The sequence below is a fragment of the Vipera ursinii genome, assembly GCF_947247035.1.
Source record: "Vipera ursinii genome assembly, chromosome: 10".
Classification (NCBI taxonomy): Eukaryota; Metazoa; Chordata; class Lepidosauria; order Squamata; family Viperidae; genus Vipera; species Vipera ursinii.
In genome coordinates this window covers 3,098,893-3,243,071 of record NC_139520.1, presented here as the reverse complement: position 1 = coordinate 3,243,071, position 144,179 = coordinate 3,098,893, and the positions used below count along the sequence as shown (strand labels likewise).

At 44.3% G+C, this 144,179-nt stretch overlaps 1 protein-coding gene across 3 annotated transcripts; it reads left to right on the top strand.

Annotated features, from left to right (window-relative positions):
* The first annotated feature begins 37,087 nt into the window (after positions 1-37,087).
* Positions 37,088-99,195, top strand: KCTD15 (potassium channel tetramerization domain containing 15). 3 transcript variants are annotated; one of them, XM_083370864.1, is made up of 5 exons: positions 37,088-37,121; positions 42,338-42,524; positions 72,040-72,184; positions 83,445-83,750; positions 97,596-99,195. In XM_083370864.1, exons 2-5 carry the CDS (start codon positions 42,361-42,363, stop codon positions 97,749-97,751), a joined length of 771 nt encoding a protein of 256 aa, XP_083226990.1. In that variant the 5' UTR covers positions 37,088-37,121; positions 42,338-42,360; the 3' UTR covers positions 97,752-99,195. The 3 variants fall into 3 exon arrangements, with proteins under 3 accessions (XP_083226990.1, XP_083226991.1, XP_083226989.1); XM_083370865.1 differs by lacking the exon at positions 37,088-37,121 and adding an exon at positions 37,352-37,542; XM_083370863.1 differs by lacking the exon at positions 37,088-37,121 and adding an exon at positions 39,171-39,262.
* The last annotated feature ends 44,984 nt before the right edge of the window (positions 99,196-144,179 follow it).

The following is a 144,179-nucleotide window of genomic DNA, read 5'->3' as shown; positions in this document are numbered from 1 at the left end:
GTTAATAATCAATCAATCAGAATAGAGCTGGAAGGGACTTTGGAGGTCTTGTAGAACAACCCCCTACTCAAGGAGGAGACCTTATACCATTTCAGACAAGTGGCTGTCTAGTCTCTTCTTAAAAGCCTCCAGTGATGGAACACCCAAAACTTCTGAAGGCAAGTCCTTCCACTGGTTAATTGTCCTCACTGTCGGGAAGTTTCTCCTTAATTCCAGGTTGCTTCTCTCTTTGTTCAGTTTCCAACCATTGTTTCTTGTCCTGCCCTCTGGTGCTTTGGAGAATAAATTGACTCCCTCCTCTTTGTGGCAGCCTCTCAAATACTGGAATACCACTATCGTGTCACCCCTAGTCCTTCTTTTCCCTAGACTAGCCATACCCAATTCCTGCAACCGTTCTTCATTTGTTTTAGTCTCCAGGCCTTAGTTGCTCTTCTCTGCACTTTTTCCAGCCCTAAAAAAGCAGACAAGGACAAACCACCACTGGAATTTTGCCAAGAAGACTGCAGGAGTCGACACTGCTTTGAAGGCACATATATAAACATACACAGAGAGAGGAGGAAAGAAGGAAGGGAGAGAGAGAGAATGTGTGAAAAAAGTTGCTTTGCCTTTGATCCAGTTTCAGCCAATAACTATTGTTCTAATCCTGATAATTCCCATGGTAACCAGGTAATAGAATAGAATAGAATAGAATAGAATAGAATAGAATAGAATAGAATAGAATAGAATAGAATAGAATAGAATAGGAATAGAATAGAATAGAATAGAATAGAATAGAATAGAATAGAATAGAATAGAATAGAATAGAATAGAATAGAATAGAATAGAATAGAATAGAATAGAATAGAATAGAATAGAATAGAATAGAATAGATAATGGAATGAAGAATAGAATAGAATAGTATAATAGAATAGAATAGATAATGAAATGAAGAATAGAATAGAATAGAATAGAATAGAATAGAATAGAATAGAATAGAATAGAATAGAATAGAATAGAATAGAATAGATAATGGAATATAGAATAGAATAGAATAGAATAGAATAGAATAGAATAGAATAGAATAGAATAGAATAGAATAGAATAGAATAGAATAGAATAGAATAGAATAGAATAGAATAGAATAGAATAATAGAATAGAATAGATAATGGAATGAAGAATAGAATAGAATAGAATAGAATAGAATAGAATAGAATAGAATAGAATAGAATAGAATAGAATAGAATAGAATAGAATAGAATAGAATAGATAATGGAATGAAGAATAGAATAGAATAGAATAGAATAGAATAGAATAGAATAGAATAGAATAGAATAGAATAGAATAGAATAGAATAGAATAGAATAGAATAGAATAGAATAGAATAATAGAATAGAATAGATAATGGAATGAAGAATAGAATAGAATAGAATAGAATAGAATAGAATAGAATAGAATAGAATAGAATAGAATAGAATAGAATAGAATAGAATAGAATAGAATAGAATAGAATAGAATAGAATAGAGCTGGAAGGGACCTTGGAGGTCTTCTAGTCCAGCCCCCTGCTCAAGCAGGAGAACCTATACCATCTCAGACAAGTGACTGTCTAGCCTCTTTTAAAAAAATCTCCAGTGATGGAGCGCCCAGGACTTCTGGAAGCAAGCTGTTCCACTGGTTGATTGTCCCTCACTGTCAGGAAGTTTCTCCTTAATTCCAGGTTGCTTCTCTCTTTGATCATTTTCCAACCATTGTTTCTCGTCCTGCCCTCTGGTGCTTTGGAGAATAGTTTGACCCCCTCTTTCTTGTGGCAGCCCCTCAGATACTGAAACACTGCTATCATGTCTCCCCTATTTCTTCTTTTCCTTAGACTAGCCAGACACATAGACACAAACACAGCTGTACATGGAATAAATATATGGAGAATTTGGTTAAAGTGTGGCAAAATTACACTGCATTTATATTATCAAAGCTACAGTTGGGAAATTTCTATCAAGCTGAATTCTCTTTGAAAAGGTTAAAGTTAAAATATTGGAAATCTGGTGAAAAAGAAGATAATTTATGAGCATATCTATTAAAAATAAGTCAACAAAATTAATTTCTGAAATATTAACAAGTGAAGGATTGATACTGTATATTCCTTTCAGTTCAACGTATATTTGATCAATGAAGTGATGTGGGTATTTTTTTTTTGAATTTAGAATTTAGAAATTAAAAGAGATGGAGATAATTCAGCTGATAAAAATGGGAAAACCCTAGTTCAGATGGCTTTCCAGCTAAATATTAGTAACTTCTTATAGATTTATTGGCTCCAATTTTGTTAGAAGTTAATAAGAAATCCTTCAGATCTGATAGACTGCTTTTATGTTTTTATGATGTTCATATAACATATAATTTTAAAACCAAATAAACATCCTTCAACCTTGTGCAAATTATTGATCCATCTTATTCATTAATGTAGCCACTAACCACTTCGGTGACTCTGCAATTGCAGAGAATCTATGTGAGTTGCCTTCAGAGGGCAACACAAGATGTTGCACATGTGTGAGCATTATCTAATAATTTTACATTTTACACCATAAATATTGAGTAAAAGATTTTTTTAATTGAAGCATACAACATCAGCATCAACTGTAGTTTGACTACGACAAGCTAAATTATTGCATTAGTGTGGAATGCCATTAGGAAAGAATCAATATACTGCTAAACCCTTACTGTCGTGACTTTTAAATGGACAAAAAAGTGCCACATAAGGCAACAATTTTTGAATCAAGGTACCTCAAATGGGCTAGCTTATAGAATGTATCCAAAATCCTGGACACGTGACACCTAAGAGAATGAAATTTGGGGGAATTGAGGTTGCTTCAGTGCTGCCGGATTGCTGCTGGGGTCATATGATCTTCATTGGGGGGGCATATGATCTAAATCAGGGGTTCCCAACCAGGGGTGCTCACACCCCCTGGGGGCATGAGACAATATTCCAGGGGGTGCAAAAACTTGGTTTCAAAATTATAGTGTATATGCATAATTCATTGCCGTTATTTCAAACATTTGCAAGGGGTGCGAGAATATATCAGAAGCATTCTAGGGGTGGGGGATATAGAAACAGTTGGGAGCTGCCGATCTAGATGAAGGGATAGGTTCTTGACAGACTCAAAAGCATTAGGACCTATCTAAAAAGGTGCAGTTCAGTGGTTAGAAAAGTAAAGTCCTACACTCAAGCAAGAAAAACCAAATGTATAGGTATGAATAGGTGGTACCTGACTCAGCAGGTGTAACTGTGAGAGGGATCTAGGTATCCTAGTGGACCACTACTTCAGTATGAGCCAGGAGTGTGCTGCAGCTGCCAAAAAAGCCAATGTAGTCCTACAATGCATCAACAGAGAGATAGCTTCAAGACAAGAAGTGATACTATTGCTTTACACTGCACTAGTGAGGCCACACTTGGAATACTGCAACAATTCTGGTCACCACAATACAGAAAAGATGTTGAGACTCTGAAAAGTGTGCAGAGAAGAGCAGTAAAGATAATAAAGGGTCTGGGGGCTAAATCATTTGACAAACAACTCAGGGTCCTGGGTATGTCTAGCCAATTGAAGAGACTAATCAGGATATAATTGTCCTCCAGTACTTAAGGGGCTGTTACAGAGAAGAGGGGATTGACTTATTCTCCAAAGCACCAGAGGGCAGGAAAAGAAGTAATGGATGGAAGCTTGTCAAAGAGAGATCCAGCTTAGAAGTAAAGTGATTTTTTCTGATATTAAGAGCAATTAAACAGAGAAATAAAATCAAAATCACATGAAGTAATACCACACTATAACACCTTGATAAAACCTCACTTGGAATACTGCATCCAGGTTTTGTCACCATGACAGAAAAAAGATGTTGAGACTCTGGAAAGAGTACAGAGAAGAACAACAAAGTTGATTAGGGGACTGGAGGCTAAAACATACGAAGAATGATCGAAGGAATTGGGTATGTCTAGTTTAATGAAGAGAAGGATGAGGGGGGACATGACAGCAGTGTTCCAATATCTAAGGGATTGCCACAAAGAAGAGGGCAATCCTCAAGCTATTTTCCAAAGGACCTGAAGGCAGAACAAGAAGCAATGGTAAAATGAGGACCCAGATTGTTGGGGGCAATTAAGCTGACTTTGTAATAATGCCGCTGGGGGTGGGGCGAAAGCCCTAATAAGCAGGCATATACATAGAATGAAGGCTATTGCTAAGCACATTGATTTGTGCTTCTTAGATTGTAAGCCACCCTGAGTCTTCGGAGAAGGGCGGGATATAAATGGGATTTTTTTAAAAAATGGAGCAATGGATGGAAACTAATCAAAGAGAGAAGCAACCTAGAACTAAGGAGAAATTTCCTGACAGCTAGAGCGATTCAACAGTGGAACAACTTGCCTTCAGAAGTTGTGGGCGCTACAAGACTAGAACTTTTTAGGAAGAGATTGGACAACCATTTGTCTAAAATAGCTTATAGGTTTCTGCCTGAGCAGAAGGTTGAACTAGAAGACCTCCAAGGTCCCTTCCAACTCTGTTATTCTGAAGCCTACCACTCACAGGTCAGAGCTGCAATTAAGGCCTACCTTGTGGCTGTAAGAGCGGGAAAATGTCACTATTTCTCCAGTCTTTTTGCATCCACACAGTGTCATCTGGCAGTCCTGTTAAAAGTCACCCAATCCTTCCTTAGGAAGGAGGGCTCAGATAACAATTTACAGGGCGTTGCAGAGGAATTTGTTGAACACTTGATGGATAAAATTGCTTAGACCTGTTGGGAAAGGAAGGGAAAGGAGGGAAGGGAAGGGAAGGGAGATTTCCAATGTTCCCTGAAACTCAATGGGGAAGCCAGCAAAAAGTTTGATGTCCTTTCCACTCCCACTGCTTTTTTGCCTATCCTTGGTCCTTCTGTTTCTCTGTTTAGGTAAGGAAATATCTCTGAAACAATGACCCAATAGGGCACAGGTTGTCTAAAGGTGGAACTCCAAGTGTCTCATCTTACAAAAACAAATACAAGCGACCAGTTAACAAAGTTGAGAGTACCTACTGTAGGAGGATGAAAGAATGATTGAGAACATAATATGAAGGAGGTCTGTTACTGTTATTTAAATACTTAAAATGGTCCTCGGAAGAGGTGGCTCTCTCCGACTTGGATTAGAGCCAGAGACTGGAGTAGCAGAAGATGATAAAGATGGAGGAAACCAAGCCAAGATCACAAGAGTTCTTCCCTCCAAGATCCTCACCTAACTCTCCTTTAGACAATGGCTCGGTTGCCCCAGATGAAGGCCTCAGAGTGAAGTCATCTCATGACTGGTCTCAGGTTGGGGAGATGCTGTAGCCCCAAGATATATTATGGACATTCTGAAGAAAAGAATAGCACCACATCATGCCTTTGCAATCCCAGCTGCAGCAGAGAGAAAGAAAGCAAGGTCCAGGCCAATAGTGAATGTCATGCCTAAAATGATAATTGAAATGGCCATCATTAGCCAAATGGTATAGACAAGATCTCTTTAAGCAGCAACACTGGAAGAACTTGAGAAGGTGAGCGATTACTATTTTTCCTGTTAATTATTGCATCATGAAACTATTTTTTTTCATCCAGGACACCTTCTTGCCAGCAGCATTTTCCACTCAAATATGACATTTAATTATGAGGTGGTTGCAGACAATGAAACTTTAAGGGCAAGCTGAGTTTTTAATACTGCGGTGAGCTCCCTGAGTACAGCCATATTGTCTATAGAGCAGGCTACAAACTCTTGCAAAGTATTTGATACAAACATATTAAGGCCACTTGGCATTTTTAAATAGTTCTCTTCTTTCTAGATTTTGCATTTAAATGAAAGGAGTGCTCGTGTTAATTCTAGACCCCTCTGCATTATACTTCAGAGGGATGTATTCTGGAACTGCTTGGAATGCAGAGAAGGCAAGCTTTGCTTCAGATGAAAAGACCAAATGATTTTTTTAAAAAGTGCATCCTTTCTCACCTCTTAAATTAATGCTGAGAGGGTCTGTTTTCTTCCGTTACTTTGCATCTTGTGTTCACAGGGACTGACAAGTTTTATCAAAGATTTCTCTTAAAACCTATCCAAACTTTTCCCCTATTAAATGTTTCCATGTAATCAGGGGCTTATGGGTGACCTGTTCTTGTTTGCAAAACACTAATTAATTAGCTACTCATTAAGAAATCTGCTGTTCCTTTATTTATCTCTTTTAGAATTTCAGAAAGATGCTGGCAGGTTAGAAAGAATGGGCTAGCTAGGAGGTCAAACTGCAATCTGGTAGCTTTGCCACTAGTGGAAAAGTCCCATGTAGAAAATGCTGATAAACAGTTCTGCCTTGTCCTGAGCGAGATATCCTCTGCTCTTGAAGGATGATGGAGAGTCTTGTGATTCAGCGTCAGCCTGTGGTATCGGCAGCTGAGTCTGATGGTTCTGAAGAGGAGGAGGAGGAGGGGTTTGGAGAGCCTTTGGTATCAGAGGGAGGCTCTGATGCACTGCAGGACTCTCAGCCTGGCCCCTCCCATCATGTTCCTCCTCAGACTCAGCCATGTGAGCACGAGGTATTGGATGTAGACGATTCACAGCTGGATCTATTCAGGGACGCTAGGAGCCGGAGGCAATCCAGAAGAGCAGAACAGAGGAAGGCAATGAGGCAACTCGGGAGAGGCCACACCTTGGGACTGCTGATAAAAGGAGAAGGTGTGGGAGGTGCTGGTTGCTGAAGGCAACCGTTTGAAGTTCTTCTGCTAGAGTCCTGGTCTGTTATTCCTGTTTAACTCTTGTTTGAACTTTTCATTTAACTCTTGTTTAAACTCTTTGTAAATAAATTTGGTTGGGTTTTTTCCAGCCAGTTGACTATAAAAAGGGGTTGTCCCTGACATTCAAACGGGGCCGGTCATAGGCTGGAACAGAACAGAGAGTTGCCTGCAACTGCCCTTAGCTGTCACCGCATACCTCTGCTTTGAAGGAGTTGATGGGTAAGTGGAGGTTGAAGAGGGCTGCTGGCGGGCCTACGCAAAGACCTCCCAGATCCCAACTGCACCTTGTGTGGAGTTGCATGCCCTGCTTGCTGATTGGTTGATTTGACTTCCTGATATTTGCTTTGCTGTTTGAGGGCCCTCTAGCCAGATGTATAAAAGGGAAGCCTATGCAACCGTCCCGAAATGAGAGACATATATATTTCCTCATGTGCAGTGGCTGGAGAAGTCTGCTCCAGCCTTTATCTCACCGTCATAAAGACCAAGAGGGGAGAATGGAAGGGATGGTTACTACATTTATAAATGAAATCAAGCTACACAAATTGATAAACATCTCAGGGACCAAAATTCCAGCTCATAGTGACCCTGACAAGTTTGGTCAGTGGGCCAAAACCAAGAATTACATTAAACTGAGAGAGATGTAAAGTCCTGCATTTGGGTAAGAAAGCTCAGATCTATAGGCCCAGGATTAGAGACACCTAGTCTTTGTGATAGTCGTGATTGAGGAGGACTAGTTGAAAACTAGCTGAATGTGGGCTAATGAGGTGTTGAGGCATTGCGTCCAAGTCATAGGAGAAGGCTACCCTACTGTAGTCCATTTTGTTTCGATCACATTTACAGCAATATGTTCACGTTCAGGGCCTAGAGAAGGTTGAGGGGAAAACTCCAAGGATGATGAGGAGGTCTGGAATCGTTGCGAGTTGGCAGAAAAGATGACTGATAGAAAACATCGTTGTTGTCTACAAAGACCTAAAAGAGGTCAGGTGCAAAAGGGGACTGGTCTCTTGCAAAGGCCTGCTGTGTTCTCAGTGAGCAAACAAGCAAGAAGAACAATCTGAAGTTTGGCAATGGTCAGTTCAGGAAAGGGAAGAGGCTGGACAGTGAGGGAGTAGAAGAGAGAAAGATTGCTGTAGGTTGCTGCTGCTGCTGTTTCCAGAATGCAGCTGACTTCATGGTGCTGCTGATTTCCCATTGGCTGTGACAGGGCATGGCTGCCTGCTGACCTAGTTGAAGTAGCTCCAGGGGATTTGGAAGGAAACTGCTTCCAGAAAGGAGATTCACCGTGCAACAAACACGGAGAGCCAGTGAGAGTGTGGAGGAGAAGTCAAGTGATGAGGCACTTGTGGGTTTGTTGTTCAGCAGAGGAACTTGGAGTCAGAACATACGGCTCTTGTGACCTGCAATGAAGTGCCATCTTGATTTTCCTCACCAAAGACAACCAAAACTGTACAGATAGTCCTCGACTTACAGTGGTTCATTTAGTGACTGTTCAAAGTTACAACGGGACTGAAAGAAGTGACTTATAACAATTCTTCACACTTTTGACCGTTTCAGCATCCCCAGGGTCATGTGATCAAAATTCAGGTGCCTGGCAACTGACTCACATTTATGACGGTTGCAGTGACCCGGGGTCACGTGATCACCTTTTGCAACCCGCTGAGAAGCAAAGTCGATGGGGAAGCTAGCTTCACTTACAGTAACAACCGGGTTACTAATTTAATAACTGCAGTGATTCACTTAACAACAATGGCAAGAAAGGTCGTAAAATGGGGCAATACACAATAGGTTATTCTACTTCTCTCAGTGGAAACTGTGTAAAATGCTTTAGCTCCTTCCAATATTTTCACCCTCTACAGCTGCATCCTGAACAGGGGCAACTGAGAGTGACTCCTTCCTCATCCAGAGGATTTGTGTCCCGCCAGGAAAAGCTCTTCTGTCGCCCTCTTTCGTCATGCTCACTTCTGCAGTGGAAGAGACACAGACTTTTCCATGGTGTTTCCTGCAGAGGAAGAGGGAAGCAAAGCTGTTCCCTCGTTGGGTTTGAAAGAAAAAGGGCATCCCACGTTTCCATTAGATCCTTCAGAGAGTTGGCTGACAAACGCGTGTTGTGTACATTATCATGAAGCCTTCCTGACATCTGGGTTTATTCTGTTAATGATATATGGTTGCATTGTTGTCTTTTTGTTTTATGTTTGTTTTGTTGCATGATGCCCAGAGTTGCACTGATTAAGTTGGATGGCTATCCAACTTAATCCATGCAGCCCTTTCCCTAATCGGACCAGAAAGAAAACAAAAATTCTAGGGATTTTTTCAAAAGGAGAGGAGAAAAAACGTAATTCATATTATGAAGGTGTTCTACTGTGAAACCTGGAGCAAGAGTGGCATCCAGTGGTGTCTGTTTTTAATAAAACATCATGGAAAGCCGTTAAAATAATTGTTTTCACTAGCTGTTTCCAACACAACACACCTCGGCTGGCTGCTGAAATGACCTCCTTTTTGCTCTGCGTGGTATTATATCCTCATTTAAACGAATCCGCCAACCTTCTTTGCCCTCCACAGAGGGGTGCAAGTGGATGGCTGTCTAAAAGATCAGGTTGACTGCCTGTAGCTGCCATCTTCATTTTAGTCCTGCAGACCCCTGTTCCCACGCAAAACCACTACCTGATCTGTTTCAGTGCATTGTGTGAACACAGCCATTAGGTCACTTCTAGGCCAGACATTCCTAACCTGGCATGGTGCCCTGAAGCCTTTTTTGAACTCTTTTCAAAAATTTGCAACTGAAGACCTGTGGATATCTGTAAAATATATGACTAAGGAGACCCAAATAATACCCAGCCAAGGGCAGGTTTTGTGCAAATTCAATCCAGCCCAAGTTTGATCCTGTGATTTATTTTATTTTATTTTTATTTTTATTCCATTTATATCCCGCCCTTCTCCGAAGACTCAGGGCGGCTTACAAGCTTAGCAGTAGCCTTCATTCTATGTATATGCCTGCTTATTAGGGCTTTCACACACACCCCCAAGCGGCATTATTACAAAGTCAGCTTAATTCCCCCCAACAATCTGGGTCCTCATTTTCCCTACCTCGGAAGGATGGAAGGCTGAGTCAACCTTGAGCCTGGTGGAACTCGAACCTGCACTAATTGCAGGCAGCTGGTGTTACTTAAGGAGGCATTAGCCCACTGCTCCACCAATTGCAGCCAATTGGTCCCAAGATCCCAAGCCATCTATGCATGGATATTGAAAGTGTGAGGCTTCAGGCTCCTTCCTTGGCATCAAAAACTACATGAGCCTCAAAAACCTTTACAAGAGTGGCTTCCCATTTTTCCATCAGTGCATGCCAAGAGTTCAGCTCCTCTGTAGAAACCAGTGTGGAGTTCCTGGAATGTGCTAGTGGAGGATCACTTAAATATCAGCCAGCGACGTGCAGCAGCCGCCAAAAAAGCTAATATAATCCTTGGTTGTAGAAGCAGAGGCATAGAATCAAAATCACATGAAGTAGTAGTGCTGCTTTCTAAAGCCTTAGTAAGGCCACACCTGGAATACAGCATGCAGTTTTGGTCACCACATTACAAAAAGATGTTGAGATTCTGGAAAAAGTGCAGAGAAAAGCAACAAAGTTGATTAGGGGACTGGAAGCTAAAACATACAAAGAATGGTTGCAGGAATTGGGTAATACCTGTCTGGTATTATCTTATCTTTGTTGAATAAGCAGAAGCAGCACACAAAAATTGCTCAGACGGTGAATGACCACAACAGGCTCAAACTTTATTGAAACTAATATATTGATCCCACTTTAGGGATGAACACTGGCTGGGTGACTTTGGGCCAATCACCAGGAGATTCTCATTCAACCCAACCCACCTCACAAGGCTGTTGTTGTGGGGGAAACAGGAGGAGGGAGGAGTATTAGGCATGTTCGTTACAGTATTTATAAAAATAATAAAAGTGGGATATAAATATAAATATAATAAATATAATAAATAAGAAAAGTCCTTCAAAATGAATTTTGTTCTTTAAATCGGTTGTCTTAAGAATGGAACTGGTATTTAGGGCAGCCCGGTCCTATGTATTCCTGCAGGTTGTCATATCAGGCAGCAGATGTTTGACCTACCAAAAAAACTACAAAGAAGTTGCTTTGATTGAGTCATGAAATCTTTCTTTCCCACCAATGGCCACAAGAGGTCAGCAGATATATTGTCTGTGTTTGGAAGATTGAAAAATGCAGTGCAGTGGTTGCAAACCTGCGTGCAAAGAATGAAAATATTTTCTCTTTAGTTTCTCACTCGTATTGTACAAAAAAAGCCGTTAAGGAAACTGGCTGTGGCACTTGCAGTACAATCCTGACAGCCTTCAGGCTCACTTGCAGTTTACCTGGCTAGAAACAAAACTTTCTCTTCAAATACAGTCAAGGAGGACCTGCAAGTTTTTGAGGTGTAAAAAGTTCTTGAACAGGGGTGTCAAACTCAATTTCATTGAGGGCCGCATCAGCATTACGGTTGCCCTCAGGGGGCCGGGTGAATATGGCCAGGGTAGGCATGGCCTACTGGGTGGGCGTGGCTAGAGTGCGTATGGCCTACTGGGTGGGCATGGCCAGCTCTACATCGTTCGCATCAAGGGTGCCTATGGGGGCCTGGGCAGGAGTGGGACAGATCTGAGGGTCTCTGGCAGAAGGAGGGTCTCTGGGCCAGGTCCAAGGCAGTGGGGGCCGTTCCCTCACTGTTTCCAGGATGGCTTCGCGGGCCGCATGAAACCACTTCGCGGGCCGGATCTGGCCCCTGGGCCTTGTGTTTGACATGTCTGTTCTTGAACATCAAAGGTTGGCTTTGTGCAACTTAATTTGGTCAACTGGAAGTATTTTCACCAGGGTTTTTAGATTTTTCTGGCAATCAATGTGTTACTTCCATAACTTTTCTGCTAAAGGCTGTCTACAAGAAGACGGATATTGGACAAGCCTGCTGAAATTTGTGGGTCCAATGTCTCCCACCAATCGTGTTGATTTGACATTGACTACCAAGACACATTGCTCTTTTCTTTTTCTACGGTTCTGGAACCTGTGTATCTTACTAGGATAGGAACAGGTTTTAATTTAAAAGCTGGAATTTATACTACCAGAAACAGTGAAATTACCAATATTTGCTTGGATTTCTTTCCAGCAATCTTTGGAATAACCCACATTGCAATCTGAAGTTACCCTTCATCATTTGTATGTTTGAAAGTTTCCTATCAAATCTTCTAGGGTTGTGTTGTAGCTGTCAATGGGTTTTAACCCAAGTCACCTTTTTCTTTTCCCCACAAACAGCTTGCTTGCTTCTTGCATCCATCCTGAAGGAGGGAAGCAGCCTTTGAAAAAGTCTGCAAAGGGGATTGAAGTGTGAAGGAGATGGGAGCTGAAGTAGCATTTCTCCAGCTCTTCCTGTGGTTGTTTGTGAACCAGGAAGACGGAGGAGGACACTGAAAGTCTCCAGCTGGCTATGAAGATGATGTCAAAGGTGATAATAATAAAATAATAAACCTTTTATTGTCAAAGTACAACATGTGTACATTGAGATTAGCTGAGCCTCCCCCGTGCTCTCTCCCCCCAACACACAGTGACAACAAACCCTCCATCCCACCACACTATGTGAACCAACTACTCCACACACCGGCCTCCCAAGTCAATTCTGCATAAGATTATGTCCCATTTAAAAGCCTAACAGCCCACGGATAAAAGCTGTTCTTCAGCCTGTTGGTACGGCTGGCTATATTCCTATATCTCCTACCGGATGGAGAGTAGGAGAGTAAAGAGATACCGTCCAGGGTGTGAGTCATCCCTGAGAATCTTCCTCACTCTTCCAAGGCAACGAGCCCTGGCGAGGTCATCCAGTGGTGTCAGGGAACAGCCCACAATGTCTTGTGCTGTGCTCACTACCCTCTGTAATACTTTCCTGTCCGCGGCTGTCAGACCAGCATACCAAACCACAATACCATACAAGAGGATGCTCTCTATAGTAGACCGGTAAAAGAAGGTCATTAGCCGTTGTTCTACCCTGTTCTTCTGCAAGACCCTGAGGAAGTGGAGTCTCTGTTGGGCCTTTCTGGCCACCTGGGTTGTGTTAACTTTCCAGGTCAGGTGATGCATGAATTGAAGAGACACAACTAGAAAAAAATAACGAAATACCTCAATCAGCAAATTGAAGTTGAGTGATTGCAGAGGAAGAAATTAATGGTTGTACTAATAGTAATAGGAGCCCTTGGAGCAATACCCAAAGGGCTGCCTAGATCCATGGGAATTTTGAACTTATCAGACCTGAATATCTGGACTTTGCAAAAAAGAAACCCCACTTTACTCAGAACTGCCTATATACTCAGACCTTATCTTAACAGCTCTTATTTTCAGGGATAATTTAATCTTTTAATTCTCTTTTAACTTTGTATTTTATATTGATGTGATTTTAAAATGCCCTGTAAACCGCCCTGAGTCCTTCGGGAAAGGGCGGTATATAAATCTAATAAAATCTAAAATCTAAAATCTTAGGTCCTTGGTTAGGTCTTAAGTCCTTGAACTGTTTTTAACAGTCCCAGACTGTGAATCAAATTGAAGATTAAATCTTAAAGAATAAGAGGAATAAGAGGAATAAGAAGAATAGGGGGAATAAGAATAAGAGGAAGAATAAGAATAATAAGAGGGAGGAGGAGGAGGAGGAGGAGGAGGAGGAGGAGGAGGAGGAGGAGGAGGAGGAGGAGGAGGAGAATTTGGTGAAGTTGAAATCAAACAAGGAATCTTCCAAGGTGACTCATTGTCACCTCTGTTATTGGTATTTTCGATGGCGCCACTAACAAGCATGTTGAACAAAACAAACCATGGCTATGAATTGGCTAAAAAAGGACTGAAAAATTTCCATTTGCTCTACTACATGGATGATTTAAAACTGTTTGGAAAAAGAAAAGCTGAATTGAGCTGACTGCTGAAAAGCACTGAGGAGTTTAGCAGAGACACTGAAATGCAATTTGGCATTGACATATATGCAACAATTGCTCTTAAGACAGGAAAAATGGTCGAAGATGATAGATTTGAACCTGATCATGAAGAGTTGATAAAAGCAGTAACACCAGAAGAAGTACTTAGGAGTTTTGAAAGCTTCTGAGCTGTTGCACAACCAAGTTAAGGAAGCAACTTCAACAAAATACATAAAGCAAGTCTGGAAAAACTTAAGATCAAAGCTGAGTGGAGGAAATATCATAAAGGCAATTAACACCTGGGCAGTGCACATTGCATACACAACACCCACAAAAATCAGGCAGAACTTTGACTGCATTGTCGTGGCTGCCATCCTGACTTTCTTGGACAGCCTGAAGGAGGTGGAAGATGGAGAGTTTTGATGGGAAGAGATTTATGAGAAGAACGATGGGGCAAGCTTGCAGATGAAGACATGTTTCTCACAATGGCGCTCCCTCTTAGCAACTGATCAGCACCTGGGAAGGAGCTGAGCCTCGTGACTGATAAAAACCTGTGGAGAATTCCCAGGAAAGATCATGCAGTATAAAAGGGACAGTAAATAAATTGCCTTGGTTCAGAAGGAGCAAATCAAGAGTGATGAAGGCAATTTCAGAGGTAAATACCAAAGGCCCTGGGAATGTGAGAAGCAGAATCTTTGTCCCGTTAGTTGATGATAGTTGTAGAAATTGTTAAAGGCCTGCCCTAGTGAAAAATGTGCCCCCAAAGTACATACTGTTATTTTTCAAGTTGTTAATTGCCTTAACTTTGCTAAGATTGTCTTGTGAGAAATTCTGCACTGGAGCAAAAGGGTCTCAGGGCAGGCTCAGAAATGCTTTTTGCTGCAGTAACCCCAGACTTCACGAGCTGTTAAGCAAGGACCACACAGACCCAAGAGGTGGGAAGATGCAGGAGTCCCAGGCAAGCAGGCTGGCAGGTGACAGCTGCGGATTGGAGCTGTCGGCAGACAGGCAGGTGGTACAGGCAGCTGCTATGGAAAATAGGCAAATGTGCAAGTGCCACAAGTGACCAGGGAGGAGCTGTGGAACATGGGCCATGTGAAAAGGCAGCAGGAGCAGGAACATTTTGTGGCCTTCCGATGACTTTCCCAGTGGCTTTGCTTGTGGAAAGCTAATAAGGAATGTCAGAAATTGTGGTCACATGACATGACATGCTGCAACATAACAACAACAACAACAACAACAACAACAATAATAATAATAATAATAATAATAATAATAATAATAATAATAATAACAGCAACAACAACTCGAATTGCAAATATGATATTGTGGGCTTACTCCCGTTTCATCTCCATTGCTGGAAAAAATAGGCCCTATACAGGATGAAGTATTTTTGAATGTACAGTTTTCTCACAAGCATGAGAACTTTGGGCCAGCTGGTTAAACAGGTGGGACTAGAATTTACAAACCTCTGGTTTCAAGGCACAATTTCGGAAGTTCTTACCTTCCCATCCTGAGCTTTCCAGATGTGCTGGATTAACTTCCAGAATTCCCAAAAGGCACAGTTATGGGATTAAAATATTCAGTAATAGCTGGTAATCTTTTGCTGTACATTGTACTAGTGGATTGTTCACTATGAAACCATCATCAATTAATATCAGGGGTCTCAAGAGAGTAGCAGCTATTTCAAGGGGTTGAACCTTCTCTTTTTCTAATTCTTAAACCTGACTGCCTTTTCTTCCTCTCTCCCAATCCCTTTTCCTTGAAATGTTTCCTATTTAAAGAGAATAAACATCAAGATTTTTAAAACCATACAAAAGGAACATAAAGTTGGCTTATTTGATCAAAATTAAAATGTATTGTAATTTTTAATTAAAACTGTATATTTATACTTGCTCTTAATGGGTCCTTCTCAATCAGGACAGAATGACAAGGCTTTAAAGTGTGTTTATAGATAAGATAGGGGAAGAAGATATTTTTTATTGTATTTTCAGAGAAAGTGATACAAGTGTATGCTGTGGTGTTAAAAGTAAAATATAGTTGAAAAGTTGAAAATTAAAATATAGGTATTTAAAGTTAAAACATAGATATCATTATTTCTGGTATATGTTAAATTTGTGAAGGAATTTCTGAAAGGAGACAAAGAGAAAATGATAAGAAATTAATTTGTGAATTTGAAGGAATTAAAGATGAAGGCTTTAGATATATTGTTCCTGGTAACTCCTACTGGATTTTTTTCTTGAGTAGGTACAAATAAAGATTTGTTTATAGATAAGAAATAGGATATGGGGAAAAAGACATTTTTGTTGTATTTTAGGGAACATGATAAGTTACTGAGTTAATAGGAAAGGAAAGGAACATAAAACTGATTAATTTGATTAAGGCTAAAATATACATGTTGTTATTTCTGGTAACTCTTAATGGACTTTTGCTTATTAAGACTGGATGGCAAGGCTTTATGATTTATTTATAGGTAAGAAATGAAACATGGGAAAGAGATCTTTGGTTGAAATGTTAAAGAAGGAGGTAAATGACCTGCCATGATGAAGGGGGAAAGCATTTCTTTATATATCTTTTTTCTTTATTTTTTTTTCCTTTTCTTTTTCTATGTGTATTTCATTTTTTTCTTTTAACATTTTATATTTCTTTAATTTGTATTAACTTTTATCTTTGCATTTTTAAACGTTTATATAAAAATCACTACTAAAATATTGAATTTCCCGGTGCAGACTGAAATGAGCAATTTCTTGCAGCCCTTTGGGATTTACTGGATGCTCTTAAGGAGACAGTTAATCAGAAGCTGCTGATGTTTTCGTCTTTTTTCCCCTGTCTCCCTTCCTTCCTGCTCATTTTGGCCGTGGCCTATTTTTAGATCCCCATCAACGTGACTGGGGAATGTCATTTGAGAGAATGACATCCAGAAGATTCAACTCTCTCCTAAGTACGTACAGCAAACTGGTACCTACAAGTTGCCTTGAAGACCTGCTTTCATGTCTATTCCAGGATGAGGGAATTGAAAATAATCACAAATGAAGATCAGCTGGTCCCTGCTGTGATTCTGAGTGAAGGCTGCCTCACCGAGAGAAAAAAGAGAGTGCGCGCCTGCCAGGGAAATAGGGGCTTCCCAGGCCCAGCATTACGAAGGGAGAGAAGGTGGAAGAGGGTCTTTGGCTTAGCAGGAGGAGTTTCTTCATCCCCTCAAGCTGAGTGTGTGTGAAATGTCATCATATATATCCATGCACACACACACACACAGACACACAAAGAGAGAGAGAGAGAGAGACCACAAAAACTTGTCACTCTAAGGCTGCCCAAAAGATAATGCAAATGCCTACGGCAATCTTTTATCTTTTTTAATTTTTGTGTCTTCGAGTCAGTTTTTGACTCCAGACAATTGTCTGGTCTAGATCCTGCAGTTTTCATGGGAAGATTTGTAGAAATAGTTTGCCATTATCTCTTTCCTGGGGCTGAGAGAGAGTGACTGGCCTGGGGTCACCCATCTGGCTTCGTGCAGGACTAGAATGCAAGACCTCCTGGTTTCAGGCCTGGTCCTTTAACCACTCTCTGTGGCTTTCACTGTAATAGCAGTGAAATGAGGACCCAGATTGTTGGGGGCAATAAGCTGACTTTGTAATAATGCCGCTTGGGGTGTATGTGAAAAGCCCTAACAAGCAGGCATATACATAGAATGAAGGCTACTGCTAAGCTTGTAAGCCGCCCTGAGTCTTCGGAGAAGGGCGGGATATAAATGGAATTAAAAAAAAATAGCAGCATGTCCTGTAATAATTCTCATGCCCAAACAAGCATTTTGTTCTTTTACTGCCTTTGTGTTTCTCCACCTTGCTGGTTGCTTTCCAAGGCCAGTTTGCCAGAAGCTACAAGGGTTCTGATATCATTAAGACAGTTTTCTCACTATTTGCTTCAAACTTTTTTTTTAAATATTGAACACTTTGATATATGTTTTCACCTCTAAAAAGATGAGGCCAAGTCAGTTACCTATATGCTCCAGGTTGAATAAATTGCTGTCATTTGCTAGGTCAGCAAACTCTTACCTTCTCCTTGTTTCATAGAGATGATTAGCGCAGTTTGAAATTCGCCTAGTTCAGTCATCAATGAATCCCTTTGCTCATTTGCAAAGAAGACCTCAGGGATGTCCACAGGTTGTCGTTAAAAAGTCAAGATGGCAACCATGGTGATGCAATTGAAGCCACACACATAAAAAAAACAGGCAGAGGTCTAAGGCTAAGGATAGACAATATAGTAATCTTCCAATACTTGAAGGGATATCACAAGGAACACCGTGTGGATTTATTCTCCAGAGCCCTGAAGGTAGGACAAGAACCAACAGGTGGAAGCTTTGTAGAGGGAGATCCAAACTCAAAGTAAGGAAAACCTTCCTTACCGTGAGAGATATTAAAGCATGGATTAGCCTACCTCTGGAATCATGGACGCTTTCAAACCCAAGTTGGAACACCATCTATCTGGAACAGCTTGAGGATGCTTCTCCTGGACAAGAGTTGGACTAGAAAATCTCCAAGGTATTTTCTAATCTTGGGACCGCCAACAGGAAAAGAGCTCATCTGTCCTGATCCAGGAAAGGCTGCAGTCAGTGCACAAACCAAATTTATGCAACAGCTCTTGTTGTCACAAGGACCACTTGCTGTCAGGACTGTCATTCTGCTGTGCCAGCCATACGCAAATGGCGGGAGGGAGCTGCAGGGAGGAAAAAGGGAGATTGGAATAACGGGAATTGAAACTACTCTTCGTGCCTTCCCATGTAGCCGTTGGCCATTCTGAAGTCATGAAATGGAATATGAAACCATCCAGCCCATCAAGCCAGGGACTGTTACCAAACCAATTTATCTGAATGTAATTGAACACTTTGAGATAACCAGGGCAAAGGTGGCGAGAAGGGAAAAATTAACCAGATGCTTTTGGCATGAAACTTCAGATCCAGCTTTGCTACTCTGTAACCACTTAGCTTTAGTAAAGTGTACTTTGGTTAACGATGGATCTGAGAGTCTTTCTTTTCTAACTGGCCAAGTTGGGATGGCTAACACTTGATCTTTGAGCAGGAGTTGCAAATCTAGGAGTCCCAGTGCAAATTGGGCCTGAATGGGGTCATGCAACTCTGTCCAGAACTAAAGATGTCAAAGGCCCGGATCTTGAAGCTCCACACTCCCAAAACCACTCACTCTTGCTTGGGTTCAGTCATAGTCCATTGCCCACTTCCAGGCCCTACAGCTTCCAGGCACCCTGAGAGGGTAATGACTGTATATTACCTGATCTACCCATTGAAGGTCCAGATCTGCCCTGAGCCTTTGAAAATAACGCTGTGGATTACTAGCATGGGCAGCTTCAAAGACCTTTGATTACTCCACCTTTAGTCCTTTTACTGCATGTATCCAATGGCAGCTGAGCAGGGACTGAAGGAAGGAGAGCAACTGATTCCTCCTCTTGAAAATGGCCATGGGTTGGAGGGTTGGATGCATCAAATGAGAACCGTGCCAAATAGTCCTGGCATTAGCCTTCTGGAATGGGACCCAAATCTTGTTGAGCCATAATTTATTTTCACCATGGTGGACCATGTATTGATTAAGCAACAACTGGATATATTCATGTAAGACATTAAGCCGTAAAATGGTTTATAACAATAGAGTTCATATCACACACACAGTTAAAATCAAACTATATTACTGTATGGCTTAATATAAAGTGTGAATCTAGTTTAGTGCTCAAAGTCTGCACACAAAGGGCATCATGTGTACCATAATGTTGGAATGGCGAAAATAGTGCAAATTACTGGTGATGCCATGAGGCATGTGATGTCTGTAGGTCGTAGGCTGAATGGATCTTGGAGGAACCTTGAACAATCAAGAGGGCTGGGTAACTTTGCCACCTTTACTGTCCAGGAATGTGGAAGCGTCACCACTGTTTCATCAGCAACCCAGGATTGGATGGTTTTTCAAACTAATGCTTCCCACCATGCTATAAAAATCAGTATCAGAACTGTGGTGGTGCAGTGGTCAGAATGCAATATTGAAGGCTAACTCTGCCGACTGCCAAGAGTTCGATCCTGACTGGTTCAAGGTTGACTCAGCCTTCCATCCTTTCAAGGTCAGTAAAACGAGGAGCCAGATTGTTGTAAACCACTTAGAGAGGGCTGTAAAGCACTATGAAGCGGTATATAAGTCTAAGGGCAACACTATTGCTATCAAGCTGATTTACTGATAATGTCCAAAAGTATTCAAAACCATAGAAATTTCAGTATTTTCCAAACCTCAGCTTTTCAAATCTCAAATCTGCCTAACTGCATCATTGTCAATGAGCACCAGTGCATCTGGCTTCAGAAAGATGCAAGGCCTCTGCATTAAAGGCTTGTTTTGACTTAACCCCTCAGGGCAAGACTCAGGTTTTCAGTTCTTATCTTGATGTCAATTGATGGCCCATGTTGGGTGAGGTTTGCCACTATCGCTGCTCAGTGCCATGAAGCAGGATTGTATAGCCACATTGTTCCTTTTACCTGCTGAGTCTGAAGTCAGCAATAAGCTCTGTAACAATATTTCTGGACTGGATTGCTACGAACATTCTGGGAAGAACAGGTAGGTTATCCTGCAAGGACTTGCTTTTCTGGATTTTTCTAGAAACAATTTTGCATCTTGAGATCATGTATTGTAAAACTTTTCAATAAAAAAAAAGAACTTTACCTCCACAATTTACCCATCTGGAATAAAAGCTACTTATTTTATGATTACTATGGGGTAATTTTGGCAGCCGAAAGGGGAAGTACAGATACATCCTATCCGTATCAGCAAGAAATCCAAATATTTCTGAGAAAAATGGGGGGGGGGCGGGACCAGAAATCTCAACAGGCCAATCAAATGTGGTTTAGCTGCCTTTGCTCTTTCAAAAACAGGCCTGCGTTTCCCAAATAATGAAGTCTCTCATCCTAACTAAACTTTAAAGTCTGATTTTAGAGACAAATAAATCAGTTCCGACTTCAATTAGCAAAAAATCAACCGTGAGCTTCAAATACAGACCACTCTTGGACCTTTTTTGTTTGTCAACTTCTCTGCTTTCAACCTCGCCTGTTCAGCTCATGAAATGCTTTTTCTAAGCAACTACCAACATTCAGCAGTGTGAATTCAATTAGGATCGAGGTAGTCGTTCAAAGAGAACTCCTGAAGTTTTAGAGCAGGGGTCTTCAAACTTGGCCCTTTTATGACTTGTGGACTTCAACTCCCAGAATTCCTCAGCCAGCAAAGCTGGCTGAGGAATTCTGGGAGTTGAAGTCCACAAGTCATAAAAGGGCCAAGTTTGAAGACCCCTGTTTTAGAGCATTTCCACAAAGGAAAAAAAAACTGTTAGAAAACTCATCAGACAAAATCTCCTTTGTAAGCAATTTGAAGGCAAAAGAAAATTATGGGAATTGCCTTTCAAAGGAGCTGAGGGAAACCAGAATAACAGAGTTGGAAGGGACCTTGGAGGTCTTCTAGTCCAACCCCCTGCTCAAGCAGGAGACCCTGTGCCATTTCAGACACGTGGCTGTGAAGTCTTTTCTTAAAAGCCTCCAGTGATGGAGCACCCACAACTTCTGGAGGCAAGTCTTTCCACTGGTTGAGTGTTCTCACTGTCAAGAAATTTCTCCTCCGTTCTAGGTTGCTTTTCTTCTCGATGAGTTTCCATCCGTTGCTTCTTGTCCGGCTTTCTGGTGCTTTGGAAAATAGGTTGACTCCCTTTTTCTTTGTAGCAGCTCCTCAAATTTTGTAACAGTGCTACCATGTCCCCCTAGTACTTTTTTTCCACTAGACTAGACATACCCAATTCCTGCAACCATTCTTTGTATGTTTTAGCCTCCAGTCCCCTAATCAACTTTGTTGCTTTTCTCTGCATTCTTTCCAGAGTCTCAACATCTTTTTTATATTGTGGTGAACAAAACTACATGCAGTATTCTAAGTGTGGCCTTACCAAGTCCTTAAAAATGGTATTAATACTTCACATGATTTTGATTCTATTGCTCTGTTAATGAAGCTTAGGATTGAATTGACTTTTTTTGGCAGCTGCAGCACACTACTGGCTCATATTTAAGCGATTGTCCACTATGACTCTGAGATCCCTCTCACAATTATTACTATTCAGCCAAGTTTCACCTAATCTGTAACTGTACATTTGGTTTTTCCTGCCAAAGTGTAAAGCTTATTTTTTTTCTCTATTGAATTTTATTTTGTTAGATAGAGCCCAGTCTGTCAAGATCCACCTGGATCTTCAGCCTATTTTCTAGAGTGTTGACTATCCCTGCTGGCTTGGTGTCATCTGCAGATACGACAAGTTCCTCTTTTATTACCTCATCTCCATTGTTTATGAAGATATTGAAGAAATATCCGGGCCTAAAATAGAATCTTGGGGTACCAGACTGCTTCCTTCCTTCCATGTAGATGTAGCTCCATTAAGGACTACACGTTGAATGTGGTTCCTCACAGATGGTAACAAATCCATCTGGTGGTGATGCTGTCTATTCCATATTTTTCTAACTTACCAAGAAGTAGGTTGTGGTCTACTTTGTCAAATGTCTTGCTGAAATCCAAGTATACTGTCAACGCTGCAAACACTGGATGTTTTTGCTCTGACAATAGAAGAGGCAGCCTTTTTCTTTAAACTGCTTGCTCTGAATATAAAGAATTTGCGGGGAGGGGTATGCTAACCAGATGTATAAATTAGATAAGAATGGCACGCAGGATAACGGAAGTGAAGCTTGCATTTTGGGCTAATTGGAGAATGTGATTAATGACGTGTAATTAAGGGAGGGAGTTGTGCCTGATAATGATGGGTTTAGGGGAGGAGAATTCAGATTCAGGCATCCATCCATGAGTGCCGATGCTTCGTTCTCATTATTATAGACTTTTAGAAAAACAATGCCTGAATGTTGTTTGAATTGTCCCATTAATCGGAACCATGACATATACTATATCCCCATATCATACAAGGACTAGCAACATATATTAACATTTCACCTAGATTAGTAAAACACAATAGAATATAACTGTTAGAAAGATCTGTGTTCAAATACCAATATCTGGGCCACCTAACCATTGAGGCACAGCATCATTTATATTTTTTTAAAAAATCAGATACTGGACCGGTAGATGCCCTCAGCTTTCAGCCAGTCACGATGTGATCTACAGTTTGAAATGGGACCCCACAGTCACATTGAGGGGAGGATGCTATGCGCCATTTTCTCTGGTTCACTAATTTAGTCACTTAGTCAAAGAATGAAATAACGTTTGTTTGGCAAGATCTGTTTTTGACAAAGCCATGTTGGCTTTTGGTTATCTTTGCTTGCTTCTAGGTGTTCGCAGATTTGTTGTTTGGTTCTTTTTTCCAGGATCTTCCCAGGTATTGATATCAGGCTGATTGGTCTGTACTTCCTGGGTCCGTTTTTTTCTCTTTTTTAAAAATGGGAACCACATCAGCTCTTTTCCAATCCTCACATACTGTAGTTTCCCGGTGCTCCAGGATCTTTGAAAGATACGGTTCAGTTTTTCTAAGATCACATCTGTCAGCTCCTTCAAATCTCTGAGATGTAATCCATCAGGAACTGGTAATTTGAACTCATCTAGCATGCACAGGTGTTCTCTTACCATTTTCTTGCTTATTTTAATTTGTATTCCTAGTTTCTTTTCTGGTATTCCTAGTTCTGTTTTTGATAGGTTGTGCTATTTTTTCTTTTTTGTGTGAAGACAAATCCAAAGAAAGAATTAAACATCTCTGCTTTCTCCCTGGTGCCTGCCACTTCTTAGTAGACCAATTGTTTCCTTGACTTTGTTCTTGGTTTTTATACATTGAAAAAAACTTTTAAAATCATTTTTGACATTTGTTGCAAGTCTTACTTCATTCCGAGCCTTGACTTCATCTTTGTAGATTCGGACTATATGCTGGTACTCTGCCTTAGTTATGTGTCCCTTTTCCTGTTTTTATACTTATCTTTTTTATCTTTCAGTTTATAAGAGAGTCCTTTGTGTAACCATGTTGGTTTCTCCTTGGATTTCTTATTTTTCTTTTTCAGTGGTATTATGCTGAATTGTGCTTTTATAGACATATTTCCAGAGTTTTCCAAGCTTCTTGATTTGTTTTCTCCTCTGAGATTTTCATCAATAGAATCCTTCCCAAATTCGAAGTTTGTTAAAATCAGCTTTTTAAAGTCTTAAGACATTGGTTTGATTATGTTCTATTGTTTGTGTTTATATATATATATCTGTTTGGCGGGTTTTGGTTGTAATAAACTTGCAGACATATTGAATCATTACAACGATATCTGAAAGGTGATGTTTTTCAGTCAAAATCAGCTCCCTGAAAATATAAAATATTAAACTTACGGGATTTTGCTTCCCCCCCCCCTTTTGTTTCATTTTTAAATCTTTCTGAAACTATTGCAATAGGAAGCACAACATGCAACCTCCTTCAGCTGGGAACTGGCATCTGGCTGCATAGGATTTCACACATCTTGTGTCAGCATCCCAAAGAGGCGCCTGCTTTGTAGGCTCGTGAGAATCCCTTGAGAACCTCGGTGTCTCTAGCAAATAAAGGACTAGATCACACCCTCCATATCTGCCGCTCTTTAGATTGCAACTACATGAGTATTTTGTCTTTGAATGCGTATCTGTATATATCTTTATATCTATCTCTGTATATAAACAGAGATGATTTTAATTATCACAACTCTAATTTGATTAAGGTAGTGTTCAAGCAAAGTTCCCACTCAGTGCAAGGCCTGTGGATTGCAGAGCAGCAGCAGAGGAGCTGCTGCCACATGTGGCAATTGGAATCTAGCCTTTTTCAACCTGGCTCTCCCCAGATGTGCACATTTGGAGGACTTCAGACTCACCTATCTGGAACATGTCAGCTGCACAAACCACACTGAAAATTCAGATTCCAGCAGAAGAGTTTGTTGGGAACGCTGGCAAAGCTAAAACTAATGAGAGCTTCTGTGACCCTTATTCTTAAATTTGATATCTCACCCATCTGCAAAGTTAATCAGATAAGCAGTGTAAAATACTGTAAGCTCAGCTGTGACTGCTGACCAATGGCCTCTGAACACGAGTCCACCCATGAGCCCGTATTTGTAGCTGTGAGCCACACACAAACGCCTTCACACAAAGCAGCTTCGGTGCACAGGTTCTCAGGCAATATGCCTGCGGGCTTTGTGACTCTGGGAGGTTGGCACAAAGAGGTGGCCTTTGCATATCAAAAGGGGAAGGGATTTGCTAGAGGCCAGCTGTAGCCAGCAAGAGACACCACAGGGACAGCCAATGGCCAGAAGGAGTCGGTGCTGAGAACATAAAGCTCCAAATGCTTTTATTGCTGCTGCTCTCCCAAAAGAAGATTTGGGCTGGGATATCTGGAAGACCCCAGATGGTTAACCCTGGTGATGGGAGAACCTCTGGTCAGGGAGATGGAAAATGGCTGCTCTGGGCTGCAGCCTTCACCTCCTTGCCTCAGTGAAAAGACTTTTCTTTGGGATCAGCTTCAGAGGGTGCAGCCCCATCAACTGAAGTAAGAATACGGCCTTTTCAACCTCTGTTGCTCACTGCTTTCTGCCTTACAGCACAATGCCTCAATCTCAATCATTTAATTTAATAATTATATAAAAATGACTGCTGCCTCATTGATTTTAGTTATTGTGAGAACTTCCTTGGCAACAAGCATAGGGAGGGCACTTCCCTGACCATGTCATTATCCACTTCAAACTCCAATCTTCTGCTTTCTTTTATCCTTTCACAACTGCATTGTGAATACAAACCATCTCAGAAAAGACAGAGAGAAAAAAATGGAATCGTGCCACCCTTTTATTACAGTTTAGCATTTTGCCCCTTCACTGAGCAACTCATCCTCAACATTGGTTTAAAAAAAGGAAAAGTCAAGATGGTGGCCATAACAGTATGCTCCAAAGGCCGCCAGATTCTATTGTGCGTCATATTCCAGGCTGGTTTGGTTCTTCCTTCTTGTCAACTTTCAGATCTTCACTAAGCTTTTTAGGAAGGCTGGCTACTTTCCTCTCCTACAGATGCAGAGACCCATCACACTCTTCACTTTCAGGATTGGTGATCTTTCAGCATCCAGTGACCGGGACCCAAGGTTTTGCCTTCCGAGCTTTTGGACTTGTGCTGGAGCCTGTCTTCAGGGAACATCTCTCTAGCAGAGCATGTGCTGTTCTGAGTGTGATATTTATGTGGTGCCTATTGTATGTGGATATTTAGATGTTGATTGGGATGTTGGTGGCTGGCTTTTAAGTTGTTGATTGTCGTTTGCTTGTGCTGCCCAGTACTTGGTAATCTTGTCCAGAGCATAGAAAATGACTATTAAGTTAGACAAACAGAAAGAATTAAGGAGGAAAAACAGTGACAGAAATAAACTAATCAACACTATTAGTTTACAGCTTTCAATGTAAGGTACTCCTTGTTTAACAGCCACAATTGGGACCAGCAGTTGGGTTAAAAGAAGCAACTGCTAAGTGAAACCACATGTGTGCTTATGATCTTACTTCAATTTTCCTTTGCTTTACAGACCTGCAAAGGTTGTAAATGTGAGGATTGCTCATAAAGTTACTTTTTCATCACTGCTACACAAGGCAATTGCTAAACGGGCACTCTCTGTATCTCTCCATTCTTTTCCATCCTTACAAAACCATCCTAACTTCCACCAGATACTCACATAACTTTATAGCTCTTTCTTTCTGAGGTTCTCATAAACTCTATTCAGTCAAATCTTTTCTGGTCTTCCCCTTTCTGAAATTCCCTTTACTTTTTCCACACATTTGTAATTCACATTTTATTCATTATGGGATCAAACGGCCTCAGTATTTAGTTTTCTTAATGCTCATTCACTTTTGTGTTCAATCCACATTCATTCATCAGCCATTCACGCTTGCTTCAATCTTCTTGATTTACCATCTTCCTTTCTTAATCGTCCCTTCGCCGCTGTATTCTGCTCTCATTTCCATATAATAAAGGAGAAGGAATCTTAGAAAAACCATTTGGCTTATTTCAACAAATGCTCATTCTTCACAACCGCTAGATATTATATATTACCTTTCTTCCAGCATTTATACTTTTATTAATCGTCTTCATTCATTTCACCCATATTCACTATATGCTCTACCGAGGTACACAAATTCATCTACCGGTAGGTACTTGCTTGAGTTTTTCACCATTTATATATAACTTGCAATTCCTTCAATTTTCCCAGTCACTCACAAGTACCTTGTCTTAAATACGTTAATTTTAGATCCATGCTCCTCATTGCATCTTATGCAATCTATATTGCATACAGTATATTTTAAAAACATCAAGGTTTTCAGCAAACAGCTTGGCATTCTGCATACAAATATACATACATTTTTCTGTCCCAAATCAACATATCTCTAACTTTATCACAAAATCAAATCAATACATTTTTAAAACATCATGGTCTTACTCCCTGTCAGTTCTGTACCATTCTCTAAATATCTCATTTATTCTCATTCTTTTCATTGTGTCTGCACGTGTCCATGCCTGCTTTGGTTGTGCGCTGACTCCTGGTAACTCCCTGGATTAGCCCCTGCAGTTCTCTTAACAAGGCTTTTCAGAAGTGATTTGCCATTGCGTCCTTCCCAGGGCTGAGAGAGAGGACTGGCCCAAGGGTCACTCAGCTAGCTTTGTACTTAAGGTGGGACTAGTATTTATCGTCTCCCAGTGCCTAGCCTGGTGCCTTTAACTATGCAGATAGTCCTTGACATACAACCACAATTGAGCTCCAAATTTCTGCTGCTAAGTGAGACGTTTGTTAAGTGAATTTTGCTCCATTTTACGACTTTTCTTGCCAGAGTTGTTAAGTGAATCACTGCAGTTCTTAAGTTAGTAACACAGTTGTTAAGTGACCCTGACTCCCCCCTTGACTTTGCTCGTCAGAAGGTTGCAAAGGAGGATCATGTGACCCTGGGACACTGCAACCGTCATAAATATGAGCCAGTTGTCAAGGATCTGACTTTTAATCACATGACCCCAGGGATGCTGCAATAGTCGTAAATGTGAAAAACAGTCATAACAGTCATTTTTGTCACTGCTGTTATAACTTTGAGCTGTCACTAAATGAACTGTTGTAAATCGGGTACTACCTGTATTACTCCAAACTGGTTCTCACAACCTTTTTCTACGCTTCCCAAGTTTTGCTCATTTTCACCTCAGGATTCTGCCTACGCCTTCCCAGGGGCCCCTGGATCAATGAATCCTCTGCACTTTTTTTATTCAGCCTTGTTGCTTTTCCCTTTGTGTAAGAGAACCATTGCAGCCTTCTTTCAATAATCAAGCCACAAATGCAACTTCCACACAGACCAGTGAACAAGCAAGCCAGCTGCTTCCCTAAGCCACCATTTCTACTTACAGCCTTACAGCTTTCTCATAGCCCCTCTTGCATGTACTGCTTCCTGCTTCCTCTCACTGAGTTCGTCTCATTGCATTTATTTTTAATTCCATTCCTTTCATTAGAGGATCCTTATTTAGCCCTCTTCACCCACTTCCCAGCTTTTCTTTTTAATTCCATCAAAGATATTGTTTTTCTTAACCGCAAACTTTCTTTGCTCTACCTGATTGCATTTCGTGCAACTTAAGACTTTTCTGTACAGTATATACAGGTAGTCCTCAGCTTATGACCACAATTGAGTCCAAAATTTCTGTTGCTAAATGAGACGTTGATTTTTGCCCCATTTTATGACCTTTCTTGCCTCAGTTGTTAAGTGAATCACTGCAGTTGATAAGTTAGTAACCCGGTTGTTAAATGAATCTGGCTTTCCCATTGACATTTTTTGGCAGAAGGTCGCAAGAGGTGAACATGTGACCTTGGAACATAGCAACCGTCATAAATATGAACCAGTTGCCAATTGTCTGAATTTTGATCACATGACCATGGGGATGCTGCAAAAGTCATAACTGTGAACAATGGTCATAAGTCACTTTTTCAGTGCTGTCATAAATTTGAACTGTCACGAACTGTTGTAAATCAAAGACTACCTATATACATTAGAATAAAATTTATAATAGAATAAAGCTGGAAGGGACCTTGGAGGTCTTCTAGTCCAGCCCCCTGCTCAAGCAGGAGAACCTATACCATCTCAGACAAGTGACTGTCTAGTCTCTTCTTAAAAATCTCCAGTGATGGAGCACCCACGATTTCTGGAAACAAGCTGTTCCACTGATTGATTGTCCTCACTGTCAGGAAGTTTCTCCTTAATTCCAGTTTGCTTCTATCTTTGGTCAGTTTCTAACCATTGTTTCTTGTCCTGCCTTCTGGTGCTTTGGTGAATAACGTGACCCCCACCTTTTTTGTTGCAGCCCCTCAAATACTGGAATACTGCTATCATGACCCCCAGTCCTTCTTTTCTCTAGACTAGCCAAACCCAAGTCCCGCAGCTGTTCTTTGTATGTTTTAGTCTCCAGGCCTCTGATCATCTTAGTTGCTCTTCTTTGTACTTATTCCAAAGTTTCAACATCTTTTTTGTGATATGGTGACCAAAATTGGCTGCAATATTCCATGTGTGGTCTTAGTAGGGTTTTATAAAGCGGTACTAATACTCCACGTGATCTTGATTCTATGCCTCTCTTTATACAACCCAGGATTGTATTAGCTTTTTTGGTTGCTGCTGCCACACTGCTGGCTCATGTTTAAGTGATCCTCCACTAGGACTCCAAGGTCCCTCTCACGGTTGCTGTTTTTGAGCCAGGTCTCACCCACTCTGTGCTCGTACCTTTGATTTTTCCTGCCTAAATATAAAAGTTTGCTTTTCTACACTTTAAAACTCATTTTGTTGGATAGGGCTCATTGTTCAAGTTTGTCAAGATCCTTTTGGATCCTGAGTTTGTCTTCTGGGGTGTTGGCTACTCCTGCCAGTTTGGTGTCATCTGCAAATTTGATGAGTTCTCCTTCAATTCCCTGGTCTAAGTCATTTATGAAGATATTGAAGAGTCCTGGGCCTAAGATGGAACCTTGTGGTACCTCACTGCTTACTTCTCTCCATGTGGATGTGGTGCCATTGAGGACTACTTGTTGAGTATGGTTTGCCAGCCAGCTACAGATCCATCTGGTGATGTTGTCTATGCCACCTTTTTGTAGCTTACAAAGGAGTAGGTTGCCGTCTACTTTATCAAATGCCTTACTGATAAGTATACTACTGGTCTATTAGTTTAGTCACTTTATCGAAGAATGAAGTAAGATTGGTTTAGCATTATCTGTTTTTAACAAACCCGTGCTGGCTACTAGTTATAAATTTCTTTGCTTCTAGTTGTTCGCAGATCTGTTTTTTAATTACCTTTTCTAGGATCTTCTTGTTTTTCTTTTTCAGTGGTATTGTGCTTGTCTGGGCTTTTATGAATGCATTTTTCAGAGTTTCTCATGCTTCTTGGGTTGTTTTCCCCTTTAGGATGGGGGAATAGAAGGGGAACTCATCAAATTTGCAGATGACACTAACCTGGGAGGAGTAGCTAACATCCAAGAAAACAAGCTCAGGATCCAAAAAGATCTTGACAGACTTGAACAATGGGCCCTATCCAACAACATGAAGTTTAATGTGGAGAAAAGCAAGGTTTTACAGTTAGGCAGGAAAAACCAAACCATGATTAAGCAAAACCTGGCTCAAAAACAGTAACTGTGACCTTGGAGTCCTAGTGGACTCCAGCAGTGTGCGGCAGCAGCCAAAAAAGCTAATACAATCCTGGGTTCTATAAACAGAGGCATAGAATCAAAATCATGTGAAGTATTAGTACCACTGCATCCAGTTTTGGTCACCACATTACAAAAAAGATGTTGAGACTTTGGAAAAAATGCCAAGAAGAGCAACTAAGATGATTAAAGGCCTGAAGACTAAAACACATGAAGAACGGTTGCAAGGATTGGGTATGGCCAATCTAGTGAAAAGAAGGACTAGGAGTGACATGATAACAAATTCCAACATTTGAGGGGCTCCCACAAAGAGGAGGGGGGTCAACTTATTTTCCAAAGCACCAGAAGGCAAGACAAGAAACAATGGATGAAAACTAATCAAGGAGAGAAGCAACCTGGAATTAAGGAGAAACGTCCTAACAGTGAGAACAGTTAACCAGTGGAACGGCTTGCCTTCAGAAGTTGTGGGTGCTTCATCACTGGAGGTTTTTAAGAAGAGACTGGACAACCACCTATCTGAAATGGAAGTCTAGTTCAATCCCTTGCTTGAGCAAGGGGTTGAACTAAACTTCCTAGGTCCCTTCCAGCTCTATTCTGATTTTATATATTAAGTTCAGAGGACCTTCGTTTGGATCTTCTCCTTTTCTTAATTCTATGCTTTCAAACTGGGACTGCAAAGCCACCACTATGTCCACAAATGAACTGCACCATAGCAGGTCTTCTTGGAATCCAAAGGACCACCATATGAAGGTATGAAGCTCATAAGACCATTAAGCTTAGAGTCCAGAATTACCTAAATTTGTCACAGCATGCATTTCCAGGCTGATTCTGTTTTGATTTCAAAATTATCAGATAAGTGACTATTTTCAAGATACTTATTTTTATTGTGTTTTTATTGTTTGTAAGCTACCTAGAATTGCTGTGAGTAGGTGGCTATATAAATTTTCTAAATAAATACATTTATATACATGGGATCTTTAAGTGCAGCCACCAACAGCAACCCTAAAATGCCCCCAACTTGTAGAACTTTAGCTTAACAAGAACAGCATAAATCACATCTGGTTCTTTGCACTCTGTCTTAATTGAAATATTTATCTGCACCAAGAGAACAAATTCTTCAAGAAAAACACTGCTGGCAATTAAAATGTTGACTTCAGACTAATCTAAACTAACACACATGCTTTATATCTTTAAAAAGTCAATATTTCAGATTATAATGAATTAAATAAAATAATATTGATGTGTAATCAAGGTATAAAAATAAAAATAATGCACCTCTTATGTAAATTTTGTTCTGCCCTAATATCTTCACCAGTAATATTTTATTTCCATAGTACTTTTATATCATGAATCTGGATGAAGTTTTTAAGGACATAGGAGTTGTATGCTGAAGTTGAGTAACTATATTTTAATTTTTTGGTCTTGGTTTCAACACAATAGAGCGGTAGTTTCTTTGTATGGTTTTAAATAGTTGAGCTTTTAACTGAAACTCGGGGAAAAATCCTATAGTAGTGGTGAAAGATGTTATTTTCAGGGTCACAAGTACCATCCTGAGATTTCTTTCCTAAAACAATGACACTTCAGTATCTCAGTGGCTCTATGAATACTTTTGAAGTGTGATATTAAAACCCATCTCCTGGCCTTCAGGCAAAGAGAAGCAATTAGTCTTCAAGTTGTGAATAAATAAAAATCCATTTATAAACCTGTCCTTGACATGTACCTTGAGAATCTTAGAAACTTCATCTAGTGGGAAAAGAAATGTTCGATTGAAAACAGCAATACTTAATCATACTGCAATGTTTCTCCATGATATTGTTTAGTTGGCACTATGTCTTTTAAGTATTAATTCATATGTATATATTCATTGTACTGACATGCAGGATCCGAAAACAACAGAAAGAAGAAAGAATCCCAGCATAATAGAGGGCTGTAAAACAGAAAACATGCATTATGCCATTTTTGCTGCTTTCAATATGCATCCAGCTGATGCAGATAAACATACCACCTTTTCTATGCGGTAAACATTTAAAATGAGCTATGATTTTTTTTAAAAAAACCAACTTATTTTAGTCTACTCAGTTCAAAGTCTAATTAGGCGGAAGGGTCAGATGGCTTGTTTCGTTCCTCCTGTCTTGCTGAGAGAAATGGGATTACGGAAAGGGATTATGACTTCTAGATTATTTGGACTACAACTCCCACAATGCCTTGCCATTTGGCTATTCAGGTTTGAGTTAATGGAGCTAAATTGTTAGTGCTAAATTCCTGAAGAACATCAGGTGGCTTGGCACCAATAAAGGCAGGAAGATATGACTGCAGAGGCAATACTGTTCTTTTTTGTGCTCTTGTAAGAAGGATAACAATTTCCGTTGGTTGGTGTTGTATCTTTATGCACTTTTGATTTTTACCATCCTGGGAATGGTGGGAACTGATCTTTCCACAACTGCTCGTCTTTCAACTGGACTGCTCACATGGTTAACCTGCAGTTCACTAAAGGTGGCCCTCTATGCTGTGTCCCAGAACAGATTTAGTTTCTAGTTTCTGCTATTCTTTAGGGAAACAGGCCAGTCAGTGTCATTCAGGAAGGGACCCTGAGACCAATGAAGAGACTGCAAAAAGTAAATTTAGGTCAAATATGTGAGCACAGGTGGATGCATACCCTGCACTTCATCTATACCAGGGGTAGGCAACCTTGGCTCTTTTATGACTCGTGGACTTCAACTCCCAGAATTCCTGAGCCACCTTGGCTGGCTCAGGAATTCTGGGAGCTGAAGTCCACGAGTCATAAAAGAGCCAAGGTTGCCTACCCCTGATCTGTACCGAGCTGGTGGGGATCTTATATGGACAGCAGACAGCACGGATGTAAACTTTCGGGAGAGCCAAATCAATGAGTGTCATCAGATTCCCAACCAAACTTGTTCTGGGTGATCTCATCCAAGACCTGTGGCTGAGCCACCAATACAATAATGTCCTTCTAGGAATATTGTGTACAGTCCAGCTCTTGCACTTCAGAAAGGCTTCTACAGAGCTCCAGAAAAAAGAGAACAAAGCAAACAGCTGCTTTATTACCAGGAAAGATTACGGCAATCGGCTTCTTTAGTTTGCAGCAAAGGAGGACTCAAGAGAGACACATCAGACAAAGGAAATCAGGCAGGTGATCAAGTGACAGAATGAGAAAGAAGCATTCTTTCTTCTCTCGTAGTGCTAGAAACCCAAGGTCAACCATTAAAACTAAAGGCATGGAGATCAGCATCACAGATGGAAATGTATTTCTACACGGGACAGAGAGGGAATCCACATGGCTGCTTTGCAAAGGACCATGATAGGATTCCAGGCGGATTATGCTGCTCTCAGGACCACCCATATTGATGGCTCTTGACTTCTTTCTGAACCTCGGGGAGTTTTAAAGGACAGCAAAAAAAGTAGAAGGGGTTCGCACTGGCTGATGACCTATTAATTGGCCATCCGGATGGGCTCAGATGGCCAACATGCCTGTCTAACCTCTGAGTGCAAGTAGTCCTTGACTTACAACAGTTCATTTAGTGACCATGCAAGTTACAACGGCACTGAAAAAAAGGGACTTGATGGCCATTTTTCAGTTACCACCTTTGCAGCGTCCCCAGGATCATGTGATCAAAATTCAGACAATTGGCAACTGGTTCATACTTATGACCGCTGCTGTGTGCCACGGTCACGTGATCACCTTTTGTGACTCACAAGCAAAGTCAGTGAGTGGGGAAGCCAGATTCACTTAACAACTAGGTTAATAACTTATCAACTGCAGTGATTAGCTTAACAGCTGTGGCAAAAAAGGTCGTAAAATGGGGCAAAACTCACTTAACAAATGTCTCACTTAGCAACAGAAATTTTGGCCTCAGTCGTGGTTGTAAGTCAAGGACTACCGGTACTTAGGCTTTTGTGCACCTATGAACTGCCTTGCAATTAGAATACATGACATCAAGTCCAACCTCTCTTATCTGGTGCTATTTTTGTCCAAAAATTGTTCTTTATTGCTTTTATGTCTTTTTTGGAAAGGGTGGATCTGTTGCATAGTCACAACTGTGTGTTTCAGCCTGGTGGGTTTTACCAATTACTTGAGGGATACTTGTGAAATTAACTAGAAGGGATTAGGAGATTCAAGTGGGGTTCTCTGATAACATTGGTCTGGTCGGTTGACTTGCGAAGGGGCCAACAGAATAACGGGGAGAAGGGGGGAGTGCCTCATTCACCTTTCTCAAAACACCTGTTGTAAAACTACCTCAATATTGGCAATAGCCACTGTGCATTTGCAGACAGCACAGCCGATTAAAAGACAAAGATGAACATGGCACCTACCACTGCAGCATTAATGGTTGTCAAATACAAGTGGCTTTCCTAGTTACTTTCACAGATAAACACAGCAAGGAGTTCATACTACAGAGGTGGTGTTGCACTTTGCACGGTTCAACTGCAAACTAGGGACCTTGCAGGTCTTCCAGTCCAGCCCCCTGCTCAAGCAGGAGTCCCTATATGGAGGTTTTTAAGAGGAGACTGGACAGACACTTGTCTGAAATGGAGTAGGGTTTCCCGCTTAACCAGGGGTTTGGATTGGAAGACCTCCAAGGTTCCTTCCAGCTCTATTCTGATTGACCTCCCGGACCACGCACCGCTAAAGGAGTTTTGTCCCACTGGCATAGAAATAGGTGTTCACAAATAGGATCCTCTGCAGGCCCCGACCTTCCCCAGAACTGTATCCGGAAGCTGCCCTTGCTTGCAAATGCCCCAAAATCTCAAGTTGTTCTGATGGATGCAGGGAATCTTGACCCGGATACATCTCTATCCAATGACCTACTTCTCTTTGTCTTCTTCTTCTTCTTCTTTTCCCTCCCACTTCAGAAGCTGAGCTAAAAAAAAAATTCCATAAATTAAGGAAATTAACTGATGGAGCCTCTGGCATCTTTGTAAGCTATTTAAATCTTTAAATTTACAACATCTTCTGCATATATCAAGTAATTGAACTAACTGCAGGGATGTAACTTTAATGAGAAAATTTCCCTCTTCTCCTGCAGCTTGTGCTTGGGAAATAAATAAATAAACTCCCCTTGGGGGGAAAAAAGTTTCTGCTTTACGTCTTAAGAAACTGGTTCAAGGCTTTGTCTGCTTTTGGGGCATTCTGCAGGTTCAAGCAAACGTCAGGAAGACCAAGCGAGACCAGCTGTAAAGGCCTTTCTTTTTTGTAATGGCTGTTGGGAAAGACCCTTGTGTTCCTTAACCCTGTGGGCGAATTGGCCCTTTGCAACAATGGCGATCAAAGAATTACAAAACATCTCTGCCATTTCTCCTCTCTGTCAATAGTAGGCACTACAGCTGCAAACTTACCTCGTGTGCGCCCAAATTTTGTGGTTTAAAAGGATTGTAAGGTGTAATTTAATAACGCTTGCGTTCCCCTGAGAACCAACCTCTTTATCAGGGCTTTATCTTAATGCTGATGATTTTCTACAGAGCTTTTAAACCAAGGATATCTACATAACCCGCAAGACAGGTTGCCTTCAGAAGTTGTAGAGGTTTTTAAGAAGAGACCGGGCAGCCGCTTGTCTGAAATGGGCTGGGCTAGGGTCTCCTGCTTGAGCAGGGGGCTGGACTAGAAGACCTCCAAGGTCCCTTCCAGCTCTATTCTGATTGACTTACTAAAGTACCCAAGAATGTATGGATCATATATAGAGCAGCAAACCACCACAATATCAGGCAAGCATTTGTGATTGAAGTAGCCGAGCCGAGAAAGTTCCGCTTAGCTCAGCGGGTTTCGAACTTCTGCTGCCGCGTCCTAACTGTGCCAGAACCGGGAGGAAGGCCGGTGCTTGCCTTTTATCCTTCCCTAACCAACGCACGTTGCAACGGTGGCAATACAGCGTTCGTTACGGTGCGATGCTTATTTTCAGGGTGCATCTTCGACACGCTGAAGCGGGAAGGAAGAGCTTAGGATCCGACCAAGGCTCCTCCAAGGAGAAAGCCCGTCTGGGTCCCCGCGCGCGGCGACGAGTTTCAAGCGGCGAAAGGCGGGCTCCTCCCGAGCCGCTCGGGGCCCGCAGGAGAAGGGCGAGGAGCGGGGCCCCGTCGAGCAGCCCGCCGGGCACGGAGGAGCAGCTGGCGGGGCAGGAGACGGGGCGGGGAGCCCCGCAGCCTCAGCCAGCGCCCGGGGCGAGGCGCCGGCGCCCCAGCCCGGGCGAGGCGGCCGGAAGACCCCCGAGGCGGCAGAGCCGGGGGCGCGGGGAGAGGCCGGGCAAGCCGAGGCGGGCCGGGCAGGGCCCCCGGCAGCCGCATTCGCCGAGCCCGTCTCGGAAGCGGCGCCTCTGGCCCGCGGCGGCCGGCGCTCTCCTCCAATCGCAGGGCCCGGCCGCGCGCGTCAGCCGAGCCCAGCCGAGCCAGGGCCGGCGGCGCCTCCGGGGAGCGGGGGGAGCGGGAGGGGCGGGCGGAGAGGCGGAGAGGCGGGCCGGGCGCGCGGAGCGAGGGGGAGCCGGCCGGGCGCGCGTGGGAGCGCCGCGCCGAACTTGCTCCGCTTTATCAACAAGTGCCCCTGCCGCGCCGCCCTGCGCGGGAGCCGGACGCCGATGCCGGCCGCAGCCGCGCGAGGACCCGGCGCGGCGGGCCAGAGGGCGATGGCTCGCGTCAGCCCAGCCGCCTTCCCGCCCCCCCGGCGCCGGAGGGACGTGGCCGCCGTGGCCTGACGCCGCTCGGCCCGCCATCCAGCAGCGGAGGCGCGCGGACCGTTAGCGGGCACGGAAAGTAAGTGCGGCGGGGGATGCTCCGCTTTCCCGGGGCGGGGAGCGCTGGGGGTGGCACAGCCCGGAGCGAGCTCGGCCTCCGCCGCGGCGCGGCAGCCGCCCGCCTGGCGCTCTCCCTCCCCGCGGCGCTCGGCGAGCGAGGAGGCGGCCGCCTCGTCTGCCATCCGCTCGGCTCCCCCTCCCTCCCGCCTCCCGCCCTCCCTCCGCAGACCCGGAGACAAAACAAACAGGCAGGAGGCGCGCAGGGGGGCAGCCGGCTGGCAGAGCGCTGGCGGGCGGCGGCGGGGGACAAAAGGTAGGCCAGCGCCCGGCTCCTGCCTCTCCGGGCCGCCGGCCGAGCGGAGCAGCGCCGCCGACAGCCCGCAGCCAGGGCGGGGAGGCGGGGCGCGCATCGCCGGCTCGCCCGTTCTGCGGCGCACAAGGTGAGGCGAGCCGCCCGGCCGGCCGCGGCTCTTCCGGCGGGTCTGCGCGCGGGGGGCGCCGATCCTAGCCGGCGCGTCGGGAGGGGGGGAGCGCCTCGCGCGCCCGGCGGGATCGGGGCCCCGGGGAGGGGGGCCGAGGGGCGCCAGCGCCGCTCCCCCGCAGGCTCCGCCGCCTCCCGGCTCGGGCGCGCCGCGGCTCCGCATGGGGGGCGCGCGCCCGCGCCGCCGCCGCGTCCCCCGGAGCCGGTTTCTCGGAAGGGGCAGAAGCCGCCGCCGTGCGAGGAGCGCGATGCCCGACTCGGCCGCGGGGACCTGGCGGGCGGGCAGCCGTGCCTGGGGCGGGCGGGGCGGGCCGGCGGGAGGCCGGCGGGGATGACAATGGGAGGAAGCGGCCGCCGGTCCGGAGCGGGGCGCCGAGGGGCGAGCTCCTCCGCCCTCCCCGCTCCGTCTGCGCCGGCAGCTCCTCACGGCGCCATGTTGGGCTCTTCCTGCGGGGGGGCGCCTTCGGGGCGCCGCCGCGGCTCCCGGCTGGGCGGGCTGCGGGTCAGCGCGGCGGGCCGCCCCGGCCGCCGCTTCGCTCCCGTCCTGACGAGGCTGAGCCGGGCAGGACGGCGGGAAGTTCGGCGCGCCGAGAAAGTTTCCGAGGGGAAGAGCCGCCCGGGGAGAGCGGCGCCGAGGCGAGGCGGAAGCCCACCGGGACCCCCTCTCGGCCCTCTGCCGCTGCCCGGGGCTGCCTCCGTCGCGTACGGAGGCCTCCGGGCGGCGAGCTTAAGCCGCCTTTCTCCCTCCGGCCGCGGTGCCCCGTGAGGCCGGTCCGGGAGAAGACGGGCAGGCGGCCGAGGCGAGGGGTCTGCGGCGCAGGGCTGGCTGGAAATGGGGGATTGCGCGTCTTGGCGCGGAATTCATTGCGCGTCTTAAATGGGCGCGAAGGAATTAACTTGCACGAGTAAATTAACCGCGCTGGTTTCAAATTGTCGTTGTTAATCCAGGCAACCCGAAACTTTGGAAACAGAAGCCTTTTTATAGCCTTAATTAGCCTGACTTCCCATCTGTAGCCTGCAATGCCTCGGTTTCAACTGGGTGGCTCCTTTGGCAGGGCTCCGTGCTGCAGTTTCAGCTATGGCAGGGGTCGGCAACCTCGGCTCTTTTATGACTCGTGGACTTCAACTCCCAGAATTCCTGAGCCAGCTCTGCTGGCTCAGGAATTCTGGGAGTTGAAGTCCACGAGTCGTAAAAGAGCCGAGGTTGCCGACCCCTGAGCTATTGCTTTGGTCCCCTGCCCTGTTTGCAGCTGCTTCTCTTTCTGCCCCCTTTGCGGCTCTTCTTTCTCTGGGTCTAAATTTCGCTCCAGGGAGGGATTCCAGTTCTGCCCCCCCTCCCCACAGTGGCTCCTGTGTCCCTCAGCTGTGAGCAGATGGGGAGAACATTTCACCCAACCCAACTTCCTTTGCACTTTTGAAGTCTTTTTCCTCAAAGTGGGAATTCAGTCTGAAATTCTCTCTGTCGAAGAATAGTGGGCTTGCTGGAGGGGGGGGGCAGGCAGAGAATCAGGCAGACAGTAACCTGGAGATTTCTGCAGCCTTTCCTCCCGGCTTTTCTCCCCTCAGGGCCATTGCCATGGGCACAGAGGAGAATGGAGCTTGCACAACTGCCTTCTGTTACCTTTTATGGATAAAATGAAAGTGTCCCAGAGAAGCAGCTATGTGGAGAAACAATTCTGGTAAACTCATCTCAAGCTGTAGCAGCCTAGCTAGTTTAATCACCCCTAGAGAGCTGAACAACTGTGAGCTCAATGGGACACAAAATCATTTTGTGTGTAAATGAGCATGGGATGGCTCTTATTTCACTTTTCATGGGCAAATAGATTTTACAAGCAGTGCTTTGGCAGTTAGCATAGGAAAGCAGGGAGGGAGGGAGTGAAAGATGGCAGCGAGCCATGCCAGATGCACATGTCAGTCAACTCCCTGGTTTGCGGCACCATCCACTTGAGAATCTTCCCACCTTAATGGAAAGGTGCCTTCCAGACTTGGGGTATTATTTTTGGTCTGATTGGTGTGGGGAGAAACAATATACTCTGCTTTCAGCAGGTTGACACAATTTCTTCTCCAAGGTCAGATTGTCCACAAAGATTAGTTGAAACTTGGTGTGTGTACCCCCCTCACAATTCTTAAATGTTCCCCTAACTGGATTTCTTGAGTTGTTATATTAAGAATTAAGTTGTTATATTTAAATGCGTAATAATAGGTAATGCTTGACTAGTATGCTGTTTTAAGGACATGATATAATAAATTGCATGTCTGTAAAGCATGTCCATCTTCTGTGACAACAGCGATGAGTAGTTTTGCAGGGTCAACATCCATCTTTTTAAATTTGGGTCCTAGTTTTAGAATCATATTTGTTAAGTTTTATAGACTCTCCTTTTCTTTCTTGTCTTTTCTTCTCTCCTGCTGTGAGAGACAGAAAGAATTCACAAGATGGATTTTAGGAAAGCCTACTACAGAATAATATGTTTTTCAGGCTATTTCTTGAAAGAAAAAATAATACTGCAGCTCAGTGCAAAATTGTTTCAAAGTAAGCCCTACTGAATAGTATGGATTTACTTTCAACTAAATAATCTTCTGTAAGGTTTGTGAACCTAATGCTATTTAGCATGTAACGTGCGATAATATGAAAGGAAGCCTCTTTAGCATAGCTAAGATCTGTCTTCCATATGGATGTTAGGGTTAGGGTTCTCCTGCACTGTTAAGATCAAAGAGAATTGCACCACTTAGTCTTGAGCTGACTCCTTGTTCTAAAATTTCATTCCAAAAACAAAACGAAGGGGGGAAGCTTTCTTTTCATTAAAGAAATGGTGAGCTTCAACTGACTGGACTTTTAAAGAAAAAAAATATCTTTCCTTGGGCTTTGGGTTTGAATCATTCTACATGAGGTTGGGCCTGTGGAGTTTTGGATTTAAGCCTCAGAAAATAGCATGCATACAAAGATGTGGCTGTTAGGAAAAGGCTAGGTGTCAGTCCTTGCAGAGGGGGTGCATTTGCAATTAGAATTCGACACCAGCAGACAGTGAGATTTGGGTAGGTGTAACAGATATAGCACATGCATTTATAAAAAACCAAGTGGTTTGAGTTGCCACATGAAATATTCCTTGAAGAAAAGGAATATCCACTCCCCTAGAAAACTTTGCCCTTCTTGAAGTCAGTACTGTGTTATCAAGAGTTTCCTGTTAACTGGCTGAGGCTTTTGATCGGTTTGGATTCTGCACAGGGCTGGTTTTCGTACTAAGAGCAAATGTGGGAGATCTAGCCTCAGGGGATGCCAAAGACAGGCTCCACGGAAAGGACTTTTTGCCCACCACGTTGCTACATTTGTCCCCAAAGTCCAAAAATGGTACTGTCCATATTAGGGAAAGTGCTTCCAGTTGTTGCCTGTTACATGGTGGGAATGGTGTTGCCCAGGTCAACCCCTGGGATGCTGTTTCAAAGGAAATGTGAAGGTTTTGAGAAAGGAGACCAGCTTGATATCTTAAAAAAAAAAAAGGAAACGTTCTGTGAAATACCGCATATAAGATACTTGTCAACTCTTGGCTGAATAGAGTCATGAAATATGACAACATTGAATTATACTCAAAACATTGCATACAATTGAACATTTCATAATTGTTTAATCTTTGGCTTATTTTGCTTTAATATACGAAAAGAGGTTAGAAGTACTAGGTCTGCTCTGTTTTTTGCAAGAGTTTCTGCTGGCTACCTGTATGCCCTACCCCTACATCAGGGGTGTCAAACTGCCGGCCTGTGGGCCGGATGTGTCATCCCAAACTGCGTTCCCCCCCCCCCCACAATTGCCAGCAATGGAGAAAAAGCTCCGATAAGTTGCGCAACATCACGTGACGTCGCGAGTTTGACATGTCTGCCCTACATCAATGCCAGTGAAAATAACGGGTAGAGTTCCCTATGTCAAATATTAAAAAACGAACATTGACGAGGTCCCTATATTTCTGCATAGATCAGAATTCCGTGGCATTTGAGTAAAATGGTAATTCATGCATTTCATTTAGAAATCTACCTGTATCTGTAACTTTCACATGGGGTGGGGGGAAAGCACCTTTCCATATTAAATGTAAGAGGATTGGTGTACGTGTGTGTTTTAAAGTGAGGCCACTGGATAATTGGAAATTATACACACAAAAAACATTGCAGGGCAGTGATAAGTGATTAAACCTTTACTTTTGCCTGCCCTTCCATTCTCTCTTCTGGGTACATTGTCCTGAAAATAACAAATAGCTATCTATTTTCTTGTGTGGTTAGTTAGTTAAAAAGCAACAAAAATAGTTCCAAGTTTGATGTGAATTTTACTACATGTCTAAATGAAACGCCTTAGGTACTGAGGAAGTCACTAATTTAGAGGTGTCTTGTTACTGAGACAAACTTGCAAAAACCCCTGAATCCCAATTCACAAATTGGTTATTCGTTTGTCAGGGGATATTTCACATCTAACACATAAGCCTGCGACCTTTAATTAGAATTTTGCAGTTTGTTTTATGCCCCTTGAGGCTGACACCTTGAAAAAGATTTTTTTCCCCTTGATTTCTTATTGCTAATAAGCATCTTTTTCTTTGCCGCTGGTCCTTTGAAGACTACGATGCAAATACACTTAATTATGGAGGTGGCAATAATTTGTTAGCTGAATATGTGATCAGGCAGATGCAAAAGAGATCTTATTAGATCTGTGATCACGCTGGAATCAAGGTAGCACACAACTGCATTTAAGAGGAAATTGTTCTTTTCTGTCTGAGGTTTCTAGGAGGAAGGCAGAGCGATGTCCCGGCTCTCTCTGACACGGTCCCCAGTTTCTCCCATTGCTGCTCAAGGCATTCCTCTCCCAGCCCAGCTCACCAAATCTAACGCCCCGGTGCACATTGATGTAGGAGGTCACATGTACACCAGCAGCCTAGCAACTTTGACCAAATACCCAGACTCCAGGTAAGGTCAGCCTTGATGAAGGGCCAACGCCTTTGCATTTTTTTGTGGTGGTTGTTACTACTCTTGCCTAAGAGAATTCCAAATAATTGTGTTATTTCCAGACAACTGTGATTTGGGAGGATGATGCTCTTGGTTCAGGGGTAGGAAATGTGCTTTTTAAAGGTAATTTTAATCCAGGGGGTATGCGGGGGTTTTTTTGTCAGCCAACTATCAAACGATTTGTCATTTAAAAAAAAAACAAAAAATTCTGTTGTTCTTCCCTGTTTTGTCAGTGGGATGTTCTGCTAAAGGAAGGTTGCTTTAATCTGCAGCAATCTTCCATAGAATGGTAAAAAATGTGAGTTCTATAACAAACACTCTCTTGGTGTATATGTGTCTGTGTGTGTTTGTGTGTGGTGTTAATTAACATACAGGAATGACATAAGTTGTTAATTTGCTGGTGCTTTATTTCTCTTTGCCTCTTCTGAATGATTTGAAGTAAATCCCACTTTCAGCCACCTTGCAAACACACGTCATCTTCAGATGAAAGCATTTTCAGAGGCAGAGTCAAGTGCATAAGTTGAGCAATACCTTCTAAATGTTGAACCACAACTTGCTGTTTCCCAGAGTGACTTCTGTAGCATTGTAACTGGTAGAAATGAAAGCCACATCCATTTCATCGAGAGGGGATGCTTTGGGGTTTTCAGTCTTGAATTCCTTTGGAAGACTTGTCTTCTTGGGAGAAGGTTGGACGCCATTTTAAGGACCTCCCCAGCACCAGGGCCATCTAGGTGGAACAGGTGTAACTCCAAGGAGTTCAGAATAAGTTAACATCAGTAGAAGTTATAATTCCCATTCTACTTGATTGATCATAGCAGCTACCGAACGCGCCCCAGGTTGCCTCTGCTGGAGAATCTCTCAATACTTTGGATTGCAGCTCTTAGAAGCAAAGCCTGTGTGGTCAGAAGTGAGTTGCATCCCCAGTGAATGTGGAAGGCACGAAATCTATCAATTGCTTATTGGAGGAAGAGCATGAAAGAACTGGCCTGCCCCGTTGAGCTAAGCATTACAGCTTGCTTGTTTTAAACGTTCCCCAAAGAACATTCTTTAGGAGCTCTTCCTAGGTTGCGAGGGGCTTCTTCACAAGGCACAGTCTTAGCTCTTGGGAGTGTCAGGGGTCGGGTATTGTATCCGCCTCAGAGGCCACTGAGGCTACTTCAGGTGAGCACTCTTTGGAGTTTAGGGACTGTTATATGTGGCACATCCCCTGCTGGCCTAAAGAAAAGTCCTGGCTACTCTGGAAAACATTGCACGTCGATCCACTGGTCTTTCAGATCATGGGCATGTTACTTGCTCGGGCACAGCTCAGCATTAAAAAAACCTTTGCTAGGAAAACCACAGAGCCACAATTTTTGCAGAGCCCATATTGATGCATCATTGTTTAGAAAAAGGAGAGAGCCCAGGCTGTCTGGAAAGAAGGGTTACTTCTGCCAATAGACAATAATGTAAATCCTTGCAGCTTTTCAGCTTTGATCAACCTTCCCCTCTCTATTATGTCTCTTCTTGTAGAAGAAGAGACCTATTAAGCCTATTGGGGCAAAAGAAAAGTCAGAAGGAATCTGGCAGGAGGTTTAAATTTATCAATTTTATTAGAAGGCATATGTTTTTATGAAAATCACACTCCTTCTGATTTCTCTTAATATTATATTAAGACACATGGAGCTGTTTGGAATAAAGCCCTTAGAAATTTGCGTTGAACCCCTTCCGCTGGGACAGAAGAACTATAAGGCCTCAGTTGAGCCCTTGATAATTGTATGTGCTTTGGCCAAATAAAACTTTAAAACAAATAGGATATGCTGTGGACCTCTGGTGAAGTAAAAGGGCTTTGTAGCTGCCGGTTTTTCATGCATTTCAGATGAGATTTTTACCTGCTGTATAATTTTAACTTTGGTGTTGCAAGAGCTGTAATTACATTTAAGTTCCATAAATGTAGTGATTCAGTATGAGTTGGAGAAGTTTGCAGGCAAGCAATACCAATCTTGGTGACAGCATGATTCTATGCAGTTTTATGTGGTGTAATGTTAATTTGGAAGAAAACATTGCTTGATGTTATTGATACATGCATAAAGATACCTATCAGTTATTAAAATCAATAATAATATTAACATTACTTTTTTGCCAGTATCTTCCAACTGATTCCCAGAAATATATTTTTAAGCTGCTTAAATGTGTTTACGTTTTTTAAATAACCAACTAATACATATGCCATTGAGGTCCTAATAAAATAAGAGCTGACTTAAAACCATCCAACTTACCGGTAGCCACATCTTTGTCCCACAACTGTGAATATGTTAATATGTGTACATAGATTCACATCTTCTTTTCTATCATCCTGATTATTTTTAAATTCCTTCAACCTTGATAGCTGTAATAAGATGCCACATATTCTTTTTAGGGTCTGAAGAAGGGAGATTAAAGATACTGATTATATTAAAGTTCTGCTAGATGTACATCCTCTTTTCTCATTGGTTTTAATCATGGCATGGGTTTCATGTGAGCATAACATTTTCGAAACCAAGAGATAGTCTGTAATAGATGTAGGCTGGCAAGAGGGATGCAGGACCTGTAAGCCATCCCCAACTAAGGAAAGACATTGAAGGCTTCTGGACTTTGAGCAAAGTCTGTTCCAGGATAGAACAGACAGGTATAATTCCAAGGAGTTCAGAGTAAGTTAACATCAATAGAAGTTATAATTCTCATTCTACTTGATTGGTAACAACTGAATGCACTCCAGGTTGCCTCTGCTGGAGAATTCCTCAGTAGTTTGGAAATGCATCTTTTAGAAGCCAAGCCTGTGTGGCCAGAAGACTGAGTTGCAGCCCCAGTGAATGGGGAGGGCATGAAGTTGGGGGAATCCCAGGCCCTTAACGTTATTACACAAATGGACTTAAATGGGGCTGGGGCCGTAAGGAAACCTCACAGGGGAAGTGAAGTCTGGAATGTGCTCTTTCCACCTTGATCTCGAACAGGCATGTCAAACCCATGACTTTTTCCCCATTGCCGGCAGTGGGGTGGGCGCAGTTTCAGTATGATGTATCCGGCCCGTGGGCCGGCAGTTTGATATGCCTGATCTAGAACTTGCACATTTCCAGCTGCTCTGGGCCCTGAGATAAAAAACAGGCTGCCAGAATCCTGCTCAGCTCAGTGATTTATTTACATATCAAATTAATGGGATTAACTGTGAGAGGGATCTCGGGAGTCCTAGTAGACAATCCCTTAAATATGAGCAGGCAGTGTGCTGCAGCTGCCAAAAAAGCCAACACAGTGCTAGGCTGCATTAACAGAGGGATAGAATCGAGATCACGTGAAGTACTAATACCACTTTACAATGCTTTGGTAAGGCCACACCTGGAATACTGCATCCAGTTTTGGTCACCACGATGTAAAAAAGATGTCGAGACCTAGAAAGAGTACAGAGAAGAGCAACAAAGATGATTGGGGGACTGCAGGCTAAAACATATAGGGAAACGGTTGCTGGAATTGGGTATGTCTAGTTTAAGGAAGAGAAGGATGAGGGGTGACAGGATAGCAGTGTTCCAATATCTCAGGGGCTGCCACAAAGAAGAGGGAGTCAAGCTATTCTCCAAAGCACCTGAAAGCAGGACAAGAAGCAATGGATGGAGACTAGTCAAGGAGAGAAGCAACCTAGAACTAAGGAGAAACTTCCTGACAGTTAGAACAACTAACCAGTGGAACAACCTTCCTCCAGAAGTGGTGAATGCTCCAACACTGGAAGTTTTTAAGAAGAGACTGGCCAGCCATTTGTCTGAAATGTTATAGGGTTTCCTGCCTTAGCAGGGGGTTGGACTAGATGACCTCCAAGGTCCCTTCCAACTTATTATTATTATAACTTACTATACACCATTATAGTAGTACCAGTTAGGCCATGGATATAATCATTAGTTTTCTTGACCTAACAAACAGATGGGACATTTTATCTCTGAGGTCAGAGCAGGTAGATTTTATTGAAAACTGTAAAGAAGTGAAACTCAGGTGTTCCCTTTCTTGGATCCCACCTCCCTTTCACATCCTCGGTGTGTGACTGCAGGTTCACCAACGCAGGGAACTTTTGTCTTGCTCTGCAAAGGTCTTTGCCCATTAATAGCCTTTTTTATAAGCTGTGGATGCACCTCACCCTAAAACTCCAAAACAGGGCACCAACTTGATTGTTAAATGTACCAGATGGGGGAAATGGTCAAATACTTCAGTAGCATGGAACTTAATTTTGGCTAAATGGAATGAAATTTAGACCTGGCCTTGGCCCAGAGAAGGCTGGGTTCCCCTTAAATAAATAAATAAATGCTGCCATGAATTGCAAATTCTAGTGACAGAAATGGAGCCAACTAAAACAGAACAAAAACCTAGCAGTGTGGTTGCACGAACCCCCCAGAACATCTTCCTGAAAACTCTGCTAAGGACTGAGAGCGTATAATTTGCTTAGTTGGAGAAGGAAAGACTTTTAAGTGGCAGCAGGATGAAACGGCTCCCTTGATCCCCAGAGCAACAATAGCAATATTACCAAGAACATTCAATAACATGAGAATGCTGGACCTTTCATTCAATATCGCCACAACATTTTCTCTAGGAGACAGGGAAATAGACAGCTAATCCTCTTCTGCAAATCTGGATGCGCTCACCAGCTTCCTTCTAAGAAAGCAAGTCTTGCTGTGTTCAGTGGGATTATTGTCATACATGCGCCAGTTTGTAACCGCAACCAAACATCTGTCAGCAGGCGTGTTTTCTTCATTTGCTTGGATTTCTGTGGCTCCATAGTAATTTCTGGTCCATTTCGGTTCCTCTTGGAGTTAAGGAGTCTCATTATCCCAAGCTTTATTTAAAGAAAGGATTGTTACAATTCAATATTTGACAGTCGCGAAAGCACTTAAGAGTATTGGGGGAAAACTCTTATCAGGATGTGTAGGTATGTTCATGCAGGTGAGAGAGTCATTTAAATCAATCGTGATGAAAGACTCAAGATGGCAGACAGAGAAAGAACACAGAGGATTAGGATTCGCTTTCTGGCTTCAGCTTCCCTTGACCAGCCAGAGAGACCACACGTTCAAAGCATCACCTTTGAAGACCAGCATCCCTCCCCGTGGTCTCATGCTCAGAAGCGCTCCGGCAGGAGACCGTGGAGAAGCACACCAGCCCCCAGGGAAGGGTCAGTTACCCGGTTCATGGCTTCGTGCCCAGCTGCTTTTAACATTCGTACCTGAGGCTGAGCAGCCTTGTGCTATGCAGGGTTTGTAGCCCAGGGCAACCTGGATCTCCGTTACCTGTTCCAGAATAAGCAAGCAGAGGAGGGAAGGGCGGGAGCCATCTGCTGGCTTTCAGGTGTGTCCTCACCAAATTTATTCAGTCGTCAATTTATTTTTTCAATGTGCATCTTGCATTTGTAATCCCAAGTGGCGAATGCTGCTTCCTCACAAGAACTTCTAGAACTTGCTTCTAGAACTTCTGTCTGTCTCTGTTGAGTGCAGAAGAGCCTCGTAAACTGCTGACTTGGCAAACACCCACCTGTGTCAAAGGACTTTTTATTAGGCTTCTCAAAATCAGGAGAAAAAACTGCTTTGGGGTGTTGCATCCCGTAGCAAAGGCAAAAGGTCACTGTAGATCAGTGGTCCCCAATCTGATCTACAGGTTGGCGGGGGGGGGATATTTTGTGCGCAACCTAGATCTGCAGATGAAGCTCCGCTTGCCGGCCTGCCACTTGCGCGGCCTGGTTCCTAACAGGCCCCATTACGGTGGGGCCCGGTGCATGGCCGGATTGGGGATCCCGCTGCAGACGACTCCTTGAGGCCAGAAGAGGAGCTGTTGAGCAAGGAGGCCCCTGACTTCTTGCTTCTCCCACCTCAGCAGACCCCCTTACGGGGGTCGGCGGAAGGGAAGATAACACGGGACTCTGGCCACTGCCTGGTCAGCCCTTCTTTACACTGAGCTCCAGACTGGAAACTTTGGGGGAAATACAGTATAGAAATAGGTCATTACAGGTAGTCCTCAATTGACAACACTTCATGTAATATACCGTATTCAAAGCTACAAAGGCATTGAAAAAAGTGACTTATGACCGTTTTTCACACTTAGAACCATTGCAACAGGTTGATATTTATGACAGTTGCGGTGTCCCAGAGTCACCTGAACACCTTTTGCAACACGCAGTGAATGGGGAATCCAGAGTCACTTAATAACCACGTTACTAGGTTAACATTTGTAGTGATTCACTTAACAACTGTGGCAAGAAAGGTTGCAAAATGGGGCTAAACCCAATCAGCAACAGAAGTCCTGGGCTAGGCTGTTGTTGTAAGTCGAGGACTACCTGCATAAACACAGTACACAAGAGTTTTAAAAGCCAGTAAGAATAGGAAGGGAGCCCGCATGCTCTGGGAGCGTGGGGTAAATTAGCAGAGGGTGAGTCCTGGTCCTTAGGCAAAAGATAGGTGACTCGGGGCCGCCCCCCCCCCTTCTCAGCCTGAGAAAAAGTCCTGGCGTAGCCGCTTCTGACAAGGTTGCTAGAAAAACTGCAGGGACTTCTTGTGGTTATCAGGATTGAACAGAATGACCCTAACAGCAAAAACAGAGAATGGGAATAGTTTTGCCGGATACCCAAATATTTATTTATTTTTATATTTATTAAGAAAACGATACAGCGGCTGCCCAATTCAGAGTGGCTCCAGGCAACTTACAGAAATAAAAATGTTCAGTCGCTCATTCAGTTGTGCCCGTGAGCGTGCTCCTAGGATGAGAGTCCGGGAGGGTCGAGAGCGCTTGAGTGAATGTGGGTGACCCACCACCCAGACTGAGATCGAGTGGTGGGTTCTGCACGGACCAATCCTTCTCCTCATTGGTCAGTGAGAGAAACCAGCCCAGCCTGGAGGGAAGTGTGATTGTGATTGCTGAAAGGTGAATGGAGTGGGGGCAGTCCTTGGGGCAGAGAGCTTGAGCGGTTGTCCCGCCTGTCCTCCCTAGACCGAGCGGATGCACGGGGACGATTGGGGTGGGGTGGCAGAGCTTCAGTTCCACAGGGGGTCCTAGGGTGGGACGTTACATCAGTGTAGTGACGGGCATTGTGGACGCTACGGGAACCAGGGGGCAGACATTACAGGGGAAGAGGTCTAGTTTCGGTGGCGTGTTCCAGGCCCCTGGACGGCATTCCTCAGAGGCCCGTATCTTCAGCTGCTGCTGCTGCTGCTGAATGCAAGATTGGTCAACAACAAGCCTTGCCTCATTCTACACCTTATGAAGGAGCATGCTGACCTGGCATGCATCACCAAGACCTGAAGACCTGGCTGCAAATGGATTGGGGAGGGGGGGTTTTCCCCTCTCAGATGTATACAGCCAGTTTCTTTAGTCGGCTCCATAGATTTTCAATTGGGTTAAGGTCTGGGCTATTCCCAGGCCATTCCAGCAGTGGAATATGATTATCTTGAAACCACTTTTTGCACACAGCAGCAACATGACATGGAGCTGAATCCTGTTGAAATATAAATGCTTCATTGTCTTCAGTTTGGGCTCAAGTATTTCATTAATGTATTTTTGGTCATTTATATTCCCATTAATCCCAAAAATTCTGCCCACACCTTTTGATGTCATACAACCCCAGATCATAACACTGACCAGGTGTTTCACGGTACATGTAATGCAATCAGGATGCAAATCTCCGATTCTTCTCCTTACGTATTTTATGCCATCACTACCAAACAGGGAGATCTTGGTCTCATCACTCCAAATAACACTGTCCCATTGTTCCTCTGTCCAGGTAACATGGGTTTTAGCCCAGTTTAGTCTTTTCAAGGGATGCGGTGGCTCAGTGGGTTAGGACGCTGAGCTTGTCAATCAGAAGGTCGGCAGTTTGGCGGGTCGAATCCCGAGTGCCGTGTAGCAGAGTGAGCACCTGTTACTTGTCCCAGCTTCTGCCAACCTAGCAGTTCGAAAGCACGTAAAAATGCAAGTAGAAAAATAGGGACCACTCCGGTGGGAAGGTAACAGCGTTCCGTGCGCCTTTGGCGTCTAGTCATGCCGGCCACATGACCACGGAGACGTCCTGGGACAAGCGCTGGCTCTTCAGCTTTGAAACGGAGATGAGCACTGGCCCCTAGAGTCGGAAACGACTAGCACGACTAGTCTTTTCAGCCTTTGTTTGAGAGATAAAAGTGGCTTTTTTTGTGGAATTCTAGATTTTAGGCCAAATTCCTGCAGTCTGCGCCGAACAGTCTTTGCACTCAACTTCACATTGCATTGCACCATTTCATCTTGTATAGTGTATACACTCAGATGATTTTCTTCTGTCTCTTCGTTCTTCTATCATCACTTGCTGTTGTGCACCTTTTCCTGCCTTTACCAGTGTGGTTTTGTAGTGACTCAGTCTCCTTATACCTCTTAAAAAACTTAGAAATGCCACCTTTGGTTAAGTTTCCACCAATTTTTCTTCTAATTTCTTTATAACTGTAGCCTTGTTCACTTAACAATACTATTTTACATCGCTTTCTGGGCAACCAGTCAACTCTTTGCACCCTTACTTTAATTTTATTACGTTTTACAAGCTCTCTAAATGAAAGGGGAAAAACCCAACCAACTTGATAGCCATCACATCACACACTGACAAATGCCCTCTTCTCAGCTTCAATACATGACATCAATAACTGAATCCTACTGTGATGTGATTGGCTCATTGCCCAAACAAGATGACACCTGATTGGCTCTCTAAACACTCATGCTCATTGGCTACAATCAGATGAAGGAAAGCTACCTGATATCAACCTAAGCAAGGTGTGCTTCCTTTTTCTGGTTATTTGGCTATAACTTTTCATAAATACAGTACAGATAATTGAACAATCTGTTGCATTATGTTCTTGATTAAATTATTTTTCCATTGATATATAATTTTATGGTACTACTCCACAAAAAAGTGGTGTTATTAGCCATCAGACCTCAAAAATACACTTTCCCCAAAAGGTTTCCACCATTTTGTCCACTACTGTAGGTTGAGATGTCATCAATACGCTGATGATGCTCAGCTCTTCATCTCTATACATGGCAACCTGAGTGATGCTGTCTCTGCCCTCTCGCGAAGGCTGGAGGCTCTAGAGATCTGGATGGGGAACAACAGACTCAGACTGAACCCTGGCAAAACTGAACGGCTTTGGGTGCATTCAGGCTCAGGATCCGAGCCTTTGTCATCCTTAGTTCTGAATGGAGTTGCAATACCTTGTTCAGACCCAGTTCGTAACCTAAGGGGTTCTCCTGGATTCACATCTCCTGCTCAAAGAGCAAGTGCCAGGCGTCACTAGGAGAGCTTTTGCACAGCTCCAGTTTGTGTATCAGTTGTGACCTTTCCTGGATCAGGACTCCCTGCACTCTGTTACTCAAGCCCTGGTCATGTCTCGTCTACATTACTGCACTGTGCTCTCCATGGGGCTACCCTTGAAGTCCATTTGGAAGCTTCAGCTGGTCCAAAGCAAGAGCAGTCTTTGGAGCCCCTAAGATGACTCACGTTACACCTCTGCTTCGTGAACTTCACCGCTATCAGTCTGCTTCTGCATGCAGTTCAAGGTGTTGGTTATAACCTTTAAAGATCTCAATAGCATAAGTCCAGGCTACCTGATGAACTGCCTTGTTTTGTTAAGACAAGCCCCTCCTACTTGTGCTGGCAGAGAAAGCCTACTTTGTGTCCCGGGGTCAAAGAACTCCGACTGTCGGGATCCCGAAGAAGAGCCTTTCCTTTGCTACAATGCCTGCCCTTTGGAACATCTTACCCTCTAGTGTAAGATCTGCCCTCGCCTCCTATCCTTCTCCAAGAGCCTAAAGACCGGGCTCTGCCTGTTGGCCTGGGGATCAAATGGGGGAGTTCCATGCTGGAGATAGATTGACAGCAGATTCCACCTCTACCACCTTACGCTCTGCTCTCCACCTGTCCATCTTTTTGGTTATCATATTGACTATTCTCTGTGTGCTTTTTAATTGTCTTTTTATGGTTCTGTTACTTTACTTCTGTCTACACTACTCTCATTTCCTTTCTATTATTATAAGCCACCTAGAGTAGCCCCACAGCGAAATAGGTGGCAAATAAAGTTAACAAATAAATAAAGTTGGTATTAATAATTTGCCTGGAGAGAACCTTACTCTGGGGATTCTTTGAAGCTGCCATAGAACATGGACACTGCAGACTGGTTAGAGAATACTTTTTGGGGTGCCACACAGATCAAAGACACACAACAGGAATTGTGTCCATATACTAAAACATCCACCCTGCAGCACCTATAGATTTCAGAGGAATTCCAGATTTCCCTGGAAAAGGGTAGGAAATAGGGTATTCCAAGCATCTCATCTGAAAATGGAAGGCAAAAGAGGGTAGCCATGCCTGGGAATCCTTTCACCAATGAGCAGAAGCTTCACACCCAACTTAAGTTCCTTCATCACCAGTTGTGTGCACTCCTTGTTGACAAACTGTCAACTTGGTGGACAAGCTTTCTCTCTTAATCTGTTTTAAGCATTTTTTAAAAAAAATTCAAACATTTGTGATTGTTAGGTACTTCTATTCCATGGCTGATGCTACATTTTTGAAGGAAATATTGGTTTCAGAAAAGTCTCCTATAGATTTCACATTCACGATTCCATTCTTGCTAACATGGAAACCATTGCTTTATATCATGATCCTTGGGTGGGGATTTACTGTGTATCAAGTAAATAGGTGTGTGCACACAATAATTCTATTGAGCAGAAATTATTGCGGCCATGCTCTAAGTTTTCATAGAGTCCATATGCTTTTAGGCCAAACTGTAACCTAATAAAGAAACCATTTCTCCCCTCTTGTGGGTAGTACTGATTCACAGATTGAAGTGGAAAGGCCATCTCTTTTGTACAACGGGGTCACTTTGCATCCCCTCTCCATCTACTCCATTAAGTGCTTGATTCCTATGTAACGGTGAGCCTCCACAATTTGCCATAAGAAGTTAAGCCCATACAAAGAAAGCATACTAACATAGCTTAATATTTTGTGTAAACCTTTTCTTTTTCAATAAAAAGTCTGCCAAAGGTAATCATCAAACAAAATCTGTTTACCTTAGCAGTACTGCATGCCTTAATCTGAAAGAGGTATAGATAGTCTATTTCGTCCAAGACTCTTTGGCGCTGCAAACCACCCACTTTCTCAACAACTTACCTTACAAAGGGAAATTTGATGTATAATGAAAGTTGTTTCAGATCCAGCAATTGCTTCTTGAGAAGGACCACCACTTCTTTCAGAACTGGTGGAATCTCCCCTCTCTTAAAGAAGCATTTACTACCTCATGGATCCATCTGTGTGCTTTTTCCCTGGAGGCCTTGACCATCCAGAAGGGCATGGATCTAAAACTCAAAAGGTTGTACCAAGAGCACCAAGAGTCCTGTCCCCTTCCTCAGAACTAACAGGTTCAAATTTCTTCCAAATAACAGCACAAGACTTTGCCAACTTCATTGGACCTGCATAACTGGAGTCCAACTCAGCTTAAAGCCAGGCAGCCTTATGTACAAAGTATTGAAAATAGTCCACCTAGTGGTCCTACAAGTATTCCACCTATCCACAAGAGGGACCAGATTACTTTGAACAGGGTTACACTTTCTGATGTAAGATTCAGTTCATGTAGCTTTGTAATAAAACACAATTAGTTCAACTGGTTTTAGTTTCCTGTCTGGTCTACCTTACAAGTCTGAAAGTACAATTCTTCTCCCCACATCTTTTTTACAGCCTGAGAAAGAAGGGACGGTCTCTCCTGACCCTCTTTCTCCACCCATTATACAACTGAGCAGCATCTCTTGGCCCAGCCTCCCAAGGATTTCCCCCCATGTCACCCCAGTCGTAGGCCTTCAGCTGGGTTTTATAAAACATTTTCGCTCTAGGCCTCCGCCACCATGTGCAAAAAAAAAGGTTCAATCAATCAATTTCAACTTCTCGCGGGGGGAAAAAGATCTCGCAAAGTTGGAATTGATTGATTGAACTTTTTAGTCCCACCCAGTCTGCCGTTACCAACACAGCCACACCCACCCAATGGGCCACGCCCACCTGGCACCCGACGATACATACCGTAAGTGGGTTTGGGGTTGCAGTTTGGGCACTTGGTCTCTTAAAAGGTTTGGCATCACTGTTCTAGGGCTACCAGGAGCAATGATATGTATGTGCCAATTCCTAATCATGTTACAGCTGTTGCGGGACAAAAAAAAACATGAGTCAAGTCCTCAATAAGCTGGATTATATCCATACTTGTCATGGTGGCCAGTAAACTCCTGGGCTATGTATAAGAAAGGCAGGATGAAGTGCCACAGCACTATAAGCCTGGGTAAGTCCACTACCAATCAGCCACGGCATCTAGCAGCCAAGGCAAGGAAACTATGACACTGGTACAGCATTTCAACCTGCCTGGCCTCGCAAGCAGAGTCATACCCAGCTATCAGCAAGGTAGTACCTCTGATTAGCTACCCACCCCTGCCCTGGGATGGTAGCTGGTTCCATACCCGAAACCCACTTTGACACATTTCAGAGAGACAACCTCCTCCATGTCTCAGTTGTACATGCCAGGTCAACCTTTTTATTCAGCATGAAAGTTGTGTGCTACAGAACTGTTGTGTCTGAGTTGTGACTTTGAGTAAGAAACTTGTAAGTGCCAAGTCCTGCGTTTGGAAGTGAGTGGAGTTCTTCACTCATACATAAATGGGCCTTTAGAGAAACAGGAGAACTTGGTTGAGAGATTTAGTTTGTAGGATGAACTCTTTGCCAGATGCTGATTTTTAACACCTCGGATTTGTATTAGATAACATAAAACAGTAAAGGATTCATCACAACAAGTGTTCTACAGCAAGATGTAAGATTGTTTCTATCCTCACTGCATTGTTTTGCAGCTTGAGTGTGTTTTCATGTATTAGTGCGAGATGGAATTAGTTTAAGGGCGATCCTTGCTCAAAAAATGGGTCCAAGCAAACTCATTTTAACCAGGAGAACCCCAAAGTCCTGCCAGTCAGATAGGAGATGGAACAGGGCTGGAATATTAGGCATACACAGTGCTGTGTTTGAATAATTGCCTAGTATAGACACCAGGAAAGCTAATAACGTATCATTCTCTAGAAGATGTGGAAGATCTTGAGATTCTGTTATAAAGCTGGATGTAAAACTTGATTGTTTCCCTATGGATGCTGCATTGGGGTAAGTCTTATGCTTGGAAAGTCACCCTAGCCCATAATTAGCCAAATTTTGTAGGGATTCTGAGCTTAAGAGTCCATGGATAAATTTGATTCATTAGCATAAGTCACTGGAGGACTCTTTGCTCAAATCAGCTAATAGGACTGCTGTGCTGGGCAAGCCATTTTAAGATCTCAGAGAAAGGTGAGGTAAACATACTAGTTCAGCTAAAAGAAGGGTATCACTTGAATTGGGTCAAAAACAAAGATTATAGAATTCAGATATTTTGCTGTGTTATTTTTTGATGGATGGATGTAAATGCTGGACAGAGAGAATCTTATCCATGTTAGTGTGTGCCATACCATGTGCACTAATCCAACAGGTGGTAAGGATGAAGGGGAACTCAGACACGAAACAGGTTATGTAGAAAGCACAGACAGGGTCAGTCAAAAAGGATTCAGATGCCTATACACAAATGCACAAAGTATGAGGAATAAACAGCGTGAACTAGAAATGCAAGTACGTGAGGGCAGATATGATGTTGTTGCCATTACAGAAACTGGATGGGTTGAAACCCATGAATGGAGTATACAACTAGAAGGATTTATATTGTTTAAAAGAAATAGACCTAATAAAAGAGGAGGTGGAGTTGTGCTATATATAAGAAATAACTGCATCTCTAGAGAAATACAGCAGAACAATGATGAAAATCATCTTGAATGAATTTGGGACAATATAAAATAAAAAAGAATGACATTACCATAGGTGTCCTAACCCAACCAAATAGAGGGAACATTTTGCTAGTCAGTTAACAAACATATGTAGGAAGCACACCACAATAGTAATGGGGGGCTTTAATTACCCTGACATCAACTGGGAGACAAACTCTGCACCAAGTGGGAGATCAAACAGGTTCCTGAGAAACCTAGCTGACAACTTAGTTTCCCAAGAAGTAGAGAAGGGAGGATCAGCCATACTGGACTTAATTCTCTCTAACAGATGAAATGATAGAACAGCAATAGCATTTAGACTTATATACCGCTTTATAGTGCTTTACAGCCCTCTCTAAGCAGTTTGCAGAGTCAGCATCTTGCCCCCAGCAATCTGGGTCCACATTTTTACCAACCTCAGAAGGATGAAAGGCTGAGTCAACCATGAGCTGATCAGGATTGAACTGCTGGCACTGAACGTTGAGTTAGCCTGCAATATTGCATTCTAACCACTACTCCACCACAGCTCATTGAAGGCGTTGAGGTTACAGGAACCTGGGGTGGGCAGTGATCATGCAATATTGGAATTCAACATTATGCAAACACAAGCAATAGAACAAAGTCAGACTAAAGTCTTGGACTGTAAGAGAGCTGATTTCAATAACTTAGAGCTTGGGAAGGATTTCATAGATGAGAATCCTCAAGGGGAAAACAACCCAAGAAGCTTGGGAAACTTTGAAAAGTAAGATTATAAAAGCCCAGTCTAGCACAATTCCAATGAAGAAGAAAAATAAGAGATCACAAAACCCCCCAGCATGACTGCACAAAGCTGATAAAATGAAAGACAAAAAATACAAGTATAAAAAATGGAAAGAGGGGCACATAATAACTAAGGCAGAATATCAGCAAATAGCTGAGCCTGCAAAAACGAGGTCAGGAAAGCTAAGGCTCAAAATGAAGTAAGGCTTGCAACAAGAGTCAAAAATAGCAAAAACTTCTTTCAACATATAAAAGGGAAAAAAAAGTCAAAGAAACAATTGGTCTATTAATGGGAGAAAATGGCAAGAAGGTGATAAGCAAACAGGGAGAAAGCAGAACAGCTTAATTCGGTTTTTTTGCATGTCTTGTCCAACTTATCAAAAACAGTACCCGTAAAAGACAGGATAGTACTACAAGTTAAGTTAGGGAAGAAAATGGTAAAGATACACCTGTCCACCCTAGATGAGTTCACCAGAACCCGATGGAATACACCCCAAGGTTCAGAAGGAACTGGCAAGACAGGAGCTCAGAACCATTGAGTTGGAAGGGACCTTGGAGGTCTTCTAGTCTAACAGGCAGAAAACCCTATACCATTGCAGACAATGGTCCAGTCTCTTCTTAAAAACCTCCAGTGATGGGGCACCCACAACTTCTGGAGCAAGTCATTCCACTGGTTCTATCAGGAAAGTTCTCCTTAGTTCTAGGTTTCTTCTCTCCTTGATTAGTTTCCATCCTCTGCTTCTTGTCCCACCTTCAGGTACTTCGGAAAATAGGTTGACAACCCACCCACCCCCACCCCCGTCTTTATGGCAGCCCTTTAGATCCATTCATCTTTTACTACTAAAGGGAATAACCTCATAAAAGTGGCCAGTTATAAAGGGTGGACCTAAGAATCTTTGCTTCCTGTCTGCTTTGTTTGAAAATCGCATTTCTGAATACAAGCCTTGCATTCCTTGATAGCTCTCAATTCATTGGACAACTGTTTCCATCTGAGAATGATTTAATCAGTATTTATGACTCCAGAAGAACACCCTAATGATATTTATTATTCAAATGTGAAAGAGTTGGTACTTTTCAATTCTCTTTCATCATGTTGTTTTACTGGGAAATATGCATCTAGAACTTTCTAAATAAATTAATTTGCTACTTTGATACACTGACTTTTAATGTGCCTGTCCCTTCCTTGGCAGAAGGAATCTTCCCGGCTTTGCAGATAATTACATGTATTAAATCTGGATGATCATAATTCTCTATGCTCTTCAGTCACTAGATACAATTTTGATCTGCAAAAGTTCCTGGGACATTCTAGGAAGAACATTTACAGGCAGGAGCACAATCAGTGAAGGAGAATATTTGTAGCTCAGGGTTGAAATGAGGGGTCCTTGGTGCTCTCTGAGCTTGCTTGTTTTCTTGCAGACATAACTAGGTAACATCATCAGTGCTAGCGTTAATTACCTAGTTTGGGTAATGAAACATCTGCAAGAAAACAAGCAAGCTCAGAGAGCACCAAGGACCCCTCAGGAACAGGATCTTTCTACCAACTCCCAAAGAACTTGACCTTGTAGGACGGCGTGTTGGTGGAACCTGCCTGGCACACCGATGTTTGTCAAACTTCATTGACTGCCTGTGTTTGAAGGAACATCAGAGAGAGGAGTTGGATTCCCTTTGGCCCCATTAGCTTTAGGAAGAGTTGCCCTCAGAGAAGTGAAACAAGGCGGCCAAAATTAGGGATTGGGCCTCAGAGCTGAAACTGCTCCCCACCCTTTTATCTCGCTGCAGTGGTGCTGTATTGATGCCTGCATCCGAGGTCACGGTTGAAGACAAAATAGGTGCAATCGGTCTGCCTTTTAAATTGTGTTTTTAAAATAGAGAAGAAAGTGTCACGTTGCTATTTATTTATTTATTTATTTATTTATTTATTTATTTATTTATTTATTTATATTCCATTTATATCCCGCCCTTCTCCGAAGACTCAGGGCGGCTTACAAGCTTAGCAGTAGCCTTCATTCTATGTATATGCCTGCTTATTAGGGCTTTCATGCACACCCCCAAGCGGCATTATTACAAAGTCAGCTTATTGACCCCAACAATCTGGGCCCTCATTTTGGGGCAGATTTTGACTGTAGTTCTGAGCGCCCTGGTAGATCTTCATTATTGTTCACCTGCTTTTCTTCTGCTCTGGTTTAGGGTTTTGTTTGGGGGTTTTTTTTGGGTGGATGTAGCTTTGAGAGGTACAAAAAGAGAAGTTGAATCCCACCATTCAATCAGATGGCTGCATTTGATTGGCATCTAAAACAAGATAGATGCTTCCTATGTAAACCAGCTTTTGAGGCAGAAGTGTCAAGCAATTTATTCAGTGGCAGAAAACATGCATAGAAAAAATGCAGAGTTTGGGGACCCAAGAGGAAGCAAATGTGAATGAAAGTCCACCATTATCATAATGCAATCCAGGAAATAAAGTCTTTTATATCCTGTAATATCCTATAAGAATTGCACACCAGGGCTATGTTCATGGCTTAAAATTATCCACGTACTTCTCCAATTTCCTCTCCCTTGGATTCATTATATAAAATTCAAGGACTTTGTATCTAAATTATTTATTCATCAAAAAGTCATCAGAGTATCCCGTTTTTACTAAGAAAGTCTTCTCATTTACCAGTCAATAAAAAAAACAAGACCGTTCCTGCCTGCAAACTTACTTATTTTAGTAAGTAAATATATTATGAATTTTAAGTAATACATTATTAAACATTTTAAGTAAGTTAACTATATTATTATATTTATTTATATCCTGCCTTTAATATTTTTGCAAATAACTCAAGGCAGGGAACGTATCCAACATACCTTCCTCCTGTTTTCCCCACAACCACCCGCTGACCTGGGTTCTGCTGAGAGTAACTGGCCCAAACTCGCCCGGCCAGCTTTCATGGTGGATGTGGCGGGACTTGAACTCACAGTCCCCCTCTTTCTAGCTTGGTGCCTTAACCACTAGAGCAAACTGGCCAAACTTATGATATAAAATACATATCGCTAAAGGGGAACAGAGCTTTCTGTGCTTAAAAGGAGCCATTCCATTTTTTTTAAAGCTTTGTGTCTGAAAGAGATTTAAGTCTATTTTGCTTGGGCAATCTTACTACTTTTATAGTGTGCTGCATTCCTATGTTAAAGCACCTTTAAACAACAGAAAAGGCTCCGTTTTACAACCCATCTGTCCAGTCTACGGAGGGTAATGGCTGGTTGCCTTTGTAGGTCATCCTGTCTGCTGGAATCATGTAACTTTTTGGCTCACACAAAGCACAAGGCAATTAACTTTTTTATTTGACAGCTGTCCTAAGGATCTTCCAACCAGCTTTGTTCAAGAGGTCGCCCTGGGAAAGGAATAATAAGGCCTTGAGGCAACCAGTGTGGACTGCATTCGCAGGACAATCCTTAGCCTGGTGCTCATATTACTGTAACCCCTTTTGTGCATTTGTGCAATATATTAATTTACAAACCAGTCCAGTGAGCCACAATCTGCTAAACCCAGGTTATAGGTTTAGCATCTTGTGCGAATGCAGCCTTTGAGCCTTTATCCAATTTTGAGGAAGGCTGGGCTTGAGACCAACCTGGAACCTGATGCTGAAGGTCTTTCCTGGAAAGATCCGGTTCAAAACGGATGGAGTGAAATAGGAGAAAAATGGCCTTTGTGGAGCCAGGGTTTCTCCTGACCTTGCTCCCTGCCATGCTGTTTGTCAAGTGGGGACATTAAAAAGGGTATTTTGGGGGAGGGGCAGCTCTGGTCCACAGCATGAAATTTCCTATTCTTACTTACGTTGAGTTCTTCACCTTGAGAGAGAACTTTGGGAAACTTTGGGCCAGTCCTTCCCTCTCAGCCCCCAAAGCCAGTAAAGATGAAGGTGCTGGGCTGGGAGCAAGAAGACCTAGGTTCATGTCACACACACCCCCAAGAAGCTCCCTGGAGGGGCTACCTTACAGGGTTGTTGTAGGGAGAAATGGGAAGATCCTGTACAAACGATGGGATAGAGATAGATAGATAGACAGATAGATAGATAGATAGAGAGAGAGAGAGAGAGAGAGAGCGAGCAAGCAAGCAAGCGAGCACGAGCAGACATGAGACTCAGTGACATCTTAGCCATGAATCTGTTTCCTGTAACAATTGTGTTTTCAGTTGTGGTCCTAAACAAACACTGCTGTTTGTAAGCTTAATTTTTTGGGAGGGGGGATTTGGAATGCCACAGACATTAGTTCGTGCAGGCTTGTTGTGTCTTGCTAGCTTGCTCTTAGAAGATTTTTAAATAAAAAAGCGTAAGCATGTCAGGATACAGAATAAAGAGTAACAGAGTTGAAAGGGACTTGGAGGTCTTCTCCTCCAAACCCTTGCTCAGGCAGGAGACCCTATACCATTGGACAAATGTCTGCCCTATCTTAAAAACCTCCATAAGACATAATAAGTTATAATTATGACATGATGGAACAATAAACTTAAAAATATGGATATCAAATTCATCTTTCACTATTATATTAATGCTGCCATCTAAATTAACAGCGCCTATAATCTGTAAATGACAACATGGAAAAAGCCAGAGAAACAAAAGGTTTGGAAATGCATTTCAGAAATGGCATAAGTCCAGGAAATTTCAGCAAGTAAATCTTCTCGGCCCTTTGATTGAAAAGAGACTCCCTCATACATTGATCAACAAAATCTCTTGGCCACACAGTACTGCAGATCCGGGTAGATGTCTCTTTCAAAAGTTGTGTGGTGCTTATACAAGAGCAGCCCTGAACAAATTCACATTTTATTCAGCAAACAGAAATGCAAGTTCTGCTTACTCCCCGCTAACCTCCTCTTATACCCTGTCTTAACATCACCCATATCCTGTCTGTTTAAGCCCAAGGGCACAAGATGGCCTGTTCTCCTCCTGTTAATTCATTTTGCATACTTAGAGGCTGCAAAATAGCCTGTTTCTTGCCTCCCAAGTATTAAAAGAGCAAAGTGCTACTCTGCTGAAGGGAAGCTTGCCAAGGATAGATACGGAGGCAGTCCTTATTCTTCTCTTGCATCTCTCTGGTGAGTGGCAGAGAAAAGGACAAAGGATCCCATATTAGCCAAGGGTCCAACATCCCCAAATCCAGTCTGGTTTAGGGTCACTGGCTTGGGAGTATATGCTGAGGGAAGACCCAGGGTTCTAAACTAGACTAGATTTAATTTCTCCTTAACCAATATTTATTAACTAAGTAAAACTACAGTGAGCGTTGTTACTCATTTATTTCTGATTCATATCTGCCATAAGCCATTGTGTTCTGACACACACCATGGTTTGGGAGGGTTTGAAGAAGCAACATTTGGTTAGATCCAAAGACAAGTAGAGCATAGAAATAAAAGTAACCACAGATGAATTGAGAATACAACCACGTCTCGTTCATTAATAGTTCCGTTGTAGGCTGTGACAATAGCGAAGCCTTGGGTTGGGATTTAGCAATTGTGTTAAGTGATTTCAGGGCGCTTACATTTTAGGAATATCTCTAAGCCCCTTTGGTCCAAACCGCCAAGCCGTCTGTTGAGGGCTGGCTGAAGCGCCATTCCTTGTCAGTCGTGCACATCAAGTTTGAGAGGGTGATCTTATAACTCTGAGGTCATGTACCTCTGAAGTAGGGCCTGTTGATTTCTTTTTCTGGTAACTTGATCTTCATTTGTTGGGTTGGGCAGCTTGCAAGAACCTCCAAGGCTCTGGCTAGTGAGACTGGGGTGCCCCCTCCCACCAGCATCACTGCTGCCTCCTGGGGAATGTCTCTCTCCAGCTCGGCCGCGCCACGTTTCCCACCTCGGACTCTTGGATGCCATGTCTGAGCAAAGCGGAAATGACAGACACCGCACAGGGGACGGGGAAGAGCCCAGAGAACTTGTCAGCTTCGCTCTGTCTCCTCCTCGGGTTTCTGGGGAAACAGCAGCCTTCAACACAGGATGGGGAAGGGGGCTAGAGGAAGTGGTCTCTCAGGCTTGCCAAAGTTTTGCCCTGGGGCTCCCAACAAATCAGAATCTTAAAAAAGGGTTCTTTGGGAGCTTGTTTCTCCTAAATGAACCATTATATTGTGACTACTTGACTTGGGACAGGGAAAATACCTTTGCGAGCCATTAAAATACATTAAAGAGCATAGAAACAGCCCCAAAATTAAATGTTGGTTGTGTGATTTCCTGAAAATAATGTTTAAAGAGCTCTCTTTCCAAGGGAGATTTAGACTCTGCTATGCCAGGGAAGGGAATGGCCCCCCAGAAAACTAACCAGTCACATCAGGGAAAAGCAGAAGCAGTTCAAGTCCTGATGCCTGGGACTTTGAGGAGCTTTGACAAATTGATTTAGCACAATTGTTGCACTCCCTTAAATGTTAAGCTGAAGAAAGGCATCCACAATAACCTATATAATAGTGTAATAATTGATCTTAATTCTCACAGCAGAGCAAGCTTGCCTCCAGAAATCGTGGGCGCTCCATCGCTGGAGTTTTTAAAGAAGAAACTAGACAGTCACTTGTCTGAGATGGAATAGGTTCTCCTGCTTGAGCAGGGGGCTGGACTAGAAGACCTCCAAGGTCCCTTCCAGATTCTATTCTATTCTATTCTATTCTATTCTATTCTATTCTATTCTATTCTATTCTATTCTATTCTATTCTATTCTATTCTATTCTATTCTATTCTATTCTATAGTGGACCTAAAACGCTCGGCTGATAACTCTGGCCACCATCTTGGCCACTGTCTTGATTTGAGAGACTCAGGAAGATGCTGGGTCTCGTAATACTTTGAACCCCAAACCACCTAATCCTTTTCTAGAGTGAGTTGCTGTGGGAGTGAGTGAGAGGTTGTGAAAGAGAGGAGTATCTGCAGTGAGGCAGTTACAGAACGCCATGAAATGGGCTCAGTCCTTAATCTATGCAAAGTATAGCAGCCTCGCCAGGTACCTGCCTCAGGAAACCACACCTGAGAGTGGAAGCGCAAGCAGCTGCGGCCCTCCGTCTGCTCTGAAAAAGGATGGGATGCCACTCTCCTTGGACGGATGCTTGGTAGATGGGGCAAGAGGCGGGCTAAGCCATGTCTTGTCACTGTGACTTCTCGTTAAGTCTAAACAAAGAAGCCATTCAGGTGTTCTAGCAGTCCACAATCTGTGAGCCCAGCCAGTGAATTAATTGGGTTTGGCTTGGGGCACTTCAAAGCATCTTTATTACAAATTTATCAAGAAATTTACGTTGAAGTTCAGAGCTCTGGTGATGGAGTCAGCCCCACAGCTCACAACTCACACACACACACACACACACACACACACTTGGTATGTAGGGAGTAAGGAAGTTCCTGCCCTTTGGAAGAGGGGCTGTTTTGGGCTTCTCAAGGGGGAGAGCTCCTGTGCTGTTGGTGCCCCTGCCTTGGAAGACGCACACGGCAATGGCGGAGGGAGTTTTTCAATTAATTAATTGAAGACTTCCCACAGGCCATTCTGTTGAGCTGAGGGTTGATACTCTTGCTTGCTTACTAATCGGTGATGCTCCTGTTTTTCAAAATATTATATTTCATTATCATTTTATCAAGGGCCCAGCTGTTTTGGTAAATAGTTCAGTATCCCAGCATATTTTTTTTAAAAAAAACTCAGTCCAGCAGAGAGAGATCTTTTTAATGAGAATAAAGTGTGCTGCCTTTGCTGTTTGTAAGGGGGGGAGCCTTTTCCTCCCTGTGGGCCTTGGGGAATCGGAATGGCTCCTGGGCCTTTGCTTGACCGCCGTCCCTGCGCCCTGCTCTGCTCTGCTCTCCCCACCTGAACCTCCTGCCGCCTGAGAGGAGACGGCATAGCTGCCCAGGGATTCCCCCCGCGGTGTTCTTTCCTTTATTGTCAGCTGCAGTTTGCCTCCTTTCTTTCTCATCTTCTTTATTTTTAAATGCATTGGCAATTTCTTTTCCTGCTCTGGGGCAGAGCTGCGGAGACCTTCAGCTTTGTTTGGAGAGTGGGTTAGAGGAGACGGCTGAGTCTGGAACAGCCTGGGAGTTGCCATTCAGACACGTTCAGCCGCCTCTCCTGCCCGGGTGAGCCATGCCAGGAGGGCGTTGGAGGGCAGCTCTAGGCAGCCAATGTGGGAAGATTAGCCAAGGCTGTTTAAAGGCAGCCGAGCATCTTCCCGAAGGGCAAACTGGGGCCTGGCTAGGGAGTGTTTACTTGAGGCGGGAGCAGAAATAGGGAAGGGCGTTTTTTGTAAAGAAGGAAAACGCAGGAACTTGTGGCTAGGAGTAGACTGGTGTGTTTTCAGAAACAAAAGGAATTTCGTTTCTGCGTATATTTAAATATACATTCAAATTCATGCATTTGTTCACAGCACCACGAGACATGATGTTTTTCCGAATTTATGGGCACAAGAGCCTGCCCCGAAAAACTTACAATAAAAAAGTCAATCTGGGAAAAATGGAAGGAGCTTCTCAAATTCATGTCTTCCATAATGTGTATGATTATAACGCCCTGCATCTATCCCCTCTTTCTCCCCCTCCCTCCCTCCCTCCCTCCCTCCCTCCCACATACACACAAAATGTTCACACACACACCAGGCCTGGAGCAGTGTGGCTCACTGTGTCAAAAATTTTGGAAAACGCCTACCTCGTCTCTGGTGATCTCCCCCTGCTCCTCAAACTTTTTCCAAACTTTTTCTTCTCCCACAATAAAAGGCTTCTGGCTTTGTTTTCTCCTTCCAGACCACTTGAGAATTCCTTCTGAATTTCCCTTGGACAGTTTTTGAGTTTGCTTGGAGATGGTCAAGGAGGCTATTGCTGGTGCAGTTGTTTCTTGTTACAAATTCCTTGAGGACTCCTGGCTGCTACGATGTGAAAAAGTCCACTTTTTGTGTCTCCTTGAGATTTAACAAAATGTAGGAAGCCTTGGAGGCTGCTGTCCCCAGAGAGAGGGCAGAAAACCCAAAGAAAGCCAGACTGTGCACCTCAATGCTAAATGTCTCCTAGGGCTCTTCAACCACCCATTGCACCACTTTTAGGATAGGGCAACATCCGAGTACCACCAGTCGCCTAGCAAGGGGTCAAAAACTTGATGACCCCCCCCCCAAAAAGTGGGGGAAAGTGATGAAGTACAGGTAGTCCTCGACTTAGTGACTGTTTGAAGTGACAATGGCACTGAAAAAAGTGCCCCCCAAGCCACAGCCGAGCAAGACACCTGCCTGCCCACCCGGCGGCGCTCTTCCTCCTGTCCGAGGTTTTCATTGTTGTGAGCATTTCTGTTGAGGACTGGCAGCGGGGTGGAGTGGGGGGTGTTTGGTTTTTATTCCCCCTCCCCTCTGCTGGGTGGTTGCAGCAGGTTTTGGTCACTTCACATGACCCTGGGACACTGTGACCGTCATAAATATGAATCAGTTGCCAAGCGTCTGAATGTAAATCACAAGACCCTGGAGATGCTGCAACATTCCAGCTGATCAGCGCTTCTTCTGGGCTCAGCAGACACACCAGGATCAACATTGAGCTCCAGCTGGATCCTGGCGCTGATCCTGGCGCTTCCGCTGAGCCCTGGCAGCCCTGCAGCTCCAGCTGTCTGTCGCTCAGGCTTGTGCGGTGCTGCCACTGGTTCAGCTCATTCCCCTCCCCACTACCACTTTTCTAGGATGGTTGCGTACCACCTGCCAGGTGCCAATGTACCACAGGTGGTACCCGTACCACTGGTTGAAAACCCCTGTCCTAGAGGAGTCCATACTTCAACTGGGGGATTTTCTTCCGAATTCTTTTTTCTCTCAAATGTAGATTCCTTCAATTAATAAGGACTTGGCAGGTGTGGAGGCTATTTTTATGTAAGATTCTAATTTCTCTGCCTCTTCCCAATGATGGTCCAAGTCTTCTTTGCAGGTGAATGGAACTTCAAAGAACATTGTTCCGAAGATGCACAACTAGACTGCAGTCAAGCGAGGACATATAGATACATGAGTCTTATGGTTAGGAGGGGACACTGCCAAGACATTTTGCTCTAAGCGATTCCAGAGAAGGGGGAATGCCAGGACCTGAAGGAAATTATGGGATGCAGAATAAATAGAAAATGGAACAAGGAAGGCATGGGTCAGTGCCACGTGGAAGGCCAATATGGAAGTTCTCTAGTTAAGTGTGGGCCCGTCTCTCAAGCCCAACTTCCCTTGCACGTTGTTATGGGGATCAGGTGAAAGGAGATTCCTAACAGAAGCTACCACAAGCCCCTGTGGAAAAGGTGGGCTACACGTGTCATCTGGGCAAGGGCTTTGCAACTCCTCAAACCAGAGGCAGAAGAGTGAATATGGCGTTACCTTCCATTAAGGAACATTTTGATGTCCAAAGGGAAGCCTCGTTTGGAGGGGGCCATGGTAGCAAGAGAAACTGACCACAGACTGATTAGGACGTCATCTAAGCTCCTGGAGGGCTGTAAATGGGAACGTCTCAGTCCCTCTTTGGATCTGATTTGGAGAAAGATTCTCTTCCTAGCCCAGCCCTCTCCCAGTACCTGGGCAAGCAAGCTGAGCTGGCTGGGAAGGCAGCAGAGTTTCCAATCCTCCATCCTCAGAGGGTCTGGCTCACTTTTAAGGTAGGAGTCAGGTTGTTTCCTTGGATGTCAGGGAGACAAAAGTCCAGAGGGGGCACCCAGCCTTGGGTTTTCCCACTGCTGTTAGCCCACCGTAGGATGCAAGAGATGAGTTCTTCTGGGTTTGACAAACATGGTCTTGGGGCTGGTGCCGTGAGGGAAACTTTTCATTCTCCAGAGATTTGTATCCAAACCAAAGCGGTTTTGCCTCACCCCTAATAAATCATTTTCTCCCTGAAAAAGGACTGTGCGCTTTCCCTATGGCTTGAGAAACTTGCATTCAAGTTTGGGGTGGAGGAAATATTGGGGGCGGGGAATGTACTTCTGTTAGGCAGACAAGTCTTTGAATGAGAAAGTTAGTCAGGACACGTGGAGGACAAATATTTAGACCAGCACTAGAAATGGGGGTTTTTCCAGCTGTTCTCCGTCTCCCCAGTGGGAGGGAGGAAGTCCCACGGCATCTGGGGCAGCAAATGTTGTTTCCCCTACCTTCCACAGCCAAGAGGATTCTTCTTTAAATCTTTAGGTACAGAAATCCTCCTTTGACAACCTCAGTTTGCACAGGCCTCTTTCGCATCAGTGGCATTCTGTATTTTAAAGACTCTGTCAATGCTTCTCTGTGTATTGGGAGCTTAGTATGAGTCTAGCCCAGGGGTAGGCAACCTGGGCTCTTTTATGACTCATGGACTTCAACTCCCAGAATTCCTGAGCCAGCCAAGCTGGCTCAGGAATTCTGGGAGTTGAAGTCCATGAGTCATAAAAGAGCCCAGGTTGCCTACCCCTGGTCTAGCCTATCAAAGAGAAGAAGGGGGGGGGCATGATAATTGTCTTCCTACTTGAAGGCTGTCACAGAGAAGAGGATGGTTTGACTTACTCTCCGAAGCATCAGAGGGCAGGAGAAAAAGTAACGGGCGGAAGGAAGCTTGTTAAAGAGAGGTCCGATTCAAAACCAAGGAGAACTTTCTTGATAGAATAGTCCGTGGAACAGCTCGCCTTGCAGAATTGTAGGTGCTTCATCCCTGGAACTTTTTAAAAATAGACTGGATGTCCTTTTGACTGGGATGGTGTAAGGCTCCTGTCTTGAGCAGGGGGTTGGTCTAGATGACCTCCAAGGTCTCTTCCAGCCCTGTGATTCAACGTTCTATGTAATGAGGACAAGCATTTCCACCAATTTTCTCCTATTATGCTGCAGTATTGTCTACGCAGAATAAAAAGGGTGAAAGAAGCTGATGTCCAAGGGGGGGGGGACCTCTTGCGTGGTGGGTCCACCTCTTTTTTAAGAGTCGCCTTTTTTGCGTCTGAATTGAATTTCCAGTATTGCCAAGTCTTCCCTGCCAGTCCCTCTGCTTCTCTGTGGTTCAAATTGAATGTTCTTCTATAATGAGTCCCCCTCCCTTTTCGGTTGTAATTTTAATCATTACGGCAGCTAAAAAATCAGCTTCCTGAGCTACATAAATAATAATTTGGTTTTTCTCAGTTTTTCCGTCTTGCAGCAAGCATGCTCGAAAGGAAGTAAGATCAGAAGTAAGTGGAACTCATCCTGGATCTCTGTTTTAAAATTGTCAGCCAAACGTCCTTGCACGAGCAAAATTTTTCACTTTGGGTGGCTCTGACCATTTCTTAACCAGATAGGAACATGAAAAGAGCTGGGGGGGGGAACGGATTTAAACAGAAACGCAATTCCACCAAAGGACGCCAAAAAGTCAGGCTGAGGGAAACTTCTGTAAAAAAAAGTAGCAAAAGAGGTGGAGACCACCAGCCCTTGGCACAAAAGGAAAAACTTCCTGCCAGCACCAGCAGACGGCATTCATTAACGCTACCAGTATTTTTGGTAGTGTGGTTGCATTGCTGAATTAATTCCATATAAAATTAAGGACAAGCCTTATCACTTTATCCTCCTGCAGATTAATTCTGCTTTGCGTCAAGAGGAGCTGAAAGCAGATCCAGTCCAGTTGCATTTATGGGCTTATAGCTGAGAGGACGTAACCCTTCAATGCACAAAACATTTTTGTAACCTTGGAAGTTCCGAGTCTTTGCGGGGGTGGCCTTTCCCACATTGAAAGCTGCACCGATCTTACAACATTCTGAGGCTCCCATTCCAGAAGATAATGGGTGAGGTCAGGATAAAAATAGGACTGGAGTCATCTACATTTAAAACCAGCAAAAATTAAATACGATAAAGTAATGCTCATCTCTTTCTGCCTTGTTACACGTGTGATTTAAGAACAAAGAAGTCTTCAGGGAGTTTCAGGTGGTCTTGAGTTCAAATAGAAGGAGGCTTATTCTGCCTGCCTAAATAAATAAATAGGCAAATGTAAGCAAGCAAGAAGAGAAGAGGTTTTAGACATGCTAGCATTGCTGGTGACGATCATTAAATATATTTTGTAGGGAACTCTTCTGAATGCTATCTAGATAACTGTACTGTAAATATTGTTGTTCTGATGATACTGATCCAGAATAACAGAGCAAAGTCGCTGTTCCAAAACGCTTAGCTTAACTCTTGAGCAATGCTGGGGACGGATTGGGGGGAGAGAGACAAAGAACATTCTTGCAACCACCTTCGGCAGAAAAGCTTTCTTCTCTGATCTCTCGATCATCTGAAAGCTCTCAAAACCCGACAAGGTCCTCATTACTGCACACAACCGGCTGGGTTGCTGCAGGAAAGTTCCCTGGTTCTCACCGATAACACCTTCAGCGTTGATGGTATCACGGGTATTTCTAAAACCTGTGGATGTGCGCTGGCAACCCAACATTGCCAGGATTCCCAGGCTGTTCAAAGAAGTGGGCGTGTCCCCGCTGACATAAGCCAGCCCTTGCAAAGCACAGGATGGCTCGAGGATTTGGATCCAGGCAAGTTTTGGCCAAGCTGCTGTGGCAGGCAACCGATTGCCGCCCAAACCTTCCCGCATTTTGGGGAACCCGTGGCATAATTAGCGGCCGTGGGGCAAGGTAACCAACACGCTGAGGCTTACTAAGATGATCCCCTCATTAACTCCAAGCCCAGCGATTTGGTGGCCGACAGGCTGAAGCCGAGCGTAGGAGGCAGCGATGGCCACTGAGCGGGGTTTTTCCCTGTCATTCAGGGAGTGGGGCTGTTCTGCAACATGAAATATCTGTATAATTAACCCAGAGGAGAGTAAGATGGAAGGTATATTAATGAAATCTGCGGATGATTACTAAATTAGAAAGAACTGGAAACTCCAGATTAAGGACCGATAGCGGAAAGGAAATTATACATGAAGTGGGAAGACAAGGCAACATCAAAAGGAGGCTTCGATCTGGCCCATCCGGGGAGGAGGGAGGCAGCAGCCTGTCCCTCAACTACCCCCGCGTTGAGTCAGAAACTGCGCCCAGACGCCTGGGGGGCCCTGGCTGCTGCTTCCGGAGAGAGATGCGGAGAAGCAAGAAGGGGAAGGAGTGGGCAGAGGCGCTCTCTGCCAGGAAGGGAAGTCGGCTGTAGGAGACCTTTTTTTTTTTTAAAAAAAAAAGAGTGGAGATATTTTGCAGCCAGGCGGAGAGAGTGAAATGTGTGGCTTTCGTGACAAGGAGCCCTTTGGGGGCTTTGCTTTTTAAGTAGCTGCGTTTCTGAGCCCCCAGACGGGAAACTGGGCCCCACCGGAGATTGCACCACACGGTTTCCCCCTCCCAAAAGATGAGACGTGGCTGGAAACTTTTAAAAGAGAGGGAAACCGTCACACACACAAAAAAAAGCCTGGTTTGGATGCCATGTCTTCAGTTTCATAAGCCGTGGTTCCTGAGCCGAGAGCAGAAGCTGGCTAGGGAGGATTCCCCCTTCTGCCCCCTTTCTCCCCGCAGGACTGGCTTGGCTGTTCCCACGGCCGCCTGTGATGAGCCAAGGACATTTTGCCTGCCTTCCCCCACCCCCGGGTCCCTGTCAGGGCTGAGGACTCAGCATGTTGTGTGGTTCAAGCCGTAGGAGGCTGGGTCCTCCTGAATCAGAGCCCTCTGAGCGGGTCCCCTCTTGCAGGGTCCCCTCTTGCAGGTCTCTAGAAAGGACCACCTGGCTTGCTTTCTAGAGCCCTCTGGGTTTCTTCTCTTGCCCAGCCAGCCAGTCCCGTGACGGTCCTCAGTTCGTGGCTCTTGGTCGTGTTCGTGGCAATGTGGCTTGACTCTTTGGGATGCACGTGGTTTATTCTGCAGGACGGACTAAATTTCCACAGCCTCCTGCCCTGGAAATGAGTCTGGATGGCTTCAAGGAAATCTCTGGGGCCTTGCTATTCCTTTTGCCAACTCTTGTTTCCCTTTTCTCCCCCCTCTGCCTCCCCAGAATAAGCCGCCTCTTTAATGGCACAGAGCCGATTGTCTTGGACAGTTTAAAACAACACTATTTCATTGATCGAGATGGTGAAATATTCAGATACATCTTGAGCTTCTTAAGAACTTCAAAGCTGCTGCTCCCGGAGGATTTTAAGGTAAGACAGGCAAGAAACCTGTAATCTTGTTTTTTTTCTTATTAATTAATTGATGCTTCTTTTAGAGCGTCATCCTCTCTGGCTGAACAGATCACTGCAGGGAGTGCAAAAAGAGTTTGCAAGGCTCCTTGCCTTTTGTTCTCCCATTTGCAAACACATGTCAGAGGCTGACACCGTGCTTAGTTGTTGCTTGCTTAACCGTGGTTTGTTCAATAAACCACAGTGGTCTGGGTTCACACAACATGCTATACCAGGAAACTCAGTGTTTTCCAGACTGTGGGATGCATTTTATATTTGAGAGTTGTGCCACAGACTCTTCTCCAGAAAAGAGGTGGAGCCAGGATAAAAACTAGATTAAAATAGAATTAAAGTTAATTCCAGGTAATTACGTATATATTGAATATAATGTTTCACATTCAAAGGTTATAATGGGGTGCCTGCTTTTGTAGGAGTAGTGAACTCTTTGATTTTCAGGGCTGGGAACTAGCTCTGGGTCAGCTGAGCTCAAAAAGTCAAGATGGTGTCCACAACTACGCAGCCCATAAGTTTGATTAGTTTTGTTCTGTACTACAGATGCCCTTGACTGGGAACCAGCTTGTACTGCTCTTCCTCTGACTTCAGGTGACACGTGGTTGGGATTAGTACATTCTGGGAACGTGGTGAGCTTTCTGGAGATATACTTTGAAAGGGGTACTTCCGCATGAGCTTCGGATGGCGTTGGGCATTAGAATCATCAGGCCTCGAATGGGTTGCAGCAGCAAACCTACCAAGAGAAGACCTGGGCAATCTGGAGAGCGTTGCGCCTAGTGTCAAGTTCCAGCTACGTGCACCTGCAGTTCAGGAAGGGCACCCTTGCCAAGCGCAGGTCTGCTTTGCTTCCTTGCAGGCCCTGTCGAACCATTCCTGGCCAACCCAGCTCCTTTGATGCTTCCAAATGTGTGTGTTTCCCTTCCCCTTGTGCTCTGCTGGAACAGGGATGGGAGTAAAACACCCGTCTCGGAATAAGGAGTGTGCAGGCCTTGAAGCCTTCTCCAGCAAGGATCCACGTCTAAGACAGCCTGCTCAACTAGGCATCTTCCAGCTGAATTGGAAAAGCAGCAATCCTTGAAGCAGAGGACCTGGCCTCTGGAGGAGGCCAGCTAGAGAATGTTGATCTAGCAGTGTTTTCCACAGGGCCTGCCGAATCTCTTAGCCAAATGAGAGGGAAATTGTTATGGGTAGGATGGCGCTGAATGAATTATGGTTATGAGTGACCCTCAGAATTCTGGCCATCCCAGCACCCCTCCAGCTGCAGTCACGTGACCAGGTTGCAGCACCTTGCAATCACACGATCACCCTTCGCAGCCAGCTTCCCAGAAAGTCAACCCAGAAAGATTCCCTGTGGAAAACTGCAGGGAAATTCCCAAGACGCTGAAGTAAGTCACCTCCAGCCCCTCAGCATGGTGCTGCCCAGCCCCGCACACCCGCCCTGACCCCAGCCATGTCTCCCTCCCACCCTTTGCCTTCTTCTGACCTCTTGCACACCCCCTCCTCATACCTGACCTGTGCCATACTTTTTGCCTCTCACGCACCCCCTTGCACGTCGTCCCTGATCTACAGGTCTTGTGCATCCCTTTGCACCTGATTTGCACCGCCCTTCTTATCCACCTGGCCCATGCTGAGCCTCTCACATACCTACTTGCATCTTATTGCACAGCTCATGCACTGCTGGCCCGCCCATGCACTGCTGGCCCACCCAGCAGCAGCCAGTTATCTGCTTGCCTGGGATTTACAATTTCTTGCTTACTTCCCCACTGATTTTGGTTGTGGGAAGCTGACAACAAATTGCCTTGCCTAACTGAGGGATTCAGTTAATAATAATAGCAACAGCACTTAGACTTATATACCACTTCACGGTGCTTTGCAGCCCTCTAAGTGGTTCACAGAGTCAGCCTATGGGCCCCAACAATCTGGGTCCTCACTTTACCGACCTCGAAAGGACAGAAGGTTGAGTCAACCTCGAGCCCCATCAAATCGAACCGTGGGCAGTGAGGATGCAGAGTCATCCTGCAGTACTTGCCTTCTGGCTGCTGCACCACCCCAGGGCTCTTGCAATAGAAACAGGAGGGCAGGGATTGCTATTGCTAAGTGATAACAGTCACACTTTATGACCATATCGCTTAATGACAGAAATTCCCACCCCAATTGCTGCCGTAAGTCAAGCACCGCCTCTATAGCTGGAATATATTTTTATTCTGTCATTGTTACTTTAAAAATACATAGTCATCCTTTAGAACAAAATCTCCATGGATGACAAGCCTTTTTTAAAAAACAATCCAAATATTTCCAGTATAATGGCAGCTGTAAACAAAATAGAGATAATTTCTAGTGGAGGCATAGAGAAGCATCTGATCCCAGACCTTTAAGGTTGTCTCAACCCCATTAAATGTGTTTCAACTGAATTCAAAACAGCTCTTTGAACCTGAAACACTTGCAGCATAGTTGAAGCCTCCTGTTTCAAGCAGAGGAATGTTGAAATTTGAAACATTCTGAATTCAAACCATTAGTAGCAAAAGGTAAAGCAGCATAAATAAAATAAATTAAAAGACTCTATTGCAGCACAGCGTATTAAATTATTAACATATGCCGAGATATGAGCCTTTATTCCACTTGGGAAACGGGAATCTTTCATGAGGAACCACTGAGCCAGATTATGCCAGAAACTATAAATGTCTTTAGTAACGTGTTTCGGATGGTCAGGAGAAACAGGCTGTTTCGTTTGTGTTTCTAGATTTGCAGAGATACAGGGTGTCACATCGTCATGTCAAAATAGCAGGGAAATGCAGGCGCTGCACTTTCTTAGCATGGAGCAACAGGTCCTGAGTGACCAACCCCTCTGGGCTTCCCAGCAGTCGGAGCCGTCTTGGCAGGTGATCAGCATCGGCTCCACTTCGATGCTCCTTTTGCTGTTATGATTTGAGATACCTAAAAAAGAAGGTAGGCATTCAAGACACAGTTGCAGCCAGACTAAGGAAGTTCTTACAGAGGAAAACTGAATGTTTCATGCAACTCAGCAGGAATTGTTGAAACAAATGTACAAGGATTTGTGGATGCTGCCCCTTTTAAGCAGCACTAGGAACAACATGCAGCATCTCAGAAATATTTGTTCTGGCTACATGAGCATCAATGTATTTGCATCCAGCTGCCAGGACTTAGCGTTTAGCGTTTAGCTTTAGCGTTTCTGTTAATCAAAACAACATTACAAATAGAACCTTTTGAGATTTGAAAATTACAGCTCATTTGGGCTCCTTGGCATCTTCCACCATCTCTTGCCTCCCAGAAAGATCCTTGTTTGGTCAAAGTGGCTTGGAAAGTAGTATTACCATTTGGACCCTTCATCTTATGAGTTTGTGGATTAGCTGAAATACAGCCAAATTGGATTTGTTCAACATGCAGTGATGCAAGATATATTTCTCAAAAACCTGTGCTGGAAGACTGCCATCGCTGCTTCTGCCAGCAATTGTCTTGTTCTTCAAAGTTGCCTTACTGGAATCCATGCTAAGAGATCTCTAATCTACGAGGCATCGGTCATTCTTGTGGTGAATGGAAAGAATCTTCCATTGGAGGTTAGGCCATCTTACTCACCAAAGGGTTTTGCTTCAGAATTCACGATTATTAATGCGAGTATAATTCACTTAACAATTCCTTCTTGTGATTTTGTCAATCGCTGTAGTTCATTTTTAATTTTTCTCTACCCTTCTCCTTAGTGGTGGGGGAGGGGTGCCTGACATACACACAAAAGAGGAGGTTCTTCATTGATATAGTTACGCATATCAGTTTTAGTTTTTTGGCCCCTTACGTGGAATTGCCAATCAGTGGTCAGCTTTTGTGGAGAGAAAAGCTCAGGAGAAAGTTCCCGACACCAACTCTCAGAGCCTCTACTAGGTTTCAGAGAATGAGCTTCATGTACCTTAAGTCAAAGCTCTCTCCATGGAGTCAAACAAGACCCAGAGCTCTGTTCAGTGAGTAAAGTTGGTGGAAGGGCCCTTATAGCTTTGTCAGGCAGCCCGGTGCCAGGGCCATTTCCCAGTAATGTGTCTGAAAAGACTTCATGTTTTGGCTACTTCTCTTGGGTGATAGAGTGATTGGATTTCTCAACATGTGCAGTCAATGGGGACTTCAGCATTTAAAAGAAAAAGGGCCCAAATTCTCTCCACAAAGTTAGGTAAAGGTTCCCGCGCACATGCGTGCTAGTCGTTTCCAACTCTAGGGGGCGGTGCTCATCTCCGTTTCAAAGCCGAAGAGCCAGCGCTTGTCCAAGGACATCTCTGTGGTCATGTGGCCAGCATGACTAGACGCCAAAGGCGCACAGAACGCTGTTACCTTCCCACCGGAGTGGTCCCTATTTTTCTACTTGCATTTTTTACGTGCTTTCGAACTGCTAGGTTGGCAGAAGCTGGGACGAGTAACAAGCGCTCACTCTGTTACGCGGCACTCGGGATTCGACCCGCCAAACTGCCGACCTTCTGATCGACAAGCTCAGCGTCCTAACCCACTAAGCCACCAGCCTGTAAAATCTGTCTAAATCTGAATTACTGTATCTGGTTGGAGAAAGGAACAAGCAGGAAGGGAGAAGATAACTTCCAAGGATGTATAAACTATAGATAAGAGGAGGAGAGGAGAGGAGAAGAGAAGAGAATAATAGCTTTATAATCACTTTGAATGTGCACTAATCGGCATACATTAAAATGAAATTTGGTTGCATTCAGCTCTCAAAGGGTAACCACCTCCAATATACACTACATAAATATGACAAAAATAAACACATACATACATAATTATCCATACACCCACATATGTTATATGACACAGAGAAACAACACAAGTCTAGTTCGGATTATGTATACTTGTGCCTGGCGAGGAAAACTAATCTTGCGAGTTTACCAGATGCGTGGCATAGGGAAGAAAGCTATAGGGAAGGAGGATAGGCCAAACTGTTCCTTCAGGTTTTGGGAAAGACGTCACTTGTGAGCTTATCCAAGCACAGCTCAAGGCTGGCCTCTGGGACTGTTTTGCTTTAGATGGATTTAGAAACTGATCCAGAGGATGGGAAGGAGTAAACAAAAGAAAATGCTATCCATAAAACAAAGGTGCTTGTGTTTTTTTATCTTTGCTGTGAGACAGAACAATGCAAAATGTACAGGAAGGTGTCAATCCTTGCACCTCTTACTTCAGGAGTTTTTCCACCAGTTCCAGCAGGGTGGATTCTGGATGTGTGCTCTCCAGAGTTGTGCCTCTGTAGAGTCTGTTTTCAGACCAAGCAATGAAGACAATCGTGCCGCTATGTTCCTAGCTAGCAGTTCTCTATTATCACATCTGGCTGGTGTGTTTACAGTGAATATTAACTACTATTCCAGTTGCTAATAAGGCAAGGCTCAAAGTACTCTCTACCTTGGCTAGATCCTCCACTCGACTTTGAGTTAGCAGTTATGGCTATTTTTAGAAGTCACAGGCACATGGAAACTGTCTTTGCAATTGTGAGAAGGCTTCCTCAAGAGCAGGCTGTATGAGAGGTGGAGAACCCATTGGAGTCACGAGGGTTGCTCAGGTCTTCAAGCTTCTGTTTCCAGCCCTGCACCCTCATGCAGCTCTGAAGGCTGAAATTAGGCCTTTTTTAGCCAGCCTTCCCCAACCTCATGCACTTTGGCTGTGCTCGCCTAAGAGATGGGGTCCAAGCCTAGCTGAGGGCAGCAGCTTGGAGGAGATTGAGATGGTCACAGTGAGACTTGTTAGAGTTAGGGTTTGGATCATTTAAAACTTGAATAAGGTATTGCTCTTAATGTTGTTGGAGAGTAACCATCTGTCTTGCCTTGTGGGATTCCTCCAGTTGGACAGGGCTTGCATTTTAGCCATTTCCCCTTGGCAATGAACGCAAGAGGGGCTTGCCTCGTTCTCCAGCACCTTGAAAAAACATTGTCAGCACTTTTCCATTTGGATTCCCCATTTTCTGCCCTGAGTCACCTGTATAAAATGGGAGTAAATCCTTCTTCTATCAGATAAGCAATATCAGATTGGCAGCTCTGTCGGCAGCTTCCGGGTGTAGCCAGCAGCCAGCCTGAGAATGCAATTCCACTTCTGCCTTCAGAGTGTTTTGTGGGTGTTCTCTTGCTGATTTGGGCTAAATGGCTTCCTCTTGAGCAAGTCAATAAAATTACACTGAAGGATGATGCTCAGCAACCAGCTTTGCTTTCCAGGCTGCATACAAGACATTGAGCATGTGGTCTCTGAAGAGCTGCCCTTGGAGATGTAGATTTAGATGAAGCAGGGCGCTCTTGGGTGGAAGGAGAATGGGGGAAGAAGAATAGGTTATGTTAAAAGTCTCTTTTTCAGAAAACAGTGCATAGATGAGAAGTGCTTTTTTTCTTGTTCTGTTTGTCTCTCCATCCCTTTGACAATTTTCTCCACATCCTCCATAAGCGACAGTCTTTGGAAGATGTATTAAAGGAAGCAGGAAAAATGGTCAGAAAATATTTCACCCTTAACACCCATCTGTCAGGTGTACGAAAAAATAATTCTTATTTTCCAGCCAGCTCAGAAGATAAGAATATTAGCAGTCTCTTGAGGTTTCTCCTGTTGGGCCCAGTAATCCCAAATAGAAATAATTTGGCATAGTTCTCCACCCAAATATAAGTTATCTTAAAACAAAGCCTATAATTAAAGGAGGCACTCGCAGGTTGCCCTCTGGTAAATCTTTGTTGCACTGCTGGGAATAGATTCACTCCTGCCCTCCCCGGCCTGTGGCCATTTGGACCATGAGAACAGATCACGAGTCCCCGTCCATCACTCCTTTTGGGTCTGCAGCTGCTCTTGGCCCTGTTCGCTGGGAGGTCCAGGAGTTGCTCCCAACACATCTGCAGGGCAAAGAATTAGAGCAGGCAGTGCAGAACAAGGGTGCAACCCAATCTTAATATTCTTTGCAAATATTAAGATGAGACTTCCTGTCTTCTCCAGGTGTGGCTCTCAAGTGCCATTCATGTTCTTGTAGGGTTGACTGCCAGATCTTTGAGGTATGTTTTGCAATGCTTTGCTTAAACAATATCCTACGTTGGAGAGTTCTGCAGACTGCCTGCCAGATTTCTATAAGAGGGTGAAAGAACTGTTTTCCTTAAAAGCTTATTCAGCTTAGTATTTGCAACAATAAGAGGGAGATTAATGTTGCTTGGAATTGAAGAGGCCTATAAGCCTATGGAAATAAATATAATGGATAAATTCTGGGATTAAGTTCTCTCTCTCATATGATCTTTGGGACAGTGTTAACTTGCTGCTGTTGCCCCTCATTTCAACTGCAGTAGGTACATCATGATGGTGTCTTTTCATAAATCAGACATTCAGACTGTGCTGGTGCTCTGAAATTGAATGATTTGCAGTCCAGCTTCTGTTCGGGAAGGAAGAGGTGGCCCCTTGGCTGGGATTGGACTTCTATGGCCTACAGTGTAAAGTGGTGGGAGATTCCACGCAAATTGCAGTCCAGGAATAAGGAGACCAGTAGGAGTACATAAGGAGTGAGTCGAGGAAGAAATATCCAAAATCAGGATAGTTGGAAGACAGAAACTTTCTCTGCGGAAAAAGTATAGGGAGAGCAGGAAATTAAGCAATTGCCTGACAAGGAGCAAGGAAAAACCACACAGCCTTGAAAATCAGAACAGAATTATATGAAAGTGAGGGAGGGCACAAAGAGGATTAAGGAGGTTGAATGGGGCAATTTAGGCAAGATCCTGAGCAAACCAAAATAATTAGGCCCACAGATTACTACCCCTTCCTTCTCCACCACATTGGAGCACAAGTAGTGTTCTCGTCAGTGCTCCCAATGAAAAGACAACATCCACTGAGGGAAAAAAGAATTCTAGAACTAAACCACTGGCTAAAGGGTTGGTTCGCCAAGAAAACTTAGGCAGGAGAAACGAAAGGAAAAAATACAGATTGGGCGAGACCTGGCTTAAAAACAGTAACTCTGAGAGGGAACTTTGGCTAGTCTAAAAAAAGAAGAAATAGGGGAGACATGATAGCAGTATTTCAGTATCTGAGGGGCTGCCACAAGGCAGAGGGGGTCAGGTTGTTCACCAAAGCACCAGAGGGCAGGATGAGAAACAATGGTTGGAAACTGGTCAAGGAGAGAAGCAACCTGGAATTAAGGAGAAACTCCCTGACAGTGAGGACAATCAACCAGTGGAACAGCTTGCTTCCAGAAATTGTGGGCACTCCATCACTGGAGATTTTTAAGAAGAGACTGGACACTCACCTGTCTGAGATGGTATAGGACCTAGGTCTGCAACCCGCGGCTCCCGGTCCTCTGCCATGTGCAGTCCCCCCCCAAAAAAGTGGGACTAAAAAAGTTCAACCAATCAATTCAAATATGCAGGGTAGGTGCGTATCTCACCTTGGCTCCACTCTTCAGTCAAACCCTGTTCTGCACATGCGCGCTTGTACGCGCATGCGCACACATTTTTTGCGGCTCCCAGTTTTCCCTTTTGTGAGGGAACCGGTTCCGAGTGGCTCTTTCACTGTTTCAGGTTGCTGACCCCTGGTATAGGTTCTCCTGCTTGAGCGGGGGCTGGACTAGAAGACCTCCAAGGTCCCTTCCAGATCTATTCTATTCTATTCTAATTCCAGGAAACAAATCCCACATACCTCTGGCGAGTGTGCGATAGTGGCGAATATCTGTAGCCACGGTGGAGGAGGAGAGTGGAAGTTCATTCTCTGAGCTTGTGGGTTGGTTTCCAAATGTTTCGTTACCAGGTGAGGTAACATCTTCAGCAGAATTTAGGGAAGTGCCTGGAGAGTGTCTAGTTGCAGAAATCAAATTTAGACCTTGGCTTTGAGGTAACCAGCCAAGTCTTGGTCTGCAGATTTCTGATGTTTTGCTCTGAACATTTAGTGTTATGTAGGCGCAACATCTTTATCTCTTCCTTCTTGAGGACTTTTTAAAGATGCTTCTAAGCAGGGGAGTTAGACAAAGCAATCTCCTGCCTTCAGATATTTGTGGCCTAAACTGAAGTAAGTTTTCTGGATTAACCTTGATTCTCCAAGACACCCATGTGGGTCACTGGGGCCCAGGGAAGAAACCACTGAAGGAGATTTTCCTTGCTGGATAGAGATGTGCTTTTCTTGCCAGAGATGTTAGGATCAATTGGATCCAAACAGTTCTCTTGTGGGAAAGCTGTTCTGCTACAGCCTAATCAGGGCAATAGGCTCCCTCATCTGCCCACCTTAAGTTAGGCTTTATGCTGCATTTCCACTTGCCCTCAGATGCTTGCAGAAAGTGTTTGAATTGAACTCTTAAATCTCTGTTGAGTGTAAGTCTACAAACAGGATGCCTTCGTTTTTTGTGTTCTTTCATTTGCTATATGTAAACATGGCACATACTCTGAAAAATGATCTCAAGAGAGGCGGGGTACCACAGAGTTGCTTCGAGGAAGAGGGTTTTCATCAAAGGAGGAGGAGAAAACCATCACCAACCTGAGGGATGGTCAGTGCATTCAGGAAAATGTCTGTGCCTGCTTGGTTAAACTTGAGTTTGCTTTGTAAAAGGAGAAAGGCTTGGTCATTTATGTACAGCCCCATCCTTTGTATGCAGAATTTATTCCAAAATAAGTCGCACTGAGTTCAGTCCAATAGGGTTTCAGATTTAGATTAAGTATGCAATAAAATTTCCTATTTGATTGCAAGGAATATCCATCAGTGACAAAATGGATTCACTGGCTTGCACTGGTGGAAGATGTTTAGGTAAGTATGCATGACCATGAATTAGACTGCCCTTTAGCCTAGGGAGTTCTTTCCTGGTTACTGTCAACTTTGAAAATGCGCGTGGCTGCAGCCATTTTCCCTACTCACTTAGCACGGAGGGAGGGGGTTTTACCAGGTGATTCGCTAGACTAAAAAGATTTTCTCCCATGGGAACCAAGGTCATCGGCTGCTCCCGGGACTGCGGCTGGGCGTTTCGTGAAAAGCCCACCAAGGAGATGTATTGGGGGACGTAGTAGCTCGCATAGCTTTAGGGGTGGGATTTCTTAACTTTGTATTGGGGATTGTTACGTGTCTATTCAGACTCAGTTTCCCTTTTGACATGCCGATACTTTGTATCAATTAACAGGTTCTTTGAGGAACTTGCAAGCCTCATCTCTGTCAGTCAGAACCATGACAGTTACATTTTTAGAGAATGAGGTACAATTGTTATAAGATCTTTATTGTCATTTTTTTTACTGTGGGCACAACGGCACGCATCAACAATGAAATTTAGTTGCCTGCTCTCAAAGTGAAATAATAGCGGACAATTAGGACAAGTACCCTAAGACGGGTCCCCAACTCTTAAGCCGCAGCCCACTACTGAAACTGGGCCGTGCGAGCGATGGGCAAGTGCGTGTGAAGCTCTTGAGCGAAAGGTGCTCATGCTCGCGCTTGAAGCTCTATTCATGCAAATGGAGCTTTGTGTGGCTTTGCACAAGAGCACAAGCATTCCACTCAAGTGCCCTCCACTCGCGTGACTCTAGCTTTGCGCACGAATGCAAGCACCCTCTGCTTGCACACAAAGCTGCATTCATGCAAGTGGAGGCCGCCCACACCCGCCATTCAGACCAAAGCAGCTGTGCATGCTTGTGCACTTGCCACTCACCACCCCCAAGGTGGAAAAGTTGGGGACCCCTGTCCTATGAGACCATTCTGGAAAAAGATTCTGTTCCTATTCTTGTGCCACGTGGCTTCAGTTTACTGCAGTCTGGTTCTTATATGCACAAGTGCAGGGGTAGGCAACCTTGGCTCTTTTATGACTCGTGGACTTCAACTCCCAGAATTCCTGAGCCAGCCTTGCTCAGTTTGGAAACCTCTCCCTTTCCCCTCAGCATGGCTGGCTCGGGAATTCTGGGAGCTGAAGTCCACGAGTCATAAAAGAGCCAAGGTTGCCAACCCCTGCACAAGTGGAACAAAAGGCAGGCAGGCAAACGCGCTGCAATCCCAGCATCTTGGCCAGGTCAGAGTGAGCCTCCACCCAGGGATCACAGAAGCCAAGACGGCTGGCAGGAGTGGCTAAGCGCCTTTCAGGACAGGACTTTGGTCACGTTGTGGCTGCCATCTTGACTTTTTGACTCCCACCTGCTGCCTAAGCAAAAGGAAATGGACTTTTTGGCCTCAGTGGAATATTAACCTTTAAAAAACAAAAGTCTCCGTTTGCAGGGGTGGGCACGATACATCGATTTTTCTAGTCTCTTCCTCTCCCTCCCTTCCAAAGGACTTCAGTCTCTTGTATGAAGAAGCCAAGTATTACCAGCTGCAGCCGATGATCAAAGAACTGGAGCGATGGAAACAGGAGAAAGAGCAGCAGAAACATTTCCAGCCCTGCGACTGCTTAGTGGTGAGGGTGACTCCAGATCTCGGTGAGCGGATCGCACTGAGTGGGGAGAAGGCGCTGATTGAGGAGATCTTCCCAGAGACGGGGGATGTGATGTGCAACTCGGTGAACGCTGGCTGGAACCAGGACCCCACCCACGTCATCCGCTTCCCCTTGAACGGCTACTGCCGGCTGAACTCGGTGCAGGTAATAATTCTGCTTTTCTCTTCCGCTCTTTCACCTTCGGTTGGCAGAAGAATCCTCTCTGCTTTCGTGCCCCTCCATCTAGTGCCCAGCCTGCACGGAAATTTGGTTTATGGTGAGCCCGTGGACTGCTCAGGGTATTCCCCCCCTCCCTCCCCTCCCTTTCCTTTCTCTTTTTCTTCTTGCCCCTCCCAAGTTCAAGCAGCAGAAAAAAATAGATTTAGTTTTTGTATATGTTAGCACCACGCTGATCTCATAATGGTGTTAGCCTGACAAATGCTAATTTTTTTCATCATCGCATACCCTGCAGTCCTTTCTTCCTTCGACAATGCCCCTAGGAGGGGAAAGAAAAAAACCCCATCAAACTACGGTACGTACAGAAGGAGAAAAGGAAAGAAAAGGGGGAGAGAAATGTTTTGCATGCCACTTTGTAGAAAATGCAACAATGTATAAATGCATAATTTATGTCCCGCTCATAATTAAATGATAGAGCCTGCAGGATGGACTTTAAAATATGATCTCTGCACTTTTTTTCCCCAAAAAGATGTATTGTAAAAATTGCCCGGAGTATTTAAAATAAAATGTGTTCCACTTTATACTCAGAGGTTTTTGTAGGGAATTGATTGAGAGTTTTTTTTCCTTTCTACCCTTTTTTTAAGAAAGTTTTAAAATTAGGTCTTGATACACAAAGGTAGGAGGCAGGCTGATCAGCAGGTGCGGGAGTAAGCGAGTGAGGGTCCGTGTGGCCTTTGACCTCTCCTCTGGAAGAGTTCTCCCATCAAAGCTAGTCGCCCCCAGGAGCGGGGACCGCTCAGCAGGCTTTGATGGTGCCCCGCTAATTAGGGAAGCCCAAAGGACGACAGAGAAGGAGGTGGATGGACGGAGTTGCTGAAGCAGGAGGCGTGAGCTTAAAGGGACTCCAGAAGATGGTAGAGGACAGGAAGGCCTGGAGGAACGTTGTCCATGGGGTCGCGATGGGTCGGATATGACTTCGCAACAAAGGACAAGGGTCTTCATGGGTGAGGTCTTCCTTAGGTGCCGAGCAGGGGGGGGAGTTAGTTTCTGGCCAGAGCTTTGGGCTGGGGGCAGCCAAGGGAGCCCCCAAGACTGCGGTCATTGTTGTTATCTTGAGTGCCCAGTCCTGAAGAAGAGATGGAGCAGCCTCAGAAGTCACCTCTGGCCTTTCTGGATGACGCTGCTGGCTGAGGATGAAGTGGGAGATGAATCCCTACCCATTTTAGTCCTTGAAATCCCAGCGGAATTTCTCCCCGCTGTTTTTAAATCAATTTCTTTATTAATAAAATGTATTACATGTTTGACGTCACTGTCATGATTGCAGGGTGGAATAGATGTAGGAATAAAAGTTATAAAATTACAACAGAGTACAAAATGACCAAAATGGATTAAAATTATAACACAGCAGCGACATTAAAATTTTAGAAATAGAAGAATACTTTAGAATAGAATAGAGCTGGAAGGGACCTTTGAGGTCTCCTAGTCCAGCCCCCTGCTCAAGCAGGAGAACCTATACCGTCTTAGACAAGTGACTGTCTAGCCTCTTTTTGAAAATCTATGGTGGAGCACCCAGGATTTCTGGAGGCAAGCTGTTCCACTGGTTGATTGTCCTCACTGTCAGGAAGTTTCTCCTTAATACCAGGTTGCTTCTTGCTTTGGTCAGTTTCCTACCATTGTTTCTTGTCCTGCCCTCTGGTGCTCTGGTGAACAAAGTGACCCCATCTTCCTCGTGGCAGCTCCTCAAATACTGGAATACTACTATCATGTCACCCCTATTTCTTTTCTTTAGCCAAACCCAAGTTCTGCAGCCGTTCTTCGTATGTTTTAGTCTCCAGACCTTTGATCATCTTAGTTGCTTTTCTTTGTACTTATTCCTAAGTTTCAACATCTTTTTTGTGATACGGTGACCAAAATTGGCTGCAGTATTCCATGTGTGGTCTTACTAGGGCTTTATAAAGCAGTACTAATACTCCACGTGATCTTGATTCTGTGCCTCTGTTTATACAAACCAGGATTGTATTAGCTTTTTTGGCGGCTGCTGCACACTGCTGGCTCATGGCCAAGTGATCGTCCACTAGGACTCCAAGGTCCCTTTCACAGTTGCTGCTTTTGAGCTGTTTGACTCTGTGTTAGGATTTCTAGCAAACCAAATCTATCCGTTGTTCGTTGGGAAATGGCTTAAGAAGCCAACCCAAGATCCCAGTGCAGAAAACCCTCCTTTCCAGAGTGAGAGAACAAATTTAAGTTTTGATTTATTTTCACCTCTAGAATTGTGCATTCAGTGAGGGAAAACTATTGGTTGAGCAGCTGAACATAAATCTGTGTTCATCCATAAATCTAAAGATTGTGCTTCCAAAATTCAGCAAATTCTAAAATTTCTAGCCTGATGCCTTAACCACTAACCAACTGGAGCTTATCATATTGAAGACAAACCAGGAGTTAGAGAATCCCCAAAAGATAAAACAAATCCATTTTTTTACTTTAGGGCCATGAGATCAAGTGGTATGATGACTACTTCCAACTCCCCAAATACAGAAAAATTGCCAAAACAGGCTACTTTAAAACAACTGAAAAGGAAGTGAGTTAAAAGCATAATTTTTGTATTATAATAGCCATGATTTCCCCATCAGGAACAGTTGAATTAACTACAGCAGAACTGTGGGCAGTAGCAGCAATGCAAATACATAGATTTTAAAACTGTGGAAGCAGCTAAATTACTTTTAATTAATCTTAATTATTCCCAATTTCACCTTTAATCACCTTTAATCTACCCACTCCTTCCCCCAGAATCCCATTGCTGTAATTCAACCATTTTGCTGCCCAGTCTGAATCATATAATTTGGGGGTATTTTTAAAGTAGTCTTGGGAGCAGTTGGCTTCCAGGAATCTTCCACCTTCTTTTCTAACCTTATTTTTGAAAAAAATAATGCAAAAAAATAGGACTCCACAAATGAGCCATTTTGCCAGAAAATGTCAGTGGCCAACCGGGAGAGGGGGAGGGGCTGCGTGTTGGGAGTAACAAAGTACAGCCTGCCCTCCTTGAAATTATGCTATTAGATCTTGGAAAAGGGCTTTCATTGGCAGTAATGAAGCTGAGGAGTGTTTTCCCATGTGAAAATCCCAAGCCAGGTTCAGCAAGGAAAATAAATGCTTCCCTTTTTTCCCAGTTCTGTCCACACTGATGGAGGCCTGGATAGTATAGTAAGTAACGGCAAAGATCTGAGCCAGACTCCTTGTTAAGCTGTGTTGTATTGACAGTGGAGCAACCAAAGAGAAACCCCAAATCAGACGTGCATTCAAACCTTCTTGAGCATTTGCCAAGATGTCCAATAAAGATGAAAAATAAGCAACTGATGAGTTAATTTTATCTGGATATAATAAGAAATATATTTAGCAATCTTTAAAATGCCAAAGCGTTGATTTGCTAAATTCTTCATTTCAGATTCTTTTAAATTATTATTGGATATCTGTTCACTGCTGCTGCAGAATTAGAAACTTTCACAGTGCTTTTCAGTACAACAGTAAATTAAGAGATTTCAGAAGTTGCTAATGTGTTAGATTTAAATTGAGAATGTTTTAGTTGAATTCAGCAGTTTTAGGGCATCTAAATTTTTCTTGCACTAATTATGTTTTTTGAAGAAATGATTCATAAACTGGTCTGAAGCATATTAATTATTAATGTGTGTGTACATAAATAGATACATATTTGCCCTAAATTTTAAAATTAAGATTATTTCAAAGTAATTTTTTCATATGAACAGGGATTGAATTTTGGTCCCCAAATTTTCCCAACGTACATTGCAGCCTGTAATGCTGGAATGTAAGGTAAAGGTAAAGGTTCCCCCGCACATGCGTGCTAGTCGTTTCCAACTCTAGAGGCCGGTGCTCATCTCCATTTCAAAGCCGAAGAGCCAGCGCTTGTCCAAGGACGTCTCCGTGGTCATGTGGCCGGCATGACTAGACGCCAAAGGCGCACGGAACGCTGTTACCTTCCCACTGTAGTGGTCCCTATTTTTCTACTTGCGTTTTTTACGTGCTTTCGAACTGCTAGGTTCGACAAGTAACAGGCGCTCACTCTGTTACGCGGCACTCTGGATTCGACCCGCCAAACTGCTGACCTGATCGACAAGCTCAGCGTCCTAACCCACTGAGCCAGCACGTCCCTTTTAATGCTGGAATGTACTAAATTTCAATTAAAAGAATTGCGCCTCTGCACAAATATATCTTCATGGGAATAATTATTCTAGGATATTTTACAGTATTCATATGGTAAGAACATTCCATTTTTATAAATGTCTAGAGATACATTAGATCAACTGTATAGGGTTTATTTCAGTTAATTCAGAACTCTTGATAATTTATTAAGCTGTTGTACAATATCTACAAATTGAAGTAAAGAATCTTAATTATTAAGGAGACTTTAAAGTCTGCATGCAGAAATTTATGTTCAACTCTAGACACCTTTACACATAAAATACCATTTGATTTATTAGTAAAACAGACCAATGGTTCTAAAACCAAATTAAACCTAACCCTTGACAAGATCCTTAAGACAACATACAATGTGAAGAAATTTATTTATAATTTAAGGGATTGAGATATATTGTAGTAATAATAACAAAAGATAATCCAGCTGAAAATATATTTTAAGAATTCAACCTGCATCATAGTAAAATATATATTTTTTCTTACCTGGTAAAGTCGTGATTGCCTATTCAGTTTACTTCAAATCTAAAATACCAGTTAATGGGCTAATAACTCTTTGCTCTTTTATTACTGCAAAGATTCACCGGATTCATTGGCATAGGGCTTAAGCCTCATTGCCGGAGCTGCTGTGGCAATAAACTTCAGTGATAAATTGTACAGTATGCAAAATTAACTCTAGCTACTACCAGCTTTAATGTTAACAAAAGAGGGGAGGGAAACCACAATTGCTCAGCTCCGAAACAAGAGCAGCAAAAGGCTTCATGTATATGATATCCAGTTGCCCAGAAAGCCAACTTAGCTGGAGGGCTTCCTGGCTTCTGTGGATTTAAAAGTAGTTTTTGCTTCCTAAACAATAATGGTGCTGCCAAATAACAATTCTGAGTTTGAACAATATTTTAAAGATTTATCTTGATCAAAAAAATAATCAGTTTCAGGAACCATTGAGTCAGCATTTTAAAGTTTGGTATCACACTTTAAATGTTGTTCTATTTAGTCAAAAGCTTTATTTAGCTTTATTTATTTCCGATCCAGGAAAGGGCGCAACTGGTACACAACGGGAAGTTGCACAAAGGCTCTCCTAGCCCAGACGGCTACCGGCTCTTTTGAGTAGGGATCGAGAGTCCAGGAGGGACTCTTAAGTTGCTCACAGGGTCTCCCCGAGGCCGTGCAACCCCATCCAGAACTAAAGATGTTGAATTCCCAGATTCTGAAGTCTTCTCAGGGTGATTGATATGATCGAATTACTCTAAAATGGGTCTACGCTCCTCGTGGTGGGCCACAAAGTTGATTTCCATTGGAAATGCATGTGGGCACCTATTGCTTATCAAAGAACTGCTGCCAGTGTTGAAATGAATAAAGGGCATTAAGAGCCCAATCTGGTATGAGTAGAAAAGGCCTCTCCTGAATTCTTGGCTTCCGTCATGCAACCATTCACAGCGGCCCCTGATGGTCTTACAAGTCGTTCTTTATGTGCATCGCGCAAGGGTGAATTAATAGGACAATGGCCTTCTTCCCTTTCTTCAGTTGCGTTTCATCTCTTCAGTGGCACTGCCTTGCCATTTTGGATTGGTTATCTTGTTTTTACACATAGGATAATATTGTTATAAAGTCTCACAGTGACTGCCAAGCACCACACTTTTTGCCAGTATGGGAAGATATTTTTGTTGGGACCAGCTCTTCCTCTTGATTTGCTCTCTTGAATAGTCAGATGAGTTAGTATAGCTTTCCTCAACCAGGAAATATACGTCAGACCGGCCCCAACGAGATATTTAGGAAAGAAAGACCCTCAATTCCATTTGATTGAAGTGATAGTTCTTTTACTAAAATTAAGTGGTTGCAGTGAAAGCAAAGCTAGATCTGAATATTCCCGTGCAAAGGTTACACTTTCCCCCACTTTCTCTGGCCCTCCCCCCTTGACCTATTGGTCCATCGGTGTCCAATAGGAGGCCTTTGGGAGTTTTGGAAACGGCTCGGATGTTTGGCACCTCTCATTGCAGTTTCGCATTCGATTCCCTGGCCAGGTGTCCTTGGAGGCTGTTTTATTCTGGTTTGGCACCTCTGGTTCTCGTCCACATGTCACCTTTCCCACCATTTTTTCTCCTCACTCCCAGACCCACGTGTTCCTCCCTTGCAGTTTATGGCAGGATGCCAGTGAAGCGAAGAAGCTGAAGATGGCAGACCTGACAATGTGCATCCCATAAACATTCCATAAATGAGACGGAGAGGAGTTGTAAGCAAGCAGCATTAGGCAAATTGGGGATGTTGGAGCTGTGCAAAAGGCATCTACTCCTGTTTGTCCCGGCTCATTGACTCCAACTCACAAAGAAATGCCTCTCATCAAGTAAATGGCCCTGAGGGAGGGAGTGAAGAAGCCCAGGGTCAGCCTTTCCACACTGTTGGTGCAGCTGCTCTCGAAACTGGTCTTTACAGCAGACCCCACAGTTCAGCAGCCTTGTGCAGTGACCCTGGAATGACTAGAGATTTTATGTTTGTTTATATCCTGCCTCTATTATTTTACAAATGAGTTGAGGCGGGGAACATACTCAGCACACCTTCCTCCTCTTACTTTCCCCATAACAGCCCTCAACCCTGTGAGGTGAGTTGGGATGAGAGAGAGAGTATGTGACTGGCTCAGGGGTAGGCCACCTTGGCTCTTTTATGACTCGTGGACTTCAACTCCCAGAATTCCTGAGCCAGCCATGCTGAGGGAAAAGGGAGAGGTTTCCATACTGAGCCATGCTGGCTCATGAATTCTGGGAGTTGAAGTCCACGAATCATAAAAGAGCCAAGGTGGCCTACCCCTGGACTGGCCCAAAGTCATCCAGCTGGCTTTCCTGCCTAAGGCAGGACTAGAACTCACACTTTTGCTTTCTAGCCCGGTTGTCCCACTCAGTCATCTAGCAAAGAAAGACTCCTGGCCATTTGTTTCTGCCAAGAGCGTACTTTACTGAAGCTTAAATGGTTACAGAAATAGAGTAAGCTGAATCTGAGTTTTCCCCGTGCAAACAACACTTCCTTCTTCCCCCCGGCCATCCCCCTCTTATTTTATTTATTTATTTATTATATTTTTATACCGCCCTTCTCCCGAAGGACTCAGGGCGGTGTACAGGGCAATAAATATAAAAACAGAATACAAAAGTTAAAAACGATTAAATATAGTGCCCAAATTTAAAACAATAATTAAAAACATATTAAAACACCTGCCCTAACCCATCAAACCAGGTCGGATTGCTCAAATAAATAGGTTTTTAGATCGCGCCGGAAGGAGCGAAGGTCGGGGGCCGTCCGGACCTCAACCGGCAAGCGGTTCCATAGGTCTGGCGCGCCCACAGAGAAGGCCCTCCCCCTGGGGGCCACCAATCGACATTCTCTGATCGGAGACACCCTGAGGAGGCCCTCTCTGTGGGAGCGCACTGGACGGACATTATCTGCAGATGTCCAACCAGGTGCCTGTATATTGTTTAGGGAGCAGGCGCTTGGTTTCCAGCTCTGCATATCATTAGTTGACCTTGTATGGCTGGAGCTTCTCACAAGGCTAAGCTGGGCTTCCACCACCTCCCCCATCTTGCTTACAGTCCAACCTCCCCTTCCGTTGCTAATGTCAGGCTGTCAGCTCATGAAACTTGTATAGGAGAGACGCGGGTGCCATAACCACGAGGCCAAACTGACTCAAGCTTGCCCCTTGCCCCCTGCTGCCTGGCACAGCTTTCATCCCGGGCAGGAGGGGTCCCTTCTGCACAGATTGGAGCTGAGGGAGAAGTAGGCAACTGGGTTGAGAGGGACCCTTGGATCCGTTTGAAAATTTGGAGGCAATAGACTGGGTACCACTGGTGGGATTCACCCGGTTGACACCACTTCGGCAGAACCGGTAGCTAATTTTTTGTTGCCCAGGCCCAGAATGGACTTCCGGAAGCAGCATCCACACACAGAGAACTGGTTGTTCACCTATTTGAATCCCACTATTGCCAGGTACCGACATAAAATTGAAGATGTCGCTGTGCTGGGACCTGGTGAAAATGACAGCACCATAAGAAAGACAAACCCATGCATATTAATTGCAGATCTGCTTTGCGCCCCGCCCCCCCTAGAAAACACTTACAAGAAAAACCTCTAAAAGACAAATTGCACCTGTAAATGTTTGCAGAAGACTGGACTGTTTCCCCACTTCCAACATTGCATATTCATGATGAGTCATAGCCTCATTTTGTTATGACTGAAGCCCAAGTGTTGCTGTTCCTTAAGAGGTTGCATCAATATCACTACCAGCCAGTATGTTCCTCCATAATGTACTGAACTGCCCTCCAGAACACTTGTTGGTTTGATTAATATTTGGCTTTGCTGTGCAGGTTTGCTGTAAGCAAGACTTTAATCACACTGTAGTCATTTAGGAATAACTTATAGAATTATCACTGCATAATATACTAAGAGATCCTGAAAGACCAAGATGTATCATGTAGCTCCTAGCTCCTCTTCTGGGCCCTTTTAACATCTTTAAAACCAAGTATTTTGCAGAGTAATTTATACCCTAAACAAGTCCAGAAAACTAAAGTAACATTGAAAAAGTCTGCTGGTAGGCTCAAGTCAGAAGGCCTGCATTGACATCCTTTTCCAACCAAATCACATTTGATAAACTCACATTCAAGTCTCTACAATGTTGTTCTGGGCTGGAGTCTGAAAAAACAGGGAAATACTGTAAGATGAATGGCCAATTGCGTTAACAAAAATATTCCAACTGTATATAAAGTAACCTTTAGGTTATTTCTTGTTTGCTGCTATGTCTTCTTAAAGGAGCCTTTGCCTTCTCAAGCAATTTTTGCTGCAAATATAAAACATATAAGGGTTGGAAGGGACCTTGGAGGTCTTCTAGTCCAACCACCTGCCTGTGGCAAGAGATCCTCCAGTCTCTTCTTGAAAACCTCCAGTAATGCAGCACTTGCAAATTTTTAAGGCAAGCAGATTCCTGATTCTGTCGGGAAATCTCTTTTTATTCTTTTTAGGTTGGATCTGTTCTTGGTTAGTTTCCATTCATTGCTTCTTGTCCTGCCTTCTGGTGCTTTGGAAAATAGCTTGACTCTCTCTTCTTTGGGGCAGCCCCTGAGATAATTGGAACACTGCTATCATGTCCCCTCTCCTCTTCATTAAACGAGATATACCCAATTCCAGCAACCGTTCCCCATATGTTTTAGCCTCCAGTCCTCTGATCATCTTTGTTGCTCTTCTCTGCACTCTTTCTAGAGTCTCAACATCTTTTTTACATCGTGGTGACCAAAACTGGATGCAGTATTCCAAGTGTGGCCTTACCAAGGCCTTGTAAAGTGGTATTAACACTTCACGTGATCTTGATTCCATCCCTCTGTTAATGCAGCCTATAATTGTATTAGCTGTTTTTGGCAGCTGCAGCACACGGCTGGCTCATATTTAAGTGATTGTCCACTAGGACTCCAAAATACCTCTCACAGTTGCTGCTATTAAGCAACGTACCACCCATACTATACCTGTTTTTCTTGCCTAAATGTAGAACCTTACTTTTTTCACCACTGAATTTCATTTTATTACATAGTGCCCAATGTCTGTCCAGATCCTCCTGTATCTTCTGGAGTGTTGGCTATTCCTGCCAGCTTGGTGTCGTCTGCAAATTTGATGAGTTCCCCAACTATCCCCTTGTCCAAATTGTTGATGAAGATGTTGAAGAGCACTGGGCCCAGAACAGAGCCCTGGGGCACCCCACTACACACTTCTCTCTGTGTAGATGCAGTTTCATTGAGGGCCACATGCTGAGTACGGCCAGTCAGCCAGCTACGAATCCATCTGGTGATCAAGTCACCCCTATTCCTTCTTTTCATTAGATTAGACATACCCAATTCATGCAACTGTTCTTCATATGTTTAGCCTCCAGTCCCTAATCACCTTTGTTGCTCTTCTCTGTACTCTTTCTAGGGTGTCAACATTTTTTTTGTATCATGGTGTTCAGAACTGGATGCAGTATTTCAAGGGGGTCTCACCAGTGCAGTATAATGCACTGTTGATGCAACTTAGGACTGCATTAATTTTTTGACAGCTACAGCACGCTGCTGGCTTATATTTAAATAGTGGTCTCCTAAGGCACCTAGATCTCTCTCATGGTTGCTACAATTGAGTCAGGAACTCCTATATCTGTCCTTCTGGTTTTTGTGGCATACGTATAGGACCTTACTTTGTCACCACTGAATTGTATTTTGTTGGATCAGGCCTAATGTTCAATTCTGTCAAGGTCCTTCTGAATCCTGAGTCTGTCTTCAAAAGTATTGACTTGGTGGACACCACTGCATGCTTCCTTTCCTTGTAGATGTAGTTGCATTGAGGACTACCCACTAAATACAGTTGCTGAGCCAGTTGCAAATCCATCTGGTGGTGCTACTGTCTTTCCCACATTTTTCTATTTTACCAAGAAGTAGGCTGTGGTGTACTTTGTCAAATGCCATATTGAAATCTGAGTAAACTATACATAAAGTAGGTAAACAATGGGCACTCAGCGGGTAGTCCTCAATGCAACTACATCTATTTAGAATAGAATAGAGCTGGAAGGGACCTTGAAGGTCTTCTAGTCCATCCCCCCACTCAAGCAGGAGAACCTATACTATCTCAGACAAGTGACTGTCTAGTGTCTCTTCTTAAAAACCTGCAGTGATGGAGTTCCCACGATTCTGGGGGCAAGCTGTTCCACTGGTTAATTCTCCTCACTGTCATGAAGTTTCTCCTTAATTCCAGGTTGCTTCTGTCTTTGGTCAGTTTCCAACCATTGTTTCTTGTTTCTCTGGTGCTTTGGAGAATAATTTGGCCTCCTCTTCTTTGTATTCCAGTATTTCCTCAAATACTGGAATACTGCTATCATGTCTCACCTATTTCTTCTTTTCTTTATCCAAACCCAAGTCCTGCAGCCGTTCTTCATATGTTTTAGTCTCCGGCCTTGGATCATCTTAGTTGCTCTTCTCTGAATTTTCTCCAAACTCTCAACATCTTTTTTGTGATATGGTGACCAGAATTGGCTGCAGGAATGCAACCAGAGAGAAGGTGGGAAGAGACGGTTTTTTATTTTTACTTTTCCTTATTGGATTATAAATTAAAGAAAGGCTACTGTTTTAAAACAAAAAAAGCAGCGAAACTTGCAGAAGGGAGGAGAGGATGTTTGAGGGAGCAAATGACAAAAAAAAATTATATCAGAAATACTGCAAAGTATATTCGAAGACTTAAGGGGAAAATGTGACCAAATCAGTCAAGAGAGATTTTGCCTCATTGGAAGGAAGAATGGAGGAGAAATTTGCAAATGTGGAAGAAAAAATAAAATATTTTTTTTGAAGAACCTTCTTAAAGTGAATATAAAGATAAAAACCAGAGTTTTCTTTTGGGTCTAGTGGGAAAAAATCTGTTTTTTGTTGTTGACGGCAGCAAGATTACTTTATGCTTAAAAATGGAAAGACACAGTGGACGAATAGCTGCAAAAGTTGATGGGAGTTAACAGAGATGGCTAAATTGACTGGCTTGATTTAAAAAAGCATAATTTTGTTTCTATTTGAAAATCACCTTGGACTTTGTGCTTGAGGTGGAAAAAAATGGAACTTTGATTTTGGGTTTTGCCGATTAAATACAGTAGGTTTGTTGTTATAGACATGGTTAGTTCATATTATTTTATAAAAGTAAAAAGTTGAGGTTTTATGCTATTACCTTATTATATATAATGCAGCGAAAGGAGTCGGAAATCAACTCTTTTTCTTCCTTTCTCCCTTCTGCCCTACACTTTTCCAAACTCCCTTATTTCCCCCTTATTTTCTTTTGTATTTTTGTATTTTATATTACATTTTTATAAACTAATAAAAATTTTGAATGCAAAAAAAGAGAAGAATCTGCATTGTAGATAAGTGGGTAGGTGGGAGGTTAAATAAGCTAAACATAAAATGTAGGCAGTATCTGTAATCAGATAGATTTGATTATATTTGATAGGAGAATGGAAGAAAGATCTGCACAGATGAAGAAAAGATGCATTTAAAAAATGTGAAGAGTCTGCCAAGAGATGTAAAAAGATTTAAATAATGTGGCATTACTGGATTTAAAAGAGAAAGAATGTTGCTTGGCGTTGAGAGTACTTAGAGAACAATCTGGCAAAGATTGTAAGTCGAGAGCTGCTGAAGCCTTAAAAAAATAGAATGGGAACAAGCTGACATGGTTGCAGAAGTGGACAAGTATACAATATCAGTACCAAAAATAAATGTACCAAGAAATATATTTAGGCACCTTGTCAGGAAGAAGACTAATGCCAAGCTACGGATCAATAATGCAGAGATCCTGGATAAGAGACAGAATATAAAATTGATCTGTTTCATCAGGGCCGAGACAATAGGATTCTTTAAAAATGCTGGAATTGTTTTTTATACTTTTTGCTCAGAATGGACAAAAATTATTTTTGGGCTTGCAAAGTGAAGGATATGGGAAGTAAACTATGCAATTTTAAAGTGGGATGAATAATACTAATAATATTAATAATACTAAGCTTATAACTGCTGTAAAAATAGAAGTTACAGCATTTCTTTTTCTTTATAAATTATCTTTTATTTTCTATACTTTCTAGCTTTCTCAATTTCACTTGTTGTATCTTTGTATGTTTATCTTTCACTTGTTTAAAAATCTTTAATAAAAATTACATTTTTTAAGAAGGAACGCTAAACTCACGTACAGAAAGAGCACAACCAACAGTCAAGGATGGAGGAAAAGTTCGGAGATTCATTGGAAAGAGCACCCTCTAACTTCCCCATCCTTCAGCAAGAGAGGCGCTCAGTAACAACACGGATGTTCTCCAGAGTAATTTTGCCTCTGACACTTATTTTCCAAACATAGTCAACTCTTTACTAGTGGCCATGGAGAGCCTATCAAAAAAAATCTCATTTACTAAATTCATATTGTTTCAGTTTAAATTCGCTTCTATTCTTACCTCTCATTCTAGCCAAGCAGTGTTATAACCCAGAAAAAAGTTATAATTATTATTAAAGTAAGCCTCACTGAAGTGGAAGGACTTGATTCCTTTCCAAAGAGAACAAAAATAAGTCCTGAGGTTGCACATTACATAACAAGAAAGTAACCAAGGAGAAGTTCTGACCAGGTGAACTTGGAAAGTGAAGGCATTTTGGTTGATACATAATTCAAGCCTTAAGTCTCTTATAGCATTATTGGTTGAAACCAGTACTTTAAAATGTTGTTGGGAAAGGGTTGGTAACAAAATTTCCTACAAGATGAAGCAGATGATTCCAAGTGTGTATCATTTGTGGCCTAAAATTCTAGGCATGAACTTTTTAGTCAAAAAGTCTTGCAGTTGAATCCAGGATTCTTTTCGCATCAAACACGTAATCTAAACAAATGAAGTTCCTTCAGAACTTCAAGTTGCTTAGTTGATAAGGCATTTGTGGCTTCTTAAAGGATGTGGGCCAGGCCATTTATGAAAACCTTCCAGATATCTTGGAGGTGGCAGTTTTTTATTTCTGCCTATTTATTAGAAGATATAGCGGCCATTGGAGTCAGGAAAGCATCTTTGGATCTTTCAGGGGCACATTTTGTATGAAATCTTGTTCTAATACATGTCTTATTTTCCAAAACCTCCAGGTTCTTGAACGGTTGTTCCAGAAGGGATTTAATGTGGCAGCGTCCTGCGGTGGAGGTGTGGATTCCTCCCAGTTCAGTGAATATGTGCTGTGTCGTGAAGACAGGAGACCGCAGCCCAATACCACAATCAGAATAAAGCAGGAACCCCTGGATTAAAGACTGGCTCCCCTCCCTCCTTTGAGACAGTAGATGTGTTCAAGAGTCCCTCGAGTGGGAACACTCAGGACTCACACGCCAGTATTACGCAGAAGCAGCCAGCCTGTTTCTGAAGCAACCCTGTTGCATGGCCAGCCATGACTCTCACATGGAAACAGACAATGACGCAACGTAGAGTTGTTTGTATTATTACTCAAGTCATCACAGTGCATTTGGAAGCCTGGCATTTCGTGGGATTGTGTGCTCTTGGCACCAGGAAAGTAGTGATGCTTCTGTAAAGAACTGACTGGACTGAATTTGGTGGGAAAGACCAACTTATGTAATTAAAGTACATTTCATTGAAGGAATAAGCCCACCCACTTTCTGGAGGATAGCCCCTCTGTCCTACGAATGTGTCAAGATCTTGATAGCTGCCAGAAGGAAGCTGGTGGTACTGAGTGTCTTCCCTGGACCCTGTATGATCTGTGGACTGTCAGTCATATTCCCTATCGCCATTTGTTATTCATGATCTTTTACTCCTTTTCTGGATTCTTTGTATTATGGCTTATTTTTCCGACCCCTAGAAGAGCCAGTTCAGACAGGGACCAAAGCTGTTATGGTGCTGAACTTGATTTCATTCTCTCCAGTCCCACATATTTGCTGTCCTCCTTCCTCCATACACATACATATACATCTCACACAGCTGCAAACTCTGACAAATTGAGGTTCGAATCAAGTCCTTTTGCAAAATTGTGTAACTTTAAGTGCTGAGGTGAGCCCAAGTTAAATTATGCTGATTTTTTTTATTGTCATTAAGAAACGGAACTGGATAAATTGTGTCTCAGTCACCTTTCATTCTTCATTTGAATTCAGTCTCACTTTGCCTTGACACGTGGAAATGGATGATGCCAACACTGATTGGATGTTGTGTGCCATCTTTTTAAATGACACAAAAGTGTGATGGATTTCTTCTTTAAGCAACTACTTTAAATACTTTGCTTCCATTCTCAAATCCTTTGGCATCAGCGTTCTTTGAGAAAATAAACTTGGCTTTCAATCTCAGCAGTCATGACAGTTCAGATGATCCAGGAAAATCTGCCCATTAAGCTGTGCCATAATTTGGTGTTGTATGAATTATTCTCTAGGTTGTATATCTTGATGGATAGGTTAGTGCATCCTTCCTGACCGAAGGACCTTCAGATGTGTTGGGACTGCCACTTCCCAAAATCTAATGGATGTAACACATAGGAAGAGGGATGATGAACACAGTGTAATCACTAGCATTATTTACTTCACTCACTGATTGACTGGCTTTCACAAAATTCAAGAACCCAAGCCTGGGTCAACATGCAGACACTGGGCTGCATTTATATGCCATGCTATGCTCAAACACTGATGGCCTTTGGAACTTGGAATGATGGCTTGATTCACCCAACTTGCTAAGGTAAAGACTTGGGTTCCTAGAATGTACTGAATCACAGATATCTATTCCTCAACATGGTATAGCATGTTGTGTACACCTTGCATTTGTGCAAGGTGTTTGAGTCTTGCAAGTAGTCCCAGTATGAGGCTCTGCTCAAAAGATCTAAGAAACAAGGAAGGGAAGCTTTCCACCACAGATGCTTCCTGAGCAGAGTATTGACTGAGAATCCAGGCATCATGGCTAGTTTTTCTCGTGTAAGTTTTTGTACTGACAGAAAATTTCCTGGAGAACGTCACTGAGTTGACCTACAAAATGTATCTGCAAATTTCATGGATTGAGCTAAAGTTGTTTTATTACTTATTCAACAGGGCTTTTTTGTCATAGAACACTCAGAACGGAGTTCCAGCACCTTTTTTGGATGGAAACTTCTAGGGTAGGCAAGGCGGGTTGTATGACGTGTGTCAGTTCCGGCACCTTTTTCTTTTACAAAAAAAGCACTGCTTATTCACAACCCATTTCTCATGAGCACAACTTCAAAAATCTAGGCTTGGAGAGGAATGTCCAGTCGTAAATAGTGTAATACTAAAAATGTGTATCAGTTTTGTATCAGTTTAAAGTGGAATCCTGGGGATTATAGTTCTGATAAGGTGCTAATCTGGCCAAGAATCCTCCTTACTCCCCCCCCCCTCAAAACTGCACTTCCCAAGATCCTCCACTGCAGCAGGCCATACTTTGTTTAAGCCTGGAGGGCAAATCAAACTGCCAATTCAAAACATTTAGGAGAAAAGGAAGTTTTCTTGAATTTGTAAACCGGCTAAAATGGGTTAATAGCTCTAATTGCTTGAAGTTCAAAGAAAATAATGTATACCAAAATTGGCAGGGGCACATGAAACAGCACAATACCAGAAACTCTCCCTTAGATTTTGGTGCCCCTTGTGAAGAATTTTGTTAATAAAATCTGGGATCCTGGCAAGCTGCTCCTCTGAACGGAATTGCCCATTTGTGAACTGAGCAGAACAGTCTTTACATCTTTTCATCAGCAAGAGTAATAATTGAACTGCCACAAATAAAAATTCCCCACCAAATTTGTGGATAGGAAGGAATTTCACCAGAGTAAAGCGAGGTTCTCCAGCAATTTAAGGACAAATCTACAGTTAGTTGTGATTGCGGGGGAAGAGTGTCAAATTTTACAAGATGGCGGTCACATGTTGCATTTTGCAAGATGCTGTCCCTGCAGTTTTGCTACCTTCTGCAAATGCTGCTGATGGTCACTAAAAAAGGCCAGGAGTTCATGATCTCTTCGGCTATAATGGAGTCAGGGAACTTGGAGATGGAAATCTGGGAGAGGATGGTGCCACCAAGAAAAACGTTACACATACACACACACCCCTTAGCTACCTCAGAAGTAAACAAGTACAGAACCGTCACAAAGCACCATTTTTCCACTAAAGTTCTTTTTCAAAGTACAGTTTTTTTAAGTATGCTACTTTCATCAAGTGAGAGCTGTTAAGCAAAAAAAAGTCAGGAGAATATCTCCATCTGCCCCTCACCCCACCCCAACAACTGGTTGAGGGTTATCTATGCAGAAAAGTTGCTGCATTGTACATTTTGTGCCATCAAGTTAGTTTAATATCTTTTCTAAATAAAATGTTTGGGTCTTAATGCCATCCCTTTTGTATGTAAGATACCTATTAAATTGTATTGTACTGTAAATGCTTAATATTGTACCATCTCGGCATTCCTCTTGCCCTTCATAAAACAGATCGTGCAATGTGTCCATCAGCCATTCTTTGGTGTTTGACATACCCATAAAGTCAAAAACCAAATATGCAGAACTTTTACTTTATTTCAGTGTTTCAGAACAGAACCTGGTTATTCAAATGAATTCTCCTGGGACATTCCTTCTGGGCTGTGTGCTTGAAACGAGAAGAACAGTGCTCTCTCACCGTTCCCATTTATCTAACGCACTGGCTCCATATAGTTTGGCCTTTTGCACCAAGAAACAGAACTTGAGTTTTGCTAAATCTTTTCCCCACTCCTCCACCCCCAATTTTTTTTTAATACATCAGTACTTCAGTTTGGCTCACAGTAACTGTTCTGGGCATGTATCTAGACTAGTTGGGCACAAAATGTTTTTTTTAAATTAATGTTACTTTAGCTATAGAATCATAACAGTTGAAACAGAACATAGAAGTCTAGTACATCCAATAGTATTCAATCTTTCAAAGCCATTTCTTTGTGAAAAAATCTCAGGCATATTAAAAATTCCTCTTCTTTCCCTGACTCCAATTTTAGAAATGTTTTTGCCATCCAGGTTGATTGATTCACCTGTGAGACTGCCTGTGTCTGCAGTGACTGCTGTTCCTACTGGATATTCAATCTTGATGCAGTCATCATTTTACTGCACTCTACCATGTCTATGTTCTTTAAAAAAACATGAAAAAAACAAAATCCGAAACCTCTCAGGTCAGAATACCCAGCTGGCTTCTGGATAAATGCCCTTTTCTGCAAGCAACCTTGGATAGGCAAACTGTGCCAATCAAAATGACATCACTGTGTGATTCATCACCAAGATGGCAAGTCCTGCTGAAAATACTGACTGAGGAAGTGTCCACAGAGGATGTAGTCAAAAAGACATGCACCAGACATAAAAAAAATGGCTGATGCCATTGTGGTTGCCATCTTTCTTATGATATCCTGTGAGGGGGTCTTAGGAAAGATAAGCCATTAAAGTAAAATCTTGCTTCCAAGGACTCTGAAAGGCTACAGCCGAAGTCTGCTCATGATTTTCCCACCCACTCTCTTCCATTCCTCTCTTCCCATGTAGACATTTGCAAGGCATTTCAACTTATGTAAATCAGCTTCAAACCTTGTTAAGTCACTTGGGAAAGTCCTTCCATCAAAGGTTCCTGCAAATGGGAAACTGAGTCATGACTCCAGAGCACTTGCTGAAGAGCAGTAGTGAAATGCGAAGGATACATGGGCACGCCACCTTTGGAAGAGATGCCTCCTCTTTACAGCCTCTAATGCTTGGCTAACGCTTCAGGATGCAGAAGGAAGAGCTTCCTAATTTCATGTGCAATTGTGTTTTTCAATGCTTGGATCTTCAAACCACAACACTAATGAACAGCTGTGTCTTATTTCCCCCATTACACCCACCAGATTGAATCACCTGAAACAAAGAGGAAAACAACAGTAACGGCAAACTCCATTTCTGATCCAAATGGTGCACAGAAAGAAAAGGCATCCAATTTAAAAGCAAAACCCCTGGGAACTGAGTTGATTCAAACGACTGTTTTGATTAGAGCTTTTCTACAGCTCCATAAATGTCTCCTGGGGCAGTAAGAATGTAGTCAGTGTGTAATTTCTGGAAGTGTGCATCAGGATCTTCCAGGAGCCAAAAAGGTCCAACTGTCTGGGGCAACTCTTTCACTGTAACTCAACTCTTTTGGATCGAGCAGAGGGAAAAGGCCACTTTGGTGGCTATGTTGAGGAACCCACTCAATGAAGTCAAGCATTTTATGGTAAAGAAGCCTGGATCTGTTTTTCTCCCCCCCCCCCCGCCCTTTTCTGAACATGGGAACCACATCAGCCCTTTTCCAATCCTCAGGTAATTCCCCGGTGGTTTTTTGAAAGATATGGTGCAATGGTTCTGAGATAACATCTGCCAGCTCCTTTAGAACTCTGGGATGTAATCTGTCAGGTCCCAATGATTTTTATTTGGCAAGATCAGATAGGTGTTCTCTGACCATTTTCTTGCTTATTTTAACTTTATTTCTAGTCTGTCTTTTACAGTTAGGTTTTTGGTAGGTTGGGCTATAGTTTCTTTTTGCATGAAGACAGATGCAAAGAATGAATTAAGCAGCTCTGCTTTCTATTGTCTGTTACTTCCTTACCATCTTCTCTCTTAAGTGGATCTACTGTTTCCTTGACTTTTTTCTTGCTACTTCTATGTTGAAAGAAACACTTTTATTATCTTTGACTTTTGTTGCAAGTCTTTATTCCTTCTGAGTCTTTGCTTTCCTATCTTCATCTTTGTAGATTTGGGCTACATACTGGTATTCTGCCTTAGTTACTGTATATACTTGAGTATAAGCCGAATTTTTCAGCCCACTTTTTGGGCTGAAAAATCCACTTCGGCTTATACTCCAGTGAACAAAAAAAAAGAACTTCCACCCCCCAGTTTGGAGAGCTGCTGCTTTCATCAAACATGGACGAAGGCAGCAGCTCTCCAAACGGGCGGCAGCGGTTTGGAGAGCTGCGCGCGCAGCTCCGCCGCCACCTCTGCAAGCCTCCGCTGAGAGAATGGGGCGGTGGAAGCTTGCCACCCATTTTCTCGGCGAAGACTTCTTTTGGGGGATCCAGCCTCTGCCGCCCCTTTCTCTCAGCTGCCCTTGTTTTTCAGTTTAAACAAGGGCCATGATTAAAAAAAAAGACACACACAGTAGCCATTTCCCCTCTTCTCTCAGGAGTCTACAGTAATGTTGATTTTGGAATGGCTAATAACGTTCCTTTTAGAACCACCAGAATATGTGGGCAAATCTTCTAAGTTTGAGAAGCCATGGGTGGTTTAAGGGTCAAAAAGGTGCTTAAAAATTGCATATGCACATGTTGCCACCCATGGCCAGCAAGAAATTTGCCCACTCCTAAGCAGTCCAAACTCCATGTAGTTGCCAAGCCTCAGGAATTCCTTCTTTTTTTTAATCCCATTTATATCCCGCCCTTCTCCGAAGACTCAGGGTGGCTTACAAGCTTAGCAGTAGCCTTCATTCTATGTATATGCCTGCTTATTAGGGCTTTCACACACACCCCAAGCGGCGTTATTACAAAGTCAGCTTATTGACCCCAACAATCTGGGTCCTCACCTAGAATGGGCTAAGAGAGTAAGAAGGACAACCTTGATGGATATGTGCAAACTCCGTTACCAAATTGATGAGTTTAGAACAAGCAGAAAATATTCAGAAGAGGCTCAGACACCTCCCTAATTCACATGAGAATACAAAGGAAGAGGCCACAGCACAATCGGACTTGCAAGATTCAATAAAAATAGTTTTAGCCTTCATGTGGATTTAATTTTCTGGTCTGATCTACTGGTAGGGCTGATACACACAACTCTCCACTTGCAAAGCATCCCTTTTTTCTAACTTCTCTCCTACAAGGCTGACATTTGCAGAAGGAAAATGATTCTGGCGGTGGGGGGGTATATACATTGTGATTTATTGCTTCTCCATCCTAGATTTCTCCTTCACTTTCATCTATCCCAAGTTTTGGGGTCAAAGTATGTCCACAAACATTGATTTCTGCAGAACGGGGTGCATTTCTTTGATTCATTTCCACCTACCTTTTGACGTGATGCTGACAACCATCTTGGGAGATAGATTAAGATTCGGGTCTCCAAATAGGGGCAATGTTTTGCTCTGAAATCTGTTAGGCTTTGTCTCTCCATTTGCATTTCTCTGAGGTCATTAGAAATAAATAAAAGGGAAGTTGCAAAATGAGGTATGAGTCTCAAGCATCCTCTCTCTCTCCACATATATCACTGAGACTATCTTCAAAAATAAAAGTGATGGGCCTTCCTATAGAAATGATTTCCTTTGTGTAGAGGGCCTAGGGAATGGCCCTGAAGGACAGCTGTAAGATCCATAAGCAAGGCAACAATCAGGCAGCAAGGCCTTACACTCATTCCAAAAAAAAACAGACTTAAGGAACAGCGCAGGCTGGCCCCTCCGTAATTCAAATCAAGGTAAAGCAAGGTAAATTCGGACTTGCGAGCATCTGTTGCTGTGGCTGTTCCAGTAAAAGTGGTTCTAGGCCTGCCTGGCACTGGTTTCCTTACAGGCCAATATCTTGCTCCAGGAAAGAAAAAGTCTGAAGTCAGGGGAGGTAGAGAATAATCAGGAACACGCTCAAGACTTTACATTCTGATAAAGGGGAACTTTATGACTTGCTAGGCTTGTGTGTGTGGCAACTCTTTTCTCCTCTAAATAGCAAACACAGAGAGTCCTTGACTTACGGCCACAATTGAGCCCAAATTTTCTGTTCCTAAGTGAAACATTTGGTAAGTGGGTTTTGCTTTTCTTACCACAGTTGTTAAGCTGCAGTTGTGAATCACTGCCAATAATCTGAATTTTGATCATCTGACCAGGGGGAAACTGCAGTGGTTGTAGGAGTGAAAACTGGTCATCAGTCACTTTTTCCGGTGCCGTTGTAACTTCAAACAGTCGCTAAATGAACTGTTGTTAAGTCGAGGACTGCCTGTGTGTCCTTGAATTAAACTGAGGAGAAAGGCCTGAAAAGAAATATGAATCCAGCTCTTTCACAGCCTCACGGCAACTTTCTCTCTTTACCGTAGCTGGTTGTGTTAAACCAGAAGCCGAACCCTGAACAGAGGCGTCACAGAATTTTGTAGGAACCCTGGGAAAGGATCAGAACCTCATCCAAGTTCTGGAGGGAAGGTCCTGAACATGAATGAAGAGGTTTTGACTGTGCTTGTTGTTGTAATAGCTTGGCTGGGTTTATGAGCCAGAAGAAAGTCTGCTAGGGCCCCGAGGGCTGCATAGACAAAACCCTAATGCGATGCCAGATTAAAGGAGTCTGGCTGGAGGGCACACAGCAATCCACAGCTGGTAGATGGACAGAATTTAATGAGGGAGGGAGGGAGGGAGGGAGGGAGAAATCAAGCAGGGGAGGAACGCTTTGCACCCAGGCAGAAGCTGGATGGGTTCAACCTGATTGCTAAAGCTTCACACCACCCTGGGCAGAGAGAGTGCTTACAGAAAAGAAATCTGCTCTTGGCCACTCACCAATTTCAGCTTCATTATTTTCCTGTTTGATTTATTACAGCGCTACCTCCAAATGAGTCTCAGAGTCCAATCAGGTTTTAGGTGCTAGGATTCATGGAGCATCTTGTTCGTTTTCCAGCCTCTGCCATTTCTTGCTCTGCTTGCTGAGCTGAGGGAACTGAGCCCGTGGCCGACTTATCATCTGAGGCCCAGGAAGCATCACAGCAAAAGCTCTCCTCGTTTATCTGGGCCAAGGTCGATCCAGTGTGGAAAAGGATTTGATCTGTCTGGGTTGTCAGCTGAGATCTTTCTGGCTTGGGACAGTTTTGGACCAGTATGACCTAATGGGGATTGATGATGATAAACCAAGTTCTCTAACTGCACTACAGATGTGCAGAAAAAACTGAAACACTAAAACATAAAAAATATAAAGAGAGAGTATGGATTACTGCAATGCTCTCTACATGGGGCTGCCCTTGAAGACCACCCGGAGGCTTCAGCTGGTGCAGAGTGCGGCTGCGCGGGTAGTGATGGGAGCATCCCGATACTCCCATGTTACACCACTCCTGCGTGAGCTGCATTGGCTACCGGTTGTTTTCCGGGCGAGATTTAAGGTGCTGGTACTTACCTTTAAAGCCCTACATGGCTTAGGCCCAGGATATCTGCAGGACCGTCTGCTACCGGGGAAGACTTCCCATCGCCCAGTGCGCTCACACAGAGAGGGCCTCGTCAGGGTGCCGTCGGCCAGACAATGTCGGCTGGCGACCCCCAGGGGGAGGGCCTTCTCTGTGGGAGCACCAGCCCTTTGGAATCAACTCCCCCTTGAGCTTCGGATGGCCCCGGACCTCCGGTCCTTTCGCCGCGACCTCAAGACATTCCTTTTCCATCAGGCTGACCTGGATTGATGATGGGTTTTTAAAAGTTTTAATTTTTAACTGTGTAATTAATATTTGGGGCTGTTATTTAATTTTTTTCTTAACTTTTGTACTGTTGGTTTTTTATTGTTGTTAGCCGCCCTGAGTCCTCTGGGAGATAGGGCGGCATATAAGTCCCATAATAAATAAATAAATAAATAAATAAATAAATAAATAAATAAATAAGTAAATAAGTAAATAAGTAAATAAGTAAATAAGTAAATAAGTAAATAAGTAAATAAGTAAATAAGTAAATAAACAGAGGATATTTAGATTTAGATTTAGATTTATTGAGATTTTTATACCGCCCTTCTCCCAAAGGGACTCAGGGCGGTTCACAGGGCATAAATATAAACAACAGTACAAACATTAAAAGATAATTAAATTAATGCCCAAGTTAAAACCAGAATAATAAAACAAACCTATAAAAAACCCAAGTACCCCCATCAGGCCAGACCCGCTAGTTCAAATAAATGGGTCTTCAACCCGCGACGGAAGGATCGGAGGTCTGATGCCATCCGGAGCTCAACCGGCAGTTGGTTCCATAACGCCGGAGCACCCACAGAGAAGGCCCTCCCCCTGGGGGCCACCAGTCGACATTCCTTGACAGGAGGCACCCTGAGGAGGCCCTCTCTGTGGGCGCGCACAGGGCGGAGGGGAGTCGACGCCGGCAGCAGGTGGTCCTCGAGGTATCGCGGACCCATGCCATGTAGGGACTTAAAGATCATAACCAAAACCTTGAACCTTACCCGGAAGACAACTGGTAACCAATGCAGCTCACGGAGCAAAGGTGTAACATGGGAGTACCGGGAAACTCCCAAGACAACTCTCGCGGCCGCATTCTGTACCAGTTGGAGCCTCCGAGTAGTCTTCAAGGGAAGTCCCATGTAGAGAGCGTTACAGTAGTCTAGGCGAGAGGTCACGAGCGCATGAGTGACCGTACACAAGGCCTCCCGGTCCAGATAGGGCCGCAACTGGCGCACCAGGCGAACCTGGGCAAAAGCCCCCCTAGTCACAGCCACTATGTGATCCTCCAAAGTGAGTCGTGAATCTAGGAGGACTCCCAAGTTGCGAGCCCTATCCACAGGGGGTAAAAGCTCACCCCCCATAGAAAGAGGTGGAACATCCCAGGTGTCTCGGGAAGCCGGAATGTACAGCCACTCAGTCTTGTCAGGGTTGAGTTGAAGTCTGTTCCTCCCCATCCAGACCCGAACCGCCTCCAGGCAACGGGACATCACAGCGAGGGCATCACTGGGGTGGTTTGGGGTCGAAATAAAAAGTTGGGTATCATCAGCATATTGATGATACCCAACTCCAAAACCACGAATGATCTCACCCAGCGGTTTCATATAGATGTTGAACAGGAGAGGCGAGAGGACCGACCCCTGAGGAACTCCACAAGCGAGAGTCCTAGGGGTCGACCTCTGCCCCCCTGCCAACACCGACTGCGAGCGTCCCAGGAGATAGGAGGAGAACCACTGAAAAACCGTGCCTCCCACTCCCAATCCCCTGAGACGCTGCAGCAGGATACCATGGTCGATGGTATCGAAAGCCGCCGAGAGGTCTAATAGGACTAGGACAGAGGAATACCCCCTATCCCGAGCCCTCCAGAGATCATTCACCAGAGCGACCAATGCCGTCTCCGTGCTGTGCCCGGGTCTGAAACCCGATTGGTAAGGGTCCAGATAATCCGCTTCATCCAGGACCAGAGGGAGCTGATGCGCCACCACACTCTCAACAACCTTCGCAAGAAAGCGAAGGTTGGAGACTGGACGAAAGTTGTTCAATACAGCTGGGTCCAAGGCAGGCTTCTTGAGGAGAGGTCTCACCACCACCTCCTTCAAGATGGTGGGGAAATAACCCTCACTCAAAGAAGCAGATATAACCGCCTGGAGCCAGCCTCGTGTCCTCTCCCTAGCTGCATAAACCAGCCAAGAAGGGCACGGGTCCAATAAACAGGTGGAACTCAGCTTCCCCATAATCCTGTCCACTTCATCAGGGGTCACAGAATCAAACTCCTCCCAGATAACATTGACAAGACCGCCCGTGTCCTGATCGTCAGACTCTGCCCAGCTGGAGTCCAAACCGGTCCGAATCCGAGCGATTTTATCCGACAGATGTTGACCAAACTCCTCGGCACAACCCTGCAAGGGATCCTCCCTCACCTCCTGATTAAGAAGGGAGCGGGTCACCCTAAACAAAAGTGGCTCTGGTTTATTAAAAATAAACCAGAGCCACTTTCCACAAATAATTGCTAGCATGTGTCACTAAAATTTGGCTGGGTACAGAATGTTGGCAACAGCAATGACCCCCAGGCAAGGGTGGCTGTTGTCATCTGGGAGATTCTTCTGGCTTTCACAGGTGCTGCCCCACAGATACTTAGGTGTGAGACCCTGTTGATAAAGTTAGACTCTGGAGGGATACCAGTTCCCTGCTGCCTGATGCTGTGGCCAGTTTGGCAAAGAAGTTCCCCCGACTGACAGTATTGGAGGACTGCAATCTCCTTGCCTTGCCTACACAATTGGATGTGGTTCAGCAGTTCATAGCCACCACGGACCTGACCAAGACTCTAAAATGTCTGACTCACAGCAGTGGTCACACATCAGACATGTGGTTTAGCTCAGGTCAGTGGTGACAAGGTCTGATGTGGGTCCCTTGTCATAATCATATCATATTAACTGGAAAATCGAACAGTCTTTCTCTGTTCATGGATCCTGGAGAGCTCAGTAATTCTCAAAGGTGATCTGAAAGCTGAGTGACAGAAGAGAGCCCGGAGGGCCTCCGGAAAAAAATAGAGCAAATCCATATGAGCACACAAAAGAACTTTTATGAAGGGTTACCTTGTGGTGATAGTGGCAAAACGTGATTATCTCTCCAGTCTTACAGTGTCCTCAGAAGCAGCCAGAGGCCCTGTCCAGGACAGCCTAATTGCCCTTAGATGGGCTTGAGAAACATCTTCAGGGCCTTTGTGAAGACCATTTGAGGCATCTATCACACACAGTGGCTTGGATTCCACCTTGTGCAGATCCTTTGAAGTTGACCACGATATGGGGGTTCCCAACCTGGGGTGTGAGATGATATTCCAGGGGGTGCGAAAACTTGGGTTTTCAAAATTATAGTGCATATGCATAATTCATTGCCGTTATTTCGAACTTTTGTAAGCGGTGTGAGAATACATCAGAAGTGTTCTAGGGGTGCAGGGTATAGAAAAGGTTGGGAGCTGCTGGCCTAGAATGATTATCTGGGAAGAGTTTAAGCCTATTATAGATTCATAACAGTATTAGATCCATGTTTCATAGTTACTTTCTCCTGGGAGATGACATACAGTTGTATCCAGACAGTGGACAAATGAATCTTTGAGGGGATGGATCATTGCGGTGACCTGTCTTCTCCTCAAAAAACTATCCCTGGATCCTGTAATAATGGAAAAATAATGAAGTTCCCACAGTGAGGAATGGATTGTGAAAATGTCAGAACTTGCAGAAATGGCAAAATTGACCTGTTAAAGACTAGAAATCTTATATAGACTTTTTGCTGAAAGAACTGAAGAAGCTTCTTGGATAAGAAGCAAAATGTTTTCAAAGAAAAAACCAGGAGAGTCCAGTCGCCTTTTGGAAAAGCACCTTTGGGACAACCATGACCCCGAGGATGGAGAATCTCCATGGACATTTTGCCAAAAGAAGAAGAAAAAGTGAACGGCTGATTTATGAATTTTAAGATTAAGGAAGATAGGGACTAAATGTAATGGTGAGGGAATTTGTAAAATATTTAAGAGAGAGAAGGGATAATAAAAATATAGCTTTTGAAAAATTCAGGAGTCACTTATATGTTTACTAACTTTAATTTCCTTTTTCTTTTTTCTTGCATTTTGTTTTTTAGTTTTCCTTTCTGGGTTTTTTTTTCTCCTTTCGGTTTGTCATTTATCTTATGAAAACTCTTAATATAAATAAACACTGTGCTTAGATCCAATGGCTCCTGACAATTCTTTGTTCCGTCTCTAACCTGCCCTTTCTTAGGAAAGGCTGTTGAGAAGTTCACTTCTTGCCATTTCTGAGAGTTCTGTAAGAAATGGACTTTATGAGCCCCTTTCAAGTTGAACCTCAGACTGAGACAGCATTGGTTGCACTCATAGATGACTTGTGATGGGGCCAAGGTGAGGAAGGCTCTCCCGTCTTCATCTGTCAGTTGCTTTCGGTATTTTAAGATCATAGATTTTTTTTCCCTGAATCTGCTCCAGCAGTTGTGAGTTAAGATAGGAGATCTTCTTCCACCAAAGTGGTTCCTGTCAGTATTGCAGAGGGGGAGAAATCTAGCTCTAGAACCCTGCTTTTCTAGTTTCCTCCCGGTTCTACTTTTCCCCTCCTCCTATTTAACTTCTCCATAAAATTGCTAGGGGAGGTCATCTGTCAGCAGAGAGTTAAGTACCATTAACATGCACGATACTCATTTCTACATCTCTGCTCTGGGATTGACCGAGCGATGCTGTCAGATTTGGTTCCCAGTATCTGGACATTACAAGGCAAGAACAGGATTTGGCTCAAGCCAAACATAACAGAAGCTGGGACGAGTAACAGGCGCTCACTCTGTTACGCGGCACTCGGGATTCGACCCGCCAAACTGCCAACCTTCTGATCGACAAGCTCAGCGTCCTAACCCACTGAGCCACCACGTCCCTTTAAACATAACAGAGAGCTGTTGATTTTAGGAGTCCCCTTTCCCGGGAGATTTTCAGATTTTAGCACTGGATGTGGGTTGCACTTTTCCAGTCAGAATGACTGACAATTTATGCACCCTCTTGGACTTATGGATATCGCATGAAGAGCAGCTAAAAACCGTGGCCAAGAGAGCATTTGCACAACTCCATCTTTAGTATCAATTGTGAGCATTACTCACATCTCAAATCACCTGGGTTATTGTAATCCTATGTGGAGCTGTCATTGACCAAACTACATTTGGTCCAGAATACAGTGATACGGTTAATTACGAACATACTTACACCCATAAAATATCCCATCTTTGCAATTCAAGGTGCTGGTTGAAATTTACTTATGTCTCCTCATACGATCTGATAGAGTGGGCACACTCTGAGAAACCAGGACATCTAATTAAACCCTGTAGTGCCTGCCCTTTGGACGTGCTCCTCTCTGCCCTCCCCCACCAGATTTAGATGCCCCTAACCCACGGTTAGGCAACCTTGGCTCTTTTATGACTTGTGGACTTCAGCTCCCAGAATTCCTCAGCCAGCCATGCCCAGGGGAAAGGGAGAGGTTTCCAAGCTGAGCCATGCTGGCTCAGGGATTCTGGGAGTTGAAGTCCACGAGTCATAAAAGAGCCAAGGTTGCCTAACCCTGCCCTAACCTTATAGCTTTAAAAACTTTTTTTTTTCAAACACTGGGTTAAAGAAATTGGACAAGCCTATCTGGAAAATTGCTGTAGGGTTTTTGAATGTACTATATTTTGGGCTTCTATTTGTGTTATTTTCTACTGTATTGTAGTGAATCCTTTGTTTACTGTTTATTGTGTTTTGTTTTTAATCATATGTTAGCTGTCCAGAGTTACATTTTATGAAGTGAGTAACCTTATAAATTGATTAAATAAATGAAATAGGCAAATGCAAATATTGAAGGTGGCTCCAAGGGGTCTTTACTTCATTCAGCCTCTAGATCCTTTACCTCTTTTCTAAGAGTCTTGGAAGAGTTCTCAGGGGCCAGTCAAAATGGATTTCCAAAAGCAGATCGTGAAGTGTGCGCACAACATCAAAGATGCACACATGTTCAACTCTATGGGGAAGAAATAATTCCCCACCCCATTTTTGTTTCATGGAAGCTTTGGCCTCTAGGTGCCCACCAGGAGGAAAAATACAAGTCGGGAAAGACTCCCAAGCTTATTCATAATGTTTTTCTGTCTCTTTGATTGATCGCTTGTAAAAAGCAAGGCCGTGGAAAGGTTTATGCCCAGTTGCCTTTCTCAGAAACCCATGGCAATGATAAAAATACAATTAAGGACAGCAAAAAGAAAATAATTTTCAAAGAAGTTTATGTTCTAAAAGCTTTTACAAACACTTTCAGCCACCCATTCCTGACAGCTGGGTCTAGCGCTTGAGCTGCCCTAACAACACAGGAAACCATTCTACTAGGTCAGCCTTTGGCCCAGATTGATCAGGACGGGGGATTTTGGTCAGCAGACCTTTCAAACAGAAGTTTTTCTACCCTTACATGGGAGATGCTGCAGGTGGAAAAATCTAGGACTTCCTGTGATGTGGCTTGCTGTACAGACCACTTAAGGGACAAACCAGTGCAGGTCAGGTGGAGTTCTGAGAAGCATCTGAACATCAGCGGAGACCAAGAGGTGGGTGATACCAATCTTAGCTTTGGTATAGCAAAGGTGTTTTTATTTGCCCTGCAGGACCCTTCTCTACTCTTTACAAAGCAACTGAAAAGCATCTTTGTAAGTCACAGGCAAATTTCATTGCAGAGAATTTAGAAAAAGGAGCAGAAGAGATGCTGAGCAAATGTTTAAATGTTGTCTCAATAAATGTCAGGCCCCAGTATGGACAGATACAAGCTAGATGGAAAGAAGATCAGAAAATTGGCATTTCAACAACAGATGAAAATCTGCTAAAACAAATCAGAGATCAAAGTCAAGCACATATAAGAAGGATATATAATGCATTGATAGAAATAGATTCAGAAACGGAACTTGTTAAAAATTGTATGATAAAATGGGCCCAGAATATTCACAAGCCAATAACGCTGGATGTTTGGGGGAAAATTTGGGTCAGAAACATAAAATTTACCCAGGCACAAAACTTAAGAATTTTTATAAAATGTTTTATAGATGGCACTTAGATCCTAAAAAATTAGCATGTATGTATCCAAATTATCAGCCTAAATGTTGGAGGTGTGGCTGTGAGGACGCAACGTATTATCATATGTGGTGGACTTGTAAAAAAGTTAAAGCTTTCTGGATTAAAATTTGGTGGAATATGCAGAAGATATTTAAGAAAAAGATAAGGTTTACACAGTTATTTCTACTGGGTATTATTACTGATTGTACTGTTATAGAAACTAAATTGATGTTGAATTTAATAACGGCAGCAAGACTTTTGGTTTCGCAATATTGGAAGAAGGAGGAACTGCCTACTATAGAAGTTGTTGTTGTTAGTTGCGAAGTCGTGTCCGACCCATCGCGACCCTATGGACAATGTTCCTCCAGGCCTTCCTGTCCTCTACCATCTTCTGGAGTCCATCTAAGCTCACGCCTCCTGCTTCAATGACTCCATCCAGCCACCTCATTCTCTGTCGTCCCCTTCTTCTCTTGCCCTCAACCCTCAACCCTTTCCCAGCATTAGGCTCTTCTCCAGTGAGTCCTTCCTTCTCATGAGGTGGCCAAAGTATTTGAGTTTCAGCTTCAGGATCTGGCCTTCTAAAGAGCAGTCAAGGTTGATCTCCTCTAGGACTGACCGGTTTGATCGCCTTGCAGTCCAAGGGACTCGCAGGACTATAGAAGAGTGGACTCTAAAAGTTTCAAACTTGGCAGAAATGGCAAACATTTCGGCATATTTGAAAGAACAATCGCAACAGAGATATATCTCGGAATGGAGAAGATGGAGTGATTATATTCAGAATAAATATGGGACTAAAAAATTTCACCTAGCATATGAATGAATATTAGAATTATAAGATGTATTATTATTTACTTATGTTTAAGGGGAGTTAAAGTGTGATAGGATTTAAAGCGTATTTATAGTTGGTTAGCATATTTTAGCTTAAGTTTGTTAGAGGCAATACCCTGTATTCAGCTGTGGGAAGTCAGGGGGGGAGGGGGGAGGGAGGGGGTGTAAGGGGGAGGGGGAGGGAAGGAGTATATGTTTAAAATGTACTGTAAAACTTTTCAATAAAAAAATGTCAGGCCCAAGCTAAGAGAGAAGACAGCAAGATCCAATCTTAATGAACCAAATATTGCCAAATTAAAGCTACAACCTTGCTACCTATTAGACATATCCTGAGTCATTCTAGGGTCAGCTACCCTAACTTTTTTCCCCTCTCCCCACGCTGGCTTGGGATTGTGCTGTCTCTTAATCCAGGCCCATCTCTGTTATCAAACCCCTCCCCCCAGTCCCCCCCACCCCGCTGCCCTTGCAGGTACATATTCTAATAAAGTAGTAAATCCAATCCTCAAACAAAGACAAAAGCAATGGCCACTTTCTATCTGGCATAGAAGAAACTCTATTGCTGGCATCAGTCAGTCGTTTTTAGGGAGCACGTATTAAAAATCAGTGGCTGCAGCTAGAAGAGAAATCTCTGTCAAATGGGATCCAAGAGATACCTCAAGCCAGGTTTGGAAGTCAGTCTTAATAACAAGGAAAATGGATATGAAAGTTGACATGCCTTCGTCTGCTTTGGCCCCAAGACATTTAAAACCTAGAACTAGGAAGACACCTGGAACTAGTCCCAGAAGAACAGCCAGTGACAATCCCTCATAAAGATTCAATAAAGGTCTTCTTGTTCATTTCTTTACAAATTGGAATTAATTCCTGGAACTGTAGGCAGTGGAATACCGCTTGAAGGCTCAGCTATCCAAGGCAAAATAATTTAAAAGGAAAAATCAGCAGGAGGGGGACATTTTGCCTCCAGCTCCAGGAAGCAGAGCTGCAGTCCAAGGAACGCGCTTGGGGGGAGACAGCTGCAGGATTAATCCTTTGCCTCTGATTCTGAGATTCTAAGGCAAGCGAGTTCAGAGATCTGAGAAACCGTGCTTCAAGTTCAGACCAGCAACCTCTTGGAGGCCAGGAGCACACTGGGGATTTTGAGAGTATTCTGTTGACACACAATCTCAGTCTCAGCCAGCATGGACAGAGGATGCCCAGTTCAGGAAACAGCTGCCCAGTGAGTGAAGCCCCACCCTCTTCTTTTCTCATAAGGCAAACCCCCAACCCCATCAAGCTCTTGGGATCTTCCCTAATGTATCAACCTTGTCCAGGCTGGGTTCACATAACAAAAGCAACTTTAAAATGAAAAGTGCCTAGAGGTTTTGCTAGCATAAGCAGTCTTTCTCAACTTTGGAAGCTTGTCTGCATAATTATAACATAGAATAACAGAGTTGGAAGGGACACTGGAGGTCTTCTAGTCCAACCCACTGCTCAGGCAAGAGACCCTATGCCATTCCAGACAAATGGCTGTCCAATCTCTTCTTAAAAACCTCCAGTGATGGAGCAGCCACAAATTCTAAAGGCAAGGTGTTCCACTGGTTGATTGTTCCCATGGCCAGGAAATTTCTCCTTAGTTCCAGGTTGCTTCTCTCCTGTTTCCTTGCTTTGGAAAATAGGTTGACCCCCTCAGCTTCGTGGCAGCCCCTCAAATATTGGGACACTGCTATCATGGTGCCCCTAGTCCTTCTTTTCACTAGACTAGACATACCCAATTCCTGCAACCGTTCTTCATATGTTTTAGCCTCCATCCACCTAATCATCTTAATGGTTCTTCTCTGCACCCTTTCCAGAGTCTCAACAACTTTTTTATATTGTGGTGACCAAAACTGGATGCAGTATTCCAAGTGTGCTCATACCAAGGCATTATAAATTAGTACTAACACTTCATGTGATCTTGATTCTATCCCTCCATTAATGCATCCTGGAGGATCTAACTCACCATAGCCAGCTCACTACGGTGGGATAACTCAACACAATAAATGTTATCCATCACTCTTTCTTTGACATTATTTCCATTTTTGTCAATATATTTTGTCAAAATAATGTTGAAGAAACTGTGGCAGATAACATTTATCATGCTGAGTTATTCTCAGAATTGTCCTGCAGCACATTGGCTGTGGTGAGTTGTCCCGTGGTGAGTCGGCCACGGAGAGATGGCCACACTAAGCTGTCTCAGGGCGAGTTGTCCCACTCCAATCCTAGGACTACATTGACTTTTTTGGCAGCTGCAGCTGATCCATACTTAAGACTCCTAGAACCCTCTCACAGTTACTGCTTTTGAGCCAGGTACCATCTGTATAATACATTTTACATAGATTATATTATATAAATTTATACCTATATAAATACATTTTTCCTGGCAAACATTACTAACCATTGTTTTTGATAGCTAATTGTTAAATCCATATTTCTTATAGCATCATACAACCTGCGTAACATCTGCAGCAAATTGTTCAGATCCTCAGCCAGTATAATTTATTTATTTATTTATTTATTTATTTATTTTATTTAGTTATATTTATATACCGCCCTATTCCCTGAGGACTCAGGGCGGTTTGAAGCATGTACACATTATTATCCCCAACCAATGCAACCGTAACTTCATAAAAGCATTCCTTATACACATATTCTATGAATCACATTTTTAGTAATATCTTGTAATAAGCAGGCATATACATAGAATGATGGCTATTGCTAAGCACATTGATTTGTCCTTTAGATTGTAAGCCGCCCTGAGTCTTCGGAGAAGGGCGGGATATAAATGGGATTAAAATAAAATAAATAAATAAAAATACTTTTTGCTCTGATAATCATTTTGCCGTCACTCTTTTTTCACTACTTTATTTTTCTTCCCTGTTTTCTCCTAAGATCCATTACACAAAGGTGGCCTGTCGCACATTCAGAACCTCTTATAATCCTCATAGCTTATAATTCATCAGATCAATCACGCTTTCACAATCATACCCATTGTATATTGGGTCACGTTTGTTTGTTGTTTGTTTGTCTGTGTGTTGTAATTCAAGTTACTCTCCAGTTCCCTTCAAAACTAATCACTAGTTTTCCACTAAGAAAATGGATCCAGAAAACTAGATACCAATCAGCCTAATATAATTTATTTATTTATTTATTTATTAAATTTTTATACCGCCCTTCTCCCGAAGGACTCAGGGCGGTGTACAGAGCAATAAATATCAAAGTGTAAATACAAAAGTTAAAAAAGAGATTAAAAAGAATTAAATAATTATGCCCAAGAATACAATACTAAAAATGTGTTAAGAACTTATTTAAATCCAACCCCAAACCCATCAGACCAGGCCAGATTGTTCAAATAGATAAGTTTTTAAATCACGCCGGAAGGAGCGCAGGTCAGGGGCCATCTGGAGCTCAACCGGAAGGCGGTTCCACAGGTCTGGCGCGCCCACAGAGAAGGCCCTCCCCCTGGGGGCCACCAATCGACATTCTTTGATCGGAGGCACCCTGAGGAGGCCCTCTCTGTGGGAGCGCACTGGACGGAGGGAAGTTGATGCCGGCCGCAGGTGCTGCCGTAGGTAATCCGGACCCATGCCATGTAGGGCTTTGTAGGTCATAACCAGCACCTTGAATCTCAAGGAACAGATCTGCGAGCATCAAGAAACAAGCAAAGTTATAACCAGAAGCCAACATCGCTTTGTCAAAAACAGATCATGCCAGATAAATCTTATTGCACTCTTTGACAAAGTGATTCATTAAGTCAACCAGCGAAATCTTCATAAATGATTTAGAGGAGGGAACAGAGGAGGAACTCATCAAATTTGCAGACATCAAGCTGGGGGGGGACTAGCCAACGCTTTAGAAGACAGGCACGAGATCCAGAAGGATTTCAATAGACTTGAACACTGGGCCAAATCCAATAAAAGGAAATTTAGTGGTGAGAAAAGCAATGTTTTACATTTAGGCAAGAAAACCAAATACACCGGTATAGAATACATGGTATCTGGCTCAAAAGCAGTAGCTGTGAGAGGGAACCCTGGTGGGCAGCCACTTAAATATGAGCCAGCCATGTGCTGCAGCTGGCCAAAAAGCCACTGCAATCCCACATCGTCAACTGCATCAACAGAGGAATAGTATTAAGGTCACATGAAGTGTTAGTACCGCTTTTGGTAAGACTACACTTGGAATACTGCATCCAGATGTCGAGACAGTAGGAAAAAGTACAGAGAATGGCAACAAAGAGGATTAGGGGGCTGGAGGCTTAAATGTACGATGAACATTCATGGGAACTGTGTATGTCTAGAAATGATACAGCAGCCTTTCAATATCGGAGGGGCTGTCACAGAGAAGAGGGGATCGCCCTATTCTCCAAAGCACCTGAGGGCAGGAGAAAAAATAATGAATGGAAAGGTATCAAGAAGAGAAGCAATCTGGAACTAAGGAGAACCGTCCCGACTGTTAGAACAATTAACCAGTGGAACAGCCTGCCTCCAGAAGTTGGGGACCCAGTCAGCGGAAGTAGCCTGCAGTACTGCATTCTAACCACTGCCCCAAGTTAAGCATTGTACCTTTTGAGTTAGGATTAGATGGAGTCCTGATGGTGGAATGGCTGGAATTCATTTCAGGCAGAGCTTATATGCTGTCCTTCCTTCCCATCAGGCAACGTAAGGGCAGAAATAGTTTATTAACCTTATGAAATCTTTTGCTTTCACTCCCGAGGCAGGATGCAGGAAGTAGTTCTACCTTAGGTGCCTGTATGACTTGACCGAGTTTGATGACTGACCTTCCCTCATTTGCATCTAATCACAGCACAAACCTGCCCTGGCAACCTCTTTTTCCTGCCACAACACACACACACACACACACCTCAAACTGCCTGCATTTCTTGCCCAGCCCATGGTGAAAAGTAGTGGAAGTCATCTTTAATAATAATATTTAACCCATTTTGCAAGGACAGCCTCAAAGCATGTGAAAACCTCTTGGGCTTTGTGACCTTGGAGAGAAATGGTGTGTGTGGTGTGTGTGTGTGTGTGTGTGTGTGTGTGTGTGTGTGTGTGTGTGTGTTGCAGAGCCTGGGAAGAGAGGCAATTGAGCAGCTGGGGAATCAGCAGTGGCAGCCGCCGCCAATTGCCTGCCAGGTTCGTGCTTTGCCGGCTCAGGGATGGGTGGAGAGCATTTTAGCTCTGCAGGGAAATGAGGCCCTGAGGCTCTATCATCAAAGCAAACCTCCTGGGATGCCAGACACTTTGCCTCTTAGCCTGACGAGGAGAGGAGAAAACTGCACTTGAAGAAAATAGTATGATGGTTTGTGGACACACGGATACTCCACAAAGCTCTCAGATATATGGATGGCTACATAAATTTAATAAATAAATTTCATTTTTTTAAAAAAATATCAATGGAGCTTATTTCCGAAAACCCACAAACACATAACATTTGCTCAGTATGATAATTATGGTTTGAATTGCATATTTGCAAGCATTTCCCCTCTCTGCCAGGGTCGTTTTGTTGATGACAGAAACACAGCACGTGAAACTGAAAGAAGATTCAACCATACACAATCTTGGCTTTCTGTAAAGGCGGTAGGAGTAAGACAAAAGCTCTGATCAAAATGCTTGAAAAGCAGAGAAATATTCGCATCACACTATTCCATTTCATATTTGTGAAACCAGATGCAGAGAATATCAAAGCTATTATTTCAAAAAAAACAAACAAACATTTTTTTTAAAAAGTCTGTTGTTCCTATCCACCCCTCTTCCATGCCATCCTTGCAAGTCTGCGGAGTTCCAGGTTTTTCCCAGAAAAGCCTCCCAGCGGGTCAGATGCATGAAGCCCGAAGGGTGCAAGCGCTGGGAAGATGGAGCAAAAGAGACGGAGGCATGATACTACTTGAAGAGGAATAGAAACGAAGACTCGATCAAACTTTAATAGGCTTAGAAATCACCCCTTCTGCAGTCAGGTCCTTGCCTTCGCAAGTTGACTACTTTCTTACTGGCAAGAGGAAAAAAATTAGCCCAAAATTTAACCTGAATAGTCAAAAGATATTGGTGCTTTACAGAGGGTAAATTATCTAACTGCTACACATTGGGAATTACGATCTAAGCAAGGCACTTATTTTTAATATTTCAATTCTAAGGAAAAAGACAATGTTTTTAAGAAGAAAAAATATATTAGAGAATTGACAATAACGGCTCCAAGGTTCCTTGGACAGGAGCTTACATTTAATATTTTATCCATTCTTCCTTTACCAGAAAGAATATCAGTCTTGACATCCACCCTGTGAGCAGAAAGTCAATTGGGGCTACTTTTTCCCAGTGACCCAGAGAGACATAAATGATGATAAAACAGGCGTGTGTTTTTTTTCTTCCCAGGCTACAGTTGTGCAGTTTTCCATCTCCAAAGTAGCAAAAGCACCAAACTTCTTCCCCAGAACCTGAGGGTTTATGTTGCCATGAAGGTGAAGGTGAGCAGATAAAGTCCAAGTGCAGCCAAATAGGCAGGAGGCTGAATGGAGTGGGCAAGAGGGTGTGGAGGCCACGGAGAAGAAGGTACCGTAACTGTTCTTGGCACCCAGGAGCCACGAGGGGAAAAGCCACGGAGAACATGATCACTTCGCTCTTGCGGGCTCATGTGAACAGAGAAGAAGAGTTCTTCTTTAGAGACCTAAGCAATAGGGAAGGAAAGGTAAGCAGAAGAAATTTCGCAGGGTTTTTATTTTCTTATCACAAATGACTTTTATGAGTTTCAAAGAAATGTTTCCAAAGATTACCAGTGCAACAACCGAAAAGCATTAATCACGGTCAAAAACTTTCCAGAATGCAGCTTCTTCAGTCGGATGGGCAGCCTGTTGAGTTATTCCAAGAACATTCAACTCTGCAATGATTATGTGGCCCCGAGTGCTTTTCAGCAATGTTTTTTTTTCATTAGAAGAATCTCTCTTTCTCATTATCATCACACTCATAGATTAGGCTCCTGTAGATCTCTTGAAAAACCATCAACTGCCTAATTCTAATCCCAAATCAAGGTGATGGGGGATTATTTGGACATTACAATTAAACAAACCAGGTCCTATTCACTTAAAGAATGAATGGCCATCAACTATATAACTTGTTTTTTTAAATGTGTTTTTATAAGAATTTTTTAAAAAAGAAAGGAAAAGGAAATAATACTAAGAGAAACACTTTGAGAGAGAGAGAGCACATATGCAATATAGGCAAGTAAAATACAAGTAGAGAAGCAACAAATCTTGAATAACTCACAAATCTAATATGGCCAACATCTAATTAACAACCAAGAATCCTCTAAAATATTTCACTCTGACTTTCTAGTCCAAACATGTCTCTGATGAATTGTAAAATAAATCAGTAAGGAAAACCATATAACCTTGGCTTATAAGGTAGAAAAGTTTGTGATCACTTTACGAACTAGACAACACGGACTGGAATCCATGTAGTTGAGACCATTTTGTTAAGTGGTATTTCTTTTTCATTGTTTATCTGTCTTTTAGGCAGGCTAAACATTAAAAAATGAATTAATAAATTGTAATACCGGATTAGTAAGTTATTTATAACTGAAATCGCTGTTAGTCACATCAGCTCCACAGTACCCAAATTACAAAATGCTTCTGAAAGGTGTAGGCGGTGGTTTGTTAATCAGCCAGCATAGCAGACGTCTGAGACCATTCCAGATATATAACATTAAAAAATGAAAATTTCAATTAGTATTTATATGCAAAACTGGTTCTGTCTGCAAGCTGTGCTTTGTCACGACTTGCTCCTCCCCCCCCCATGCAACTGCTCCCATCAGTTCCATTTTGGCACCAGTTCACTTAATGCACCCTCCTGGGTGCCACTTTGGCTTCCCTGGGCATAGGACACACCCAGCACCCTGCAGCCAAATATCAAGGAAAGAACCCATTTTCACGAGCACCAGCAGCGCCTCAAATTCCAGAACATTGCAACATTTTAGGGAATCGTGTGGCTGTTTTTCAAGTTGGGAACTAGTGAGAAGGCCAGGAATCCTGGAGCCACCAAAATGGAGAGGGTGGGTGGGGAAATCCCTGACTGAATTCATTCTGAAGCACTTTTCTGTTGATGTCACATGAGGTGAAGCTTCCAGACTGGGTAAAAGAAGAAGACATCTGCTAAAAATACTCAAGTTTTTTGTCGGGTTAGGGAGGGGGGCGGGAAAAGACTATGGTTGCTCGGGAAAGGCAGGCCTTCCAGCTACCATATCGCAGGCCAGGCCTACGACCATTCGCAATGGTGAAAAACGAGGACCAGTCGCCGACAAAACCCAGTGGCGAACTGACAAACAACCTATTCCCAGGATGGTGGGGAACGGCAGAAGGTGCACAAACAGAGGGCCGTATCGTCACCGGGAGTGTCATCTCCGCTCTGTGCAAGCGGTGAGACGCTCCGACCCTCTGTACTTCCCCGGAGGACCCGGGAGCGAAGGTGTGCAGCCTCCTATGCTAAGGCTGGTCTACCTGAATGCCAGGTCCGTAGCTAACAAGGCTCACCTCGTTCGTGACCTATTGGAGAGCGAGCACGCGGACCTGGCTTGCATCACGGAAACCTGGCTGGGCCCAGAGGGTGGTGTCCCCCTGGTTGACCTCTGCCCGCCAGGTTTCCAGGTGCTGCACCAGCCTCGGACCCATGGGAGGGGCGGGGGAGTGGCAGTTATCATCAGGGAGTCCCTTAGCCCGCGAGAGACCACCGTCCCTCAGATGGTCGGGTGTGAGTCTCTCCTTCTGAGATATGGCCCGGGGGCGCAGTTGGGCCTGCTGCTGGCGTACCTACCACCTAATCGTGCAGCGGCAGCCCTGCCCGAGCTACTCGATGTCCTCTCAGGGTTGGTGGTTGATTTCCCAAAACTCATGGTCTTGGGCGACTTTAACCTACCGTCCCTGGGAGGATCGTCCGAACTGGCTCGGGAGTTCATGGCTTCCATGGTGGCCATGGACCTGTCGCAAATAATTTCTGGACTGACTCATGAGGGAGGCCACAGCCCAGACTTGGTGTTCTTGTCTGGACGGTGGCGTGATGATATCGGTGAGGGTGCCACGACTGTTACGCCCCTGTCATGGACCGATCATCACCTTCTACGGCTAGACTTCCCCTTTGCCACTCCCCGCCATGGGTGCACGGTGCCAACCAGATGGTACCGCCCTAGGCGCCTAATGGACCCTGATAGGTTCCAGGCAGCGCTTGGGGACGCACATGCACTCCCTGCTCACAGCTCGGCGGATGCCTTAGTGGAAGCCTGGGAAAAGGCAGCCACGGAGGCTCTGGACCGAGTTGTACCCATGCGGCCTCTGACCCGGCACAGATCCCAGCGAGCCCCATGGTTCACCGTGGAGCTCTGGGAGATGAAGCGTCGGAGACGGGGCCTAGAGAGCCGTTGGAGATCCAGTCGATCCGAATCCGACCGATTGCGATTAAGAATCCTCACCAGGTCTTATCTCGCTGCGATAAGGGTGGCAAAATCCAACTACTTTTCCACCCTCATCGCGTCCGCAGATAATCGCCCAGCTGCCTTGTTCAGGGTGACTCGCTCCCTACTGAACCAAGAGGTGAGGGAGGAACCCTTGCAGGGTCGAGCCGAGGAATTCGGTCAATATCTGCTGGATAAAATTGCTCGGATTCGAACCGGCCTGGACTCCAACTGGGCTGAGTTGGAAGAACAAGACATGGACAGTCTTGTCGACGTTATCTGGGAGGAATTTGATCCTGTGACTCCTAAGGAAGTGGACAGGATTATGAGGAGGTTGAGCTCCTCCACATGCTTACTGGACCCGTGCCCTTCCTGGCTGGCTTATGCGGCTCGAGAGGGGACACGAGCCTGGTTCCTGGCGGTCATCTCTGCTTCTCTGCGTGAGGGTCACTTCCCCACCGCCTTGAAGGAGGCGGTGGTGAGACCTCTCCTCAAGAAGCCCACCTTGGACCCATCCTCATTGAATAACTTTCCTCCAGTCTCCAATCTTCGCTTCCTTGCGAAGGTTGTTGAGAGCGTGGTGGCGCACCAACTTCCTCAGGTCCTGGATGAAGCGGTTTATCTAGACCCGTGCCAATCGGGCTTCAGGCCTGGCTACAGCACGGAGACGGCATTGGTCGCTCTGATGAATGATCTCTGGAGAGCCCGGGACAGGGGCCATTCCTCTGTCCTAGTCTTATTAGACCTTTCAGCGGCTTTCGATACCATCGACCATGGTATCTTGCTGCGGCGCCTCAGGGGACTGGGAGTGGGAGGCACGGTTCTGCGTTGGTTCTCCTCCTTTCTCCAGGGTCGCTCGCAGTCGGTGCTGGCAGGGGGACAGAGGTCAACTCCGAGGCCTCTCGCTTGCGGAGTCCCTCAGGGGTCGGTCCTCTCGCCTCTCCTGTTCAACATCTACATGAAACCGCTGGGTGAGATCATTCGTAGCTTTGGAGTAGGGTACCATCAGTATGCTGATGACACCCAGCTTTTCATCTCAACTCCAAACAACATCAGTGATGCCCTCGACGTGATGTCCCGCTGCCTGAAAGCGGTCCGGGAATGGATGGGGAGGAACAGGCTTCAACTGAACCCGGACAAGACTGAATGGCTGTACGTACCGGCAAGCCAGGTTACTCAGAGCATCCCATCCCTTAACATCGGGGATGAGTTACTACCCCCTGTTGATAGGGCCCGCAACCTGGGTGTCCTCCTAGACTCGCAGCTCTCCCTGGAAGATCACATAGGAGCTGTGACCAAGGGGGCCTTCTCCCGGGTTCGGCTGGTGCGCCAACTACGGCCTTATCTGGACCTTGATGCCTTACGTACAGTCACCCATGCCCTTGTGACCTCTCGCCTAGACTACTGTAACGCTCTCTACATGGGGCTGCCCTTGAGATCCACTCGGAATCTTCAACTGGTGCAAAGTGCAGCGGCACGGACACTTTTGGGAGCCTCCCGATACTCCCATATCACACCTCTCCTCCGTGCGCTGCACTGGCTTCCGGTTGCCTTCCGGGTGAAGTTCAAGGTGCTAACAATGACATACAAAGCCCTACATGGCATGGGTCCGGACTACCTACGGGAGCACCTTCTGCCAATGTCAACACCCCACCGCCCTGTTCGCTCCCACAGAGAGGGCCTCCTCAGGGTGCCACCGCTCAAGGAATGTCGGCTGGTGGCCCCCAGGGGGAGGGCATTCTCAGTGGGTGCACCAGCCCTCTGGAACTGCTTACCAACTGAAATCCGGATGGCCCCCGACCTTCGCACCTTCCGGCGCGACTTGAAGACTTACCTATTCCAGCAGTCCGGCCTGGCCTGATAGCTCTAATTGGGGTCCCAGTTTGGTTTGTTTTGTTTATTGTTTTTCAGTACTGTTCATTATGTTTGCCTACCTTACTCTGTACACCGCCCCGAGTCCCTCAGGAGAAGGGCGGTTTATAAAAACAAATAAATAAATAAAAAATAAATAAAAAATGTTTGCTACAAGATCAAGAAACAAATGCAAAACCTGACTAATGTTCTAAAATCGTAAGTGAAACTATATACAAAATAAGTTTTGAAATCACCTGAAATTTCAGACAGAACTGGGTAAAATAAAATATCTGGGTAGTCTGGATAGAGCAGGTGTCCCCAACCTTTGTAGCTTGTCGGCCTGGTGGGGTGGGGGGGAGGGAAACAGGGCTGCGCAAGCAGCAGGCTGGCACACACGCACATGTGCACACAGCTCAACTTGCACAAGTTGAGCTGCATGTGCATGTGCACACACACACCGGCCCACTGCCCACACAAATCAAGTTGTGCGCATGCTTGTACATGCCAGCCAGCCCCCCGCACAGCCCAGTTTCCTTCTCCTCCCACCCCACTGCCCAGCTGCACTGCCCTTGCTCCCTACCAGCACTGGACCTCCCTAACCCAGAACCTGCCAAATTCCCAGCTACAAAGGGAAAGGGAGGCTAAAAGAGAGACTGTGTCAACATGCAGTTGGAGAATCCAAATAAAACTCCAGGTTCATTCCATCTCTGAAAATCTTACTATTTATTGAATACGCTGCATGGTAACGTAGAAATAAAACTAACTCTGAGGTTCCAACCCCAGTTCATAGACTCAAACAATAATTTTCCCAGCCAAACCTCCAACGTCTTATGTAGTCCATATAAACAAGTTCACTTTGTCATGGGAACCATCTGCTTCAAATCCACACCTGTTCTGGTGTCCTTGAAAAGGTTCCAGGCTTTCATGGTCTTCAGCTGAATCGTAGAAGTTTCATTTCTCCATCTAACCCACTTGAAAGTAACACCTCTCCCCCACCCCTAATCTAAAGGCAAGTTGAAATGCAGAAGCAAGTAGCTGCCAAAGTTTCGTCCTTGGCAGGCTGAATCCTGATCACCCCACCCCAACCCTGACCCAATCTATCCAGAGACCACTTGCCTGGGAGAAAAAGAGGTCACTGCTCTGGCAGTTCTGTGTGAGGTGATTAGGGGCATGAGATGATGAAATGGTTTATTTTAATTTATTCATTTATTTCTCTCAGTGTGTGTGTATGTGTCCGTGTGGTGTGTGTATGAATAATTGTAAACCCAGAGTTACCCTGCAGTAAGATGCACGGCCAATAAATTTTATGAATAAACAAACAAACAAACAAATAAGACTGCCAGCCAGCCAGCCAGCCCCAGCAGGGAGTGAGGCCAGAGTAGCCGGCTAGGTGAAGTGCAATCCCCAGGGATCACTTGGGTAGGTGCAAGTCTTGATTAATTTGCCCATCTAGGCAGCAGTGGTGGCAGCAACCATTATCGGCTCTTTAACCAGACCACAGTGGGGGACAATAGGGGTTCCCCCAGATCAGGGGATTGACCTGACTCACAGTGGAGGAGAAGGAGATTCAGAGTTTTCTCACAGCCTCAGTATGGCCAGGGGTCTCAGGGTGAACTGGTAGGGCATGGAGGAGGGGATTCCAAGGCAGGGATAGCTCCAGGGTCTTGCCCCCCTCTCCAGGGACACAAAGCTTCTTTTCCATGCAAAAAAACCAACAAGGTTTGCCAGGTAGAAGCAAGGTGTTGAGTTATCCCCCATGGACTTGTCAGTGGTGAGTTGTCCTGCGGCGAGTTTCCCACGGCGATATGGCTGCAGCAAGGTTTGCTGTTCCATGGTGCAATGTGACCAATACCATCCCATTCCTCCTAAGCTGCAGGAGGTCAAGGTGCAACTGTTTGTCCAGGAGACCTATGTTGCCACCAGCTGTCCTTGACCACCTGCTGCTCATATGGAATTAGATAGGCTGGAACAAGAGGAGTTACACTATTCCCCAGGAGCAAACTGTTAAATAAATAGCTGCATTTAGAAAAAAACTCAGGTTACAAAACTCAAGCAATTTTGCACTGCGTATTGTTACTATAGGTTCAACAATGATGTAATAAAGAATAAAAGATTTTATTTCAAGAAAAGCAAAGGGAAAAAAGACTTAAGAATTCAATTAGCTATAGTAGGTTATCCAAAAATTTAGATCTGCATACCAATAATTAGTTGGTACAAGGAGAAAGTGGAAAGAATGAAAGCCCACATAAAACTATACAGCTGAATAAAGAAGCAATAAAAAGAAATAAAACAGCCTTGATGCTTTGGCCTTTACTTTTCTTGCTAACTTTATCCCAGGGCTACTGGGTGTAGGATCTAAATGCTAAGCCCAGTTGGGGGACCTGTTCCTACAGATCATACTACTTTCAGGATCATGCAAGACTAGCTAAAAGGGAAAGTTGAAGAAGAATACTTTAAAGTTGTAAAATACTGAAGACTTACAAAGCACTGCACTATAGATCTAAGAAGCTTGAAAAGGAAAGACAAACCAGGAATAATATAAGGTGCAAGTCAAGAAATCTCAGGGAGATCATGGATTTTCAAATAGATTACATTTAGCAATTATTCCAAGAGAACCTCCAAGAAATAAATAAAATTGTGCACAGATTCTCTTTGGGTTAGTGCAACCCCATCCAGAACAAAAGATAGAAAGTCCCTAGAATCAACATGCCTTAATACCCCAAGCCACTCAGTCATACCCCAACTAGGTATGTACAGACACAAGGAAAACACCTCAGTAGCATCGGTCCAAAAAGGAGTTCAGATAATCCTCTTCCAGGATTCCCTGAAATTTCTACATAACAATCTTTTCCACAACCTTCCCTAAAAAGTGGAGCTTGTAAGCCGGATGAAAAATGCAACTGGAACCAATGGAGGCCTCTTAAAGAGACACTTGTTCAGTCCCTCTCTCAAGAGTTTACCATTGATAAGACTCATCCATATGTCACCTCCCAGGAAGACTTAGACATTCAGGCGGGAGATGGAGCTCACAGTTGGGAGAATCCTGCCCACTTCATCAGGGCCAACAGGATAAAATTTCTTCCAAACTGTTCTGTACCAGCCTGCTACCGGCCCTGCAGAAAAGGCAGGGTCAACCCCTTTACAAACGGCAAGAGGCTGGAATTACGCCTGCCAAATTTATAGCTACAAAAACAAACAAGACACGAACCAAGAAACCGGAGCTTTAAGAAACATGAACCATCCGAGCGGTTGCCTTCAGTAAACCAGCCCTCCCACACATTCCCCTTATATAGAGTTCAGGACGTGGCTTCTCTCTGCCTCCTTCCGAGAAGCCCCATTGCCTTCCTCTGTTTACTCCTAATTGACTGCCTCCTGCGTCAGGCGTCCTTGAACAGGGCCAGCTGTGGGTCATCTTCATCCACACTGTCAGGCTCACACAGCTGGGTCTCCGTGGTGACCAAGTGGGAGGAGCCTGGCTGAGGGCTATCATCAGCAAGATCTTCAACCCCCTCAGCAAGGTCTTCAACACCCCCCTCCTCCTCTGAGTCGTCCAACCCAACTGCCGAACCCACAGGCTGACCCTGAATCACAACACAAACAATGAAGTGAGATGGAGTCCGAATCACCTCCACAGAACCTGCTCCAAGGCTGGAGTCCAATAAATTAGTGTGAGTAGGTCTAGTAGATGTCCAGCATATTCCTCACAGTGCCTTTGCCAGTATGCCTCCAAGTCCACCCTACCCAAGAGAGATTCTAAACAAGGCTGCCAGACAGCTATCTGCAGAAGCAATGAGGGTGGGAAAATGGAAAGAGAACAAGTTAAAGAAACAATGATAAGATGGGCGAAAATTTTTGGATACAGTGTAGAAATAGAAAAATGGCAAAATCTATGGGAAAGAAATTATAAACTGACAATGTCAACTTCCTACAAAGAAAATTTATATAAAATGTGTTATAGATGGCACTTGCCACCTACAAGACTAGCAAAAATGTTCAAAAACATGTCAGATAGGTGTTGGAAATGTAAACATAAGTCAGGCAATTATTATCATGTTTGGTGGACATGTGACAAAGTAAAAGAGTTATTGGAAAAAGATACATGCCTGGCTAGAAAAGAGGCTGGGAGAACGCGTAGATTTTAAAGCTGAACTTTTTTTATTAGGTATAATGCCAGAAAAGACTAACCAACAAAGCATACATTTTATTTTGCATGTTACAACAGCAACGAGAATTATATTTGTGCAATATTGGAAAAATGAAGGAATACCACCAGATGAAGAAATAATTAAAAAAATACTAGAATGCACAGACATGGATAGACTGACCATGAGACTGAAAGAAAAAGAAGAAATGGAATATTACCAAACTTGGGACTTATTTTATCGATGGCTAGAGGAAAGAATAAAGGATTAGGAATTAAATATGGATTAGCGAATGTAAACACAGACAGCACGTATGTTGAATAAATATGATTGAGTGTATGGGGGGGAAAACAATAAAAACTTTTTTCAAAAAAAAGGGTGGGAAAACACTGAAGTTTCATCACCTTTAACACCGTGAGCTACATGGCAGCTCTGGCTCATCTTTGGTCGGATATGTAAATTGTTGCCCTCCAGCAACGCTCTAGGCATCTTTTCACCATTTCATCTTGTGAGTTCATCAGTGGACCAAAGGGGAGGTCAGGATCCATAGGAAGAAAAAGGCCCAGTGGGTATGAACTGATCCAAAGTGCCCCCCCCCAACCGCCCTCTCTTTCCACAGAATGGGACAACTCACCACAGCCAACTCACTGCAGGACGATTTGCTGCCGGACAATTCGACAAATGCAAAAGTTAAATTAATTTCAATGGAACTGTGGCCAATAATAGTAAAAAAGAGAAAGTCAGTCTGGCAATACAAGAGTTACAATAGTTTTGACGAAAATGTGGTCACCAATAATAAAGGTAACTGAATGAAACCATTAATACAGTGTTGAATTGTCCCGTGGGGACTTGTCCTAGATCCCTGCTTCCGGGCTGCAATAAGGGCCTTGGTTGGACTGTGTAACAGGCCATCAGGAATAACCCTATGCTCCCTTTGAAACCCACCAGGATCCATTAGAACACTGTGCATTTCAAAACTACACACCTAAACTTTGGTGCTGCTATGTGGATGACATGTTTGTCATCATCAAAAGAAATGCACTGAAGGATTTTCATATCTTACTGACCTCCATCTTCCCAAGCATACAAATCACAGTGGAGGAAGAAATGACTAGCAGTTGTGTCACAACACTATATGACAGGGTGAGAACCCACTGTAGTACCTAGCAAGCAACTGGAGAGAAAGTAACTATGTGAACAATTCAGACGGGATGGGCACTCACAAGCTTTTATCATAAGATATTAGCACAATATGCAGGGGAGAGAAAGGAAGAAAGAAGGCACAAGACAGCTTTCGAGATCTGCAAGTGGGCATTGCCCACTGCCCAGAGGCTACCATGCATTACATAGACTGCTTGGAAGTAGGAGAAACTTCTAATGTAATTTACCAGATTCCCCACACGGATTGCCCCTGTGACTGTGTAGACAGAGGGGAGGAAGTTACCACCAGACTAGACTGCAAGAACACAATTGAGTGATTAGACAAGGCGACCCAAACTCATTGGTACCTCACATTGCAATGAAGAAGGACATGTGTTCAATTTTGCAGCTACTAAGATTGTTGGCCAAGCTGATCTATAACTCTGAAAGGGGGCACACCCCTCCAAGTCCAGACAGGTGTCAGTAATACCCACCAGTAGCATGATGCTATTTTGGTCATTTTGATGAAAACAGTACTCAGCATCTCCAGGTAAGATTAGGGAGGTTGAACAGCTGCTGCTCAGTCATATTAGGATGTCTAATAACCAGGGCTTTTTTTCTCACAGAACGCTCAGAATGGAGTTCCGGCACCTTTTTTGGATGGAACCTTGTAGGGTAGGCAAGGCAGGTTGTATGACACGTGTGAGTTCCGGCACCTTTTTCTTTTACAAAAAAAGCACTGCTAATAACTAGTCTTTCCCAAGTCAAGATGAGAAGCTTTGGATGTGTCACTAGCATTTACATAAACTTAGTCAGTAACTCTGTTGTCCGTGTTCTATTTGAATATGGGCATTGTAAGTCACAATCATTGTAGCATTTGACAAAGTAAGACAAAGTTCAAAACCCCCAGCAATTTCTCCTATTATTCATGTGCACATCCATTTCGTAGCTATAATTCTGGCCCTGAAGGATAAAAATTGCTCAGCTCACATGCTCTTAGTGGGGGAGAAATCTATTTTCAGAATAATTCTTCTACTACATTAAACTTTGTTTTAATCCTATTGAATTCCTCTATATTTTTAATAGTAGAACTTTTTTTCCTTTTTTGGGGAAGGTAAATGTGCAATAAAAGTGCTGTGAGGTGAGAGAGGTCATTCCTTCCTTGCTTCCTCTCCCACAAATGCTCCATTTCGATGAGAGATGGGAAGAATGTGTGCTGGGGAAGCAACGGGAAGAATATCAGATACAAACTACCAAGAGCTAAGACAAGAATCAATTACAGGTTGTCCTTGACTTACTGCACAGGTATAGTATAGGTGGTACCTTGCTCAATACTAGTAACTGTGAGAGGGATCTTGGAGTCCTAGTGGACAATCATTTAAATATGAGCCAGCAGTGTGCTGCAGCTGCCAAAAAAACCAACACAGTGCTAGGCTGCATTAACAGAGGGATAGAATCAAGATCACGTGAAGTGTTTTGGTCACCATGATGTGAAAAAGATGTCGAGACTCTAGAAAGAGCACCGAGAAGAGCAACAAAGATGATTAGGGGACTGGAGGCTAAAACATATAAGGAATGGTTGCTGGAATTGGGTATGACCAGTTTAATGAAGAGAAGGACGACGGGGAACATGATAGCCGTGTTCCAATATCTCAAGGGTTGCCACAAAGAAGAGGGAGTCAAGCTACTCTCCAAAGTGCCTGAAGGCAGGACAAGAAGCAACAGATGGAAACTAATCAAGGAGAGAAGCAACCTGGAACTAAGGAGAAACTTTCTGACAGTTAGAACAATTAACCGGCGGAACAACCTGCCTCTAGAAGCTGTGAATGCTCCAACACTGGAAGTTTTTTTTAGTTTTTATTTTGTTTATTTTAACTTTAATCCCCCCCTCCCCCACCCCTATCCAACCCACCCTATCCCTCTCCCCCACTCCCTCCTCCCCCCCCCCCGACTTCCCAGAGCTAAATACAGGGCATAAAATCAAAAAACAAACATAAACACCCCTATGTTAACAACAATAAACTATAAATTCTATCTCTCTCTAGCTCATATAAAATGAATACAAACAATATTAATATTACAAATAAAGTAGAAAAAAAAGAGGAAAACAGAAAAAGAGCTTTACTCAAAATAAATTTTCTTAATCCCAGTCCTTATTCATATTAATTTCAAAAGAAAAGAAAAAAGAAAAGAAAAAAAACAAAAAAAATTTCACCTGCTATTTGCATTCTCCCACCTTTCTCTAATTTCCAAACAAATTCTCAGTTACACGCCAAAAGCGCCTATCTCTGTTAATCTTAATAATCTCCAACCAAACTAAACTATGATCAAAAATAGTTCTTGCATGTATCACGCCAAATGTCTCGCAATTCCAAATCATCCTTAAGTTCAAATAAAAGTTCAAATACAAAGAGTATATAAAAAAAAGATTTAGGCAATCTCTAAGACAACTTATTATTAATTAGGAGCTTACATACCCATTCTTAGTTCAACACATACTTTAAGTCCATAACCCTAATATACTTTTCTAGCAAGCAATCTTAAATTGTGTAAAATATTAACAAAAAGAAAAGAAAAGAAAAAAAAACTTTTTTTCTCCTCCATAATAATTTTACTCCATTGACATTCTAATCTAAAAATTAATCAGCAATCTTAACGCCCCAAAACTTTTGGAGCACCTCTGTCATGACCCCCAAAACTTCTTTAGACCGCTCCCCTCCGACATCTTCACTGTAAGCATACTTTGAAGATTCCATAACTTTCTGCTGGTCTTGCTCTTGCTCTCATCTCGCTCTTCTTAAGGTGGCACGCGTCATCTTCTGGCCTCCTGCAACCACCGATGAGACTGTGACTTGATCCCCTCCAACACCATTGTCCTCTGTCTGTCTATCTGCAACGTCTTGAAGCTTTCCTCCACCGTATTGTTCTGAACCAGCCCTCTTCTCGCAACCCCTATTCAAAAAGAAGAGTCTGGAGAGCGTCCAAGGCTAAAAGGCTTCTGCCAAGATTTAATTACGCAGTTAACAAAAACACTAGAGCTTGTCTTCTCAAGCGGAAAAGTTGCTTTCAGCAACCAGCCCCTCCCCAAACACTCCTTTTATAGAGAGCTCAGGGCGTGGTCTCCCTGTGGCTCCTCCCGAGGAGTCCCATAGCCTTTCTTTGTTTGTTCCTGCTCGACTGCCTCCTGCGTCGGGCGTCCTTGAACAGGGCCAGCTGTGGGTCATCATCCTCCGCACTCTCGGGCTCACACAGCTGAGAAGAGGTCCCCGGCTGAGGACTCTGCAAAGCCTCCAAATCATCATCAGCCGGTTCGTTTCCCTCCTCCCCCACATCTGAGTCATCCGATACATCGGAGCCGGCTGTCGGACCCACAGGCTGGCCCTGAGTCACAACACTATCCCGCACCGCAGGGCCCTTCCCCCGGGTCTGCCGATCCGGATGCGGTCGGGATGGGAACTGTTCGTGAAAAGCAGTCACCAACGCAGGGGCATGAACGGCGGTCGCGTCTTCCCATGTGAAGTCCTCCGGCCCGTACCCTTTCCACTCGATCAGGTACTGGAAGCGACCTTTCAGCCAGCGGGAATCCCTGATGCTGGCGACCTCGTACTCGGGGGTGCTGTCGCCATCACGAGGTCCTGATGGGGGAGGTTCCGCTTGGCGAAGTGGACAAGCCGGTTGTTCGGGGACCAACAAGGACCGATGGAAGACGGGGTGCACGCGCAGGGAACGTGGCAGAGTTAAACGATAGGCGACCGGGTTGATGACGGCCTCGACTGGGAACGGTCCAAGGTAACGGTGGTCCAGCTTCCTCGCCGGCCGAGTGGATGGTAGGTTCCTGGTGGACAGCCAGACCCGATCCCCCACCGATAATGGAGGCGTATCCCTTCTCGACCGATCGGCGAACCTCTTGTAGTCGGCCTTGGCCTTCTCCAGCTGCCGTCGCACCAACCGATGGATCGCCTGTAACTCCGCCATGAATTCGTTCGCTGCCGGCTCCGGTGAGTCCACGGGAGAAAGGGGGAAAAACCGGGGGTGATAACCCACGTTGGCCAAGAACGGTGTCATCTGCGTGGAGGTGTGCTGCGAGTTGTTAAAGGCAAACTCGGCTATGGCCAAATAGTCCACCCAATTGTCCTGCTGCAGGTTAACATAGCAGCGCAGATACTGCTCTAAGATGCCGATGACCTTCTCGGTACCCCCGTCGGTCTGAGGATGATGCGCGGACGAGAGGCAAACCTTAATGTCCAACGCCCGCATCAACTCCTGCCAGAAGCGGGCTGTAAACTGGGCCCCCCTATCGGAGACGACTCTATCGGGAAGGCCGTGCAGCCGGAACACCTGTTGGATGAACATGCGACTAGTGGCGCGAGCTGACGGTAAGCCGCGACAGGGGATGAAGTGCGCCATCTTGGTCAACATGTCCACCACCACAAACACTGTCGTGAAGCCGGAGGATGGGGGTAGATCCGTCAGAAAGTCCATGGACACAGCCCCCCAGGGTCTCTTGGGCGTTGGCAAAGGCTGCAGTAAACCAGGCGGGGCCCCTGTCGCTGACTTGGCCTGCCTGCATGGGACGCAGGAGGTGACATAAGACTGGACATCGTGTCGGACTCGGGGCCACCAGAATGTACGGGAGACCAGGTTCAGAGTCTTGAACAGGGCAAAATGCCCCGCAGCCGGGTTATCATGACATTGGCTGAGGACGAGTCCCCTGAGTGGCCCTCCTGGAACATAGAGCCGGTCACGATAATACAGGAGTCCATCCGTGACCGACCAAGGCGAATCTGGCCCCACCTCTTCCTTCCGCTGAGCCACCCACGCCTCCTGCTGCTGCGCCTCCCGGATCCGAGCCCGTATATCCACCGGCTCCCGCACCGCAGCAAAAGACTCGACGGGGATCACGGTCCTGGGCGGAAGCTTGTCTTCCACTCGGGTGTACTCGGGCTTCCTGGACAGAGCATCCGCTCTCTGGTTGTGCCCGCTTGGTATGTACCGCACCCGGAAGTCAAACCTCGCAAAGAAGAGGGACCACCGGATCTGGCGTTGGTTCAAATTCCGAGCGGTCTGCAGGCTTTCCAGATTCTTGTGGTCCGTCCGGACCGCGATTTGATGCCGCGCCCCCTCCAGATGATGCCTCCAAGCCTCGAACGCCGCCTTGATGGCCAGCAGCTCCTTCTCCCAGATGGTATAGTTGCGCTCCGAGGGATTCAATTTCCGTGAGTGATACGCGCAAGGGAAAAGGGTACCGTTGGGCGTCGCTGCCTGGAGTAACACGGCCCCAATGGCAATGTCGGAGGCGTCCGCCTCCACGACAAACGGCCGTTGCGGGTCAGGATGCTTCAAGATGGGCTCCTTCATGAAGGCGTCCTTCAAAGCTTGGAACGCCTGTTGTTCGGGGGCGTTCCACTGGAACCGAGTCTTCTTCTGCAGGAGCCGGGTGAGGGGGGCTGTCAAGGCAGCAAAGCCAGGGATGAATGTCCAATAGTAGTTGGCAAATCCAAGAAGTCGCTGAATATCCTTCACGCGACGCGGGGGTTGCCAACTCTGCAACGACTCAACTTTACTCGGTTCCATGGCGATGCCCTCAGGAGAAATGCGGTGACCCAAGAAATCAATGGTCACCTGGTAGAACTGGCACTTCTCCAACTTGGCAAACAGCCGATGTTTCCGGAGGCGCTGCAGGACCTGACGGAGATGCTGATGATGCGCTTCACGCGACGGGGAGTAAATCAGGATGTCGTCCAGGTAAATCACAACAAACTGGTCCAACAGATCCCGAAAGATGTCATTCATAAAATGCTGAAACACAGCGGGGGCGTTGGTCAGGCCAAACGGCATCACCGTGTACTCGAAATGTCCATAGCGAGTACCAAACGCCGTCTTCCACTCATCACCCGGCCGAACCCTGACGAGGTTGTAAGCTCCACGCAGGTCCAGTTTCGTGAAGATCTTAGCCTCCCGGAGTCGGTCCAAGAGCTCGGGGATGAGGGGCAGCGGGTAGCGGTTACGCACCGTGATAGCGTTGAGTTTCCGGTAGTCACAGCAAAGCCGTAACTCGCCCGACTTCTTTTTGACGAAGAGCACGGGCGCAGACACTGGCGAGGACGAGGGCCGGATGAATCCACGAGCCAAGTTCTTTGTCAGGAAGTCCCGCAATGCAGCCAACTCGGGCTCCGACATGGAGTACAAACGCCCCACTGGGAGAGGCGCATCAGGGACTAGGTCAATGGAGCAGTCGTAGGGCCTGTGCGGGGGTAATTGGTCCGCCTCTGACTCGCTGAACACGTCAGCAAAGTCGGACAGTTCGGGAGGCAAGGAAACCCCTGAGGAACCCTCCACCTGGCCGGCACAGATATGGCGGGTGTGGTCCACGCACTGCAAACTTGGGAAGGTGACCAAGTTCTGAGACCAATAGATCTGTGGATCATGCGCCCGGAGCCACGCCAGTCCCAAGACCACGGGGAAGTGCAGATCCGAAGTGACGTAAAACTGGATGGCCTCCACATGGGTACTGATGGCCATACACACGGGTTGCGTGGCGGCCGTGATAGGCCCGGACAGGAGCACTCGACCATCGATGGTCTCCACAAGCATGGGCGGATCCACTGGACACTGGGGAACAGCCCATTTGGCCACAAAGGCCGAATCCATAAAGTTAGTGGTAGCCCCAGAGTCAATTAAGGCATGGACCGGAATCCCCTCTGGCTTGCCAGGAAGGATCAGTCGTGCCTCCAAAATCAAATGCCGTGGAGGTTCACAGGCACCGTCGGAACGGCGTTGCTCGGCGTGATCGTTGTGGGTCGCCCGATCTTTCACACCGTCTAGATCGGGCTCGGGCCGTTTCCCGATAGCAAAGCAGGGGACTTTCTCGGGGCAGGCTTGGTCACTGACGCCCGCTGACGCTTCTTCGGGCAAGAAGCAGCCAAATGTCCAGGGTCCCCACAGTAAAAACACAACCCCTCCGATCGTCGTCTGTCCATTTCCGTCACCGATAGACGGGACCTGGCGGCACCCAGCTCCATTGGCTCCTCCCTCTGGACTGGGGGCTCACGCACAACAGGGGCGGCAGGGGTCTGTGGGGTGGCACGGCGACTCTTACGCTGCTGCAGCCGGGCATCGATCCGCAGACAAAGATGGATCAGCCCATTCAGGTCTGAGGGAATGTCCACGCGGGCCAGCTCATCCAACACCTCCTCCGACAAGCCATCCTGAAAGGCATCCACGAGCGCAGCCTCATTCCAGGCGGAATCCTGGCTAAGCAGCCGGAAATCGCTGATATAGGCCTGTAGAGGGCGCTGACCCTGCCTCAAAGCTTTCAGGCGTCGGGTGGCAGTCTGCGCCTTAATCGGGTCCTCGTACATGAGGCGCATATGGTCACAAAACCCCCCAAAGTTATCCAACAAAGGGCTAGGCTGTGCCAACAGAGGCGTGCCCCAACGAGCTGCATCTCCCGACAGAAGGCTCAACACGAATCCCACCTTATCTCGGTCAGTGGGGAAATCAGCTGCTCTCACGCTGATATAAAGCTGGCATTGTCCCAGGAAGGCAGGAAACAGTTCTGGATTGCCAGCAAATTTATCCGGCATAGCTATCTGACATTTCCTCCTGGGTGGGGGGGCAGCATGTACCTGAGCCTGCAGTTGTGCCACCTGAGTGGCCAGCAAGGTGAGTTGCTGGTTGAGCTGGGCATTCTCGGCAAGAAGCTGCTCCATCGTAGTAATAAGGGGTGGGTGGCTGAAAGCAAACTGTTCTGAACCAGCCCTCTTCTCGCAATCCCTATTCAAAAAGAAGAGTCTGGAGAGCGTCCAAGGCTAAAAGGCTTCTGCCAAGATTTAATTACGCAGTTAACAAAAACACTAGAGCTTGTCTTCTCAAGCGGAAAAGTTGCTTTCAGCAACCAGCCCCTCCCCAAACACTCCTTTTATAGAGAGCTCAGGGCGTGGTCTCCCTGTGCCTCCTCCCGAGGAGTCCCATAGCCTTTCTTTGTTTGTTCCTGCTCGACTGCCTCCTGCGTCGGGCGTCCTTGAACAGGGCCAGCTGTGGGTCATCATCCTCCGCACTCTCGGGCTCACACAGCTGAGAAGAGGTCCCCGGCTGAGGACTCTGCAAAGCCTCCAAATCATCATCAGCCGGTTCGTTTCCCTCCTCCCCCACATCTGAGTCATCCGATACATCGGAGCCGGCTGTCGGACCCACAGGCTGGCCCTGAGTCACAACACGTATCCTTTTGCAGCTTCCAAAAATGATAGGGGGGTTGCTTTTAACACATTACTATAAAAATCACGTGCCTGAGCCACAGTAACCAAACGATGTCTTTTACCTTCATACGTCGCCACCAATCCAACTGGAATCTCCCATCTAAACTTAATATCACGTTTCTTAAGTTCCTGTACTAGAAATGCAAAATCTTTCCTTCTCCTTAAAATCTTCGGAGGGATCTCTTTTAAAACCAAAACTTCTTGCTCAGCCACTACCAAATTAGTATCATAAGCAGCTTGAATGACTTCATCTCTCATTACTCTCTTTGTAAAATAGACCACCACATCTCTGGGTAACTTCCTCTGTCTTGCAATCCATGAATTTACACGAAAAACTTTGTCCATATTTCCCTCAATTTCAGATGCTGACTGGCCCAGTACCCCTTCCAGAGCCTCAGAAATCAGCTGCTTTAAATCTTCTTTACCATTCTCCTTTAAACCCCTAATTCTAATAGCATACTGCATCTGATTATACTGAACAAGGCTCAATTCTTCGTCCATTTTATCCCTTATATTTTCATTTTCTAATACCTTTGCTTCTAATATAGAGTTCTTTTGACTGAGATCCTCCACTTTTATATCCAGCTGCAGCACACATTCAGCTACGGATTCAACCTTAGACAAGATGTCCACCCTCATTGCTCTCAGCTTCTCTTCCATCTTCTTCTCCAATTTCTCCATTTTCTCCTCCATTTTCTCCTCCAGCTTTTTCAACTTTTCATCCAACATATCAGACATCAATTGTGCATGCTTTCCAAGAGCGTCTTGTAAATCCTTAAGTGTCAATGCCGGGGGAGATGCAGGAGGAAGCAAAGCTTGCAATGAGGTCTCTTGCACCAGGGAAGACCCCGCATTCCGGAGAGCTTTAGAAGTTTTAGCCGCCATCTTCCCCCACTTTCACTTATTACGCACTTTCACTTTGAAGCTATAAAATCCATTGAGCTAGAGAGTAAAAATAAAGAGTCCACTTCACCTTGACCTCCTGTACCGCTCTGCCTGCATCTTGATAATCACAAGTATTTCCTTTTGGCAGGGGTGGTTGCTAACGCCTGGCTCTGCTCCAATAATCCCAGAGCCGAGGCGCTGCGCAGCTTGGAGCAACCCAGGCTTCGGGGGGGCTCATCCTTCAGCCGCCAAAGCTCTCAGCTCAGGCGGCCCCGGAGAGCTCAACCCCTACCTGGGGCCTCACCCCCTCCTCTTCTCCCGAGGAGGGGGCTTCAAATCCATCTAAACAGCTGATCGGCGCTGTTTACGATGGAAAAACACAGCTGCGGAGCGGGCAGCCCGAAAACGGCTGTCTTCGGCGTCGCGTCGCCACCGGAAGTCCTCTGGAAGTTTTAACGAAGAGACTGGACAGCCATTTGTCTGAAATGGTATAGGGTTTCCTGCCTGAGCAGAGGGTTGGACTAGATGACCTCCAAGATAAGCAGATGTTAACCTTTTATTCCTTGACTTTCTCTCAGATGAAAAGGTTGACAAGCCAAATTTCCAAATGCTTTCTACATTTTCTTTTCTCCATGTTTTTTAAACGCAAATGCCCGTGATGTAGGCCCTGCTTTCAACACATATTGATGCTTTTTGAGGGCAGATTTTTATAAGAAAAAGCCCAAAATTTCTGTGTTCCTGCAGATGTGACCTGTCAATGACTCTCTCTCAGACAGTGTTCCAGCCATTCACCCTTCACACTTTTCTGCATAGATATATTGGCCCATAATGTCCATCCATAGACATGCACACAATTCAGCTGGGGCTTTAGGCGCTTTCCCTCCCAGGAAAAGAGGCTGCAAGCAGAGAGGAACAATTTCCCCTCCCACAGCCTAAGAACCTCTTTTGCCTCTATTTCACAATGTTTTCTTCTTGATCTTGAAGTTATACCCCTCTCCTTCTGGATGGGGTTGGGGTGAGGTAGGTGTAGAAGTGAAAGCTCCAAGTGTAAAAATTGAGATACACTTTGTATGTGTAAAAACAGATCCACATGAATCAGCTGCGGTTAAACGCATAAACACTCCTTTCACACACTTGCATCCGTTGAACTGTTGATAGCAGGTAGAAGGATAATTAAATTTGTCTGGCATCACTTTCACCTACAAAGTCATTCTTAGCTTGGAGAACAGTCTAAGGCTAGTTGTTGCGGTGTGGTTAAAGCAACAGATGGCATAAAGGCACCACCTTAGCAGCAGACTGTCACAAAGGGAGACATTTTATTACTCCCGATTTTCAGATGTGGCGCATTGAAGGAAAGCTGCGCACAGCCAGTCAGAGGCTGGCGCACTGAGGAAGTCCATGGCTCAGAATGGATTTCAATCTTTTGAGGGGGAAAAACCCCATCCCTTCACATCCTACTTATTCTCCTCCTAGACAGTTTTTGACTTCTAATCATCTTTCAATTTCCTGCCTTCCTCCCCTGAAAAATAGCTGGGTGTCAGCTGTGACAGCAGTAAGAAGAGACCACAGCCCCATCCGTAACTTTTGCCATTCTTGGGAAGCGCTGTACATCCTCTCTTCAGGCGCGCCAGGCGTGGCACTCAGCAACTCTACCCTCCGGTTTTATCCTACAACAACCCCTGCTACATGGTCCGAATACCCTCCGTCACTCTGCTGAGCCTTCGTGTGAGAGGAAAGGCTAGATCGGAGTGGAAAATGCAGGTCCAGGTTTCCTTGCAGGCAAATGTGTGTTCCTTGATGGATTGGGAGAAAAGGGGAGCGTTCCCCCACTCAAAGTGGGGCTCCACCATCTACAAGCTTAAAAGCACCCCTCCACCCCCACCCCTGCATTCTGGCTTCTTACGAAATCACTAATGTCCCCAGACTCCATTCAGATTCATTCATTTCATGAACTTCCACCTATGCATCTACTACCAGGTGGCCACATTACTTAGACTGCCTTTCCGGAAAGATCTCCTCTGCAGACCTTGGACAAGGAGAGAACCAGAACAGCTGGAGCTTCACATTCATCACTGCCCCCACCATTTTTACAGATGAGGGAAATGAGTTGACTAACTCATTTAGGGGGATTATGCCATCTTGGAATTGTCATTATAACCACAATCATAAGTAGCAGTAGTAGGTCCCATGGAGGGGGGGGAGGACATGGAGGTGGTTTGTCAGGGAAGACCAAAACTCACCGTCTCTTGGTTTCCGGGCTGATCCCCTTCAGCGCTATACCCATCTGGCTCTCCGTTTCTTTGACACGGTGGGCTTTGCAAGGCTCCTCTTCCCCATAGTGAGAAATTATTCTTGCCTTTTCTTTTTGCAACCTGATGATAAATTCTTGCTTAAGTCCCTATTTGGCATCCCAGCTGTGCCATTGCCAATTGCCAACATCAGCCTGGAAAAGCTCGACTTTTGGGTCAGAGTTGTATTGGAATGGGGCAACTCGCTGCCTGATTAAGGAGAAACCTCCTGACAGTGAGGACAATTAACCAGTGGAACAGCCTGCCTCCAGAAATCGTGGGCGCTCCATCAGTGGAGATTTTTAAGAAGAGGCTAGACAGTCACTTGTCTGAGATGGTATAGGTGGTATAGATACTTGAGCATGGGGCTGGACTAGAAGACCTTCAAGGTCCCTTCCAGCTCTATTCTATTCTATTCTATTCTATTCTATTCTATTCTATTCTATTCTATTCTATTCTATTCTATTCTATTCTATTCTATTCTATTCTATTCTATTCCACTCTAATTCTATTCTATTCTATTCTATTCTATTCTATTCTATTCTATTCTATTCTATTCTATTCTATTCTATTCTATTCTATTCTATTCTATTCTATTCCACTCTAATTCTATTCTATTCTATTCTATTCTATTCTATTCTATTCTATTCTATTCCTGGGTCCTCTTATACCTGTCCAGGTGGGCACTGACCAATAGGTTCAAACCTTGGTTTCCTGCCTGGCGGTCAGCCAATAGGCTTCCGTGGTTTTCCCGCCAGTGCTGCTCCTTACCGGAGCTGTCCAGCAACAGTGCCTCCTGTAGTTCTTGTACTGTAACTAGACCCATACATTACAGAAGCCTTCAGAGGAAGTATCCTCTGGCATCCTGGCATCTCAGCATCTTTTTCAAGGTCCTCACATCTCCTCTATTAAATGCTAGTTATAGAACAGAACAGAACAGAACAGAACAGAACAGGAAGGGATCTTCTAGCCCCCTGCTCTAGCAAGAACAAATTACCCATAGTCTGCAATGTATTGCCTGAGTACTGGTTCCTTTATGTTGACAGTTGATCCTAAAATGCAGAAGTTATCTATCATCTCAATATCTTTGCTGTCAACTCTAAAGCTGTTCTATTTGTTCTCATTAATTTGTTCTTTACTTTGAGTTCCACTATTCCACTATGCTTCTTGGGTTTTATTACTTGAGCTTGCAAATCCTTTCCAATTTAGGGATTTAAGAGCCTTGGTGGAGCAGTGGGCTAATGCCTCCTTAAGTAACACCAGCTGCCTGCAATTAGTGCAGGTTCGCATCCCACCAGGCTCAAGGTTGACTCAGCCTTCCATCCTTGAGGTAGGTAAAATGAGGACCCAGATTGTTGGGGGCAATTAAGCTGACTTTGTAATAATGCCGCTGGGGGTGTGTGTGAAAGCCCTAACAAGCAGGCATAAACATAGAATGAAGGCTACTGCTAAGCTTGTAAGCCGTCCTGAGTCTTCGGAGAAGGGCGGGATATAAATGGAATTAAAATAAATAAAATAAATAAATAAATTCAGAGTAGTGTCACCAGCATGGCTCAAATTAATGAAGTTTCTTCCTCCACTTTAAAACTATGCACATTTTCTTCCAAAAATCTACATGTAAGGCATACATAGTTTTACTGGAAGTCC

What these genes read in the sequence shown, in the direction of transcription:
- KCTD15 (XM_083370864.1), top strand. Translation starts at nt 42,361, where the DNA reads ATGTCCCGGCTCTCTCTGACACGGTCCCCAGTTTCTCCCATTGCTGCT. An exon ending in ACCAAATACCCAGACTCCAG is followed by an intron (nt 42,525 to 72,039) that starts GTAAGGTCAGCC and finishes CTGCCTCCCCAG; the next exon opens with AATAAGCCGCCTCTTTAATG. An exon ending in TGCTCCCGGAGGATTTTAAG is followed by an intron (nt 72,185 to 83,444) that starts GTAAGACAGGCA and finishes TCCCTTCCAAAG; the next exon opens with GACTTCAGTCTCTTGTATGA.